Here is a 144179-nt window from a genome sequence, read left to right as displayed (position 1 = left end):
CAACAACAACTTACTGCTGGTTTGGGACGATTCTAACTGAAACATCCTCCCTCGTAAGCAAGCCACGCAAACCAGCCAATAAGATACCATGTTGAGTAGGTGAAGGCAAGACAAGACATTGGCTTAACAATAAAGTGGCAAGGGGAATCACCAATATAACCCTGTTACACTAGTTGGCAGCATAGATTATGCTACTGTAGTAATGACCGAATGCGCATCTAATTTACACATCTCCATCTGGCTTTCGGGGGTCACCTTAACTATTTAATTGTAAAGATTTTGTTGTTGTTGTTGTTAAAACAGCCTATCACTTGAAAATCATTGCTTTAAATCAATGAATAAGCATGCACACTATTGCAATCTTTCTCGCAATCTATTCCTTTAAAATTGCCTCCAAAACCGATAATACTGTTCAAGATTCATTTATATATATTTTTTTTATGTACCAGTCAAAAGTTTGGACACACCTACTCATTCCAGGGTTTTTCTTTATTTTTGCTATTTTCTACATTGTTGAATAATGTATGTAAACTTCCAACTTCAACTGTATATAGAGCCGTACACACTACATGACCAAAAGTATGTAGACACCTGCTTTTCAAACATCTCATTCCAAAAGCATGGGCATTACTATTGAGTTGGTCCCCCCTTTGCTGCTATAACAGCATCCACTCTTCAGAGAAGGATTTCCAATCGATGTTGGACCATTGTTGCGGGGACTTGCTTCAATTCAGCCAGAAAAGCGTTAAGGGAGGTTGATTTTTGATTTTCTTTTTTTTTTCACTGATTTTTGGTGATTAAGCTGGCTTGCTGTTGGTGTTCCAATTCATCCCAAATGTGTTCGATGGGTTTGAGGTCAGGGCTTTTTGCAGGCCAGTCAAGTTCTTCCACACCGATCTCGACAAACCATTTCTGTATGGACCTCTCTTTTTGCACGGGCATTGTCATGCTGGAATAGGAAAGGGCCTTCCCCAAACTGTTGCCACAAAGTTGGAAGCACTGAATCGTCTAGAATGTCATTGCATGCTATAACGCTAAAATGTCCCTTCACTGGAACTAAGGGGCTTTGGCCGAACCATGAAAAACAGCCACAGACCAAATGTTACAGTTGGCATCTTGCATTGGGGCGGGTAGTGTTCTCCTGGCATCAGCCAAACCAAAATTAGTCCGTAGGGCTGCCAGATGGTGAAGCGTGATTCATCACTCCAGAGAAGGCATTTTCACTGCTCCAGAGTCCAAAGGCAACCAGCTTTACACCACTCTAGCCGACTCTTGGCATTGCGCATGGTGATCATAAGTTTGTGTGCGGCTGCTCAGCAATGGAACCCCATTCGATGAAGCTCCAGACAAACAGTTATTGTGCTGACATTACTTCCAGAAGCAGTTTCGAACTCGGTAGTGAGTGAGACTATTTTTACTCGCTACACGCTTCCATACTCAGCGGTTCCGTTCTGTGAGCTTGTGTGGCCTACCATTTTGAGGAAGAGCCGTTGTTGCTCCTAGATGTTTCCTCTTCACAATAACAGCACTTACAGTTGACCAGGGCAGCTCTAGCAGGGCAGAAATATCACAAACCGACTTGTTGAACACATATCCTGCACCAGCATCGCATGTTCTCTCCGAGCTTCATTGAAAGAGGTTAGTAATACCAGTCCTATAATACAGTATAATACAATACAATACAATACAATACAGTACAGTAATACAATCCACACTCAAAAATATTAGCCTACTGGAGCTTAACACATTTATAAACCAAAGAGAGCTTAGCTACATTTATGTTTTTTCTGTCATGCTTAATGTGTGGTAGCATAAACAGTATATTATACAGTGCATTCGGAAAGTATTCAGACCCCTTGACCTTTCCCAAATTTGTTATGTTACCGCCTTATTCTAAAATGCATTAAATCAAATCCAATCCTCATCAATCTACAGACAATACCACATAATGACAAAACAAAAACAGGTTTTTAGAAATGTTTGCAAATGTAAAAAAAAATATTAAAAAACAGAATACCTTATTTACGTAAGTATTCAGACCCTTTGCTATGAGACTCAAAATTGAGCTCAGGTGCATCCTGTTTCCATTGATCATCCTTGAGATGTTTTTACAACTTTATTGGTATTCACCTGTGGTAAATTCAATTGATTGGCATGTTTTGGAAAGGGACACACGTGTCTATATAAGATCCCACGGTAGACAGTGCATGTCAGAGCAAAAACCAAGCCATGAGGTCGAAAAAATTGTCACTTTGACAGAGCTCTAGAGTTCCTCTTTGGAGATGGGAGAACCTTCCAGAAGGACAACAATCTCTGCAGCACTCCACCAATAAGGCGTTTATGGTAGAATGGCCAGACAGAATACACTCCTCAGTAAAATGCACATGACAGCCAACTTGGAGTTTGCCAAGTTGGTACCTTAAGGACTTTCAGACCATGAAAAAAAAGATTATCTGGTATGATGAAACCAAGATTTAACTCTTTGGCCTGAATGCCAAGCGTAATGTCTGGAGGAAACCTGTCAACATCCCTGCGGTGAAGCTTGGTGGTAGCAGCATCACGCTGTGGGGATGTTTTTCAGCTGCAGAGAATAGGAAACTAGTCCGGATCGAGGGAAGGATGAACGGAGCAAAGTACAGAGAGATCTTTGATGAAAACCTGCTTCAGAGCGCTCAGGTCCGCAGACTGGGGAGAGAGTTCACCTTCCAACTGGACATTGACCCTAAGCACATTGCCAATACAGCGCAGGAGTGGATTCGGGACAGGTCTCTAAATGTCCTTGAGTGGCCCAGCCAGAACCTGGACTTTAACCTGAACGAACATCTCTGGAAAGACCTGAAAATAGCTGTGTAGCAACGCTCCCCATCCAACCTAACAGAGCTTGAGAGGATCTCGAAACTGTAATTGCTGCCATAGGTGCTTCAAAGTACTGAGTAAAGTGGCTGAATACTGAGGTAAATATGTAAATTCCCTTTTTTATTTTTAATACATTTGCGAAAATGTCTTAAAACCTGTTTTTGCTTATTATGGGCTATGGTGTGTAGATTGATGAGGAGAAAATCTATTTCATCCATTTTAGAATAACGCTGTAACGTAACAAATTGTGGAAAAGGTCAACGTGCCTGAATACTTTCCGAATGCACCGTAAATGCTGTCTTGGATAACTGCACAATTTTTTACACTCTTTTGGGAATGGACTCTTAAAATGTCTTTAATGTATGGCTCATCAAGCTCAGGTAGCATCACGCTTGAATTTTCATGCCCATTCATGCTCTAATCAAATTGAGACATATTTCTATGCTTTATATGTTTAGAATGACACTTCCGGTTTTGACTGGAAATACCAGGTCACCCGGGGGAAAAGTGATTAATTCTCGGGATGAAACATTTGTAAATTACCGGGAAAATATTAAACTCTATTCCTGACCTCTGATGTCTAACCCCTGGGTGGGAGCCAAGCAGAGGAGCTGTTTGGATTTGAAGTGTTCCCGAAAAATGCAGAGGCTCAGGTTCAGAGGTGAGTTTCAGAGATGAGGCTTGAAGCATGTCCCCCAAATGCTTTCACACACACACACACACACACACACACACACACACACACACACACACACACACACACACACACACACACACACACACACACACACACACACACACACACACACACACACACACACACACACACACAGCATATGTTTTCCCTAACCCCTATCCCTAGTTCTAACTGTAACCCTAGATCTAAACCTAACACCTACTGTAAGCTTAAAATAGCCTTTGTCTTTATGGGGACGTGGGGAATGTCCCAACAAGGGCGTCAACTACAGGTTAAAGACGCACTCTCAAACGTTTGTATGATGTCAGACAGTAGTGCTCACATTTTTTGTTTACTACGTCATCAAATTGTGTATTACGTCATCCATTTTGTTTGATATGTCAGGTCATGCAAAAACAAAAAGTGTTTTTGGGACACTACATCCATTTACATGCGAAATGCATGTGGTTTTTCCATATAGGTATGGCACTCCCTCTGGCATGCACCCACACACACACAAAGATGTGTAGTGTGTGGTTTTGTTACCTGTTGCTGTGGTCACTCCAGAGGGAACAGGGAAGACCTGACCTGGTCCTGGAAACCTCGCCTCTGTAGTTCTCTCCACTACCCGTGTAGCAGTCTGAAACACATACATGAGACCAAGCTAATGAAATATGAAAACATATTTATGTTAATGTAATAGAATATTACAAACCAGCCCCAGGGGAATATATTAGTAAAACTATACTGATCTCTGTTGTCCTGACTGGTAGTCCACAACATGACTGTTCTGGACCTGTTAGTTGTTTAGCACCACCTAGTGGCAGTTTATGTGCAGCAGTGTAGAATTTACCTGTTTGTGTCATGTGACAGGAAGTAGTTTCAGATGTGAAGCAATGTGTAAGTGTGACAGAGTAGTTACAATCCTTCAACATCATTCTTTATAAGCTTCATATGACGCAATGTCTGTAAGTACATGTGTTTATTAACACAAGATAAATGTTGATCACATATAATGTTCATGTTTCTGTAAAATATGAATAATTGAGTTAGCTGTTAGCTACTTTGCATTAGCTTCACTGCTATTTCTCCCTAGGGACACCTAGCTTAGCAATATCAGGCATACAGTTGTATTCTAGTAACTTTATTTTATATGTGACTCTAGATTGAGTACTCTTATTCCTTATTTCATACATTTAGTACAGTTATTGTGGAAGACATTCTGTGCTCTATATTACTGTAACTGAAAACATGTACTTTTGTGTTTGTTGCAGTTTCACACTGTGATTCAAGTAAACTTCCAAACCGGCACCCTGCTTCTCACTGAGTTATTTGAATGAATGCTTAGCTAACTGGATAGCTGGCTAAGGGCTACTGTACATTTAGCGAGTCCAGTATAGTGAAAAGGCCCATAAGAGAGGAACCTCCATGTTTAGCAGTAAGGATTAAAGATTTAATGAGCTGTCATCTCGGCGCAGAACAAGCCATCACGACATCGCCAGCTTAAGTCTTCCCCTACATGCCACGCTTACCTCACATCATGGAGGAAAGTAGTAAGAACAATTCTATGCAGAAAGATGAAAACATTAAAGAGAAACATGGAGCATTCGATTCACAGTCTATAAGTTTGCGCTCTTACAAATCATCAGTCAGTTCAAGGTCGTCAGCCAGTTCAAGGGCTAGTATAGTTATTGCCAAAGCAAAAAAAGTGAAGTTGGCTTTGTATTTGGAAAGGCCAAGCTGGCTCCCCAGTCAGAACTCACTATCCCTAGACTGGAACTATGTGCAGCCATGATGGCAGTCCAGATCGCAGAGTTGATAGTTGAGGAGATGGATCTGAAGTTTGACAGCATCACATACTATTCGGACAGCAAAGTGGTGCTTGTGTACATCCACAACCAAACAAGGCGGTGCTACGGCTACGTGAGCAACAGAGTTCAGCGTATTTGGCAAACCACGTCCCCAGACCAATGGAGGTACGTGCCCGCAGATCTCAACCCAGCTGACCATGAGTTTAGATCTGTAACAGTAGCCCTCCTCAGCAACACGACATGGCTGTCTGGACCAGCTTTTCTTCAGAATCCTGCCCTGCACTCCTCCAAATATCTAGAGTTGTTTGGCCTTATCAACTCTGCTTCCAACTCTGAGATACGGCCACAAGTGACTTCTAATGTCACTCAAGTCTCCAAGAACCTGCTGAGCTCCAAACGTTTTGAGCGTTTTTCCAAATGGAACAGTCTCATAAGGACAGTAGCACGCTTAATCCACATAGCTCGGATCTTCTCTCAGTCTGCACAAGAGAGCAGCTGCCATGGATGGAAAATCTGTCTGAAGAATCCCACTGAAGAAGAGCTGGAAAGAGCCAAAGTGTCCAAGACGAGTGTTATGCAGAAGAATTTAGGTGCAACAGCAGAACACAGTTTTCCCACTGACAGCAGTCTACAAAGTCTGCATCTTATCGTTGACAGTGACTGGCTGCTCAGAGTTGGAGACCAAATCAAGCAATCTAAATTAGGAACAAACCATGTCAACACCATCATCAATCCAGTTCGTCACCACCTGGCAACCTTACTTGTGTGTCACCGCCATGAAACATCAAGGGAGACATTTCACAGAGGATGCCATGCGAGCAGATGGACTCTGGTTGGCTGGAGCTAAGAGATGTATCAGGAGTGCACTCTTCAAGTGTGCCGTGTTCATGAACTCCACGGGAAGACGGAACACCAGCAGATGACAAAACTGCCAGCTGAGCGACTACAGGTCGCACCACCTTTCACCTACGTCGGTGTGGATGTTTTTGGACCATGGGAGGTGGTCTCACGCCGCACCAGAGGAGGTCATGCCAATAGCAAATGGTGGGTGGCGATGTTATTGTGCTTATGCACAAGAGCTGTACACAAAGAAGTAATTGAATCACTAAGTGCTTCCAGCTTCATAAATTTCCTGAGAAGATTATTCTCAATCAGAGGTATAGCAAAGCAGATACGTTCAGATTGCGGTACAAACTTTGTTGATGCTTACTGAGGATGATGGATCAAGCTCCAGTTCAGAGAGCATGGAGAGGTATCTCCAAGAACAGAAATGTACCTGGGTGTTCAACCCTTCTCACTCATCCCATATGGGTGGTGCATGGGAGCAGATGATTGGTATTGCACGTCGCATCCTCGACTGCATGATCCTCTAATGTGGAACTTCACGACTTACACACAAAGTCCTGACAACACTGATGACTGAGGTCACTGCTGTGATGAATGCCAGGCTTTCATTCAAGTATCTTCAGACCCGGAATCACCCCTCATCCCCATCCAGGCTATGCTCTTGACACAGAAGACTGGTGTCCCCCCTCCTCCAACAGGCATGTTCTGGAGCAGGTACAAAGTCTTGCTGACAAGCAGGTACAAAGTCTTGCTGACACCTTTTGGAAACGGTGGTGGCAGGACAAGAGCACAGATCTTAAAGAAGGGGAAGTTGTCTTAATGGAGGACAGTCATCCTGAAATAAATAAATGGCCTATGGCCATTGTTGTGAACACCCTTAACAGCTGGGATGGGATGGTGAGGAAAGTCAATGTGAGAATTGTCAAGGAGGGAACTCTGAAGGTCTTCTCCCGGCCTACCTCTGAAGTGGTTATCCTTCTTTCTTCAGAAGACCCCAGTGTTCAGAGTTAGGTTAATGGGGATCGTTAAAGACCCCAGGCATGGAGTGTTCTGGACCTGTTAGTTGTTTAGCACCCCCCTTGTGGTAGTTTAAGTACTTTGCATAAGCTTTAATGCTATTTCTCCCTAGGGACACGTAGCTGAGCAATATCAGGCATACAGTTGCATTCTAGTAACTTTATTTTATACTTGGCACTCGAGTGAATACTCTTATTCCTTATTTCATAAATTTAGTACAGTTGTTGTGGAAGACATTCTGTGCTCTATATTACTGTAACTGAAAACATGTACTTTTGTGTTTGTTGCAGTTTCACACTGTGATTCAAGAAACTTCCAAGACGGCACCCTGCTTCTCACAGAGTTATTTGAATGAGTGTTTAGCTAACTGGATAGCTGAATAAGGGCTACTGTACTTTTAGCGAGTCGAGTATAATGTTGAGTATAATGTCGAGTATAATGACCATAAAACAACTGTCACAATACTGTCCCAGGCCTGAGAAAAGCACAACCCTACATAATATGAACCCCACAGAGTCCCTCACAGCTCCTCCTTTTTGATACTATCCAATGGGACATACAGTAGCTTCTTTCTCCTCTCTATCCCATGGTTTATAGCTTCTATCCAATGGGACAGAGCCTCACCTCACTGTCCAATGTGTCAGAGCTAGTTTGTTTATGTGTAGTGGGCTATCATTACCAGAGTCCTACAGATGTGGGATCTTCATTTTACCAATATTGTTACAGCAAAATAATTCACAGTGGTGGAAAAAGTAGCCAATTGTCATACTTGAGTAAAAGTAAAGATAACTTAATAGAAAATTACTCAAGTAAAAGTTACCCAGTAAAATACTACTTCTGTAAAAGTCTAAAAGTTTTTGGTCTTAAATATACAGTACCAGTCAAAATTTTGGAAACATCTACTCATTCCAGGGTTTTTCTTTATTTGTACTATTTTCTACATTATAGAATAATAGTGAAGACATCAAAACTATGAAATAACACACATGGAATCATGTAGTAACCAAACAAGTGTTAAACAAATCAAAATAGATTCTTCAAATTAGCCACCCTTTGCCTTGACAGCTTTGCACACTCTACAGCACTCATTGAACTATGATTGTCTGAGACCTGAAGACTTGTATCATCTCCTGGAGCTATGTTACAATAGGCTCTCACCTTGAGGTTCAGTGTTCTGTTTGCCACAGCGGGGGATGTTAGTGCAGAACGCTGTGCGAACGTTAGGGTCTGAAGTGAAGCACCATGGGAGGTCACGTCCATCTGGGTTCCTGCAGTTGTTCTCCCTCAGGTCTCTGAAACACACACACACACAAAGATAGATTCACACAAAGACAAACATATTGTGTGTAGGGCTGTCGATACAATTGCGGTTCACTCACTTGCAGCGGTAGTTCTGGGGAACATATGAGTGGTTGTGGGGGTACTGTGAGTCCCAGCGTTGACAGATCACCCCACTGGGTGTTACTGCTACTGACCCTCTGTAGCCCTCACCTTGACCCCAGAAACACATAGTAGTCACTTCTAACTCTGCCACACTGTCTGTGGCTGAGAAAGGGAGAGAGAGAAAGAGACAGAGACAGATTAAACATAGCCATATCACCTATACCCTCTGTTATACTGAAATAGTTTCTCCTTGAGGCCAACGTGCCACACGGACACTGTAACAAGGACAAGGCTGACTTGCACTTAACTGCTCTAAACAATACATTGTACTCAATTAGCTGATGAATTAAGTTGCAATAAGAAGGACATAATTCTGACTCAATTCTCCCAGAAATATACGGTAGCATATTAGCTGTCCAGAATCTAAACTGACAGATTTCTGTGGATCTGTCTGAAAATAGACTGCTACTAGTAAGGATAATAAAGACAGGTACAGGGAGTAGAACGGGCCAAAACAATATAACTCTTTGTTTCTATGTCTTTCTTTCTGCCTTGGTTTCAATAACACCACGTTTAAGGGTTAGACCATAAAACTAGACTGGGTTGACTTCCAAGGCCTGTATCAGATACTACAATGAGACAAAGAAAGAGTCCAACTGAAAAGACGCCATCTTGTAAAGACCGAGTTCCAGAACTCCTGATTACTCAAACAGAGCAGTGAAGAGCCAGACAGAGAAAAACAAAACACACTTGCAGCGTTTAAGTGCTGTTCTCTGTCAACCTTCTATAGATAGACTCTCTTCACTTCAACCCTCAACAAGCAGAAATATGATGACTATAGAGATGTATTTCTCTCTCTTACCCTCTTGTATAAACAGATACACACACACCCCTCATTTTGTATGTAACTGGACCATAATATGTGTGACTTAGTGTGTCTGATATGAGGTTTATATAGCAGAGTACCTGAGCTTTCTAAAGTGTGTGTGCACATACGTTTGTGTTTGTGTACGCATGTACTGTATGTGTGTGTCTTTGTGTGCGTGTGTGAGTGTGTGCATGCATGTGTCTGTGCTTGTGCGTGCGTGTGTTTGTGTGTGTGAAAAGTACTAGAATTACAGGACAGTTGCAAGGGCCTGTTTAGAACAATAAACAGTGACTGAAGCAGGACACCAGAGTAAAATGAAAGGGTGTGTGTTCCTTCAAACAGCATTCCTCACCCAATCAGAGAGTGAGGAGGGGGCGGAATGACAGATAAAGGAAGCTGTACATTTGGAGTAGTTACTCACACCACACACAGACACACATGCATGCACACACAGACACTCACAGCAGGCTGTGATGTTGCAGTACTCCCAGAGTGTGTGTGGGTCCGTGGTGAAACACCACGGTCGTTGACGTCCATCTGGGTTCCTACAGTAGTTATCAACCAGGCCTTTATCAGGATACCTGCAACACAACATACAGAGGGAAGATTATGATTTCTACAAGTCATTGGGACAGATAGAGATACACATGAGCAATGAGGTTAACTGATTTGTTCACAGGCAGAAAGACAGATTTTTACCTTGTCAGCTCCGAGATTCGATCCAGCAACCTTTCAGTTACTGGCCCAATGCTCTAACTACTAGGCTACCTGCCGCCCAGAGTCCACAGAAGAAGAAGAAAAAGACTGAAGGAGGAAAGATTACTAGAAACTAACTATAGGTTTCCCTTTAATTTGTGGATTAATTGTCTGAGTAGAGAACACGCAATTTTGTATGACTCAAAATGGGTCCAAATTCTACAAAGACCCAGAACAAAAGGACCTTGTGCTTGTGCATGCAATGTAAAATGTGACTCATTTCAGGAAACTAGGCATATGTCTCTGGTCACTACTTAACAGTAGAGCCATTAGAACGTAAAAACCTGTCTATGGATTACATCTTCAAACAAAGGGCAACATTGGCATCTGTGACAGGGATGATGTATACGATAGTCTACCAAGCTACATTTTTAGATATTACACATTTCTAATTTTGGCAGAAAATTGTTTTTATTTTTAATTGTTAAAGTATACTGTTAGCTAGCTAGCTAACGTTAGATGGCTGGCTCACCAGCTAACATTACGTGCATAATCTTATTATTCGTAACTGTTGATAGACATAGCTGGTAAAGTCGCTCTGGCTATCTTCTCCAATTTCAGTGCACTCTGATTGTGCCAGAGTGCAGAATAACTGACACATTTATGAACGCTCAACACCCTTTGAATATGGCCGGTGTCAGTAAACGTTGTGGAAAAAGTGTTAATTGTTGCAAGGAGCGCAGCTGCAGTCACCAACGCTCTGGATAACATAAAAAAAATAGCCTAACCAGCTCTGCTAGGGTGAGTATAATGGTCAATGATCTCTCATTTGTGTCTCATTTGTGTCTGGAAAAAGCTAGCTTAGGTGCTTGACAGAACGCTTGGATCAACCCTTAAAGAGATGGGTGGGGCTAAAGTTTAAGAGGGTGTAAAGAAATGCTGAATGGGTGTAGACAACTATGAGGTCAGTGCATACCAAAACATTCATAGACCATTTTCTCAAAACTGAGGTTACAGTTATTAAAAAAAACATTTTAAAAAAAGAAAGCCTAAAATGACACCCAAATCTAACTGCCTGTTGCTCAGGACCTGAAGGACATAATATAATATTGCAGTTTAGGATCAATGTAGATTTTGGTCACTAGATGGCAGCAGTGTGTGTGCAAAGTTTCAAATTGATCCAGTGGAGCATTGCAATACTGCACAGTATTTTGTATCAAGTCTGCCCAAATGTGCCGAATTGGTCAATTTATACATTTTCAAGTTAATAACTACAGAGAACATACAACAATTATATGGTAATACAACATGTAAGTTTACACACTTCCAGGAATGTCTTACATTATGGATCATTAGCTTACACTAACTTTCCCAAATCTAGATGGCGGGGTGGATGTGGAGCCAAAGACAGCAAGTATTCAAACTGTAGGACCCAGTTCCTACATTTGAATATAAAAATGTATTTTATCAAACAAAACTATGCTACATTTTATCGCTGGGAGCCTCATGAAGACAAATCAGAGCAAGATTACTGAATGTAAGTACATTATACACCTTCAGAGGTGAATGTATCAAACCAGTTGCCGTGATAAAAGTTATTTGTTGTTGTGCACTCTCCTCAAAAAATATCATGGTATTTTTTCACTGTAATACCTACTTTAAATTGGACACTGCGGTTAGATTAACAAGAATTTAAGCGTTCTGCCCATATAAGACATGTCTATGTCCTGGAAAGTTTGCTGTTACTTACAAAATCATGCTAATCACATTAGCGCACGTTATCTCAACAGTACTGGTATAGGGACACAAATCCCGTAGAGGTTATCAACTTTCAAAGCAGAATTACTTTCACATTGGTCCTCAAATACAGTGTATGATATATCAGTTTGTAGCTCTGTGTCTCTGCTTTTATCAAATGTAAAAAACACTATTCATATTTTTGCTACATATGACCGAATCAAGGCCGTCGGTCACAAATAACAACCCAATGTTTATATCCCAGGGAAAATTAGCTAGAATAGGCAAGCTAGCTAGCTAAATGTCCATGATGGTTTTATGTGTTTCGACTTGTCCCCAAATTAATATAGTTGGTTCAGAGTTCGTTTTGATATTTTATCCTGTGTGTCCTGATCATGTCTAGCGTGGATGAACAAAATCAATATGTGCGTGTTTGCGCACGCAGACGCACGTGTGTGCCCGGTCTAGTCAGCATGTAAGAGCTTTCGAAACCTGGTGCAACCATTATTCTTTTAAAAAATCTTCAAGCTCGATCAAATTTGTTGTTGATTATTGCTAGACAACTCTTTTCAGGTCTTGCCATAGAAAAAAAATACATTCAAAAAACTTTAATAAGAGCAAGATAAACCTTTTTAAAAGCAGAATATTTTAGATCATCAAAAGTATTAATGAACAAAAACAGATGTAACATGCAACAGTTTTTATTACTGATTTACAGTTCATATAAGGAAATCAGCCAATTGAAAAACATTATAAGGCCCTAATTTATGGATTTCACATGACAAGGAATACAGATATGCATCTATTAGTCACAGATACCAAGAGCTAGGGTCGTGTATCAGAAAACCAGTCAGTATCTGGTGTGACCACCATTTACCTAATGCAGTGCGACACATCTCCTTTGCATCGAGTTAATCAGGCTGTTGATTGAGGCCTGTGGAATGTTGTCCCCCTCCTCTTCAAAGGATGTGCAAAGTTACTGATTATTGGCGGGAACTGGAACACGTTCTCCTACACATCGATTCAGAGCATCCCTAACATGCTCAATGGGTGACATGTCTGGTGAGTATGCAGGCCATGGAAGAACTGGTACATTTTAAGCTTCCAAGAATTGTTTCCAGATACTTGCGACATGGGGCCGTGCATTATCATGCTAAAACATGAGGTGATGGCGGCGGATGAATTACACGATAATGGGCCTCAGGATTTCATCATGGTATCTCTGTGCATTTAAATTACTATAGATGAAAATGCAATTGTGTTCGTTGTCCATAGCTTATGCCTGCCTGCCCATACCATAACCACATCGCCACCATGGGGCACTGTGGTCACAATGTGGACATCAGCAAACTGTTCGTCCACAACTGTTCGACCATTTCCGGAGACCTTCTCCCTTACCTCACCTCGCTCATCAACTCATCCCTGACCGTTGGCTACGTCCCTTCCGTCTTCAAGAGAGCGAGAGTTGCACCCCTTCTGAAAAAACCTACACTCGATCCCTCCGATGTCAACAATTACAGACCAGTATCCCTTCTTTCTTTTCTCTCCAAAACTCTTGAACGTGCCGTCCTTGGCCAGCTCTCCCGCTATCTCTCTCTGAATGACCTTCTTGATCCAAATCAGTCAGGTTTCAAGACTAGTCATTCAACTGAGACTGCTCTCCTCTGTATCACGGAGGCGCTCCGCACTGCTAAAGCTAACTCTCTCTCCTCTGCTCTCATCCTTCTAGATCTATCGGCTGCCTTCGATACTGTGAACCATCAGATCCTCCTCTCCACCCTCTCCGAGTTGGGCATCTCCGGCGCGGCCCACGCTTGGATTGCGTCCTACCTGACAGGTCGCTCCTACCAGGTGGCGTGGCGAGAATCTGTCTCCTCACCACGCGCTCTCACCACTGGTGTCCCCCAGGGCTCTGTTCTTGGCCCTCTCCTATTCTCGCTATACACCAAGTCACTTGGCTCTGTCATAACCTCACATGGTCTCTCTTATCATTGCTATGCAGACGACACACAATTAATCTTCTCCTTTCCCCCTTCTGATGACCAGGTGGCGAATCGCATCTCTGCATGTCTGGCAGACATATCAGTGTGGATGACGGATCACCATCTCAAGCTGAACCTCGGCAAGACGGAGCTGCTCTTCCTCCCGGGGAAGGACTGCCCGTTCCATGATCTCGCCATCACGGTTGACAACTCCATTGTGTCCTCCTCCCAGAGCGCCAAGAACCTTGGCGTGATCCTGGACAACACCCTGTCGTTCTCAACTAACATCAAGGCGGTGGCCCGTTCCTGTAGGTTCATGCTCTACAACATCCGCAGAGTACGACCCTGCCTCACACAGGAAGCGGCGCAGGTCCTAATCCAGGCACTTGTCATCTCCCGTCTGGATTACTGCAACTCGCTGTTGGCTGGGCTCCCTGCCTGTGCCATTAAACCCCTTCAACTCATCCAGAACGCCGCAGCCCGTCTGGTGTTCAACCTTCCCAAGTTCTCTCACGTCACCCCGCTCCTCCGTTCTCTCCACTGGCTTCCAGTTGAAGCTCGCATCCGCTACAAGACCATGGTGCTTGCCTACGGAGCTGTGAGGGGAACGGCACCTCAGTACCTCCAGGCTCTGATCAGGCCCTACACCCAAACAAGGGCACTGCGTTCATCCACCTCTGGCCTGCTCGCCTCCCTACCACTGAGGAAGTATAGCTCCCGCTCAGCCCAGTCAAAACTGTTCGCTGCCCTGGCCCCCCCAATGGTGGAACAAACTCCCTCACGACGCCAGGACAGCGGAGTCAATCACCACCTTCCGGAGACACCTGAAACCCCACCTCTTTAAGGAATACCTAGGATAGGTTAAGTAATCCCTCTCACCCCACCCCCCCCCTAAGTTTTAGATGCACTATTGTTAAGTGACTGTCCCACTGGATGTCATAAGGTGAATGCACCAATTTGTAAGTCGCTCTGGATAAGAGCGTCTGCTAAATGACTTAAATGTAATGTAAATGTAAATGACTCCATACACGTGGTCTGCGGTTGTGAGGCCGGTTGGACGTACTTCCAAATTCTCTAAAATGCAGTAATCATGCCAATTGCATGCTCCCACAAAACTGTACATTTTAGCATGGCCTTTTATCCTCCCCAGCACAAGGTATACCTGTGTAATGATTATGCTCTTGATATGCCACACATATTAGGTAGATGGCAAAGGATCAATGCTCACTAAAAGGGATGTAAACAAATGTGTGCACAACGTTTGAGAGAAATAAGCTTTTTGTGCATATTGAACATTGAAATACATTGAGTTGGGTTACTTGCATGGTTCTAGGCAACTGGTTTTCAGCCAAAAATGTTGTTAGCAGAAGTGATTACTTTTTATAGTGCAGGTGTTCTCCATCTCATTCCTCCTGGTGATAGATTTAATATTCACCACTGCATCCCGTATCAAAAGGTTGGCTGGCCCTCATTAAAGTCCCTTGGATAAATGCATTACTCCATTTGTGTTTACAAAGCCCTACTACACAAGCTTCCAACTTCCCTAACTTCATTGCTAACGTATAAAAGAATGAGATAACCAACCCTGTGAAAGGGTTTGGTAACTATTCAGATTCCTTGAGTCTCCATGGAATTTGGGAAATCAGCTTTTAGTTTTCATGCGCCACATTTTTGGAATCACTTATACAATTAATTACATTTGGATTCCCTGGTGCAACTAGGGCATTTTGAAACCCTGATGATAAATGAGTTCACCGAGGTGTGCATTTGTTTTGAAACATTGATGTAATAACTTGTTTATGATGGCTGTGATTTTGGTGATGTTCTGGTGTAGTGTGCTTGTTCTTTTACTTTATGGTCTCAGGGCACCATTGGAAATGAGACCATGGTCTCAATTGGGCTCCCCTGATAAAAACACATCTATATATAATAATATATATATTTTTAATGTAATACTAACAGAGATTCAGAGGTGCTGAGGGCATCTTCATCACAGAGGTGAAGGGTGTGTGCGTGTGTGTGTGATTGTGTGTCCTGCCCCAGCAGCAGGTGGTGTGGATTAGTGTTAGACTTGTTAACACGTCTTTAATCACCCCCTTGTTTCTGTAATGAAGAGGCCCCAGAGCCTCATACTGAGAGAAAGTGAGTGTGTGTGTTTCTGTGTGTGTGTGCGTGCATATGTGTGTGTTACCTCTTGGGGTGGAAGAGGTGTTTGTGTGGTTCCTCCAGGTCCCAGCGCTGACACTCCCATCCTGTCTCTGTGTGATCCATGGGACCTCTGTAGCTCTCCCCGTTACAGCTCACACACTCCACTGGACACACACAATGGTGATCTTTTTTATCTTCTCACATGCCATGGACATTATTTTTTGCATATACTGTAATATACATAATCAACATGAGGTGCTGTACCACAAATGTTTCCGGATAATTGTCCTGTCTGTCTATTTAGAATGTAATGTAAAATGAGTCAGCAATCAGTCTGTGTGTGTGTCCGTCCGTCCGTCCGTCTCTCCGTCCGTCTCTCCGTCCGTTTGTGGGTTTGGTTATCTCATGTTCCAGTGTTCGTCATTACTGGAAACCTATTTTGAAATCAACTTAACCAGTCATTTTTCCTTTGACCAGAACACACACTCTCTCTGGACAGACCCACTACATTTCCTCAGACTGAAAACAACCCAGTAGATTCCTCACTCACACACACACATCCCTGATAGTCTTGTATATTCTCATACACACCTAATCACATCACTTTCAGCTGTTTATTAACTATACATACATAAAAAATATCCACAGAGGATAATTTATCATGTGACAGTTTGCATCCTTCAGTTGTAGATACCATAGCAGGCTATGGTCCAGTGCCACAGGGAGAAGGGAGAGCTCATTTCTGACAGTACACTTAAATGGTATTCTGAAAAAGGAAATGGACATGCGTGTATGTGTCCTACCTTGTGAGCATTGAGGTACTCCACAGTCCTGGTGTCTGACATTGGGGTCTGTAGTGAAACACCATGGTCCTGAGGTAGCATTGTCAGGGTTACGGCAGTAGTTCTCTCTCAGGTCCTTCTTCCTGTTCCTCCTTGGTAGGAAACTGGAGCGAGAGAAGGACTTCAGTTAGTGTTAATCAATACCTCCCAACATCAGGACAATATTCCCTTTCTATCTGGTGCAGAAAGTTGAGAAGCAGAAGGGAAATCTCCATTGCGTAGTGTAGACCAGGCCTGCTCTATGTGTTGTGAAACATGTGGTAGTTAAACAACACTGAGTCATACACATCTACGTACTGACTGAGGTCCTCACTAGATTGTGGTTTTGTTTGCTGAGTCACATGATCATTTGGTTTAGATGGGTCACAGCTGAAACAGTTTGGAAGGCACAGAGTTAGGCAACATAATGCAACATATGGTAACGGTGTGATGGAGGTGTGTGTGCTTGTGCCAGTGTGAGCTCACTGGAGAGGAGAGAGGAGGAAGGAGAAGAGGAGAAAAGATGAGAATGGGGAGGAAGAGTAAGGATGAGGAAGGCGGGGGTTGTTATGGTTGGTTGTCCTCTGGTTGTGCTGCTCTAATGAACTTCTGGCACGAGATGTCTCTGTTATCTCTCTCTCGCTGTCCTCTCCTCCCTGTCCCTCTCTATCTCACTCACTTTCTCTGTTCCCGTAACAAGGCTGCATGTCATCATCCTCTGCTACTATCTCTGTATCAGGGCTGCTGTTTGTCACAGGTTGTATACTTTATCACTAAATTAATTAGGTTTTACTACAGTGTAAACGCTCGCTCTCTCACACACATATATAAACAGTGTGACTACAACAGGAAATGATCCCTGACTGTGTAGTGTTAAGAGTGAGGTCAGAGAGGACTAGTACTGATGAATAACCGGTCCCTTAGGACTAATTACCAACTTATATATACATACACACACACACACACACACATGCACACACAAACACAGGCTCTAGCTTACTTGTGTTCGTGAGGGATAGGAGAGGCCCATGCCTGGCACTTTATTCCACTGGCTGTTACTGACCTCCTCCCTCTGTAGTTCACTCCTGTCCCTACTATGCACTCCTGCACATAGGCTACAGAGAGAGAGAAAGAGTCAACAAAGGAATGGAAAAACAGACTGTGAGTGTTTGAAAGAACAGAATCTGAAGAATACGTTTTTCTGTTTTACTCATCTGACAGAGCATATTAAGACAGGTCTCACATCTACCATAATGCTCCATTTAACTGTTCCAATATGTTAGAATACTAACCCGGCAACCAAACTCTGATGATACAAGGAGAAAGAGATGCAGCCCTGCTTTAGACACATAGTGTAAGCACTGCAGTGCCTTTCTACTGATGCAGAGAGAGAGAGAGAGAGAGAGAGAGAGAGAGAGAGAGAGAGAGAGAGAGAGAGAGAGAGAGAGAGAGAGAGAGAGAGAGAGAGAGAGAGAGAGAGAGAGAGAGAGAGAGAGAGAGAGAGAGAGAGAGAGAGAGAGAGAGAGAGAGAGAGAGAGAGAGAGAGAGAGAGAGAGAGAGAGAGAGAGAGAGAGAATAGTACAATACATTTCTTTTGGTAGAGTTGGTAGTTGAAGTCGTGTTGGCTATGGACTCCTGGTGAGTTCCTGTCGAATGAAAGCCACTGGCATTTCCTGTTTTTCTGATCATACAGAAATGCTCTAGAGAGAGAAACAGAGAGAGAAAGAGAGAGATATTGATCGATTTACGTAATGTAATAGTTTAACAGGCATGTTTATCCAAAGCAACTTACAATTAACATGCAGATAGTAGACTATTAACATTGTCCAGTCTCACTGAAGAAACGTCACATTTAGAAGGCTAAGTTTAATCATTCATTCTGAATGGTTAAATTAAGGGTTAAGGTTTGGGATAAGGAAAAAAAATGACATAATGGTTAAGTTTAGGCATTCATTTGGAATGGTAAAGGTGAGGGTTAAGTTTTGGGATAGGTTTTAAACAAACAAATTAAAAAATGAGTGCCTAGCACTGAGATTGAACATGCGAACCTCAAGAGCCGGAACTCATGGCTTGCGTCTATCCACCATCCCTGTCCAGAACACCCTAGCAAACCCCAAGCTACTTGATGATAATAGTGCTCACCATGGGCCCTAGTGGCCAGTTTTGAAGTCATCTCTCAACGTCCTGCTTACCTGGACGGACGTCGGATTTCGAAGTGGATCTTGAGCAATCTGGCTGAGACTATACAGTATGTGTCCTGAATTGAAATAGGATTGACCCTTAGCCTGCTACTGCTGAGAGGAGATATCAGAGAGGACTCAGTCTGCCAGGGGAAACCTAGTTCTGCACACCAGACTCAAGCTTGCTGCTGCTGAACGACACTAAGAGAAACCAGACTTCTCATTAGAGAATGGGAGGGTATTAGACTATAGTAAGAGTTAGAGCTGCCATATTTACAATGGAGAGTTTGGACTGCTGCCAAGGAAAGGCAGGGGATGATGTCATACTGGTATGGACAATAGATATATTTACCTACAGGTGAAAAACAATCCCCAGAGTAGCCAAAACATCATACGGAGATGGAACAGTTATAGAAACACAGCAGGTGAAGCTACAGGCACAGAACCCCAGGAGTTATTTTACCGATGCACCACACGTACCTGCAGGTGAAGAGTAGTCGCTTGTTGCGGCTGCAGCCCCGGGCACACTTCACTACGCTCAACTTCCTGCTTATAGTCTGGAGGGCAGAGTCTGGCAGCTGGACCAATCGCACACTATCGCTTCTCTGGTAGTCCTGTAATGCATTCCTCCTGCACTCTAGTGTACACACACACACACACACACACAGCATGAAATAAAGGTGTTGAATGCAGTGTCCATCCCCTGGCCAGTGAGGCTGTGTTGATGTTCCCATCAGGACTGAGACAAAACCAGCAGCATCATGATGTGTCAATTAGCCTGGTTCCACTGCCACATGACTTAATGGGATGCATTCTCTCTCTCTCTCTCTCTCTCTCTCTCTCTCTCTCTCTCTCTCTCTCTCTCTCTCTCTCTCTCTCTCTCTCTCTCACGTTCACACACACACACACACACACACACACTCTCTCTCACACACACACACACACACACACACACACACACACACACACACACACACACACACACACACACACACACACACACACACACACACACACACACACACACACACACACACACACAGCTTCTCTCAGTCCCCCTTACTCTCTCCAGAAGGGATTGATAGACTAATTATGTTGCTTCTCACCATGCTGTGTTGACTCATACGTGAATACATAAACAGCCCAGTAGCAGACAGTCAGGCTATGTGTATGTTTCTTAAAACTCCGGTATTTTCTTCCTCAATAAAAGTAATAGAGAAAAAAGTCTAAGTTAATATGAACCATATTATGGACAAATACCTTGTCCACACAAGTATTATCAATATCCTGTAACAAACATGATATACTTTCCTTCTAAATAGTGAAAGCACGGGGATCAGAGTCCATGTCAGACTCTTCTAGAAGCTTTAGAATGAGTGATTATCATGAGAGAAAACCGCAAATTTACATCGTTTATAGTTCCACCAGCACATCTATAGCTGAATGGAGAGATGAGAGCTGGAGATGGTGCACGTGCTTCTACCTGAGAGGCTGCATCTCGTGCTACAGATCGTTAGACACAGTTTAATATATATAAAAATAGGCGGGCCGCCAAGCACACAGGGTTCTCTGGGCTTTTCAAAAATAAAAGAATGTTATGCAAGTTTGCTGTAGAATCATCACTGAAAGTCTATAGAGATGGGGTTCACAGTTTCTCCATTCCCCACGGAGAGCGTCGCAAAATATTTTTGTTGTTTATTTTTACAGTTTAATGTTGTAGCATGGCAGTTTTTTTTAAACTAATCAAAGCTCTTCTGCCCTGACATGTTACACTAGCAAGATCGAAGAGATGGTAGTCAGTTAGAATGGAAAACTTGCTCAGCTGACTGCAAGGTAAGAGATTTTACACAGGTTATTGTGATGTGCTGCAAAAAATATATAAAAAAATAAACTCCACCATTCGACATTAGGCTCAGAGCCTACCTTCGTAAAATAAGATTTTATTAAATCACAAATGCAATGTAGGCTGAGATAAGTTTGGTGGGACCAGGCTGAAGAAAAGTTCAACAACTATGCTGAATCTCAATAACAAGCTGCAAGGCTGAATTCCTATTACGACTGTCTCCTCAACTTACCGGAATAGTGGACAATTAAGAGCATAAAAATAATGTTGTAAATCCACATGGCTGTTTCAAAGGCTGTTCACGATATCCAAACTATTACCGATATGATATCCCAATAATGGTAAAGGTATTGCCGTCCGTTGATAAAGTCCAGACGACGGTACGAAGAGACTGGGGATTTTCACTCAGCTACAGCAGAGATGCCTCTGAGTAGAAACACATCGTGTGGACCTCTCTCTCTCTCTCTCTCTCTCTCTCTCTCTCTCTCTCTCTCTCTCTCTCTCTCTCTCAGCGCCAGCCATATTACACACTGTCAGTTCTCCTCCCACTTTATTCCTCTACCCCACTCACTCACTGTTGAACAATATGTTGGTTAGGTATATCAGTGGAATATCAGTGGAAAAGTCCCAGTGATGACAGCATGATACACATGAGCAAAAGTTTATCTCAGCTTCTATAAACAGTTCTGTCTTGATGAGTGACACACATCATCCTCAACCAGGATGAACTACATCCTCTCCTCCATATCTCCTGGGACTTGGGGAATCACCTTGTCTCCTTTATAATCGATCTCTCTCACACACACACACACACACACACACACACACACACACACACACACACACACACACACACACACACACACACACACACACACACACACACACACACACACACACACACACACACACACACACACACACACACACTGTGCATCTTCATTTTTATCTCTCTCTTTTTGTAGATGACTAATAGGTTTTTTGTTACTCAGAAAGAAACCGCAGAGTCACTCTCCATGATAATAAACAATCCCTGCCAATGAATCAGGGACTTTCACTCTCATAACCACATACACACACACACACACACACACACACACACACACACACACACACACACACACACACACACACACACACACACACACACACACACACACACACACACACACACACACACACACACCCTCATACCCTCGTAACTAGAAGCAGATGTGTACAGATCACTCACATGCTTTGGGTTGAGTAAAACTCCATTAGTTCAATCTAACGATCTAATAGAAGGATGTGTGTGTGTGTGCTTTCAGATATTAGACTGAGATTAGAGCTCTGGTAGCGCTCTGTTACATACCACTGGAACCATTTAAGACTGCACGATTTAGTGTTCAGCACCTTGGTTTGTTTTGTTTCTGTAAGATATGGCTAAGAATGTCCACTTAACAGCTCCTCCACATGCACTCTGTAACCACCCAGTTCATCCTGCCACATTTAGGAGTTAATAAAGGTGCAGGCACATTCTATGTCATTTATTTTGTATCGTCATCTTTACTATGCGTTGTTGGACCTGCATGTAAGTATTTCACTGTTACTCTACACCTGTTGTTTACGAAGCATGTGACAAATAAAAGTTTATTTGATTCTTAAAAGGTTGGTTTGGAACTGGGCATCATTTGCGGAGAAGGGGTGCTGGGTACTAGGGCAGAGGGGTCCATTTGATTTCCTCCAGATTTGCAGGCACCAGGGCAGTGTGTGTGTGTGTGTGTGTGTGTGTGTGTGTGTGTGTGTGTGTGTGTGTGTGTGTGTGTGTGTGTGTGTGTGTGTGTGTGTGTGTGTGTGTGTGTGTGTGTGTGCACGCAAAGGTCATGTTTCATCTGCTATAAATTATCTGGACCTCAAGCTGACCCTTACCCTCCACTCCCTTTTTTCTCTTCTCTCTCTTCAAACCTGGAGTGACCCACCAGGAGAAAGGACGGCAGATGAGAAATGAGGGAGCAAGAGAAGAGGGGAGTGAGATGGCGAGATTCTGGAGGATGAGGGGTTCTTCCTCAAACAAATACAATGTGTGTACGTGTGTGTGCGTGTACAGGGTGTAATCACAGACAGTGTTAGAAGATCATCCTGTAAACAAACACACAGATCCTGTTTTCAGACCTCTACTGCTAATTAAGACGTGCTGAAAGGGACAGTCGACTCTATACACACACACACGGACACGACAGTGGAGTCAGGGATACCTAGAGGGGGAGGGGTTTGCCTCTTCATCAATAACAACTGGTGGTGGAGCAAGTGTCAACAACCCATTGTTCACCCACCTTGGAATACCTGATGGTCAAATGCCGACCCTTCTACCTCCAGAGGGAGTTTTCAGCTGTTATTGACAGTTGTATACATTCCACCTCAGGACAATAAAAATAACAAACTAGCACTTAACGAACTGTAGGAGGATATAAAAAAGCAGGAAAACTTACATACAGAGGCTGCTTTTCTGGTTGCCAGCGATTTTAATTCAACACATCTCCCTTGTCACTATGGGCGATAAAGTCCTAGACCACTGTTACTCTACCAAAAAACAAGCATATAAGGCCCTCTGTCGTCTGCCATTTGGCAAAACAGGTCATGACTCTGTACTCCTGCTTCCTGTTTACAAGCAGAAGCTCAAACAGGAAGTACTTATGACTCACTCCATCGAGAAATGGTCACCAGAATCAGAGATTATGCTACAGGACTGCTTTGCTATCGCTGATAGGAATATGTTTTAAGACTCTACCGATAACATTGACGAGCTAACCACCTCCTTCATCAGCTTCATTAGGAAATGCATCAGCAACTTTGTCCCCATAGTGAAGGTTCGCTGATTTCCAAATCAAAAGCCCTGGATTAACACAGAGGTTGGTGCTAAACTTAAGGACATGGCTACTGCACACCGGACTATAGCAGACAACCGTGAGGCTACAGCTGAGGACGGGAACAAGTGCAAGAAGTCCCACTATGACCTCAGCAGAGTCATCAAATGAGCAAAAGGACAAAATAGGAATAAGGTGGAATCATATTACACAGGCTCCGATGCCCGCCATATGTGGCAGGGACTACCATCCATTATGGATTACAAAAGAAGACATAGCCTTTAGCTGCCCCACGATGCGTCCCTACCATATGAACTCAATGCATTTCATGCATAAAACAATAACAACATCACGCCTGGTGTTAGGGCCGCCACCGACCCAGAGGATTGGGTGATCTCGAGCTTATGTGAGTAAAGTCATTTATCAGGTCATCACCATGCGCAGAACAGAAAATGACCATCTATCAGGTATGAAGGTAAGACTCAGATGCAGACAACGTCATATTAACAATGGTTTAAGAATCCAACAGGGGCAGGCAATAGACAGGTCAAGGCAGGCAGGGGCCAGAAAACCAGAGGTGGGGCAACAGTACCGGACGGCAGGCAGGCTCAGGGTCAGGGTAGGCAGAGGTCAATAATCCAGAGGTGGGGCAAAGGTGCAGGTCGGCAGGGTCAGGGTCAGGCAGAGTGTTCAGGCAGGCGGGCTCAGAGTCAGGACAGGCAAGGGTCAAAACCAGGAGGGCGAGAAAAAAAGACACTGGAAAAAGTAAGAGTTGAGACACAAAAACGCTGGTTGACTTGACAAGACGAACTGGCAACAGACAAACAGAGAACACAGGTATAAATACACAGGGGATAATGGGAAAGTGACACCTGGAGAGGGCTGGAGACAATCACAAAGACAGGTGAAACAGATCAGGGTGTGACAGTACCCCTCCCTCTAGGGGTGCCACCTGGCATCCTACCTGGTTGACCGGGGTGCCGGTGGTGGAGGTCAGCGATGAGGGCTGGGTCCAGGATGTTTCTAGCGGGGACCCAACACCTCTCCTCTGGGCCATAACCTTCCCAGTCAACCAGGTACTCGAAACTCCTGCCCCGTGGTCGAACACTCAGAAGGCTTCTCACCGTGTACCCTGGATGGCCATCAGGGCCTGGAAACTGAAGACAAATGGCTGTGAGACATGGGGTTAATCCTAGACACAAGGAAAGTAGGATGAATACGGAGGACCCAAGAGATGGGGAACGGGCCGATGTTTACGGGACTCCACCCAGAGGGGCAGGTCCTGGGAGGAGAGCCATACCTTCTTCCTGAGCCGATCGCGTAGAGCAGGGGTCCTGTGGCGATCCGCTTGTCACCTATACTTGGAAGTGGTCTTCAACGGAGTGGCCCGGGATGTCTTCCAGGTACGGCGACAGCGGCAGATGAACATCTGGGCAGAGGGATTGCTGACTTCCTCCTCTTGATCAGGGAAGAGTGGAGGCTGATATCCCAAGGAACACTCGAAGGGCAAGAGACATGTGGCATAGAAAGGAAGGGTGTTGTGAGCGCACTCAACCCATACCAGTTGCTGACTCTAGGTAGTAGGGTTGGCAGAGACAAGGTAGTGAAGAGTCCTGGTTGGTTGGTTCCGACTGGCCGTTGGACAAGGAGGTGGTATCTGGAGGACAAGCTGGCCAATGACGCAATGAGCATACAGAACGCCTTCCAGAACTGGGACGAGAACTGTGGACCCTGGGCCGGAGACATTGTTCACTGGGAGTCCGTGGATCAGGAAGACGTACTGCACCATAAGCTGGGCCGTCTCCTTGGCCGAGGGTATTTTGGGGAGAGGAATGAAATGGGCCGCTTTGGAAAATCGGTCGACCAAAGTCAGGATGGTGTGTTGCCCTCAGACAGGGGGAGATCCGAGACAAAATCCAGGCATATATGCGACCAGGAACGATGAGGGACAGGCAGTGGTTGGAGAAGACCAGTCGGAGCTTGCCGAGGAGTGTTTTGTGCGCAGACTGTGCAGGTGTCAACAAACATGGCAACCTCTAGAACCATAGTAGGCCACCAAAAGCGTTGTCGCACGGAGGCCAGGGTCCGACGAGAGAGCCCAGGTGACAGGCAAGCCTGGAGGAATGGGCCCACTCCAGGACCGCAGAGCAGACAGCGTCAGGCACAAACATCCGGTTATATGGTCCCCCCCAGGGTTCGGCTGGGACCACTGTGCTTCTCGGACCTGTTTCCCTATACCCCAGCTGAGTGCTGTCACCAGGCACGAGGTGGAAAGGATGGTCTTGGGCTCTGGGGTGGTAACCGTGGGGTTATAGCTGTGAGACAGGGCATCCAGCTTGACATTCTTGAACCGGGTAAAAAACAGGGTCCATCTCGCTTGCCTGGAGTTGGGGCGCTTAGCGGTGCAGAAATACTCCAGGTTTTTGTGGTCGGCCCACACAATGAACAGATGTTCCACCCCTTCTAGCCAGTTGTCTTCATTCCTCCAATGCCATCTTCACCGTGAGAAGCTCCTAATTCCTGACATTGTAGTTCCTCTCTGTGGCGTTGAGGCGGTGGAAGAGGAAGGAGCAGGGATGCAGCTTAAGATCCAGGGCAGAACGTTGGGACAGAACAGCCCCCACTCCGACATCTGAAACATCGGCCTGCAGTGGTGAAGCAGTGTTTAAGGTCCCGGAACACACGGTCTGCGGCAGAGGACCCCGTGAACAGAACCTTGGTAGAGGTGAGTGCAGACAGGGGGAAGGCCAGGGTGCTGTAACCCCGGATAAAGTGGCGATAAAATTTGGCAAACCCCAGGAAGCGTTGCAGCTGCACCCTGGATGTAGGCGAAGGCCAACCCACCACTGCTCTCACCTTCTCGGGATCCATCTGGACACTCCCAGCAAAGATTATGTAGCCGAGAAAGGGAATGGTGGAGCGATGGATCTCACACTTTTCCGCCTTAACAAACAACTGGTTCTCCAGAAGGCGCTGGAGTGTTTTTGGGGGGAGCGGGAGAAAATGAGGATGTCCTCAATGTAGAGGAAGACAAACAGGTTGAGCATGTCATGGAGAATATCATTCACCAGAGCTTGGAACACAGCAGGGGCATTGGTGAGTCCAAAAGGCATGACGAGTTATTCATGGTGGCTGCTGGCAACATTGAAGGTGATTTTCAACTCGTCCCCCTCTCGTATCCGCAACAGGTGGTAGGGGCACAGGGTCTTGTTCTTTTTCTCTGCAGAAGAAACCTGCGGGAAAGGAAGAAGGACAGATAAATAATGTAGCTAGGGAGTCCACAATGTAGGTCTCCATAGCCTTGGTCTCCATTCCTGACAGAGAGTACAGACGTCCACAGAGTGGTGCTAAGGATACTGTCAATCCCGCAGTCATAGGGGCGGTGCAGAGGAAGGAGAGATGCCCTGGACTTGCTGAACACCTCCCGGAGGTCCTGGAACATCATCCGAGCCCCCAGTAAAATGTCCCGGGGCAGGTTGCGCCAACTTCAGACAATGGTCGTGGCAGAACGGACGACAGCCCATGATAGCACCCGTACATACCCGGTCCCTTACTAGATGTCCGAAATCGTTTGTAAAATTCGCGGACGGCGTCGGGCCGAGCGGCAGGGCCGGACCTACCAGGAAGTCATCAAATGTACTTTGTCGGACATTCGGTTTCCGTTTGACAAAAATAATAAGATTTTGGTCATTTTTCCGCTGTCCCGGAATATCCCACAAGAGGGCATAAGCAATCATATTGCTATTGGACAAAACATCACGATTCACGACGGGGCCTTATCTCGAAAACTGAAAATATTTTGAAGCCGAAACTCGGTGAGCGTATGTTTGGCATAATGGGCAGTTGGCCCCGAACAAGATGGCATCTAGGCCTCAACGGTTTTTGAGTTATGGCCATTTATCTGGGATTAAAGGTCCAAAATGAAAATAGAGAAATTATTTTTCCACTTCACATCAAAGTCAAGGAACCTCCGGTGTCAATAAAAAAAGAACCAGCCATTTATCTATCGTCATTTAACCTGTTAAGTCGACCCTCTACTTTTTCGAACATTCTGTTAAAAATCGCGCAACATTTCAGCGCCCTGCTACTCATGCCAGGAATATAGTATATGCATATGATTAGTATGTGTGGATAGCAAACACTCTGACGTTTCTAAAACTGGTTAAATCACGGCTGTGACTTTAACAGAGCGTGAGTTTCATTGAATAGCGCAGGAAAACCTGATCACTGAAAATGAAAATAAATATCCTTGCGCTTACTTCCAGGAATTGTTCAAAGTGAACCGAATTACATGAGACCGAGGTTTCAGCGCCTACAGCTACCACACGTTGTCTAGAGTCTTGTCATTTGATTCGGAATTGATTCTTGGTCTAACCGGTTCAAGGAAACTCCTTCCCTCCGTTCTCTGACCGGATGTTTTGGTCGAGCTCTCTCGGCCATGTTTTTTTCCAGACGACACCTATAGAAGTTATATCGCCTCCTGATGAATTTTATCACTTATTAACGTGTACTAATACCTAAAGTTGCATTACAAAAGTATTTCGAAGTGTTTTGTGAAAGTTTATCGTCGACTTTTTGAATTTTAAAAAATGACGTTACGTTATGAAACGCTCTTTTTTTCCGTTTATCATACAGTCTACATAGAATGATATCTAGGCTATATATGGACCGATTTAATCGGAAAAAAGACCCAATAGTGATTATGGGACATCTAGGAGTGCCAAAAAGAAGTTGGTCAAAGGTAATGAATGTTTTATATTTTATTGTGCGGTTTGTGTAGCGCCGAATATGCTAATTATTTTGTTTACGTCCCCTGCGGGTCTTTTGTGGTGTTACATGCTATCAGATAATAGCTTCTCATGCTTTCGCCGAAAAGCATTTTAAAAATCTGACTTGTTGCCTGGATTCACAACGAGTGTAGCTTTAATTCAATACCCTGCATGTGTATTTTAATGAACGTTTGAGTTTTAACTAATACTATTAGCATTTAGCATAGCGCATTTGCATTTCCAGAGCTCTAGATGGGACGCCTGCGTGCCAGGTAGGAGCAAGTGGTTAAGAGAAATCGTACAACGACAGATTGGTGATGTTCACGGATAGGTGTTTTTTTTACGGTTACAGATCCAGTTACAGGGTGTTCTTACGAATATTTTTAAAGTATGCTGCGGAGCTCTGCGAGATTTCTGTGATTTTCTATGATTTTCTGAAATAACACACACTCACTAAACCCTCCGTAAATAACTCAGTTCTTAACGTAAAGACTTAAAACTCAGGATTCTGTAAAGGCATACCCCAGTCATGATATGAGTTTATTTATAGCTTCCTGTGCCAACCGGAAGTGCCTTAAATGGTGTCACAGTGGCAGTTTCCAAGGGTTAAAAAGGTCAGATCTTTTCAAAACTTCATATGTGTGATTAGGCAACCCCCATAAACTGTAAGTCAGTCATTTCTCCCAACAGATGTCAAAGAAAAGCTCTCTCTCACACACACACACAGAAACACACACACAGCAAGGATGGAGAGACAAAGTGCGGTGCTTAAAGACACACAAAACCTACAATGGCATTTCCATATTCTCTAGGCCGTGCCGAGTTCAACAAGATGCCCCGCTTGACCGTAGCTCGCTTTGGGTGACAGTGAGAGAACCGTTAAGGTGAGAAGCACAATTCAACCTCAGGTACGTTCCTAAGGTCCTCCCGATCCGTGCAAGCCTAACCTTGACCCTGTGGCATTAACCCTTAACAGTTCAAAGAAGGTGTTTATATCAAAGAGTTTGCATTGAATACATTGCCTGCACCTCTAAATTCAACCTGAAGCCTATGTGGGTTATGAATGCCTAATGAACCTGTCTTCTCTGACAGTCCATCAGACCACTATGAGGTCTACCTGTTTCGATTCTAAGCTTCCTGGAGCAAACGGAAGTGGTTAAATTGACCCAAAAGGTGTTTTGATGTACATAACCTTCAAAGGTGAAAATGACTACATTCAACTCTGTGTAGAACGTAGATCAGTCAATTCTTAACTTAAAGACTTAAAACTCAGGATTCTGTAAGTGTCTATGTCAATCAAGACATGTGTTTACTTATAGCTTCCTGTGCCAACCGGACGTGCCTCTAATTGGGCCACACTGTCTGTTTTGAAGGGTTAAAAAAGTCACATCTTTCTTAAACTTCATATGTGTGACTAGGTAACCCTCATGAACTGTAAATCAGTCATTTCTCCCAACAGATGTCAAAGAAAAGCTCTCACACGCACACACAGCAAGTATGGAGTTAAAAAGTGCGGTGCTCAAAGACACAGAGAGCAGGCAACGGCATAAACATAATCTCTAGACCGTGCCGAGTTCAACGAGATATCCCGCTTGACCGTAGCTCGCTCGGTCTAAGCGCAGCGACCATTAGAAAAGTAGGCCCAAAATGAAGCCTGCCCCACAACGTCATTTGCTTTTGGGTGACAGTGAGAGAACCGTTAGGGTGAGAAGCACAATTTGACCTCAGGTATGTTCCTAAGATCCTTCCGATCTGTGAAAGCCTAACCTTGACCGTGTGGCATTAACCCTTAATAGTTAAAAGAAGGTGTTTACTTCAAAGAGTTTGCATTGACTTCTCTCCCCATAGGAATACATTGCCTGCACCCCTAAATTCAACCTGAAGCCTATATGGGTTATGAATGCCGTATGAGCCTGTCTTTGGTAACAGTCCATCAGGCCAGTATGAGGTCTACCTGTGTTGATTCTAAGCTTCCTGGACCAACCGGAAGTGGTTAAAATCACCCTAAAAGTGTATATCCATACCCTGCCTACAGTTTGATAGACATAGTGCATTCAACCCTGTGTAAATCAGTCAATTCTTAACGTAAAGACTTAAAACTCAGGATTCTGTAAAAACATACCCCAGTGAGGATATGTCTTGACTTATAGCTTCCTGTGCCAACCGGAAGTGCCATAATTGGTGTCTCAGGGGCTGTTTCGAGGGGTTAAAAAAGTCAGATCTTTCCAAAACTTCATGTGTGTGATTAGGCAACCCCCATGAACTGTAAATCAGTCATCTTTCCCATAAAATTTCAAGGGAAAACTAAATCACACAGACACACAATTTGGAAGTAGGGACCCATTGGGGTGCGTAGAGATATACATTGCCTGCATTAGTTAACCTTGTTGGAACTTTTAAAGAACCGTCAGACCTAGAGTTCCGAAACTTTAGAATCCTGTTCTAGACCTCAGGTCGATAGTGCGTGGTGAGTTACGTGGCTCTAGATGGTTCTCGGACCGAGAAACAGCTTCGTACATTTGCAATGACTTCAATTCATTTTTGCATCACGAAAATGGCGACATTTAGAAATGTCCCAGAGTCGCAAGACTAGGTGCATTTCGACCGTCTCGGCCCATATAGACAGACCCCAACGTGCACGTGCACTTGCAATATGATTCTATAGTGAAAAAACATCACAAAATGGACATGATGAAGTTAACACAACGAGCGATGGAAAGGAGCAACTATCACTACCAGGCCATCCTGAGTTCATCTGGCCAGTCAATTTAGCATTTCTGCAGGATTTTTGAGCATGTCAAATTTCATATGGTAAATGCCCATTGAACCATATTGCAAATGCACGTGCACTTGCAATATGATTGTATAGTGAAAAAACATCACCAAATGGACATGATGAAATCAACACAACGAGTGATGGAAAGGAACAACTATCACTGCCCGGCCATCCTGTGTTCCCATAGCGGGCATTAATATCAGAATGACCGGTAAATGCATTTACAACCATATTTTTATTTTTGGGCTACCAGGTGCCTATTTTCAATCACCAGTTGCACAACAATGCGTATCCATCAGAATATTTTAAACAGTCCATAAAGCACTCAGGATGGCCCCCATAGATAGAGGGCCGTAGTAGGGTACTCCCATAGCGGGCATGGACAATAGGAGTCCCGGTAAATGCATTTACAACCATATTTTTATTTTTGGGTTACCAGTTGCACAACAATGCACGTGCATTTGCAATATGATTCTATAGTGAAAAAACATCACAAAATGGACATGATGAAATCAACACAACGAGTGATGGAAAGGAACAACTATCACTGCCAGGCCATCCTGTGTTCATCAGGCCAGTCAATTTTGCATTCCTGCAGGATTTTTATAGCATGACAAAATCATGATGGTACATGCCCATTGAACCATATTGCAAATGCACAGTGACTTTGCAAAAGTGAGAAAACATAAACAAATGGACATGATGAAATCAACACAACGAGTGATGGAAAGGTACAACTATCACTGCTCGGCCATCCTGTGTTCATCAGACCAGTCAATTTAGCATTTTTGAGCATGTCAAATTTCATATGGTAAATGCCCATTGAAACATATTGCAAATGCACGTGCATATGTAAAAAAAAATGATAATAAAGTTGGACAAAAGTATATTCATACAGTTCTTACACATGTGTAATTGACAAAAAAAATCGAAAGAATTTCGAAAAAACGGTCCAGAAAGCACTTTTTTAAGTAAAAATTCATTTTTTCAAAATGTTGCTTTTGGAGGTTGACTTGGGTTACATTTCCAATATGAAAAACCATGGTGGAGCGGATTCGCCACCTGTTGAATTTTTAAAGTGTTACAACTGGCAAACAACGCCGAATTGGGTGGTATTGGACAATGTGTATATGGTTTGTCCGATGCCAATGACTTCCCATTCATTTTTGTCCAATATAGGGGGGTCTTCCCTTACACTAGTTGATGAGAGGATTGTGTCGCTGGAGCCAGGAGAATCCCAAAAACACAGGAATCTGGGGGGGACTTGATGAGCTGGAATTGAATGGTCTTGCTGTGATTCCCTGACACACGTAGGTTGGTAGGAGTGGTGTTAAGGGTGACCTGACATATAGAGCGCACGTCCAGCACTCTAACATGCATGGGAACAGAGAGGGGCTGAGTGGGGATGTTCAACTCGGAAGCCAGTGTGACGTACAAAAAGCTCTCATCGGCCTCAGACTCAATGAGGACCCGGAGAGATTTGGACTGGTTTCCCCACAGCAGAATGACATGAAAGGGGTGGGAGTAAAGGAAGCAGAAAAGGTCTCCATATGGCCCACCAGAGTACTCGCTCCCACCGGAGTACTCGTCGAATTAACAATGGTTTAATAATCAAACAGGGGCAGGCAACAGACAGGTCAAGGCAGGCAGGGGTCAGAAAACCAGAGGTGCGGCAACGGTACCGGACGGCAGGGTCAGGGGCCGGCAGAGTGGTCAGGCAGGCGGGCTCAGAGTCAGTACAGGCAAGGGTCAAAACCTGGAAGGGGGAGAAAAAGAGAGACTGGAAAAAACAAGAGCTGAGACACAAAACGCTGGTTGACAAACAAAACGAAGTGGCAACCGACAAACAGAGAACACAGGTATAAATACACAATGTATAATGGGGAAGATGGGTGACACCTGGAAGGGGGTGGAGACAATCACAAAGACAGGTGAAACAGATCAGGGTGTGACACCATCATTCCTTTTCCCAATAACTCAAAGGTTTCATACCACAATTGCAACCGCTCTGTAGCACTCACATCTGTTGGAATGAAGTGCTTTGAGCGGCTGGTAACATCATCCCAGACACACTAGACCCACTCCAAATTGCATACTGGCCCAACAGATCCATAGACAACGCAATCTCAATTGCACTCCATATTGCACTCACCGACCTAGATAAAATACATTTCGACATGAGAATGCTGTTCATTGACTACAGCTCAGCGTTTAACACCAGGGTCCCTCTGCAACTGGATCACGGACTTCCTTAAAACCTGTTGGTACTAGGGGGCAGTATTTTCATTTTTGGAAAAATAACGTTCCCAAATTAAACAGGATATTTTGTCAGGACAAGATGCTAGAATATGCATCTAATTGACAGCTTAGGATAGAAAACACTCAAATGTTTCCAAAACTGTAAAAATATTGTCTGTGAGTATAACAGAACTGATGTTACAGGCGAAAGCCTGAGAAAAATCCAATCCGGAAGTGACTCATCTTTTGAAAGCCCTGCGTTCCGATGCGTCCCTATTGAGCTGTGAATGCCCTATCAACCAGATGACGCTTTCTACGTATTCCCCAAGGTGTCTACAGCATTGTGATGTAGTTTTACACATTTATGTTGAAGAATACCCGTAGGCGGCCTCATTGCGCAAGTGGTCACCTGATGCTCCCAGAGAAATTCTCGTGTAAAATACAGAGGTAGCCATTATTCCAATAGCTTCTACTGAGAAACCAATTGTCCCGGTTGATATATTATCGAATAGATATTTTAAAAACACCTTGAGGATTGATTATAAACAATGTTTGCCATGTTTCTGTCCATATTATGGAGCTAATTTGGAACATTTTTCGGCGTTGTCGTGACCGCAATTTCCGGTCGATTTCTCAGCCAAACGTGAAGAACAAACGGAGCTATTTCACCTACAAAAATAATATTTGGGGAAAAAAATGAACTTTGGCTATCTACCTGGGAGTCTCGTGAGTGAAAACATCCGAAGTTCATCAAAGGTAAACAATTTAATTTGATTGCTTTTCTGATTTTCGTGACAAAGTTGCCTGCTGCTAGCAAGGCATAATGCTATGCTAGGCTATCGATAAACTTACACAAATGCTTGTCTAGCTTTGGCTGACAAATCTGAGATGACAGTGTGATTAACAAAAGGCTAAGCTGTGTTCCAATATATTTCACTTGTGATTTTCATGAATAGGAATATTTTCTAGGAAGATTTATGTCCGTTGCGTTATGCTAATTAGTGTCAGATGATGACAACGGTCCCGTTCACGGGATGGGGTGTCACTAGAGGTAAAGGGCCAACCACACGTGGAGAGGGTAGGCAACATCGCACAACTCCAACACCATCAATATGTTTTCTGACGTCACAACGGTGGTAGGCCTTATCACCGTCGACAATGAGATAGCCTACAGGGAGGATATCAGTGACCTGGCAGTGTGGTGCCGGAACAACAACCTCAAAACCTCAAAAGGTTATACAGCTGTACCATTGAAAGCATCTTGACTGGCTGCATCACTGCATGGTATGGCAATAGCACCACAGTCGATCGCATGGTGCTACAGAGAGTAGTGCGGACAGCCGAGTCCATCACTGGTGCTGAGCTCCCTGCCACCCAGGACCTCTATATCAGGTGGTGTGAATGAAAAGCCTGGAAAATTGTTAACGACTCCAGCCACCGAAGTCATAGACTGTTCTCTCTGCCGCCGCATGGCAAGCGGCACCAGTGCATAAAGTCTGACAACCACAGGATCCTGAACAGCTTCTATCCCCAGGCAATAAGACTGCTAAATAGCTAACTGAATAAATAACAATATTTCTACATGGACTATGTGAGTTGACCCTTCTATTTTATTTTCACTTTTTCACACTTACAGGGCCCTACACACACACACACACACACACACACACACACACACACACACACACACACACACACACACACACACACACACACACACACACACACACACACACACACACACACACACACACACACACACACACACACACACACACACACACACACACACACACACACACACTGACACTCCAACACACACACAAACGCTCACGCCATAATGTCACACACACAAAATATGCATTTTTTCTGATTCTAGACACACGCAGACCAACTTACATAAAATAATCATATACGATGCTGCTACTGAATGTACAACACATTAGAAAGTGTTCCTTATGTTAAGTTGCACCCGCTTTTGTCCTAAGAACAGCCTCAATTTGACAGGGCATGGACTCTACAAGGTTTCAAAAGCATTCCTTAGGGATGCTGGCCCATGTTGACTCCAATGCATCCCACAGTTGTGTCAAGTTTGCTGGATTTCCTTTAGGTGGTGGACAATTCTTGACAAACACGCAAAACTGTTGAGCATTAAAAACCCAGCAGCGTTGCAGTTCTTGACACACTCAACCCGGTGAACCTGGCACCTATTACCATGCCTCGTTCAAAGGCACGTCTTGTCTTGCATTCACCCTCTGAAAGGTTTAAACATTTTTTTTAACCTGTCTCCTACCCTTCATCTACAATGATTGAAGTGAATTTAACTTTGGAAAGTATTCATTTACATTACATTTAAGTCATTTAGCAGACGCTCTTATCCAGACACCTTGACTTTTTCAACATTTTGTTACGTTACAGCCTTATTCAAAAATGTATTTTAAAAGAAAGAATCCTCAGCAATCTATACACTATACCCCATAATGGCAAAGGAATAACTGGTTATTTACATTTTTGCTAATTTATTAAAATAAAAAAACAGAAATACCTTATTTACATAAATATATAGACCCTGTGAGACTCCAAATTCAGCTCAGGTACATTCTGTTTCCATTGATCATCCTTGAGATGTTTCTACCCCCTGTGGCAAATTCAATTGATTGGACATGATTTGTAAAGGCACACACCTGTCTATATAATGTCCCACAGTTAACAGTGCATGTCAGAGCAAAAACCAAGCAATGAGATCAAAGGAATTGTCTGTAGAGCACCGAGACAGGATTATGTCAAAGCACAGATCTGGGGAAGGGTACCAAAACATTTCTGCAATATTAAAGGTCCCCAAGAACACAGTGACCTCCATCATTCTTAAATGAAAGAAGTTTGGAACCACCAAGACTCTTCCTAGATCTGGCCACCCGGCCAAACTGAGCAATCAGGGGAGAAGGGCCTTGGTCCGGAAAGTTACCAAGAACCTGATGGTCACTCTAACGGAGCTCCAGAGTTCCTCTGTAGAGATGGGAAAACTTTCCAGAAGGACAACTACAGTATCTCTACATCACTCTACCAATCAGGCATTTATGGTAGAGTGGCCAGACCAAAGTCACTCCTCAACCCAATTGGAGTTTGCCAAAAGGCACCTTAATCTTGATACTACCCATCCCGGGTCCGGGAGCGTTGTCATCAACTGACACTAATTAGCATAACGCAACGGACATAAATATTACTAGAAAATGTTTCTATTCATGAAATCACAAGTGAAATATATTGGAACACAGCTTAGCCTTTTGTTAATCACCCTGTCATCTCAGATGTTCAAAATATGCTTTACAGCCAAAGCTAGACAAGCATTTGTGTAAGTTTATCGATAGCCTAGCATAGCATTATGCCTTGCTAGCAGCAGGCAACCTTGATTCCCTGGTCTGATGAAAAACATATTCGACGCAGAATGAGGAAGAGCTCGGTTTTGTTTGTTTGCAAAGTTTGTTGTTTAAAAGTATATTGGTAGCAACTGTCGTGTCTTTGGCATCATTAAACTGAAGATTAATCGTTATCAAATAACTCTCTGTAATTACTATTACGCGATTAAACTGATTAATCATGTAATTGTAATTAACTAGGAAGTCGGGGCACCAAGGAAAATATTCCGATTATAAAGTTATAATTTTCCTAATATAACTTTCAGATATTTTCATATCTGATGAATAGACTTCGTAAATGGTTGGTTATCTGCACGAACCCAGTCTTCACTATGAGTCATCCATACATCAATTGTCTTAAAACATGTAATTACTAACTAAGTAATTCACAGAAATACATAACACAAACAAACAAAATAGATATGTTTACAAAGAAATGATAGCAGATGTGCCCTAGTGGGCTAAACCGGCATGGCGGCTTGTTAGACAAAAGGGGAGTGGGGGTCAGCTGATAAGTCACTACAGAGTTGATAATTATAACAATTGAAATACTAATTCTTTGCACATGAACGCTCACTCATTCGGGAACAATTGCAATTTCGTATGAAAAGCGTGCCCAAATTAAACTGCCTGCTACTTAGGCCCAGAAGCTAGGATATGCATATCATTAATATATTTGGATAGAAAACACTCTAATGTTTCCAAAACTGTTTAAAATCATGTCTGTGAGTATAACAGAACTGATATGGCACTATTATTTTGAAATGCTGTTTTTCCATTGAAAGCATATGCACCATACAAAGACTTATGACCCAGTTCATGAGCTCTGTGGCTTCCTCTACATGTGGCCATTCTTTAGGCATTGTTTCAGGCTTTTATTCTGAAAAATGAAGGAGATACAGCTCTTTCCAGACATCAGCCATGCGCCTGATCGGGAACGCGCCTTTCTTGTTTCTCCTTTCCTATTGACGAAGCTTTTGTCCGGTTGAAATATTATTGATTATTTATGACAAAAACAACCGGAGGATTGATTTTAAACATCGTTTGGCATGTTTCTACTAACTTTTATTGGACTTTTTCGACTTTTTGTCTGGACTTAGTGCACGCGCCTTGTGCATTCAGGTTACTGGACAAAACGCGCAAACAAAAGGGAGGTTTTTTGGTCATAAAGAGGGACATTATCGAACAAAACAAACATTAATTGTCTAACATGGAGACCTGGGAGTGCCACCAGATGAAGATCATCAAAGGTAAGTGATTCATTTTAATGCTATTTCTGACTTTTGTGACACCTCTCCTTGTTTGGAAAATGTCTGTATGGGTTTCTGTGGCTAGGCTCTGACCTAACATAATCGCAAAGTGTGCTTTCACCGTAAAGCCTTTTGAAATATGACACAGCGGTTGCATTAAGGAGAAGTGTATCTTTATTTGTATGTTTAACACGTATATATTTTACCAATGTTTATGATGAGTATTTCAGTTATATGATGTGGCTCTCACTTTCACCGGATGTTTGTTTAACCGGTTAAGACTCTAGGGGCAGTATTTCATTTTTGGATAAAAAGATGTGCCCGTTTTTAGCGCAATATTTTGTCACGAAAAGATGCTCGACTATGCTTGGAATTGATAGTTTTGGAAAGAAGACACTCTGACGATTCCAGAACTGCAAAGATTTTCACTGTGAGTGCCTTAGAACAAAACCTACAGGCAAAACCAAGATGTTTGAGCGACCAGGAAATCAACAGGATTTCTGATGGCACGTTTTCCATGATCGCCTTATATGGCTGTGAATGCGACAGGAATGAACGGACACTTCCTATTGTTTCCCCAAGGTGTCTGCAGCATTGTGACGTATTTGTAGGCATATCATTGGAAGATTGACCATAAGAGACTACATTTACCAGGGGTCCCGCACGGTGTCTGTGTGGAAATTGGTGCGCAAAAGTCGCCTACCAGTATTTTTCCATCCGAATCTGAGAACAATGCAGGCTTCCAGGAATGGCATTTCAATGAAGAGATATATGACAAAACACCTTGAGGATGGATTCAAACAACGTTTTCCATGTTTCAGTCGATATTATGGAGTTAATTCGGAAAATAGTTTGACGTGTAGGTGACTGAATTTTCGGTTAGTTTCGGTAGCCAAATGCATAGTAACAAACGGAACGTTGTGTCCTACACAAGCATCTTTCAGGAAAAACTGGACATCTGCTATGTAACTGAGAGTCTCCTCATTGAAACATCTGAAGTTCTTCAAAGGTAAATTATTTTATTTGATCCCTTTGCTGGTTTTTGTGAATATGTTGCGTGCTAAATGCTAACGCTAAATGCTAAGCTAGCTATCACCACTCTTACACAAATTATTGATTTTCTCTGGTTCTAAAGCATATTTTGAAAATCTGAGACGACAGGATTGTTAAGAAAAGGATAAGCTTGAGGATAGGCATATTTATTTCATTTCATTTGCGATTTTTAGAAATCGCTAACGTTGCGTTATGGTAATGAGCTTGAGGCTATGATTACGCTACCGAATACGGTGTGGGTAGGACTAACAGGTTAAGACAATGCATTTCTGAACATAACGTGCCAATTTAAACTGAGATTTTTGGATATAAATATGAACTTTATTGAACAAAACATACATGTATTGTGGAACATGACGTCCTATGAGTGCCATCTGATGAAGATCATCAAAGGTTAGTGATTAATTTACTTGCTCTTTCTGACTTTTGTGAGCCCTCTCATTGGCTGGAAAATGGCTGTATGGTTTTCTGTGACTAGGTGCTGACCTAACATAATCGCACGGTGTGCTTTCGCAGTAATGCCTTTTTGAAATTGGACGCTGTGGTTGGATTTACAAGAAGTTTATCTTTACAATGGTGTATAAAACTTGTATGTTTGAGGAATTTTAATTATGGGATTTCTGTTGTTTTGAATTTGGTGCCCTGCAATTTCACTGGCTGTTGTCAAGGTGGGAAGCTACCATCCCAATTGTACCAGAGAGGTTAAAGTGTTTTGTCCAAATACTTGTGGATTCTACTAATAAAAGAATGGACGACATGACCAGAGAGTCCAGGATCTGTGCGCCAGAAGTGGAAAGAACTGATCCCAGGCATGAAAGCTGCCAGAGCGCATGGGGACATGCGTCCGCTACGACAGGTTCATTGTCCACCCTCCCTCCCAGAAGCCTGGAAGGGATGAGAGAGCCAACCCTATGGGTTCGTAGCCTCAACCCCGCAGCACACACACACACCAATTGATTAATGGACTGCTGAATGTATATATTTTTTCTCTTGCTTTGTCTGCGCTTTTCAACATTATGTCTATCTCTGATAAGCTACCCACAAAAGGGCTGAAAATAGCCCATATTAATATATGTAGCCTTAGAAATAAGATTCATGAAATCAATAACTTGCTAACATCAGATAACATTCATATATTAGCCATTTCTGATGCTCACTTAGCTAATTAATTTGATGATACATCAGTAGCAATACAAGGATATAACATCTGTAAAAGAGACAGAAATGCTTATGGGGAGGAGTTGATGTATCTATTCAGAGCCATATCACTGTAATGCTTAGAGAATAACTTATGTCAAGTGTTATTGAAGTGTTGTGGTTGCAGGTTCAATTGGCACATCGATAGCCTTTTCTTTTGGGGTGTTGCTATAGGCCACCAAGTACTAACCGTCAGTATCTAAATAATATGTGTGAAATTCTTGATAGTGTATGTGATGTAAACTGAGAGGTCTACTTTCTTGGGGACCTGAATATTGACTGGTTTTCATCAAGCTGTCTGCTCAAGAGGAAGCTTCTTACTGTAACCAGTGCCTGTAATCTAGTTTAGGTTATTAATCAACCTACCAGGGTGTTTACAAACACTACAGGGACAAGATCATCCACATGTATTGATCACATTTTTACTAACACTGTAGAACTTTGTTCTAAAGCTAAATGAGCACCCAATGGATGCAGTGATCACAATATAGTGGCTATATCCAGGAAAGCCAAAGTTTCAACAGTTGGGCCTAAAATAGTATATAAGAGATCATACAAAATATTTTGCTGTGAATCTTATGTGGATGATGTTAAAAATATTTGTTGGTCTGATGTGATTAATGAGGAGCATCCAGACACTGCACTTGATGAATTTATGAAATTGCTTCTTCCAGTTAATGATAAACATGCACCTGTTAAGAAACTGACTGTTAGAACGGTTAAGGCTCCATGGATTGATGAGGAATTAAAAAACAGTATGGTTGAAAGAGATGGGGCAAAGGGAGTGGCTAATAAGTCTGGCTGTACATCTGACTGGATTACTTACTGCAAATTGAGAATTTATGTGACTAAACTCAACAAAAAGAAGGCCGTCATTGTAATTAAGAATTTGTTCTTAACTGACTTACCTTGTTAAATAAAGGATAAAAAAAGATGTTAGCACTAAACAGTCTCCATATATACAGTACCAGTCAAAAGTTTGGACACGCCTACTAATTCCAGGGTTTTTCTTTATTTTTACTATTTTCTACCTTGTAGAATAATAGTTATGACATCAAAACTATGAAATAACACATGGAATCATGCATTAATCAAAACAGTGTTAAACAAATCAAAATATCTCACAAAGACAGTGGTTGAAACCGAAAATCTAAATTTTGACTCATCAGACCAAAGGACAGATTTCCAGTGGTCTAATGTCCATTGCTCGTGTTTCTTGGTCCAAGAAAGTCTCCTCTTCTTATTGGATGTCCTTTGTTAGTCATTTCTTTGTAGCAATTTGACCATGAAGGCCTGATACATGCAGTCTCCTGTGAACAGTTGATGCTGAGATGTGTCTGTTACTTGAAGTCTGTGAAGCATTTATTTGGGCTGCAATTTCTGAGGCTTGTAACTCCTCTGCAGCAGAGGTAAGTCTGGGTCATCATTTCCTGTGGTGGTCCGCATGAGAGCCAGTTTCATAATAGCGCTTGATGGTTTTTGCGACCTGACCTTCATGTCTTAAAGTAATGATGGACTGTCATTTCACTTTGCTTATTTGAGCTGTTCTTGCCATAATCTGGACTTGGTCTTTTACCAAATAGGGCTATCTTCTGTATACCACCTCTACCATGTCACAACACAACGTATTGGCTCAAACACAAATTAAGAAAGAAAGAAATTCCACAAATAAACTTTTATCAAGTCACACATTACATGATTCCATATGTGTTATTTCATAGTTTTGATGTCTTCACTATTATTCTACAATGTAAAAATAGTCAAAATAAAGAAAACCCCTGAAATGAGTAGGTGTCCGAACTTTTGAATGGTACTGTGGGCATCCTAGAGCAAAACAGGAACGTGGTCATAATAGTCTAGCTTTTGGATTGAGACGCAGCCAATGTGCGGACATCGACCTTAGGTGCACACTCCCCAATGAAATACAGCAGCTCCTTTTCAATCTGCCAGATACACACATACATGCACGCAAGCATACACACCCAATGACACACCTTATCTCTCTTTCAGACTAGTGTTTGTCCTTCATCTCCTGTGTTTATGGGTGTTGATGTGAAACAATCCCCAAGTAGAAAACCATGTCCTTTTGTATATCACACTAACCATAACTGTTTAAGACACACATCCTTCAACGTACAATACATACACGTCACACACACACACACAGAATAGGTCCCATTTGACATAAAAGACCATTACACTTGAAGAGGAAAGAAATATTTTTTTCCACTATTGTTTTGCTAGCTGATAAAGATTGTTATAACATTCCAAATGGGTGTGTCTATACCTACAGTCTCCTCAAAATGTGACTTTGGTGACTAATAACTGGGATCATTTCTACCACTATAATACTTCCTTACTTCTATTTCACAATGGCCTGTTCTTATGAGGTAACAATCAGCCTATGTTGTCTGGTGGACACTGCTGTGGAGGGAGAGAGAGAGAAATAGCTCTATCTGGTCAGGCAGTTTTCTCACCATGTGTGTGTTTGTGGTTTTGCTTGTGTCAGAGCTGATATGTGTATTTAGCAGACAAGGTGCAGCTGGGGTCTCACACACACCTGCTTTTGGTTGTGCACCCCTCTCTTATGTCCCTGTGTGTGTGTCTGTGTGTGTGATATTACCATTTGATGAAGCATGTAGAAGCTGGGAAAGATCTAGCTACTACATAAACTTGCACCCCCCTCTACACAAGCATTGTTCAGTCTCATGTTTGTCTGTGTTCGGTGGGAATCTAATTGGCCTTTACAGCCAGAGGCAGACCACTAAACTATGATGACTGCCATGTACCTTAAACCGCCAACAGATCACTCATTACAGTACATGTGTTTTTGTACAGTAATGGCCAAACTTACAGCTAGTCATCATGTGGTACAGAGAGTGCTTGGGCCCCATTCCAAACAGATTGGAAATGCAGAGATCAACTCCACTCATTGTGCCACTGAGAATACTCACCTGGAGAGAGTTCTCCGTTTTCCACTGAACGTTGGTCCTGTAAGTCAAGTTGGGAATGTTGACTGTAATTCCAGCCCTCACAGAAGGATACTAGGAATACTGGGGAATGTTGGGATTTATTGTTGACTGATTGTAAATTCATGCGGGGACATCCAGGATGTGGCTAAATTCTGGGTTGGGAGAGGGAGGAAGAGGGTGAGAAGAAAGCAAGGACAAAGCAAAAGAGAATAAGAGCAAGTGATTATGTGGTCAGGTTTAAGGTTTTGGCAAAGCCTGTGGTCTCTGAATGTGTGCAGAGGCTTAAGCTGAACCATAAATTCCTAAAGGGATGGTGTTAGGGATAATAGATGGAGACAGCTCATATGCTGCGTCCAATATGCTCACCTCACACGTAGCAATGTGAAGGGAGCCCTCTTTGATTAAAGTAGAGGGCAAAATACCCTTACATTTAATGTTAACAATGTTCAATAAGTGGTGTTCCATGCTATTCTATTATTTTCTATTCTATCCTGTTCTGGACCCTGCTTACGGGAACAACTCCCCCCACCCCTCCCTTTGCTCTGACTGGAAGAGCTAATCTACAACCAATTTGAATGAAGGTCAGAGGTCAACTAAATTAGGGCCACTTGATAAGAGATGTTTATACAGGCTAGGTCTAATGGCCGTATGGTTACAGTTAGGTTCATGTTAGTTTTGGCCTTAGGGTGGTTGTGGCCTGTTTTACTAATGAGGATCAAATTACAATATCAATGGTCAATGCTTAGTGCAGAGATTGAGCTTGTCTTTCTCTCAGTTGAACATCGTAGTTCCTACATTCAGTATATCACAACTCAGATACACATAGCAGTGTGCTGACACTTTATGTGGAAACTTTTTATTTTGGGTAATGTTACTTCATTCAGAAATAAGTGTTTTTTACTGTGACCATTTGTGAAGTTGATGAGGTCATTTTTTCACCCCCCCCTCTCTTTATCCCTTATTCTCATTCTCTGTTAATGCTTAGCACTGGCATGTGAGAAGATGGCAGCCATGGCAACAGCTAAGACCCCCATCACTACAGACAAGGATATCACATTACACACAGACCCACCCCCCCAGACTACACTGTAAAACCAAGTGTTTAGGATCTGAACACATAACTATACACTTTTCCCAAAAGGCTTAGACCTTTGAGGTAAAACTTGTCAAGGCATTTAGAATGTCAATGAAAATGTGTCAGTGTTTAGATTGTAAACACCATAACATGTTTATACGCTGTAACACTTTTTAAACACATTATTAACATGTTTCTTTTTGAACACAAGGCATTTAGGTTTGAGAGGTAATAAACAGTCAAAAACATGTTTGTCATGTAATTGGATGATATATGGATGAAACCTGATAAAAGTATGATGACCAAAGTATGAAAAGTTACTGTTGCTTCTACGTTTCATCACAAAGTTACCATGTGGCTAAAGGCTCATTGGCTTAAAGGCCTACTGTAGCTCTGATTGACTATGGCGCAACGGTCTGCGTAGACTCTGGTCCTGGATGAGACAGATGTTTTCATTAGGTTTTATTTACTGCAGTGTTTATTAATTGTACAAACGCACAGTCGCTTTCCCTTTCTATATTGCTATAGAATTCTCACAAATGCCTTAGAATGTTTGAGAATTACATATCTCAAAAAATTATGAAAATGTGAACATTACCATATTTAAGTGCTCGCAGATAATAATAAAAGATGAGGTGACAAATTTCTCTTAGGGGTGTATATGAATAGATTAAATAAGATTTCACATTTCTAAAATCTTTTTTTTTTATTGTTTTCAAATAATGTTAAATTTGTCCTAAATTAGAATGAAATTAATTATATAAAAAAAATATTTATATTGTTGGTAGAGAATCCAAGCAGTACATCTCTCCATGATAGGGTAAAATATTCATAAATATGATCAGCTGTGTTTGTTAGTGACAGACATATGATTATTGCATTTAATAACTTTCTGTAAATTTAGTTTTCACCAAGTGACTGCCTAAGTGAATGTGTTTCAATTAAAAGTAAACCCCTTTATGAAAACATATTACACATTTCACAAGCCCTTCAGTTACAGCCTAGTTATCCTCTACAATGTGGTCTAAAATCACTGGCTCATGTGCAACAACAGACCTTCAAGTGACAGGTCCGTGAAGTGATTAATAGTTCCCATCAGAATCCAGCAAGAAGGAGAGTATTCAACCATTTTAATATTTTATCACCTATAACTTGCACTAGGCATGACTGCTGTTGTAAAATAATTAACTATAAAGACTACCAAAATCATATAAACTGGAACAACCATCTCAGTATCAAGTGCAATAAATCCAACCCCTTACAGATTAAATTAGCATTAGAAAAACATTATTTATTTATCTTTGTATAGTATAAATTAATCAATCAATATGCATGAAAAACTATGGATATTAAAACAAAATATTGAAAAATCTACCTGCTGTAAAGCATGCTGGGAAATATGATAATAGCACCCCTACCACATCTTTTTCACTCTGAGTTATTGGAAATTTACTCAGCAGAGTAACAACAACACCATGCAATTGAAAATATTTATTGAATCAAATGTCCTGTTCAGTTGTGCAGAAATGTAGGTAAGGTGACAGACATTACTAACTATAATCTGAATAAAAGGCATGGGAAGTGACATTTTTATGACTAAATGCACTCTAAATAGGACGATGGGAAAGTTAACACTAGCGTTTAAAATCTAAACACCTAGCAGATATACAGTTGAAGTCGGAAGTTTACATACACTTAGGTTGGTTAGGACATCTACTTTGTGCATGACATCAAGTCATTTTTCCAACAGTTGTTTACAGACAGATTATTTCACTTATAATTCTCTGTATTACAATTCCAGTAGGTCAGAAATTTACACACACTAAGTTGACTGTGCCTTTCAACAGCTTGGAAAATTCCAGAAAATTGTGTCATGGCTTTCGAAGCTTCTGATAGGCTAATTGACATAATTTGAGTAAATTGGAGGCGTACCAGTGGATGTATTTCAAGACCTACCTTCAAACTCAGTGCCTCTTTGCTTGACATCATGGGAAAATCAAAAGAAATCAGCCAAGACCTGAGAAAAACATTGTAGACCGCAATTGTAGACCACCTGAAGGTACCACATTCATCTGTACAAACAATAGTATGCAAGTATAAACACCATGGGACCACGCAGCCGTCATACCGCTCGGGAAGGAGACGTGTTCTGTCTCCTAGAGATGAGCGTACTTTGGTGCGAAAAGTGCAAATCAATCCCAGAACAACAGCAAAGGACCTTGTGAAGATGCTGGAGGAAACAGGTACAAAAATATCTATATCCACAGTAAAATGAGTCTTATATCGACATAACCTGAAAGGCCACTCAGCAAGGAAGAAGCCACTGCATCAAAACCGCCATAAAAAAGACAGAATATGGTTTGCAACTGCACATGGGGACAAAGATCGTACTTTTTGGGGAAATGTCCTCTGATCTGATGAAACAAAAATAGAACTGTTTGGCCATAATGACCATCATTATGTTTGGAGGAAAAAGGGGGAAGCTTGCAAGCCGAAGAACACCATCCCAACCGTGAAGCACGGGGGTGGCAGCATCATGTTGTGGGGGTGCTTTGCTGTAGGAGAGACTGGTGCACTTCACAAAATAGGTGGCATCATGAGGGAGGAAAATTACGTGGATATATTGAAGCAACATCTCAAGACAGCAGTCAGGAAGTTAAAGCTTGGTTGCAAATAGGTCTTCCAAATGAACAATGACCCCAAGCATACTTCCAAAGTTTCGGCAAAATGGCTTAAGGTCAACAAAGTCAATTTATTGGAGTGGCCATCACAAAGCCCTGACCTAAATCCTATAGAACATTTGTGGCCAGAACTGATAAAGCATGTGCGAGCAAGGAGGCCTACAAACCTGACTCAGTTACATCATTTTTGTCAGGAGGAATGGGACAAATTCACTCAACTTATTGTGGGAAGCTTGTGGAAGGTTACCCGAAATGTTTGACCCAATTTAAACAATTGAGGCAATACACTTAATTAGTATTTGGTAGAATGTAAACTACTGACCCACTGGGAATGTGATGAGAGAAATTAAAGCTGACATAAATCATTCTCTACTATTATTCTGACATTTAACATTCGTAAAATAAAGTGGTGATCCTAACTGACCTTAGACAGGGAATTGTTACTTGGATTAAATGTCAGGAACTGTGAAAAACTGAGTTTAAATGTATTTGACGTGTATGAAAACTTCCGACTTCAACTGTGTGTTTTCCTGTTTTTAAACTGACTGGAAAAAGCTGACTATCATGTTTAATCTTGCATTCTCAACACCTGTGTTTACGATGAGAACACTTATTGGCAAATCTAAATGCCTAATGTTTAAGTTTTAAACACTGACGTTTACAGTGCTTCATGGTTTTACAGTGTAACCATCCCTTCACACATAGACAAAACAACAAGACCCCCCAGTACAGCCCAACGTGATCCTTTTGAGGTTTTGTTGCCCAGTATAACAAACACAAAGCTCTTAAAATGAGCTGTGGTTGCATTCATCCAAAGATAACATCAGATAAACAACAACATAAACCTAACAACACTGTGTCCTGTCAGAGCTGTGATGCTGACATCTGGTCTGTAAGAAAGACCAGATCAGAAAAGTGGCCAGGCCAGGCCTGTCTCTGTGAATCCCCCTGTCAGGAGAGTGGGGACACAGTCTGGTACAGGGGACATGCTCTGTCACTACACATCTCCCTGGCTTTCGTCTGCAAGCATGCCTGTCCTCTGTAATGCTGTGTACTGTATGGATGTGTGGCACAGAAAGCAGCACTCACATCACAATATACTTAGATATTAGGAAAATCATTCTGCTTAAAGAAAGGAGACGGCATATACACTATCTTTCTCCAATAACACATTATAGACAACATTTACATCCATAATGTCCCATTATGTAATGGTAATATGAGAGTTTGCAGGCCTTTTAGAGTGTGGGTCACTTTGTGGTTCAAAAATGTCCCATTGGAACCAGGTTATTCACAGTGAGAACCCTTATACTATGACTAGAACCATGATGTATCAACAGTTAGGGAGTCCAGTAGTTATACAGTCTAATTATCATTCCGAGAAAATGTATGGAAATGAAAGTTGTCATAATGAATCCCAAGCCTTGAAGAATAATACACAAAAGGTATGTCATAGGCAGACTCGCCGTAACTAATGGTTGCATAATAACATATTGCTCTTTCAGATAATCTGAGCAATATGAGGAACATTGCATTTTGAAAAATACATTACCAGTGTGCTGGAGAGCACAAGAACATGTCATATTTGTTTTGTCTGTTAACTAGACCACCATGGTCATTTCATGTCTGTCAGTACCATATGATACTAAACCAAACACTGCTAGATGGCAGAGATTAGTGGTTATAATTGCATACAGTGACCTTCATTATTAACGGACAGGTAGTCTAGTGGTTAAGTGCAATGGGCCAGTAACCAAAAGGTCGCCGGTTGAAATTCCTGAGCTGACTGTGTGAAAAACCTGTTGATGTGCCCTTGAGCAAGGCACTTATCCCCAGTTGCGCTGGATAAGAGTGTCTACTAAAATGTAAAAAATATGATTTCATTATTGCTTGTGAGAACAGGGGAGCCTCAAACAGTAAGCAGTCATTTCATGCCAAGTTGGATGTCCATAAATAGTCTCTTGTTGAATGAACATACCATAACAATAATACACTTTATTGTGAATATATATTTTCACAAGAATCAACACCATGTTATGAACATTATTTTCCATTTTTTCTGTTTCTTTTTTATACACTAAATGTCATTATTGTACAAATATATACAAAATTGTATCAGGCTAGTCAAGTTCCACAAAATAGTAAGTGCTGTATTAAAGCACAATCAGAGATACTCCAGGGACATGCCCATTCCATGGCTACATCATGCCGTTGGCATTATTCACACATCAACACGCTACTCCAATAAACAGGCATGATCCTGAACGCTCCAAATCTGGTGGTCACTAGATGGCCATGGCAGAAGGGACAGTATTGGCAAAGATCATACAGTAAGTACTTCATTTTGGGTTAGGGTTACAGTGCGGTTTTGTAATGTGTAACTGAGAACTTAACTCTCGTTTACAGATTTTAGAAAGCAACACAAAGAAGAAACAAGCAGAAGAGGAACAAGAAGAAGATGAGAAAGAAACCGTCTTTAGATATGCTGATATCATTCTCCAGTTGTCTGCTCACCAGGGTCTGTGAAACAACTTAAGCCTTTTGGAAAGCTTTTCTATCTTTCACGTTCCTGAAATCCTGAGTCTGGGGATACAGTAGGAAACCAACTCCAGGAGCATATGGTTCAAGCCTAGCTGCCAGTCTGAAGCTGAAACAGACTGCCACCCAGGCTAGGTAGATACCAGCTAGCTACGGAACATAAGAAACATATCTCTGAGCTACTGCTCCTGCTCTACTACTACACATAGCATACAGTACGGCATGCAACAGACACTTTGAGACATAATTCCAATGACTATCCATCAAAGAATACCTTTGGATAAATGAATGGTATGTTGAAGCTACATAGGCACTGGGAATCTGATGCATCAAATGAAGTTATACTGTATCAGTATCTATACAGTATCTGTACAGACCTGGGTCATATGCATACTGTACTTTCAAAGACTTGAGTTGCACTAAATATAGCTTGCCTGGTGCAATGGAACACATTTAATAGTTCCAAAAGTGCAAACGCCTGCCTACCCTGTATGTGAAGCTAAACAAAGCACACCAAAAGTATTAGAAAGTAATTGGCCTAGGTCACTGATTGGTACCCCAGGATTGCTAACGTGACCATAAAGATATGAAAGTACGATTTGACCCTGAATGTTAGCAGAGAAAGATCTATCATGGGTCAACTATCCCCATTCCTGGAATGGTGACAGTGTTCTTCAGCTCTCTATTGAGTGAACCCTACTCTAGTCTACTGGATCTATTCACATACTGCTGTTTGACCTGCATGAATAAATAAATACAGTTGAAGTCGGACGTTTACATAGACTTAGGTTGGAGTCATTAAAACTCGCTTTTCAACCACTCCACAAAGTTCTTGTTAACAAACTATAGTTTTGGCAAGTCGGTTAGGACATCTACTTTATGCATGACAAGGGTAATTTCTCCAACAATTGTTTACAGACAGATTATTTCACTTATAATTCACTGTATCACAATTCCAGTGGGTCAGAAGTATACATACACTTCGTTGACTGTGCCTTTCAACAGCTTGGAAAATGTCAGAAAATTGTGTCATGGTGTTAGAAGCTTCTGATAGGCTAATTGACATAATTTGAGTCAATTGGAGGTGTACCTGTGGATTTATATCAAGGCCTACCTTCAAACTCAGTGCCTCTTTGCCTGACATCATGGGAAAATCAAAAGAAATCAGCCAAGACCTCAAAAATGAATTGTAGACCTGCACAAGTCTGGTTCATCCTTGGGAGCAATTTCCAAATGCCTGAAGGTACAATGTGTATCTGTACAAACAATATTACGCAAGTATAAACACCATGGGACCATGCAGCCGTCATACCGCTAAGGAAGGAGCCGCATTCTGTCTCCTAGAGATGAACGTACTTTGGTGAGAAAAGTGCAAATCAATCCAGAACAACAGCAAAGGACCTTGTGAAGACTCTGGAGGAAACAGGTACAAATGTATCTATATCCACAGTAAAACCTGAAAGGCCGCTCAGCAAGGAAGAAGCCACTGCTCCAAAACCACCATAAAAAAGCCAGACTAAGGTTTGCAACTGCACATGGGGACAAAGATCATACTTTTTGGAGAAAAGTCCTCTGGTCTGATTAAATAAAATACAACTTTGGCCATAATGGGGAGGGGAGGCTTGCAAGCTGAAGAACACCATCCCAACCGTGAAGCAAGGGGGTGGCAGCATCATGTTGTGGGGGTGCTTTGCTGCAGGAAGGACTGATGCACTTCACAAAATAGATGGCATCATGCGGGAGGAAAATTATGTGAATATATTGAAGCAACATCTCAAGACATCAGTCAGGAAGTTAAAGCTTGGTCACAAATGGGTCTTCCGAATGGACAATGACCCAAAACATACATCCAAAGTTGTGGCAAAATGGCTTAAGGACAACAAAGTCAAGGTATTGGAGTGACCATCACAAAGACCTGACCTCAATCCCATCGAAAATGTGTGGGCAGAACTGAGAAAGCGTGCGCGAGCAAGGAGCCCTACAGACCTGACTCAGTTACACCAGCTCTGTCAGGAGGAGTGGGCCAAAATTCACCTAACTTATTCTGGGAAGCTTGTGGAAGGCTATCCAAAATGTTTGACCCAAGTTAAACAATTTAAAGGCAATGCTAGCAAATACTAATTTAGTATATGTAAACTTCTGACCCACTGGGAATGTGATGAAAGAAATAAAAGCTCTACTATTATTCTGACATTTCACATTCTTAAAATAAAGTTGTGATCCAAACTACCTAAGACAGGGAACTTTTACTAGGATTAAATGTCAAGAATTGTGAAAAAGTTTAAATGTATTTGGCAAAGGTGTATGTAAACTTCCGACTTCAACTGTAAATCAAAACCGTTGGATTATCAATAACTTTTCTTTCCATTTCAGTTCCAGGTTTTGTTGTCTTCATAATAATATTTTTTCTGTACTGTACAGTATAATAAATATCATAAACAACAGAAACTAAGCCTAAATCATTCGTATCAGTCAATTATAAAGGACAGACACTCAACCCTCTTACTCCAACCAAAACATATAAGTACATTTATGATGACGAATAAAAGGTTTGGTTAGCTCCAAAGAATACACCATATAATAGAATAGCTCAGTCAACATGGTGGAGGAGAAGGAGGAAAGAGCACCCCTTTGGCTTTGGAGAATGATTGGAGAGCAGGAGAGTGACTTCTCTTCCATATTGGCAGTGCGTTAACAGATCAGTGATGACATTCAGGAGATGGAGAGTCAGAAAACGGTCCAATGTAAAACACTGTCTGGTTGAGATGTGTGTGTGTGTGTGTAGGGGTCATGAGTGTCGGGGGCCAGTGAGGAGCCACAGCAGCAGTAGTTGGAGTCCCGACATGGGCCAAGCGGAGCGGCTTAGAGAGGTCCCGCCCCCACAGTCAGAATCATCCTCCTGTTGGTCACAACATCCGTTAATCAGACAGACAAGCACCAATCAGATAATTCAAACTCAGATTAAGCTGGCAAATAATAGAGAACATACATTTTTGCGTTCAGAAGGGTGCAACATTATAGAATTTAATTTTTTTATTTTTTATTTTTATTTCACCTTTATTTAACCAGGTAGGCTAGTTGAGAACAGGTTCTCATTTGCAACTGTGACCTGTGTGTTCAGTGTGTGTGTGTAGCCTCCTGTTGTTTGATGCCAGTGTTCAGGATATCCATGCGTGCCCTTGGCCTTCGTGTGTGTGTGTTCGTGCTGTACAGTACTACACACCCTCAAAGGCAGGAAACCCATCTGGCACTTCCTCTATTTACAGGGAATATAGACTGCAGAGCAACTTCCATAGTTCAGCTGTGGGGAGAGAGCCCTACTTTCACTCTCCATGGAGGATCTACGTCTGCTGTACAATACCGTATCTTCCATTCCCAGGCCACCCTAAACATCACTACCGGCCTGTGTGTGTGACAGGTCTATAACAGGTGGTAGATATCTTTTACTCTACAGTACACTATTCACCTGGTAGAGAATTACATAATATACTGTATTGGTACCTTATTTTCCTTTTGCTCTGGGATTATCCAAGTGTGTTTAATTATTTGAAGGAGGTAGCTCCAGTACTAGAATCCTGGTCATCATTATTAACACATAGATAGTAGTGGTTGTGTTTAAGGCCTATCAATAGATTTCCGGTCAGTTAGTAGTTGCTGTGTGTAACACAGGGTGGAGAGATACAGGTCTCCGTTCAGTTTTTATTGACAGGGAATATCCCTGGGCTCAGCATCAACTCCTGCAGCAACATGAAGAAGGGGACAGGCCAGAGACGCACACAAACCAATTCATGCAATCAGGCAATGAAGAACATCCAAACCAAGCAATGGAAAGAGAGAGAGATCAAGAGGGAGAGAGAACAAGAGAGAGAGAGAGAGAGAGAGAGAGAGAGAGAGAGAGAGAGATCAAGAGGGAGAGAGAACAAGAGAGAGAGAGAGAGAGAGATAGAGAAAAATAAAATATGTGTGCGCACGTGTTTGACTTACGTCTACGTTGTTGTCGAAACACACGTCAGGTCCTTTCCTGTACCTGGGGTTCTGAGCTAGCTCACAGCGATCTGGACCTTGGGCTGCACATGCACACACTAAGGAAATACTAACGCACAAACAAATCTGCAACACAAACCTCAAAAATACAGTACACTATTCACCTGGTAGAGAATTACATAATATACTGTATTGGTACCTTATTTTCCTTTTGCTCTGGGATTATCCAAGTGTGTTTAATTATTTGAAGGAGGTAGCTCCAGTACTAGAATCCTGGTCATCTTTATTAACACATAGATAGTAGTGGTTGTGTTTAAGGCCTATCAGTAGATTTCCGGTCAGTTAGTAGTTGCTGTGTGTAACACAGGGTGGAGAGACACAGGTCTCAGTTCAGTTTTTATTGACAGGGAATATCCCTGGGCTCAGCATCACCTCCTGCAGCAACATGAGGAAGGGGACAGGCCAGAGACGCACACAAACCAATTCATGCAATCAGGCAATGAAGAACATCCAAACCAAGCAATGGAAAGAGAGAGAGATCAAGAGGGAGAGAGAACAAGAGAGAGAGAGAGAGAGAGAGAAAGAGATCAAGAGGGAGAGAGAACAAGAGAGAGAGAGAGAGAGAGAGATCAAGAGGGAGAGAGAACAAGAGAGAGAGAGAGAGAGAGAGAGAGAGAGAGAGAGATCAAGAGGGAGAGAGAACAAGAGAGAGAGAGATCAAGAGGGAGAGAGAACAAGAGAGAGAGAGAGAGAGAGAGAGAGAGAGAGAGAGAGAGAGAAAGAGAGATCAAGAGGGAGAGAGAGAGAGAGAGAGAGAGAGATCAAGAGGGAGAGAGAACAAGAGAGAGAGAGAGAGAGATAGAGAAAAATAAAATATGTGTGCGCACGTGTTTGACTTACGTCTACGTTGTTGTCGAAACACACGTCAGGTCCTTTCCTGTACCTGGGGTTCTGAGCTAGCTCACAGCGATCTGGACCTTGGGCTGCACATGCACACACTAAGGAAATACTAACGCACAAACAAATCTGCAACACAAACCTCAAAAATATACACACGCACTCTGATCTTAAATACAGACGCATCTTGGTCAAACATCTCCAAATCACATCTTTAACACACTCCCTTACAAGCTCATACGTATCACCGGCAGGTTGATGTTTATTGGGAGTCTTGTCCTGGAGGCAGAACTGAGTGATTTCCGCTGGATGGGCCGGATGAAAAGTCAAAATAGTCTCTCTTGTAAAAATGTATGGGGGAAAAAATTGCTTTGATCTTAATTTAAGTTTAGGCATTAGGGTTAGCAATGTGGTTAAGGTTAGGGTTGAGAGTAGTAGTAGGTTTAAAATCAGATTGTATGACATTGTAGTAGTGCCAGCTAGTGACCACTCTGCAGAGCTGCATCCAGAACAATATTTATAACGAAAAACACTAACCTGTGTATCACCCTGTCTGTGGAAGAGTGTTATACTTTAACAATTCCATTATAAATATCACCCCTATGATTGAACATGACACTGTGATTGGACAGCCCCTTAGTTGTGTGCAATAGAGTGTAGTGTGTATGTTTTAAATTTTGTTTGAAATCTCTCTGACCTGGGATGATGACACTTTACATCAGCAGGAATCTAAAGCCCCAAACACATATATCTCGTAGACATGCACACACACACTTACACTTTACACTGATTGAAAGTGATCCCAACATGGGTTCCAGATGTTCCACTCAAAGTTTTAATCGAGCAGTAATACTGACTAGAAAATGATTGCAAATGGATGTGTGTGGGTGTGTGTGGAAGGAAACATGGTTGCTCTGCCTGTCGTAGTGGTCTGGGGTCACAGGACAGACAGGTGGTCTTGGCATCAGTGATCAGAAACACCAGGTTAGTGTTGGGCAGCTTCTCAGCTCGATACATCCTGAAAAAACACACTCACACTCACATGTCTTAGTAAGCTACTCAACATTATACTGTACATACTAAAAGGATGAGAGGAGAGGAATGCTAACCATCTAAATACTACACACATGAGAGAACACTTCCCCAGTAGCGGTGCGTGGGCAAAATCAATGGGGAAGCCAAACTGATATATATTTCTTTCCAACATATGTTTTAACAATTGTGTTGTTAAAAATGCATTTCTAAGGCACTGTGATAGCCGAAATGAGGCCGATAATGCCATATCACAGACAGTGTTCTAAAATACAGGTGTCACAGAGTGGCAGAATAAATTCAACCACATACAGTGCATTTCGAAAATATTCATACCTCTCATACCCCCCTAATTCCACATTTTGTTGTGCTCCAGCCAGAATTCAAAATGGATTAAATTGACAATTTTTTCGCTACAATCAAAACCACAACAACTCAGGACGTCTTACTCAGTGAAAGTGGTTGCAGTCTGCCGTGAAGCGTTCATCTGCGTATACGGGTAAGAGTCTAGTTACATTTTCAGGTATTATACATGTCAAATTTTGTCAGGAAGTTGTTTTCATTGCAAGTTAAAATGTACTGTTAGCTAGCTAGTGAATGTCAGCTTGCTAGCTAATGTTACATGTGATCTGTGTAGTAATATTATTGGTTTCTCAGAAATGTATTTGCATTGTATTGCCAGTTATAGCCTAATCACAGAAAATGGTGGCAATAGAAATGGCAGCCGTGCATCTAGGCCCTAAGCAAATTTGCAGATTTTTTTGGTGTGTATTTCTTACAGTATTAGCCCAGAAAATGTTTTGTGTTATTACATATAGCCAGGAATAACTTTTGGATATCAGAGAGGTGGTAACTCACCAGCATTATTAGGATTACAAACAGGAATAAGACTTTCCCAAATCTGATCCTTTGTTCTTACCCCCCCAGTGTAATTGAACTGATTCCAGAGGCTGATCCAAAACATCGCCGGCGAGGAAGAGGTACACCACCACCGAGTATATTACTCGTTAATGTTCAGCCTCTGGATAATAAAGTTTACGAGCTCATGGCAAGGATTTCCTTCCAGAGAGATATCAGGGATTGTAACATACTCTGTTTCTCGGGATATACTGTCTGAGTCTGTACAGCCAGTTGGTGTTATTGTGATAACATACAGGAACTCAAGTCCTTTTGTTCACCCAACCTAGAATACCTCATAATCAAATGCTGACCGTATACCCCCCAAGAGAATTATATTCAGTTATAGTCATAGCCATGTATATTCCCCCTCAAGCTGATACCACGACAGACTTCAAAGAACTTCACTGGACTTTATGCAAACTGTAAACCACATATCCTGAGGCAACATTTATTGTAGCTGGGAATATTAACAAAGCAAATTTGAGGAATATGCTACCAAAGTTCTGTCAACACATTGGCTGAAGAACTCGCGCTGCTACAACAGTTGACAACTGCTACTCCAACTTCCGGCATGCCTACAAGGCACTCCCCGCCCTCCCTTCTGCATATCTGATCACAACTCCATTTTGCTTCTCCCTTCCTGTAGGCAGAAACTCAAACAGGAAGTACCCGTGCTAAGGACTATTCAATGTTGGTCTGACCAATCAGAATCGACACTTTAAGATTGTTTTGATCCCGCGGACTGGGATATGTTCCGGGTAGCCTCTGACAATAACATTGACGATGTCATGCAATAAAATGCTAATTAATTACTTAAAAATCATGCAATGTGATTTTCTGGATTTCTGTTTTAGATTCCGTCTCTCACAGTTGAAGTGTACCTATGATAAAAAATTACAGATATCTACATGCTTTGTAAGTAGGGAAACCTGCAAAATCGGCAGTGTATAAAATAATTGTTCTCCCCACTGTATATACTGTATTCTATTCTATTCTACTGTATCTTAGTCTATGCCACTCTGACATTGCTCGTCCAAATAGTTATATATTGTTAATTCCATTCCATTACTTCAGATGTGTGTGTATTGTGTGTATTGTTGTGAAATTGTTAGATAATACTTGTTTGATATTACTGCACTATTGGAGCTAGAAACACAATAATTTCAAAACATCCACAATAACATCTGCTAAACACGTCTACATGACCAATAAAATTTGATTTGATGTAATGTTAGCTAGCTAGCTAGCATTGAACCTAGTTGGTTAGCTTCATCTACCTGAAGATTCATACTACAGCATTTCATGCATGGTGGCTAGCTTTGACACTCCGTTTTAACTGTATTTGTTGGGATTATGGTTCATTGTTTTGCTAACTACTTGTGCGAACTACATTTTCTCAAAAGTGGGGTTACGTCTTTCAAAGCAGAATTACTTTCCCATTGTTCCTCAACTGCAGTTTATGATATACCTTTCTTTACAATGTAAAAACACAATTACAAATTTTGCAACATAAGACATAATCGAGGTGGTCGGGCAAACATGGAAAAAGTCAAGGGGTGTGAATACTTTCTAAAGGCACTGTACATTTGTGTTTCATCACAGTTAAAACCGGAGAGCAACATCTGTTATGTTTAAGTGTACAAAGAAAATATTGCATTTAACAAATAGTTACGTGACCTACACAGCATAGGCAAATGCAAGTTAAATTTAGTTGGCAAAGTTAATTTCACAGCTGGTTTGCTCAAGTTGTAATAATGTCATTACTAAAATGTCTCTGTTTTTCTTCACACATTCATTGTGCCTCTGGACATGGATCACTGAAGCCTGGTCGAAGTCTTGTTGATCTGAACTCTACCAAAGAGATTAAGTTTTAGGTTTGCCATAATGTGTTTTTTTTCTTTCTATGTCGGTCAAGGGACCTGCCCAGGTTTGCAAGATAAGAAAAAACAGTGGTGCCCCAATGGTTGTTGAGCAAATATGTAATTTTGTCTAATAGAAGGCATGGCCAGCAAAACAGCTTCTTTAGCCTAGCACTCCCAGCTAGCCAGTCGGTCCTATTGTAATTTTCAGTGTTCAAAGATTAGGTTCCATCCCATGCTCATCTCCCCTGCACCATACCCTATTTTGGAATTGGCCTCCCATTCTCCTTGATTTTCAGCTGCTACAAAATCGTTTTAAACTAGAAACTCTTCATCCCCATAGCTAGCTACTGAAGGACAACGACACACACCATAAGCTAACAATTACATTTTTCTTTGGTGTGATTTGATTGGTAGGAAGTCAAATCCAAAATGGCCTTCCTTGAAATTACATATGTTTTGCTGTGCCAGGACCATTCACAGTTGAGCTCACTCAGCTCAGATCAACACTGATTGGTTATCGGAATTATCAAGGGAGGCCAAATGCTAGCTGGTGTCACTTGCTATTGAATTCAATGATACTGGCAGCAACATGCCAACATGTCCTACTCTTTTTTGACCATATAGCATCAGATACAGGGGATCTGATTCCTCACTCTGATTCCTCAGTTGAGAAAGCCACTTGCCAATTGAAGGAACATTATGAAACAGAGAAACGAAAGATACATTTTTATAATTATTTGATTTTATAGGGAGAAGCTTGGCCTTCCTTGGCATCCGTGAACACATGCCACTGCACTTCCCTTCTATGGAATGTCCTATTATTCCTTCAATGTAATTCACTATTATTCCAGGAGAGAGCCGGAGAGAAACAGCTCTACCAGATTCCAACCCAAACACATAGGGAAACACACTACCAAAAGACTAACAAAGTTTTCACACGACATGTTCTTCAACTGCCTCAGATGAGAGTAAATTAAAACCTGTTTGAGATAGGGGGCAGCATTTTCACGTTTGGATGAAAAGAGTGCCCAGAGTGAACTGCTAGATTTGGATAGAAATCACTCTGAAATTTCTAAAACTGTTTGAATGATGTCTGTGAGTATAACATAACTCATATGGCAGGTGAAAACCTGAGAAAAATCCAACCATGAAGTGGGAAATATGAGGTTTGTGTAACGTAGTTCGTCTGTTGTTTGAAGAGAGTCAGACCGAAATGCAGCGTGTAGGTTACTCATGACTTTTAATGAAGATAATGCGGTAAATGAGATAACTGAAGAAGAAAACAACAAACGAGAGAAACTAATTACAGCCTATCTGGTGACTAACACAGAGACAGGTACAATCACCCACCAAATACAACGCGCACTCAGGCTACCTAAATACGGTTCCCAATCCGAGACAACGAGAATCAGCTGACTCCAATTAGGAATCGCCTCAGGCAGCCAAGCCTAACTAGACACACCCTAATAGTACACACTCCCAATTAATACAAACCCCAATACGAAATACAACATATAAACCCATGTCACACCCTGGCCTACCCAAACATATAACAAAAACACAAGATACAATGACCAAGGCGTGACAGAACCCCCCGCCCCTAAGGTGCGGACTCCGGGACGCACCTCAAGAGCATAGGGAGGGTCCGGGTGGGCGTCTGTCCATGGTGGCGGTTCTGGCTCGGGACGTGGACCCCACTCCATAAATGTCCTAGTTCCTCCCCTTCGCGTCCTAGGATAATCCACCTTCTCCGCCGACCATGGCCTAATAGTCCTCACCCTGATCCCCACATAACTGAGGGGCAGCTCGGGACCGAGGGCAGCTCGGGACAAAGGGGCAGCTCGGGACAGAGGGGCAGCTCGGGACAGAGGGGCAGCTCGGGACAGAGGGGCAGCTCGGGACAGAGGGGCAGCTCGGGACAGAGGGGCAGCTCGGGACAGAGGGGCAGCTCGGGACAGAGGGGCAACTCAGGATAGAGGGGCATCTCAGGATAGAGGGGCATCTCAGGATAGAGGGGCATCTCAGGACAGAGGGGCATCTCAGGACAGAGGGGCAGCCCGGGACAGAGGAGCAGCCCGGGACCGAAGCAGCCCGGTACTGAGGGGAAGCCCGGTACTGAGAGGGAGCCCAGTACAGAGAGGAAGCCTAGTACTGAGAGGAAGCTCAGTACTGAGAGGAAGCTCAGGCAGGTAGTAGGCTCCGGTAAATCCTGGCTGGCTGGTGGACCTGGATGATTCAGGTTGTCTGGCCGATCTAGAAGATCTTGGCAGACTGGCACTTCTGGCGGATCCTGGCAGACTGGCACTTCTGGTGTATCTTGGCAGACTGGTGACGCTGGGCCGACTGGCGGCGCTGGGCAGACAGGAGACTCCGGCAGCGCAGGAGAGGAGAAAGGCTCTGGCTGCGCTGAACAGGCGGGAGACTCCAACAGTGCAGGAGAGGAGAAAAGCTCTGGCTGCGCTGAACAGGCGAGGCGCACTGGACGCGCTGGGCCGACTGGTAGCGCTGGACAGACAGGAGACTCCGGCAGCGCAGGAGAGGAGAAAGGCTCTGGCTGCGCTAAACAGGCTGGAGACTCCGATAGCACAGGAGGGGAGAAAAGCACTGGCTGTGCTGCACAGGCGAGGCGCACTGGAGGCCTGGTGCGTGGTGCTGGAACTGGTGGTACTGGCGCAAGGACACGCACAGGAAGCCTGGTGCGGGGAGCTGCTACCGGAGGACTGGTGTGTAGAGGTGGCTCTGGATAGACCGGACCGTGCAGGCGCACTGGAGCTCTTGAGCACCGAGCCTGCCCAAGCTTACCTGGCTCGATGCCCACTCTAGCCCGGCCAATAGGAAGGGCTGGTATGTGTCGCAGCTGGCTCTGCACCCGCACTGGAAACACCGTGCGCTCCATAGCATAACACGGTGCCTGCCCGGTCTCTCTAGCCCAATGGTGAACACAGGGAGTATGCGCAGGTCTGCTACCTGGCATAACTATTCTCCCTTTTAGCCCCCCCCAATATTTTTCTTGGGGTGACTTTCCGGTTTCCAACCGCGTCGCCGTGCTGCCTCCTCATACTTGCGCCTCTCCGCTTTAGCTGCTTCTATTTCCTCCTTGGGACGGCGATATTCTCCCGGCTGCGCCCAGGGTCCTTTACCGTCTAATTCCTCCTCCCATGTCCAAATCTCCAAATGATGCAGTCTCTCCCATTGCAACTGCTCTTCACGATTAACAGGGAGAGTAGGCTCAGGTCTGATTCCTGACTCTCTCTCTCTCTCTCGCCACTCTCTCTCTGCGCTTTCCCCCGTTACATTCGGTTTTCGCTCTGTATAACCGTGCTTTCCTTTTCGATTCCATACGTGTATAGCCCTCTTCGCATTGCTGTAGGGAATCCCAGGCGGGCTCCTGCACTCGCTCTGGGTCGGTATAATCCCTGCTTCTGCCTTCCATAACGTCCTCCTTTAGATCCTGCCAGTTCACACGCTGCTCGGCCTGTGAATGGTGGTGTGTGATTCTGTAACGTAGTTCGTCTGTTGTTTGAAGAGAGTCAGACCGAAATGCAGCGTGTAGGTTACTCATGACTTTTAATGAAGATAATGCGGTACATGAGATAACTGAAGAAGAAAACAATAAACGAGAGAAACTAATTACAGCCTATCTGGTGACTAACACAGAGACAGGTACAATCACCCACCAAATACAACGCGCACTCAGGCTACCTAAATACGGTTCCCAATCCGAGACAACGAGAATCAGCTGACTCCAATTAGGAATCGCCTCAGGCAGCCAAGCCTAACTAGACACACCCCTAATAGTACACACTCCCAATTAATACAAACCCCAATACGAAATACAACATATAAACCCATGTCACACCCTGGCCTACCCAAACATATAACAAAAACACAAGATACAATGACCAAGGCGTGACAGTTTGTAGTTTTTCAAAGCTTGGCCTATTGAATACACAGTGTCTATGGGGTCAAATTGCACCTCCCAAGGCTTCCACTAGACGTCAACAGTCTTTAGAAACTTGTTTGAGGCTTCTACTGTAAAGGAGGGGCTCATAAGGGCTCTTTGAGTCAGTGGTCTGGCCACAAGCTCGTGAAGCTCGTTCACGTGAGAGGTGTTCCATTGCTTTTCTACAGACAATGGAATTCTCCGGTTGGAACACTATTGAAGATTTATGTTAAAGACATCCTAAAGATTGATTCTATACATCGTTTGACATGTTTCTACGGGCTGTAGCGGAACTTTTGGAATTGGTCTGGACCTAGTACTCGTGCCTCATGTAGATGGATTACTGGGTTGAAAGCGCTAACAAAAAGGAGGAATTTTGACATAAATGGTTAATTTTATCGAACAAATCAAACATTTATTGTGGAACTGGGATTCCTGGGAGTGCATTCTGACGAAGATCATCAAAGGTAAGTGAATATTTATAATGCTATTTCTAACTAATGTTGACTCCACAACATGGCGGATATTTCTTTGGCTGGTTTGGTCTCTGAGCGCCGTACTCAGATTATTGCATGGTGTGCTTTTTCCGTTTTTCCAAGTTTAGAAAAAATCTGACACAGTGGTTGCATTAAGAAGAAGTCCATCTTTAATTCTGTGAATGACACTTGTATCTTTTATCAATGTTTATTATGATTATTTCTGTGGCTCTCTGCAAAATCACCAGATGTTTTGGAAGCAAAACATTACTGAAAGTAACGCGCCAATGTAAACTGAGATTTTTGGATATAAATATGCACTTTATCGAACAAAACATACATGTATTGTGTAACATGATGTCTTATGAGTGTCATCTGATGAAGGTTAGTGATTCATTTGATCAATATTTCTGCTTTTTGCGACTGCTCCCTTTGGCTGTAAAAATGGCTGTGTGTGTTTTTGTGACTTGGCTCTGACCTAACATATGTTGTGCTTTCTCTGTAAAGCATTTTTGAAATCGGACACGATGGGTAGATTAACAATAAATTTATCTTTCATTTGGTGTATTGCACTTGTTAATGTGTGAAAGTTACATATTTAAAAAAAATATTTTAGATTTTGCGCGCTGCCTTTTCAGCGGTATGTTGTCGAGGGGTGCCGCTAGCGGAACCCCTAGCCATAAGAAGTTTTTAAAAAGCTGTCCGTTCCTGCCACTCGCATCATCACACACGTGCTTACCATGGTAATAAAAATCTGGTTCAGACATACACAGAGACAATAATAAATCACACACATACTACAGGGCAATGGAGCAACACTCGCAGTCTGTGGAATGGCTCTTTCTTTATGGCACTCAAAGTTTAATTGTCTTTAGTTGTTAATGTTGAAGAGAAAGAAAGTCAGGCACATGTGGCTCATATACCCACTGCATTTCTACCTACATTCAACCCCCACATCATGTGTGAGTTGCAGTACATAAACAGGGGTAAACGGGAGAGAGCTCTCAGTAAACAGTGCTTCCCTCTGTGTCCAGCTCCTAACAGATCAAGGTAATGTGCAGCTGATCAGAGCCAAGCCGGCAGCAGCTGCCTGGAAATAGCAGGAAAACACAGAGGAGGGCAGGAAACTGATCTCATTCCGGAGCTACCCCACCAGAGGATGACATATCGGGATGAGCTTGTAGGCTCGGCCCTAATTTTATATGCTCTCTGACACCTGCATGGCAAATGGTGCAGGAACAAAGGACAATGCCCAAAGACTAGTCAACCCTTCCCTCTCTGAAGGGTCAACATGTAAATATCTCTGTTACAGTATTCAGAGCAATGAATATTAAATGTGATATAAAAATAGTATAGTATCCATGTATGGTATCTATCTGAAACTTGTTCACTGAGGATAACTTTGATGTTATCAACCAGTATGTACATAATCTTGGGGGTTAGTTGTATCTGTATAGGGTGAACTCTGAATTAATATATGCAAAAATATTTTATGATCTTCTCAGGAATTCTGTCTTATTTACATTGGTCTCACCCTCCACACAAACATTTAAATGCTGTGACACCCTGTGGAGATTGGGCCTGGGAGTGTTTAAGTTACTGTAATCATTTGATTGGTCAATGGTGGTTGGTTTTGGGATGAAAGGTTACTTCTTCAGATGTTATAAATTAAATTAAATGCCATTGTATGATCAATTCTCATTTGCTAGGCTTCGAGACCTCTGGTCTAGTACACATATCTTTATTCATGCTTTGTCCTGTAAGATAACCTTAGGGACCTACAGTAGCAGTCAAAAGTTTGGACATACCTACTCATTCAAGTTTTTTTTTTTTTGAATATTTTCTACATTGTAGAATAATAGTGAAGTCATCAAAACATTGAAATAACACATATGGAATCATGTAGCAAACAAAAAAGTTTTAAACAAATCTAAACATATTTCATATTTGAGATTCTTCAAAGTAGCCACCCTTTGCCTTGATGACAGCTTTGCACACTCTTGGCATTCTCTCAACCAGCTTCATGAGGTAGTCACCTGGAATGCATTTAAATTAACAGGAAGACCTGATTCACGCAGTCTACTTTGAACAGTTGATGTTGAGATGTGTCTGTTACTTGAACTCTGTGAAGCATTTATTTGGGCTGCAATCTGAGGCTGGGAACGCTCATGAACTTATCCTCTGCAGCAAAGATAACTCTGGGTCTTCCATTCTTGTGGCGGTCCTCAGGAGAGCCAGTTTCATCATAGCGCTTGATGGTTTTTGCGACTGCACTTAAATAAACTTTAAAAGATCTTAAAGTTTTCTGTATTGGTTGACTTTCATGTCTTAAAGTAATGACGGACTGTCATTTCTCTTTGCTTATTGGAGCTTGCCATAAAATGGACTTTGTCTTTTACCAAATAGTGCTATCTTCTGTATACTACCCCTACCTTGTCACAACACAACTGATTGGCTGAAATGCATTAAGAAGGAAATAAATTCCACAAATGAACTTTTAACAAGGCACACCTGTTAATTGAAATGCATTCCAGATGACTACCTCATGAAGCTGTTGAGAGAATGCCACAATTGTGCAAAACTGTCATCAAGGCAAAGAGGGGCTACTTTGAAGAATCTCAAATACACTTTTTTTGGTTACTACATGATTTCATGTGTTATTTCATAGTTTTGATGTCTTCACTATTATTCTACAATGTAGAAAATATTAAAACATAAAGAAAAACCATGGAATGAGTAGGTGTGTCCAAACTTTTGACTGGTATAGTATTTTTTATTAAAAACGTTATTTTAATGAATTTATTCATACTATTTAATCCACAAGATATTCTCCTGACACAAATCTAGGGTTGCTACCAAAGCCGGCTGGTCGTTCGGTCTATCGGTTCCGATGCCAGAGACGTTACCCAGTGGTTAAGTCATTTTGTTCTGTATCTATGGATGCGATCCAGTCATTCATTATAAATGTTCTATCGCCACACTGGCTTGCAACATTATCATCCCTTACTTGATAGCTAGCCAACGAATGGCTAATTTACAGTCCCGTCAAACAGTGCAGCCAGAATAACAACAAAGTAGCTTAATTTGCATTTGTTTAAGCTGTTTTCTAGTGACATGTATTTGGATACATCCATAACAATAAGCTAATGATGCACAATTTCACCTGGCAAAGAAAATGTGCTCTCTCGTCAGGACAATGTTGTTCAGAGCTATCCAACAACACAGCTGACACAATCACTTCAAACTGAAGCAGGAAAGACTGTAAACTAGCTGCACTTCGTTTCGTTTGACCTGTTTTCTATTGATCTTTCTTTGTATATATCCATTCATGATCTCGGCTGGCTGAGAAAAGCTGCCTGTCTGTCTCATCCCAACTCCAGACATGTTCATTATAGCCTAGTGGTTGGAGCGTTGGGCCTGTAACCAAAAGGCTTCTGGATTGAATCCCAGAGCTGACAAGGAAAAAATCTGTCGATCTGCCCCTGAACAAGGCAGTTAACCCACTGTTCCCTGGTAGGCCGACATTGGAAATAGGAATTTGTTCTTAACTGACTTGCCTAGTTAGACATTTTTTTTAAACAACTGGAGATCGAATTTGTATATTGAAACAATGTGGCAAATTTCAGAGAGACAGAAATCAAGGTTTACAGAAATCTTCGCTGTCGAAAACTAAAAGTTAGTCAAAAAGAAATGTGAGAAAGTGTAGATGCTTTTTATAGTGGAGATCAAGTTTATATAATTGTCTGGCTGGGCCGATGAGACAGTGGATTGCGCAGTTAGATGGAACAGAGTAAATAGGCATTAAAGCGTCTTAGTGGTAACTTGTGGAATAAACACCGTCTGGAATGCAGTTTTAACCAATCAGCATTCAGGATGAGACGCACCCGTTGTATAAAATATCACATATACTGCATATTCACAGTTAAGATATTATTGCCCACAACAAGCTATTATCCAGGAAAGAGGAAATTGGAATCGACCCTTACATCACACACACACACACACACACACACACACACACACACACACACACACACACACACACACACACACACACACACACACACACACACACACACACACACACACACACACACACACACACACACACACACACACACACACACACACACACACACACAGCAGTTTCCACAGTCGAGGACTCCCGAGTGGGATCTCTCTTCGTTGTCAAAGAAATACTGAGTCTGCTCTGTGATACAACTCTCCTTAAACATGTTAGCAGACATGTCATCATCTGAGTCCACTAGAGAAAGAGAGAGAGAGAGAGAGAGAGAGAGAGAGAGACTACATAACTGTTACCATACACAACCAAAAACACAACACAAATACATCTGTGCTTACATCTCCAAATAAATAGTCCAAAGCCCCTTCACTTTTTCCACATTTTGTTACGTTACAGTCTTATTCTAAAATTTATTTACTAAAACAGTAACCTCTTCAATATACACACAATACACCACAATGAAGAAGCAAAAACAGGTTTTTAGATTTTTGTACAATTTTGATAAAAAATTTAATAAACTGAAATACCACATTTATACAAGTATTCAGACCCTTTACTCAGTACTTTGTTCAATCACCTTTGGCAGCAATTAAAGCCTCAAGTCTTCTTAGGTATGACTCTACAAGCTTGGCACACTTGTATCTGGTGAGTTTCTCCCATTCGTCTCTGCAGACCCTCTCAAGCTCTATCAGGTTGGATGGGAGCGTTGCTGCACAGCTATTTTCAGGTCTCTCCAGAGATGTCTGATTGGGTTTAAATCTGGGCTGGGCCACTCAAGGACATTCAGAGATTTGTCCCGAAGCCTCTCCTGCATCACCTTGTCTGTGTGCTTTGGGTCGTTGTCCTGTTGGAAGGTGAACCTTCGTCCCAGTCTAAGGTCCTGAGCGCTTTGGAGCAGGTTTTCATCAAGGATCTCTCTGTACTTTGCTGCGTTCATCTTTCCCTCGAGCATGACTAGTTTCCCAGTCCCTGCTGCTGATTAAGATCCCCACAGCATGATCCTGCCACCACCATGCGTCACCATAGGAATGGTATTGGCCAGATGATGAGCAGTGCCTGCCCTCCTCCAGATATGATGCTTGGCATTCAGGCCAGAGAGTTCAATCTTGGTTTCGTCAGACCAGAGAATATTATTTCTCATGGTCTGAGAGTCCTGTAGGTGCCTTTTGGCAAACTCTAAGCGAGTTGTCATGTGCCTTTTACTGAAGAGTGGATTCCATCTGGCCACTCTACCATAAAGGCCTGATTGGTGGAGTGCTGCAAAGATGGTTGTCCTTCTGGAAGGTTCTCCCATCTACAAAGACGAATTCTGGAGCTCTGTCAGAGTGACTATCGGGTTCTTGGTCACCTCCCTGACCATGGCCCTTCTCCCCTGATTGCTCAGTTTGGCCAGGCAGCCAGCTCAAGGAATAGTCTTGGTGGTTCCAAACTTCTTCCATTTAAGAATGATGGAAGCCACTGGGTTCTTGGGGACCTTCAATGCTGCATATATATTTTGTACCTAAACCCAGATCTGTGCCTCGACACAATCCTGTCTCGGAGCTCTACGGACAATTCATTTGACATCATGGCTAGGTTTTTACTCTGACGTGCACTGTCAACTGTAGGACCTTATATAGACAGGTGTGTGCCTTTCCAAGTCATGTCCATTCAATTGAATTTACCATAGGTGGACTCTAATGAAGTTGTAAAAACATTTCGAGAATGATCAGTGGAAACCTGAGCTCAATTTCGAGTCTCATAGCAAAGGGTCTGATTACCTTTTATACATTTGCAAAAACCTCTAAAAAACTGTTTTCAACTTCTTATTATGGGGTATTGTGTGTAGATTGATGAGGACAATTTTTTCTTTAAAACATTTTAGAATAAGGCTGTAACATGACAAAATGTGGAGAAAGTGAAGGGGTCTGAATACTTTCCAAAGCCATTTTAGCCACAACAAACATGTTGTACCATTATAACTACAAATTCACGTGTAGCATGAAAGGTAACCAAAGCAAGATCATGCATTAATGCATTCATGTGGGTATGTGCTGTGGGTGCGCGCTGTGTGTGTCTCACCACGTAGACAGATCGTGGCCCTGCAGCAGCCTTGCAGTCTCTCTCAGGGTTGCAGACTGACTGGTAGTCGTAGGTCTTGTTGAAGTACAGAGATGTGTTGACCAGACTGATCATCACGACTGGGTCCACCTCCCCAAAGAACTGACCAATCTGTGTTCAGGGAACAGAGAGCTGTGTTCAATGTATGAGCTTTGAAAGGCTGGTCATGGCTCACATCAACACCATCATCCCAGAAACACTGGACCCACTGTTACTGGCATATCACCCAAACGGATCCACAGATAACACAATCTCTATTGCACTCCACACTGCCCTTTCCCACCTGGACAAAAGGAACACCTATGTGAGAATAATGTTCATAGACCACAGCTCAGCATTCAACACCATAGTGCTCTCCAAGCTTATCACTACTTGTTGTATATTTTTTTTTTAATGTAACCTTTACTTAACTAGGCAAGTCAGTTAAGAACAAATGCTTATTTACAATGAGGGCCTACCCCAGCCAAACCCAGACGACGCTGGGCCAACTGTGCACCACCCTGTAGGACTCCCAGTCACGGCCGGATATGTTACAGCCTGGTTTCGAGCCAGGGACTTACATTGAGATGCAGTGCCTTAGACCGCTGCACCACTCAGGAGCACTAAGCTAAGCTAAGGTTCCTGGGACTGAACACCTCCCTCTGCAACTGGATCCTGGACTTCCTGATGGGCTGCCCCCAGGTGGTAAGGGTAGGCAACACATTCACATCGATTGGGCTGTTGTGGAGCGGGTCGATAACTTCAAGTGCCTCTGTGTCCACTCGCTAAGGATCTATTATAATCCAAAACACACCAACACAGTAATGAAGAGGGCACGACAACGCCTCTTCCACCTCAGAGGGCTAAAAATATTTGGCATGGGCCCTCAGATCATCAACAAGTACTACAGCTGCACCATTGAGAACATCTTGACTGGTTGCATCACCGCTTGGTATCACAACTGCTTCTAACCGCAAGACCCTACAGAGAGTAGTACGTACGGCCCAGTACATCACTGGGGTTGAACTCCCTGCCATCCAGGACCTCTAGGCCAGGTGGTGTCAAATAAAATTGTCAAAGACTCCAGCCACCCAAGTCATAGAATGTTCTCTCTGCTGCCGCATGGCAAACTGTACTAGAGCGTGAAGTCTGGGACCAAATTGCTCCTGAATAGATTCTACCATGAGACTGCTAAATAGTTAGTTAAATAGTTAACCAAATAGCTTACCTACAGTGCATTCGGAAAGCATTCAGACCCCTTGACTTTTTCCACATTTTGTTATGTTACAGCCTTGTACTAAAATACATTAAATTATTTGTTTTCTTCATAAATTTACACAAAATAACCCACAATGACAAAGCGAAACCTGTTCCAGAGTGCTCAGGACCTCAGACTGGGGCGAAGATTCACCTTCCAACAGGACAATGACCCTAAGCACACAGCCAAGACAACGCAGGAGTGGCTTCGGCACAAGTCTCTGAATGTCCTTGGGTGACCCAGCCATAGCCCGGACTTGAACCCAATCTAACATCTCTGGAGAGACCTGAAAATAGCTGTGCAGCGACACTCTCCGTCCAACCAGACAGAGCTTAAATAGATCTGCAGAGAAATATGCCGTTTCTCTTTGCAAATTTGAGCTGCTCTTGCCATAATATGGACTTTTACCAAATAGGGCTATCTTTTGTATACCACTCCTACCTTGTCACAACACAACTGATTGGCTCAAACACATTAAAAAGGAAATGAACTTTTAACAAGGCACACCTGTTAATTGAAATGCATTCCAGGTGAAAACCTCATGAAGCTGGATGAAAGAATACCAAGATCGTGCCAAGCTGTCATCAAGGGAAGGAAGGGGTGGCTACTTTAAAGAATTTCAGATGTATTTTGATAGTTGTTAAACACTTTTTTGGTTACTACATGATGTGTTATTTCATAGTTTTGATGTCTTCACTATTATTCTACAATGTAGAAAATAGTCAAAATAAAAAACTTGAATGAATAGGTGTGTCCAAACTTTTGACTGGTACTGTAGGTATAAACATTACCATTGAACTAGACAATTTTCTGATTATAATGTTGAGGAATAAATGGTGTCGTTGTCATGGAATAAGTTTACTGAGTTTTGAAATCAGTGGAATTCCTAGTGGAAGCAGAGAGATGATTGCCAAATGCAGAGAGAGTGCAAAAACACTGAAAGAGGAATGTTGTATAAAACACCTGTCTCCGGATAACATCTTCAAACTAAGGGCAACAGTGGCATTCATAACAGAGGAAAAAGCATTAATCCATATATACGGGTAAGAGTCTAACTGCCGTTTTACGGGCTCCTAACCAACTGTACTATTTTGTTTGTTTTTGCATTGTTTGTCACTTATTTTGTACATAAAAGTTGCTCCTACCATCTATTATGAACGGAAATCGCTTCTGGACATCAGAACAGCGATTACTGACCTCAAACTGGACAAATATATTTTCTTTTGGTAGGCCTGATCACCGACAATGATGAGACAGCCTATAGGAACGAGGTCAGAGACCTTGCCATGTGATACCAGGAACAACAATCTCTCCTTCAATGTGAGCAAGAAAAAGGAGATGATCGTGGACTACAGGAAAAGGAGGACGGCCCATTAACATCAACGGGGCTGTAGTGGAGCGTGTCGAGAGTTTGAAGTGCCTTGGTGTCAACATTACCAACAATCTATCATGGTCCATGCCAAGACAGTGTCATGTTTTGTCATTTATTATCTTGTCTTGTCCCTGTGCTTCCCATTCTATTCGTTTCCCTCTGCTGGTCTTATTAGGTTCTTTCCCTTTTTCTATCCCTCTCTCTCCTCCTCCCTCTCTCGCTCTCTCGCTCTCTCTTCTCTCTATCGTTCCGTTCCTGCTCCCAGCTGTTCCTATTCCCCTAATCAATCATTTAGTCTTCCCACACCTGTTCCCGATCCTTTCCCCTGATTAGAGTCCCTATTTCTTCCTTTGTGTTCCGTTCCTGTCCTGTCGGTTCCTTGTCTAGAATTCACCGTGCTGTGTTTGTGTATCGCCCTGTCGTGTCGTGTTTTCCTCAGATGCTGCGTGGTGAGCAGGTGTCTGAGTCTGTCTGGTTCAAGTGCCTTCCCGAGGCAACCTGCTGTTCACCTGCTGTTCAAGATCGAGTCTCCAGTTTGTCCTCGTCATTTCGAGTGAAAGTTGTGTTTTTTGTTTGTATTTACTTTACTGGATTAAAGACTCTGTTTTCGCCAAGTCGCTTTTGGGTCCTCTTTCACCTGCATGACAGAAGGAACCGACCAAGGAATGGACCCAGCGACTTCAGACGCTCGTTACACTGCCGTCGAGATCCAAGGAGCCATGCTCGGCAGACACGAGCAGGAATTGTCTGCTGCTCGCCATGCCGTGGAGAACCTGGCCGCTCAGGTTTCCGACCTCTCTGGACAGTTCCAGAGTCTACGTCTCGTGCCACCTGTTACTTCCTGGCCTGCCGAGCCTCCAGAACCTAGGGTTAATAACCCACCTTGCTACTCCGGGCAGCCCACTGAGTGCCGCTCCTTTCTCACGCAGTGTGAGATTGTGTTCTCTCTCCAACCCAACACATACTCTAGAGAGAGAGCTCGGGTTGCTTACGTCATTTCACTCCTTACTGGCCGGGCTCGAGAATGGGGCACAGCTATCTGGGAGGCAAAGGCTGATTGCTCTAACAAGTTCCAGAACTTTAAAGAGGAGATGATTCGGGTTTTTGACCGTTCAGTTTTTGGTAGGGAGGCTTCTAGGGCCCTGGCTTCCTTATGCCAAGGTGAACGGTCCATAACGGATTATTCTATTGAGTTTCGCACTCTTGCTGCCTCTAGTGAGTGGAACGAGCCGGCGCTGCTCGCTCGTTTTCTGGAGGGACTCCACGCAGTGGTTAAGGATGAGATTCTCTCCCGGGAGGTTCCTTCAGATGTGGACTCTTTGATTGCTCTCGCCATCCGCATAGAACGACGGGTAGATCTTCGTCACCGGGCTCGTGGAAGAGAGCTCGCATCAACGGTGTTTCCCTGCTCCGCATCGCAACCATCTCCCTCCTCTGGCTCAGAGTCTGAGCCCATGCAGCTGGGAGGGATTCGCATCTCGACTAAGGAGAGGGAACGGAGGATCACCAACCGCCTGTGCCTCTATTGCGGAGTTGCTGGACATTTTGTTAATTCATGTCCAGTAAAGCCAGAGCTCATCTGTAAGCGGAGGGCTACAGGTGAGCGCAACTACTCAAGTCTCTCCATCAAAATCCTGTACTACTTTGTCGGTCCATCTACGCTGGACCGGTTCGGGTGCTACATGTAGTGCCTTGATAGACTCTGGGGCTGAGGGTTGTTTCATGGACGAAGCATGGGTTCGGAAACATGACATTCCTTTCAGAGAGTTAGAGAAGCCTACGCCCATGTTCGCCTTAGATGGTAGTCATCTTCCCAGTATCAGATTTGAGACACTACCTTTAACCCTCACAGTATCTGGTAACCACAGTGAGACTATTTCTTTTTGATTTTTCGTTCACCGTTTACACCTGTTGTTTTGGGTCATCCCTGGCTAGTATGTCATAATCCTTCTATTAATTGGTCTAGTAATTCTATCCTATCCTGGAACGTTTCTTGTCATGTGAAGTGTTTAATGTCTGCCATCCCTCCCGTTTCTTCTGTCCCTACTTCTCAGGAGGAACCTGGCGATTTGACAGGAGTGCCGGAGGAATATCATGATCTGCGCACGGTCTTCAGTCGGTCCCGAGCCAACTCCCTTCCTCCTCACCGGTCGTATGATTGTAGTATTGATCTCCTTCCGGGGACCACTCCTCCTCGGGGTAGACTATACTCTCTGTCGGCTCCCGAACGTAAGGCTCTCGAGGATTATTTGTCTGTGTCTCTTGACGCCGGTACCATAGTGCCTTCTTCCTCTCCGGCCGGGGCGGGGTTCTTTTTGTTAAGAAGAAGGACGGTACTCTGCGCCCCTGCGTGGATTATCGAGGGCTGAATGACATAACGGTTAAGAATCGTTATCCGCTTCCCCTTATGTCATCAGCCTTCGAGATTCTGCAGGGAGCCAGGTGCTTTACTAAGTTGGACCTTCGTAACGCTTACCATCTCGTGCGCATCAGAGAGGGGGACGAGTGGAAAACGGCGTTTAACACTCCGTTAGGGCATTTTGAGTACCGGGTTCTGCCGTTTGGTCTCGCCAATGCGCCAGCTGTTTTTCAGGCATTAGTTAATGATGTTCTGAGAGACATGCTGAACATCTTTGTTTTTGTCTATCTTGACGATATCCTGATTTTTTTTCTCCGTCACTCGAGATTCATGTTCAGCACGTTCGACGTGTTCTACAGCGCCTTTTAGAGAATTGTCTCTACGTAAAGGCTGAGAAGTGCTCTTTTCATGTCTCCTCCGTTACTTTTCTCGGTTCCGTTATTTCCGCTGAAGGCATTCAGATGGATTCCGCTAAGGTCCAAGCTGTCAGTGATTGGCCCGTTCCAAGGTCACGTGTCGAGTTGCAGCGCTTTTTAGGTTTCGCTAATTTCTATCGGCGTTTCATTTGTAATTTCGGTCAAGTTGCTGCCCCTCTCACAGCTCTTACTTCTGTCAAGACGTGTTTTAAGTGGTCCGGTTCCGCCCAGGGAGCTTTTGATCTTCTAAAAGAACGTTTTACGTCCGCTCCTATCCTCGTTACTCCTGACGTCACTAGACAATTCATTGTCGAGGTTGACGCTTCAGAGGTAGGCGTGGGAGCCATTCTATCCCAGCGCTTCCAGTCTGACGATAAGGTTCATCCTTGCGCTTATTTTTCTCATCGCCTGTCGCCATCTGAGCGCAACTATGATGTGGGTAACCGTGAACTGCTCGCCATCCGCTTAGCCCTAGGCGAATGGCGACAGTGGTTGGAGGGGGCGACCGTTCCTTTTGTCGTTTGGACAGACCATAAGAACCTTGAGTACATCCGTTCTGCCAAACGACTTAATGCCCGTCAAGCTCGTTGGGCGTTGTTTTTCGCTCGTTTCGAGTTTGTGATTTCTTACCGTCCGGGTAGCAAGAACACCAAGCCTGATGCCTTATCCCGTCTGTTTAGTTCTTCTGTGGCTTCTACTGATCCCGAGGGGATTCTTCCTTATGGGCGTGTTGTCGGGTTAACAGTCTGGGGAATTGAAAGACAGGTTAAGCAAGCACTCACGCACACTGCGTCGCCGCGCGCTTGTCCTAGTAACCTCCTTTTCGTTCCTGTTTCCACTCGTCTGGCTGTTCTTCAGTGGGCTCACTCTGCCAAGTTAGCTGGTCATCCCGGTGTTCGAGGCACTCTTGCGTCTATTCGCCAGCGCTTTTGGTGGCCGACTCAGGAGCGTGACACGCGCCGTTTCGTGGCTGCTTGTTCGGACTGCGCGCAGACTAAGTCGGGTAACTCTCCTCCTGCCGGTCGTCTCAGACCGCTCCCCATTCCTTCTCGACCATGGTCTCACATCGCCCTAGACTTCATTACCGGTCTGCCTTTGTCTGCGGGGAAGACTGTGATTCTTACGGTTGTCGATAGGTTCTCTAAGGCGGCACATTTCATTCCCCTCGCTAAACTTCCTTCCGCTAAGGAGACGGCACAAATCATTATCGAGAATGTATTCAGAATTCATGGCCTCCCGTTAGACGCCGTTTCAGACAGAGGCCCGCAATTCACGTCACAGTTTTGGAGGGAGTTCTGTCGTTTGATTGGTGCGTCCGTCAGTCTCTCTTCCGGGTTTCATCCCCAGTCTAACGGTCAAGCAGAGAGGGCCAATCAGACGATTGGTCGCATACTACGCAGCCTTTCTTTCAGAAACCCTGCGTCTTGGGCAGAACAGCTCCCCTGGGCAGAATACGCTCACAATTCGCTTCCTTCGTCTGCTACCGGGTTATCTCCGTTTCAGAGTAGTCTGGGTTACCAGCCTCCTCTGTTCTCATCCCAGCTTGCCGAGTCCAGCGTTCCCTCCGCTCAAGCGTTTGTCCAACGTTGTGAGCGCACCTGGAGGAGGGTGAGGTCTGCACTTTGCCGTTACAGGGCACAGACTGTGAGAGCCGCCAATAAACGCAGGATTAAGAGTCCAAGGTATTGTTGCGGCCAGAGAGTGTGGCTTTCCACTCGCAACCTTCCTCTTACGACAGCTTCTCGTAAGTTGACTCCGCGGTTCATTGGTCCGTTCCGTGTCTCCCAGGTCGTCAATCCTGTCGCTGTGCGACTGCTTCTTCCGCGACATCTTCGTCGCGTCCATCCTGTCTTCCATGTCTCCTGTGTTAAGCCCTTTCTTCGCACCCCCGTTCGTCTTCCCTCCCCCTCCCGTCCTTGTCGAGAGCGCACCTATTTACAAGGTACATAAGATCATGGACATGCGTTCTCGGGGACGGGGTCACCAATACTTAGTGGATTGGGAGGGTTACGGTCCTGAGGAGAGGAGTTGGGTTCCGTCTCGGGATGTGCTGGACCGTTCACTCATTGATGATTTCCTCCGTTGCCGCCAGGATTCCTCCTCGAGTGCGCCAGGAGGCGCTCGGTGAGTGGGGGGGTACTGTCATGTTTTGTCATTTATTATCTTGTCTTGTCCCTGTGCTTCCCATTCTATTCGTTTCCCTCTGCTGGTCTTATTAGGTTCTTTCCCTTTTTCTATCCCTCTCTCTCCTCCTCCCTCTCTCGCTCTCTCGCTCTCTCTTCTCTCTATCGTTCCGTTCCTGCTCCCAGCTGTTCCTATTCCCCTAATCAATCATTTAGTCTTCCCACACCTGTTCCCGATCCTTTCCCCTGATTAGAGTCCCTATTTCTTCCTTTGTGTTCCGTTCCTGTCCTGTCGGTTCCTTGTCTAGAATTCACCGTGCTGTGTTTGTGTATCGCCCTGTCGTGTCGTGTTTTCCTCAGATGCTGCGTGGTGAGCAGGTGTCTGAGTCTGTCTGGTTCAAGTGCCTTCCCGAGGCAACCTGCTGTTCACCTGCTGTTCAAGATCGAGTCTCCAGTTTGTCCTCGTCATTTCGAGTGAAAGTTGTGTTTTTTGTTTGTATTTACTTTACTGGATTAAAGACTCTGTTTTCGCCAAGTCGCTTTTGGGTCCTCTTTCACCTGCATGACAGACAGTTGTGAAGAGGGCACAACAACACATGTTCCTCCTCAGGATACTGAACAGATTTGTCATGGGTCCCCAGATCCTCAAAAAGTTATACAACTACACCATCGAGAGCATCATTTTATTTTGTACTTAAGTTTATTCAGTACATATTTTCTTAATCTATTTATTGAACTGCAATGTTGGTTAAGGTCTTGTAAGTACGCATTTCAGGGTAAGGTCTACCTGTTATATTCGGCGCATGTAACAAATGACATTTGATTTGAATTTATTTGTTTCTAATTTTGTCAGAAAGTTGTTTTCATTGCAATTTAAAGCATACTGTTAGCTAGCTAGATTACGTTAGTTGGCTGGCTCGCTAGCTAAAGTTATGTGCATGATCTGTGTCGGAGCTCTAGAAAGAGGCCAGAGTTCCCGAGTTGTTTTGAATGCGACAGAGTTGGGATTATGGTTAATTATTTAGCTTGCTAACTAGATGTCTAAACAAAAGACTCCACTATACAAGTAACCATTTCACTGTACCATTTACAGCCTCTGTATCCTGTGCATGTGACAAATTAACTTAGATTGTATTTGATATAGTATGTGTTTATCAGAGATGTAATGTGAAGAACATGACCTGCACCACAATCAGAATGGTATATAAAATCAAATCAAATCAAATTTTATTTGTCACATACACATGGTTAGCAGATGTTAATGCGAGTGTAGCGAAATGCTTGTGCTTCTAGTTCCGACAATGCAGTGATAACCAACAAGTAATCTAACTAACAATTCAAAAAAAAAAAAAAAAACTACTGTATTATACACAGTGTAAGGGGATAAGGAACATGTACATAAGGATATATGAATGAGTGATGGTACAGAGCAGCATACAGTAGATGGTATCGAGTACAGTATATACATATGAGATGAGTGTGTAGACAAAGTAAACAAAGTGGCATAGTTAAAGTGGCTAGTGATACATGTGTTACATAAGGATGCAGTCGATGTTGTAGAGTACAGTATATACATATGCATATGAGATGAATAATGTAGGGTAAGTAACATTATATAAGGTAGCATTGTTTAAAGTGGCTAGTGATATATATATATATATATATATATATATATATATATATATATTTACATAATTTCATCATTTCATCAATTCCCATTATTAAAATGGCTGGAGTTGGGTCAGTGTCAATGACAGTGTGTTGGCAGCAGCCACTCAATGTTAGTGGTGGCTATTTAACAGTCTGATGGCCTTGAGATAGAAGCTGTTTTTCAGTCTCTCGGTCCCAGCTTTGATGCACCTGTACTGACCTCGCCTTCTGGATGATAGCGGGGTGAACAGGCAGTGGTTCGGGTGGTTGATGTCCTTGATGATCTTTATGGCCTTCCTGTAACAACGGGTGGTGTAGGTGTCCTGGAGGGCAGGTAGTTTGCCCCCGGTGATACGTTGTGCAGTCCTCACTACCCTCTGGAGAGCCTTACGGTTGAGGGCAGAGCAGTTGCCGTACCAGGCGGTGATACAGCCCGCCAGGATGCTCTCGATTGTGCATCTGTAGAAGTTTGTGAGTGCTTTTGGTGACAAGCCGAATTTTTTCAGCCTCCTGAGGTTGAATAGGCGCTGCTGCGCCTTCTTCACGACGCTGTCAGTGTGAGTGGACCAATTCAGTTTGTCTGTGATGTGTATGCCGAGGAACTTAAAACTAGCTACCCTCTCCACTACTGTTCCATCGATGTGGATAGGGGGTGTTCCCTCTGCTGTTTCCTGAAGTCCACAATCATCTCCTTAGTTTTGTTGACGTTGAGTGTGAGGTTATTTTCCTGACACCACACTCCAAGGGCCCTCACCTCCTCCCTGTAGGCCGTCTCGTCGTTGTTGGTAATCAAGCCTACCACTGTTGTGTCGTCCGCAAACTTGATGATTGAGTTGGAGGCGTGCGTGGCCACGCAGTCGTGGGTGAACAGGGAGTACAGGAGAGGGCTCAGAACGCACCCTTGTGGGGCCCCGTGTTGAGGATCAGCGGGGAGGAGATGTTGTTGCCTACCCTCACCACCTGGGGGCGGCCCGTCAGGAAGTCCAGTACCCAGTTGCACAGGGCGGGGTCGAGACCCAGGGTCTCGAGCTTGATGACGAGCTTGGAGGGTACTATGGTGTTGAATGCCGAGCTGTAGTCGATGAACAGCATTCTCACATAGGTATTCCTCTTGTCCAGGTGGGTTAGGGCAGTGTGCAGTGTGGTTGAGATTGCATCGTCTGTGGACCTATTTGGGCGGTAAGCAAATTGGAGTGGGTCTAGGGTGTCAGGTAGGGTGGAGGTGATATGGTCCTTGACTAGTCTCTCAAAGCACTTCATGATGACGGAAGTGAGTGCTACGGGGCGGTAGTCGTTTAGCTCAGTTACCTTAGCTTTCTTGGGAACAGGAACAATGGTGGCCCTCTTGAAGCATGTGGGAACAGCAGACTGGTATAGGGATTGATTGAATATGTCCGTAAACACACCGGCCAGCTGGTCTGCGCATGCTCGGAGGGCGCGGCTGGGGATGCCGTCTGGGCCTGCAGCCTTGCGAGGGTTAACACGTTTAAATGTCTTACTCACCTCGGCTGCAGTGAAGGAGAGACTGCATGTTTCCGTTGCAGGCCGTGTCAGTGGCACTGTATTGTCCTCAAAGCGGGCAAAAAGTTATTTAGTCTGCCTGGGAGCAAGACATCCTGGTCCGTGACTGGGCTGGATATCATCTTGTAGTCCGTGATTGACTGTAGACCCTGCCACATGCCTCTTGTGTCTGAGCCATTGAATTGAGATTCCACTTTGTCTCTGTACTGACGCTTAGCTTGTTTGATAGCCTTACGGAGGGAATAGCTGCACTGTTTGTATTCAGTCATGTTGCCAGACACCTTGCCCTGATTAAAAGCAGTGGTTCGCGCTTTCAGTTTCACGCGAATGCTGCCATCAATCCACGGTTTCTGGTTAGGGAATGTTTTTATCGTTGCTATGGGAACGACATCTTCGACGCACGTTCTAATGAACTCGCACACCGAATCAGCGTATTCGTCAATATTCCCATCTGACGCAATACGAAACATGTCCCAGTCCACGTGATGGAAGCAGTCTTGGAGTGTAGAGTCAGCTTGTTCTGACCAGCGTTGGACAGACCTCAGCGTGGGAGCCTCTTGTTTTAATTTCTGTCTGTAGGCAGGGATCAGCAAAATGGAGTCGTGGTCAGCTTTTCCGAAAGGGGGCGGGGCAGGGCCTTATATGCGTCGCGGAAGTTAGAGTAACAATGATCCAAGGTTTTACCACCCCTGGTTGCGCAATCGATATGCTGATAAAATTTAGGGAGTCTTGTTTTCAGATTGGCTTTGTTAAAATCCCCAGCTACAATGAATGCAGCCTCCGGATAAATGTTTTCCAGTTTGCAAAGAGTTAAATAAAGTTCGTTCAGAGCCATCGATGTGTCTGCTTGGGGGGGGATATATACGGCTGTGATTATAATCGAAGAGAATTCTCTTGGAAGATAATGCGGTCTACATTTGATTGTGAGGAATTCTAAATCAGGTGAACAGAAGGATTTGAGTTCCTGTATGTTTTCTTCATCACACCATGTCCCGTTAGTCATGAGGCATACGCCCCCTCCACTCTTCTTTCCAGAGAGATGTTTGTTTCTGTCGGCGCGATGCGTGGAGAAACCCGTTGGCTGCACCGCCCTGGATAGCGTTTTCCCAGTAAGCCATGTCTCCGTAAAGCAGAGAATAGGCAAAGGAGTAGATAAGTACATTTTTACTAATAATTTTTGCTACTACTTTCACCACTTTTAGTCTTGAAATTTTGGTTGTTTACTACACTGAGAATCCTTAAAGAGATGGGTGTGGCTAAGGCTTAAGTGGGTGTGGACGATGTTGAATGGGTTTAGACAAAGAAGAGCTCTCCAGTAGGTGTACCAACATTTTACGTGCCATAAGTGGGTTTACAAGTTTATCCACTTTCAAAGCAGAATTACTTTCTCTGCAGTTCCTCTGCAGTGTATGAAATACCATTTTCTAGCTCGGAGTCTCCAATTTGATTCAAAGTAAAAAAACAAAAACGTCTAATTTTGCTTAGATATGCCTTCTAAACAATTCAAAACAAGACATGGTGTCAAGAACAAGATAAAACTAGCTGAAAGGAGCCACCTAAGATTCCCCACATGGCAGCTTCTTGTCATTGTTGCTAGCTATCTAGCCACCTGGAATCACAACAACACACTGTCTTCTGTGTCATTGAATCGCGTGCATTGTTTTTGTGACATTGTCAGCTAACCTGTCTATTGGGGAGCACCGGTGCAGTTGAGGGGAAATGTACCTTTTTATTTTGGCAAGCGTTGACCCACAATAAAAAAACATTTGTATTTATAGAGTATTTTGAGTTGTTATCAACAGTAAAACAAAAATGCTGAAACACTTATTGCCGCTTACTGTAAATTAGTGAGCATTTTGGGAAAATTGCTGTATTTCAAAAATGTACTGTAATTCCACCCCACAGAATACAGTACCGTATCTTTGGAGAGCCAAATACCTTTTGACTACTAGTGGATGAATGGTCTTGTTGTTTCATTAACATATTTTGGGGCATGCCTTGTAAAAGGCTTTATTTGTTGCACCCGTGAGAGGGGATGCTTACCAATTTAAACCCTGTGGTTATAGTGTTGGTCAAGGTATGATGTATAGAGGACATATTGATGTGACAGCTAGCTTTTTGGCATGTCTGTTTTTTGCTTGTAGTCACTGCCAGTTTGGAAGCCTTTGTTAAGGTGAAAGTGAAAGTTATATAAAATGCCAACTCACCATTGATGTTCTGTAATGTGTAAACACTTAGCAGTCAACCTTCTTGCACCAATCTCTTATAATTACAGTAAAATACTGTGAAAACAAACCCTTTAGTTCCTTGGCAATTTCTCGCATAGAATAGCCTTCATTTCTCAGTACAAGAACAGACTGACAAGTTTCTGAAGAAAGTTATTTGATTCTGGCAATTTTGAGCCTGTAATCGAACCCACTAATGCTGATGCTCCAGATACTCAACTAGTCTAAAGAAGTTTTATTGCTTCTTTAATCAGAACAACAGTTTTCAGCTGTGCTGATAATGATCAATTAGCCATAATGATCAATTAGCCTTTTAAAATTATAAACTTGGATTAGCTAACACAACGTGCCATTGGAACACAGGAGTGATGGTTGCTGATAATGGCCTCTGTATGCCTTTGCAGATATTTAATAAAAAATGATGTCTACACTGTCGTAGACAATAATTATTTTTTTCAAAAACAAGGACATTTCTAAGTGACCCCAAACTTTTGAATGGTAGTGTATGTACGAACTGTTCGGAACTCTTCCGGATGGGAAGCATGCGAACGCCATTAGTCTTTCCCAACCCGGCAGTCACCATCCAGGGAAATATAATATGATTTCTAACAAAGATATCTACATAGATTTCAGGATGTTGTGTATACCTGGACATAATCAGAATTCATGTAAACATTACAGTTTTCAAAACATAGCTTGTCCAAAAAAAGTGGTCCCTTGACCCCGCTTAAACTGGGGATGGGATAAATTGAGCCGCGTGACAGGGTAAATTAATGTCTGTACTGAATTAAATATTACCACTTTCTTTTTAAAACAATTCAACACAATTCAAAAACAATTCATCACAATAATCTTTTTGTCTTTTAAACATTTTAAGCATCTTTTAAATTATTTTTTAAATTGAACCTTTATTTACCTAGGCAAGTCAGTTAAGAACAAATTCTTATTTACATTGACGGCCTACCCCGGCCAAACCAGGACGATGCTGGGCCAATTGTGCGCCGCCTTATGGGACTCCCAATTACGTTCGGATATTAACACACCTAACCAACACTTTGTACATTACATTTTTTACACTTTTAGCTTTGGACAGGCCCTTATATCCCAGCGATAATGCCTTGCATTACACCTGGGAAGAAAACACTTCAATTTGTTAAACTTTCCATTGGCTCAACTAACTCCAAGGTAAACATTTTGATAATATTAGCCTTCACCGCTACGAGGATGCACTTTCATGCTAGATTTAGTACCTCAAATTGAAGCTCATAGACACCCCAACTGATGCATAGAACAATATTTAACACTTTGGTTTACATGCAGTGCATTTGGATAGAATTCAGACCTCTTGACCTTTTCCACATTTTGGTACGTTACAGCCTTATTCTAAAATGGATGAGATTATTTATTTCCCTCATCAATCTACACACAATACCCCATACTGACAAAGCAAAAACAGAAATACCTTATTTACAGACGTATTCAGACCCTTTGCTATGAGATAAGCAATGGAGTTTCCATTTTAATCAACCTTGAGATGTCTCTACAACTTCTTTAGAGTCCACCTGTGGTAAATTCAATTGATTGGACATGATTTGGAAAGGTACAAAACTGTCTTTATACGGTCCCACAGTTGTTAGTGTATGTCAGGGCAAATAGTCATGAGGTCAAATGAATTGTCCGTAGAGCTCCAAGACAGGATTGTGTCGAGGCACAGATCTAGGTAAGGGTACTAAAAAATTTCTGCAGCATTGAAAGACTCCAAGAACATAGTGGTTTCCATCATTCTTAAATAGAAAAAGTTTGGAACCACAAAGGCTCTTCCTAGAGCTGTCCGTCCAGCCAAACTGAGCAATCTAGGGAGAAGGGCCTGTGAAGTGATCAAGGACCCAATGGTCACTCTGACAGATCTCCAGAGTTTCTCTGTAGAGATGGGAGAACCTTCCAGAAGGACAACCATCTCTGCAGCACTCCACCAATTAGGCCTTTATGGTAGAGTATCCAGACAGAAGCCACTCCTCAGTAAAAGGGACATGACAGCCCACATGGAGTTTCCCAAAAGGCACCTAAAGATTGAACTCTTTGGCCTGAATGCCAAACATCACGTCTGGAGGAAACCTAGCACCATCCCTACGGTGAAGCATGATGGTGGCAGCATCATGCTGTGGGGATGTTTGTCAGCTGCAGGGACTGGGAGACTAGTCAGGGTCGAGAGAAAGATGAACGGAGCAAAGTACATAGAGATTCTTGATGAAAACCTGCACTCAGGACCTCAAACTGGGGGCGAATGTTTACCTTCCAACCGGACAATGACCCTAAGCACACAGTCAAGACAATGCCGGAGTGGCTATGGGACAAGTCTCTGAATGTCCTTGCGTGGCCCAGCCAGAGCCAGGACTTGAACCTGATTGAACACCTCTGGAGAGACCTGAAAATAGCTGTGCAGCGACGCTCCCCATCCAACCTGACAGAGCTTGAGAGGATCTGCAGAGAAGAATTTGAGAAGCTCCCCAAATACAGGTGTGCCAAGCTTTTAGCGTCACTCCCAAGAAGACGTGAGGCTGTAAATGCTTCAAAAAGGTACTGGGTAAAGTGTCTGAATATTTACGTAGATGATATATTTCAGTTTTTTTGTATTATCTTTTTGCAAAGAAATTGAGGTATTGTGTGTAAATTGATAATTTGTTTTGTATATATATATATATATATATATACATTTTAGAATAAGGCTGTAACGTAACAAAATGTGGGAAAAAGTCAAGGGGTCTGAATGCTTTCCACATGCACTGTACAAGCATCATAAAACCTCTAACACAATAAATTCATTTGACTTGGTTAAAATCAGTTCTCTTTCGACCTAACTTGTTTTCCACTTTTACCATGTGGGTTCTTCCTTCAAAGGCTCCATGAAATTATGACCTCCTCCTAAATATTTAGTCAAACGTGACCGACCTGCTTGATTAGGTCTTTAGAAGCAACATTTGAAATGGTGTTTTTTACATTGGGTAAAAGTAGAGGCTCAATTTATTTTTAAAGGTTCTGGAAACAGTGAAACAGAAATAACACACACACACTGGAATATTCAGTTCATGCCTCTTTCTGATTTGTCTCGATGGTCCCTTAGCCTCTTTTGTTGAACTGTGATTGGTTTCTGTGTGTTCTTTTGGTTCCCAGAGGTGGGGTCCTGGCCAGGTTTGTAGCCACTGACGGAGGGATCACTAGAGTCTATCCCAGAAGGTACGCTCAGATTTCTCCTTCTCAGTCCTACACTATTAGTTAGTTAGCCTCATGCTCCCATACTATACAGTATGTGCCTTGGCCAACTCCTATTGTATATAACCATGAAAACAAACAAATACACCGGCTCCGTCTTAAGTAGCAACATTTGAAATGGTATTTTTTACATGATATAAAACTACAGACTCATAGCAAGAAAATTATATATCATTGTTGAGGAACAATGGGAAAGGAATTCTGCTTTGTAAACCAAATATTGGAAAAATAAAAAGTATACACACAAAAACAATAGGCTGCATGACATCAGCAGCCTATTGTTCCAAAATAGCATAACTGGTGTATTTTAACACCAATAAACCCATCCTTTTAAAATAGTTTTTTTGTATATGTCAATCTAGCAAACCAGGAAACTAAAAGCAACTTTCTAAACAATTCTATGGTTTGTTTCAATCTTATTAGCTAGCTAGTTCACGTTAAGTTAGCTGGCTAGCCAGTTTATATAATGAACATATCATATAGCTGACAACATTTTAACTTTATCTAATTTGTATTCATTATTACAGGAAAGTAAACAAGATAATTATTTACATGTTAATGCTGAACTAATTACAGAAAATAGCTTACGGTTATGAGTGTGACAACATAAAAGCAGGCATTCTACAAAATATTAGAACTTGTTGGCCTAACGTTATATCCTAATTTGACTTTGGTGCAGGTCATGTTGTTCATCACATTACTGTCTCTGGGAAACACACACTATATCAAATAAAACTCCAAGTTAATTTGTCACATGCACAGGATACAGAAGGTGTAAACGGTACAGTGAGATGGTTATTTGTATAGTGGAGTCTTGTGTTTAGACACGTAGCTAGCTAGCTAACTAAACAATGAACCATAGTCCCAACTCATAATGTTACTACCCTGCGGTAATCTGCAGGTAGTTAACGCTAACCAACTAGGTTTAATATTAGCTAGCTAACATTAGGCTATAACTAGCAATGCAAATGGCTCTGAGATGCAAATAATATTACTATACAGATCATACATGTAAAGTTAGCTAGCGAGACCGTCAGCTAACATTAGTTAGCTAGCTAATAGCACATTTTAACATGCAATGAAAACAACTTTGACTAAATTAGAAACATTTGATATCCGAAACTATAGCAAGCTAGACTCTCTTACCTGTATACATGGATGAACGCTTCTCCCTCTCTGTCATGGATGCCATGGTTATCCTTAGTTTGAAGATGTAATCTGAATACATGTGTACTGTACAACAGCCTTCTGTGTGTTCGCATTTCGACTCCCTTCGCATATTTACAATCAAATGCCAGAATTTTCTCCATCTCCTTAGCTATCATACTCTGCTTCCACATCCCACTGATTTCAAAACACGGTCCTCCTCTGGCAGTCTCTATGGGGGTGCCACAGGGTTCAATTCTTGGACCGACTCTCTTCTCTGTATGCATCAATGAGGTCGCTCTTGCTGCTGGTGAGTCTCTGATCCACCTCTACGCAGACGACACCATTCTGTATACTTCTGGCCCTTCTTTGGACACTGTGTTAACAACCCTCCAGGCAAGCTTCAATGCCATACAACACTCCTTCCGTGGCCTCCAATTGCTCTTAAATACAAGTAAAACTAAAGGCATGCTCTTCAACCGATCACTTCCTGCACTTTCCCGCCTGTCCAACATCACTACTCTGGACGGCTCTGACTTAGAATACGTGGACAACTACAAATACTTAGGTGTCTGGTTAGACTCTCCTTCCAGACCCATATCAAACATCTCCAATCCAAAGTTAAATCTAGAATTGGCTTCCTATTTCGCAACAAAGCATCCTTCACTCATGCTGCCAAACATAACCCTTGTAAAACTGATCATCCTACCAATCATCGACTTTGGCGATGACAATACCCTACTCAACAAATTGGATGCAAATTATCACAGTGCAATCCATTTTGTCACCAAACCCCCATATACTCCCCACCATTGCGACCTGTACGCTCTCGTTGGCTGGCCCTCGCTTCATACTCGTCGCCAAACTCACTGGCTCCATGTCATCTACAAGACCCTGCTAGGTAAACTCCCACCTGTAGCACATGCTCCAGCAGGTATTATCTCTCTAGTCACCCCCAAAACCAATTCTTTCTTTGGCCGCCTCTCCTTCCAGTTCTCTGCTGCCAATGACTGGAACGAACTACAAAAATCTCTAAAACTGGAAACACTTATATCCCTCACTAGCTTTAAGCACCAACTGTCAGAGCATCTTACAGATTACTGCACCTGTACATAGCCCACCTATAATTTAGCCCAAACAACTACCTCTTTCACTACTGTATTTAATTAATTAAGCTCCTTTTCACCCCATTATTTTTATTTCTACTTTGCACATTCTTCCATTGCAAAACTACCATTCCAGTGTTTTACTTGCTATATTGTATTTACTTTGCCACCATGGCCTTTTTTTGCCTTTACCTCCCTTCTCACCTAATTTGCTCACATCGTATATAGACTTGTTTATACTGTATTATTGACTGTATGTTTGTTTTACTCCATGTGTAACTCTGTGTCGTTGTATCTGTCGAACTGCTTTGCTTTATCTTGGCCAGGTCGCAATTGTAAATGAGAACTTGTTCTCAACTCTATATACGATGTGAGCAAATGAGGTGAGATAAGGGAGGTAAAGGCAAAAAAAGGCCATATAAAAATAATGGGGTGCAAAGGAGCAAAATAAATTAGTTAATTAAATACATTTGGGAAAGAGGTAGTTGTTTGGGCTAAATTATAGGTGGGCTATGTACAGGTGCAGTAATCTGTAAGATGCTCTGACAGTTGGTGCTTAAAGCTAATGAGGGAGATAAGTGTTTCCAGTTTCAGAGATTTTTGTAGTTCGTTCCAGTCATTGGCAGCAGAGAACTGGAAGGAGAGGCGGCCAAAGAAAGAATTAGTTTTGGGGGTGACTAGAGAGATATACCTGCTGGAGCGCGTGCTACAGGTGGGAGATGCTATGGTGACCAGCGAGCTGAGATAAGGGGGGACTTGTAGATGCAGGGTCTTGCAGGGTCTTGTAGATGACATGGAGCCAGTGGGTTTGGCGACGAGTATGAAGCGAGGGCCAGCCAACGAGAGTGTACAGGTCGCAATGGTGGGTAGTATATGGGGCTTTGGTGACAAAACGGATTGCACTGTGATAGAATGCATCCAATTTGTTGAGTAGCGTATTGGAGGCTATTTTGTAAATGACATCGCCAAAGTCGAGGATTGGTAGGATGGTCAGTTTTAGAAGGGTATGTTTGAAGGATGCTTTGTTGCGAAATAGGAAGCCAATTCTAGATTTAACTTTGGATTGGAGATGTTTGATATGGGTCTGGAAGGAGAGTTTACAGTCTAACCAGACACCTAAGTATTTGTAGTTGTCCACATATTCTAAGTCAGAGCCGTCCAGAGTAGTGATGTTGGACAGGCGGGTAGATGCAGGTAGCGATCGGTTGAAGAGCATGCATTTAGTTTGACTTGTATTTAAGAGCAATTGGAGGCCACGGAAGGAGAGTTGTATGGCATTGAAGCTTGCCTGGAGGGTTGTTAATACAGTGTCCAAAGAAGGGCCGGAAGTATACAGAATGGTGTCGTCTGCGTAGAGGTGGATCAGGGACTCACCAGCAGCAAGAGCGACCTCATTGATGTATACAGAGAAGAGAGTCGGTCCAAGAATTGAACCCTGTGGCACCCCCATAGAGACTGCCAGAGGTCCGGACAGCAGACCCTTCGATTTGACACGCTGAACTCTATCAGAGAAGTAGTTGGTGAACCAGGCGAGGCAATCATTTGAGAAACCAAGGCTGTCGAGTCTGCCGATGAGGATGTGGTGGTTGACAGAGTCGAAAGCCTTGGCCAGATCAATGAATAAGTCTGCACAGTAATGTTTCTTATCGATGGCGGTTAAGATATCGTTTAGGACCTTGAGCGTGGCTGAGGTGCACCCATGACCAGCTCCTGTCAATCTACACCGATTTAGGTAAATCTGCTTTAAATAGGTGGAGTTGGTGCCTCTAGGGCAAGTCATGCAGACGTTAGAGGGCCTTTTTACTGAAGAATGTGTTTGTTTTATTCGATTGTGTTTTGCTTATCGTGTTTGCTTTTCATGTATATATACTGTAGATACTGTATGAATAATCTCATTGTTGTTTATTGATGTGTTCATGCTGGGCTCATCTGCGAAAGAGACCCACGGTCTTTCGCTGTTAAATAAAGTTTAAATACAATAAAATAAAAAAAGATCAGATGAAGCAGGGATGGAGAGAGGAGCAGGAGAAGAGATCTGGTGGCCAGCCAAACCACAAAAACCTTTCAGTTCTCATTCCAAAAGGAGTGTCTTGGCTTTGGGACTATGGGTTTATGTTCTACTAACTTCAGAATACTGTAGATGCTATGGAGCCATTATCGCTTAGATCTGTGCTTTAAAAACTCTGTTTTGTTTGTTGTCATGCCAAACATGATATGACATTGGTATTAAAGAGTTTTAGAGACGCAAAGGAAATGTCTGTGGAAACAGGCAACAAAATATTATCTGGCTAGTCAGAGTAGTTAGCTAAATACAGATCAGGTCAATACATTTTATAAAGGCCAGTTTCCCTGTCCCAAAAATGTACCATGTTTTTATTCCAGAACTAGGCCTGGGAAACCTGCCGACCAACAGACAGACCAACAGACAGACTGTTGACCCTTCTCTGGTACGACAAATGCACGTGTCTGTGACAGAGCAATCTGATTAGGTGACAGAGACTCATCCTGATTGGACATCAGCAGAAAGCCTCCATCATCCAATATCACACACTCAACATGCTGCAGAGAGAGAGAGAGAGAGAGACAGATAGAAAGAGAACATCAGTCAGTATAGAACATAATCAACATTTCTAAAGATTTTCCAGGGGTGAGATAGGCCATTGTACCTTATTATTCTTCAGACAGCCACAGATTTCATCTTTGCACTGCAAACGCCATAAAAGCACACACCATCATGAATGAATGGTGACAAGTTTAGAAAACATAATGGGATGTGAATAAGAAATCCTAAACGAAAGAAAGTGTTTCTCTTACGTTGACTTTGATGGTGGCGTTCATGAAGCTGTTCATCCAGGCAGAGACGTTTAGTTTCACTCCCACCACTACAGGAAATTGAAACAACAAAAAGGATATTCAGAAACATGTTATTGAATACTCCTGTACAAAAGGAGCTATGGATGTTTAATCTAATTCTTTAGGCTGTCAGTTTAATTCAGAAGTACCCAATACAACAACTAAGCACCCAGCTAAGGAGATGGGGGTGGTACTGTTCACTCACCCGCTGGTTTGAGGTTGACTCTGTCTATGTTGAAGTCTACAGCCTTGCTCACCAGAATACCTGACTCATAGCCTGACTCCCTGCTCTCTGCAGCAGTGACAGAAGGAGGAAGAGTGAAGGAGAGCAGAGGTAAGAATGTCAACACATTCATATGTAGTGACACTTGCATGACAATGACAGTGACAGTAATTGTGTGAGGCTTTAAAAACCCATTTGGTGAAAATCATGTTTCATGACATAACAAATATGATAGAATATATCATATTTGTTTGTTTGGTCTCTAGGTCTTTAAGTGGGTAAATGGTCATGTGTCTGTGGCAGTGCAGTAGCAGCACATACAGAACAGCTGCAGATGGGATACAAATGGAATAGTCCCAAAAGTGCAAAAGCCTGCCTACCCTGTATGTGAAGCTAAATGAAGCACACTGAAAGCACAGAGAAGTTAACATACACTAGTTGACTGTGCCTTTAAACAGCTTGGAAAATTCCAGAAAATGATGTCATGGCTTTAGAAGCTTCTAAATGCTAATTGACATAATTTGAGTCAATTGGAGGTGTACCTGTGGATGTATTTAAAGGCCTACCTTCAAAATCAGTGCCTCTTTGCTTGACATCATGGGAAAATCAAAACAAATCAGCCAAGAACTCAGAAAAAAAATGTAGACCTCCACAAGTCTGGTTCATCCTTGGGAGCAATTCCCAAACACCTAAAGGTACCACGTTCATCTGTACAAACAATAGTACCCAAGTATAACACCATGGGACCACGCAGCCATCATACAACTCAGGACGGAGAAGTGTTCTGTCTCCTAGAGATTAACATACATTGGTGCAAAAAGTGCAAATAAATCCCATAACAACAGCAAAGTACCTTGAGAAGATGCTGGAGGAAATGGGTACAAAAGTATCTATATCCACAGTAAAACGTGTCCTATATCGACAATCTGAAAGGCCGCTCAGTAAGGAAGAAGCCACTGCTCCAAAACCCCAATAGAAAAGCCAGACTATGGTTAGGAACTGCACATGGGGAAATGTCCTCTGGTCTGATGAAACAAAAATAGAACTGTTTGGCCATAATGAGCATCATTATGTTTGGAGGAAAAAAAAGGGAGGCTTGCAAGCCGAAGAACACCATCCCAACTGTGAAGCACAGGGATGGCAGCATCATGTTATGGGGGTGCTTTGCTACAGGAAGGACTGGTGCACTTCACAAAATAGATGGCATCATGAGGGCAGAAAATTGTGGATATATTGAAGCAACATCTCCAGAAGATAAAGCTTAGTCGCAAGGGACAATGATCCCAAGCATACTTCAAAAGTTGTGGCAAAATGGCTTAAGGACAACAAAGTCAATGTATTGGATTGGCCATCACAAAGCCCTGACCTCAACCCTATAGAAAATGTACGGGCAGACCTGAAAAATATTGTGCGAGCAAGGAGGCCTGCAAACCTGATTCAGTTACACCAGCTCTGTCAGGAGGAATGGGCCAAAATTCACCCAACTTATTGTGGGAAGCTTGTGGATGGCTACCCAAAGTGTTTGACCCAAGTTAAACAATTTAAAAGGCAATGTTAGCAAATACTAATTGAATGTATGTAAACTTCTGACCCACTGGGAATGTGATGAAAGAAATAAAAGCTGAAATAAATAAATTCTCTCTACTATTATTTTGCCATTTCACTTTCTTAAAATTAAATGGTGATCCTAACTGTCCTAAAACAGTGCATTTTTGCTAGGATTAAATGTCAGGAATTGTGAAAAACTGAATGTAATGATTTGGATAAGGTGTATGTAAACTTCCGACTTCATCTGTAGATTGCAGCAATACCACAGGGACATATAGAGAAGGTGAGTGGAAAGTAGCAGAGAGCATTACAATAGTGAGTAGAGAGAGTGAGAGAGAGGGAAGAGAAAGGGGTGGGACAGAAGAAGGGGGTAGATAGAGAGATGAGAGGACGCAGCAGAGAAAGGAAGTAAAGATAGAGGAGGACTAGAAGGCCTCTCATCTCTTATCATGTCCAGTGGAGCAGGCTATCCGGGATTTGCTGGAAGACCACACTGAAGAGAGGATCAGTGTGTGTGTGTGTGTGTGTGTGTGTGTGTGTGTGTGTGTGTGTGTGTGTGTGTGTGTGTGTGTGTGTGTGTGTGTGTGTGTGTGTGTGTGTGTGTGTGTGTGTGTGTGTGTGTGTGTGTGTGTGTGTGTGTGTGTGTGTGTGTGTTAACATACTGTTGAAATATGGAGGAGTGAAAATATAGATGTTAGTTATCCAGAGTCCTCTTGTAGAAACTTGAGTCATAGGTCTAGGTATTCTCTGTCCACTCCTCCCCAGCACTGAAACACACACGCACGTGCACACATACAGAGCGTTTTAAGATACAGATGTCTGAAAGATTTATTCAAATGTGAGGCCAAACTTTGATAAATATAACAGTCACACCCAAAGCACAAAGCATAGGGAAAATGGAATAGAATTGGCCCAAAGATAAAGAAAAAAATATGTATGTTTTATATGAAAATATTTCAATGTTTTTTTCTGTGATTAACTGCTGTACTCTAACAATCACCAAGGCAGAGAGAAAGAAAGAGAGAGAGAGGGGGACGGGGGAGCGGGGGGGGGAAGAGAGAGTCCAAATTTACTGAGTATGTCTCCAGTGTATGTGTGGATGGGAATCATGTTCTGGTGATTTAGGAGGACTAACTGTCCATGCAATGTGAACAGAGCCAGCTGAACAAGTTGGGGAGTAAAACAGTATCATATCCACCATATCCAAAACACTGTAACCTTTAAAATGGCTTTGTGCTTTAGCCAACTCCTATCTGTGACTCGTTTCAGAAAACTAGGCGTATGCCGTGCATTGCTATTTCACAGAGAGGCATTTTAAACACAGATTTTAGATCAAAATGCATTTTTTTGTTAGAAATGCCTTCTGGAAAATGTGAACTATGCTCTAATAACAAGCTTGTATGCCAACTGTAAATACAAAAAATAAAACAATTACGAGCATAGTTGGTTTAGCCACGGGCATAGTTGGTTTAGCCACGGGCATAGTTGGTTTAGCCACGGGCATAGTTGGTTTAGCCACGGGCATAGTTGGTTTAGCCACGGGCATAGTTGGTTTAGCCACGGGAAAAGACAAGAACGTTCCCGCTAGTCATGATTGGCTGAGATAATGGATGCGCTGGATGTGCCGAGAGATAAGTTCGGATTGGTCGGCGATGTAGCACGCTTCTGTCTATAACATGCTCAGTATGTGTAGGTAATCCTTTCTAACTCGTATTAATGGAAAGATATCACAAAGAAATGCAAAAATGTTACTCTCCACTTTCTGAAGGACAGAGTTTTGAAATCATTGGAGTGTGCCTGGTGGAAGCAGAGTATGATAGCTAAGGAGATGGAGAAAATTCTGGCGTTTGATTGCAAATATGTGGAGGGAGTTGAAAATAGAACACACAGAAGGCTGTTGTAAAGGATCAAGATGGCACCGGAGGGGAGGGCTGCCGTCTCATCGGCTCTCAATGAACCATGCTATTTTGCGTTGTTCGTTGAATCGTACGACATTGCGTTGAATCGTAATGCACTGGCTCAGACGCTCGGCGGATGTGGCAGGGCTTGCAAACTATGACAGACTACAAAGAGAAGCACAGCCGTGAGCTGCCCAGTGACACAAGCCTACCACACGAGCTAAATAACTTCTATGTTCGCTTCGAGGCAAGTAACACTGAAACTTGGATGAGCGCATCAGCTGTTCAAGACAACTGTGTGATCACACTCTCCGCTGCCAATGTGAATAAGACTTTCAAACAGGTAAACATTCCCAAGGCCTCAGGGCCAGATGATGCAATCTCTATTGCATTCCACACTGTCCTTTTTTAAATTTATTTTACCTTTAATTTACTAGGCAAGTCAGTTAAGAACAAATTTTTATTTTCAATGACGGCCTAGGAACAGATGTTTAACTGCCTGTTCAGGGGCAGAACAACATATTTGTACCTTGTCAACTCAGGGATTTGAACTTGCAACCTTTCGGTTACTAGTCCAACACTCTAACCACTAGGCTACCCTGCCACTTTCACACCTGGACAAAAGGAACACCTTCATGAGAATGCTATTCATTGACTACAGCTCAGCTTTCAACACCATAGTGCCTTCAAAGCTCATCACTAAGTTAAACCATTTAAGGATACCCCCTGTTTACTGCCCCTTCTGGAGGAATTGGGTACCCATATAAAACAGGATAAATTTTTGTCAAAAGTTGCTAATATATGCATATAAAAAATATTATTGAATAGAAAACACTCTAAAGCTTCTAAAACCGTTTAAATTTTGTCTCTATGTAAAGCAGAAGTGTCAGGGCATGCATTCTCCCAAAATCTCTCTTGTCATGGAAAAAGTTGCTCCAACTTTGACGTCATCTTAAACGCACTTCCCAAAAGGCTACCGCTCTGGGAACAGTTCCTACGTGTTCAGCGCGAAGCCTACTTTCAATGGGGCTTCTCATTGTGAGAATCGCGAGCTCACGAGACGTTGAGCGTGCCGAAAGGTCTCGGTCACGCCAAAAACGTTTACGTTTATGCACGCTCTGCTCCCGCTCTATCTTTTCTTCAGGATCAATTAAAAGATGTGTGTGTTTCGCTTCGTCCTCACAATTGCTGTACACCTTTATAACATGTTAAAGCTTAATTATGAACATAGTTTGACAAGTTTACTCGACATATAATATATAATTTTGACGTTTTGGTGCGCATCCACTTGAATTTTGCCTACATTTTGACCGAAATGAGGCTATTTTGAGAACCGAAAGACGCAGACTTGCAAACTAAACGCTGTTTTGGTAAGTATAATCCCTTCCAGGTCTTTTGATGGAAGAACAGCAAAGGTAAGGGAATATTTATGTGTTAATTTTGGGTTTTTGTCGACTCCAAGATAGAGGAGGCATAATGATACCTTTGGAGCGCCGCCTCCTAGTATAGCCTAATGAACGCAAACTGTAACGTTAAAAATAAATGTAACACAGCGATTGCATTTAGAATAAGTGTATCTTCCTATAAATATGTAAAACATGCATATTTAGTCAAAGTTTATGATGTGTATTCCTTGTTAGCTGACGTTATCTGCCGGAGCTATTTCATTTCTCCTGACATTTTAGTAGCATTTTTTGAACGATGCATCATTGTAAACAGAGATTTATGGATATATATAGCATATTATTGAAAAAAAATGAATGTACTGTGTAACATGTTATATTACTGTCATCTGATGAAGATTTCAAAAGGTTAGTGAAATTATTTTTCTTTTAATCCTGCGTTTGTTGATTGCATATTTTTTCCAACTTGGCTATGCAAATGAGCTATGTCTGCAGTGGTGGTTTGACATAAATATGTGCTATGTTTTCGCCGTAAAACATTTGAGAAATCTGACTTGCTGGGTAGATAAACAACTTGTTTATCTTTCATTTGTGCTATTGGACTTGTTAATGTGTGGAGGTTAAATATTTTTAGGAATATTTTTGCGTTCCATGCGCCACCTTCCAGCTGAACGTGGGGGGGGGAAGTTCCCCATTGGGACTCAAGATCTTCAACAGGTTTTAAGGACACTGGGACTAAACACCTCCCTCTGCAACTGGATCCTGGACTTCCTGACGGGCCGCTCCCAGGTGGTAAGGGTAGGTAACAACTTATCCGCCACACTGATCCTCAACACGGGGGCCCCTCAGCGGAACGTGCTCAGCCGCCTCTTGTACTCCCTGTTCACTAATGACTGCACTGCCAGACACAACTCCATCACTACGTTTGCTGATGACAACAGTGGTAGACCTGATCACTGACAACGATGAGACAGGGAGGAGGTCAGAGACCTGACCGTGTGGTGCAAGGACAACAACCTCTCCCCCAACGTGATCAAGACAAAAGAGATTATTGTGGACTAAAGGAGGACAGAGCACACCCCCATTCTCATCGATGGGGCTGTAGTGAGCAGGTTGAGAGCTTCAAGTTCCTTGGCGTCCACAGCACCAACAAACTAACATGGTCCAAGCACACCAAGACAGTCATGAAGAGGGCACGACAAAAGCTATTCCCCTTCAGGAGACTGAAAAGATTTTGCATGGGTCCTCAGATCCTCAAACGGATTTACAGCTGCACCATCGAGAGCATTCTGACGGGTTGCATCACTGCCTGGTATGGGTATGGGCCTCCGACCGCAAGGCACTACAGAAGGGTATTGCGTATGGCCCAGTACATCACCGGGGCTAAGCTTCATGCCATCCAGGACCTATACCAGGCGGTGTCAGAGGAAGGCTCTAAAAATGGTCAAAGACTCCAGCCACCCTAGTCATAGCATGTTCTCTATTTACCGCACGACAAGCGGTACCGGAGCGACAAGTCTCGTTCCAAGAGGCTCCTAAATAGCTTCAACCCCCAAGCCATAAGACTCCTGAACAGCTAATCAAATGACTACCCAGACTATTTGCACCCCCCTCCTCTCCCCCTCTGGAACGCTGCTGCTACTCGCTGTTGTTATCTTTGCATAGTCACTTTAATAACGCTACCTACATGTACATATTACCTCAATTACCTCGACACCGGTGGCCCCGCACATTGACATTGCCTTTTACCGGTAACTCTTGTACATAGCCCCGCTATTGTTATTTACTGCTGCTCTTTAATTATTTGTTATTATCTTTGACTTTTTTTTAGTATTTTCTCAGAACTGCATTGTTGGTTAAGGGCTTGTAAGTAAGCATTTCAATGTAAGGTCTACACCTGTTGTATTCTGCACATGTGACAAATAAAATTTGATTTGATTTATAAAACACCTGTCTCCAGATTACATCTTCAAACTAAGGGAAACCATGGCATCCTTGACAGAGAGGGAGAAGCGTTCATCCATGTACACAGGTAAGAGAGTCTAGCTAGCTACATTTTTTTTTCAGAAAGTATTTTTCATTGTACGTTAAAGTGTATTGTTAGCTAGCTAGCTAATGTTAGCTGGCTGGCTCGCTAGCTTGCGTTACGTGTAAGATCTGTATAGTAATATTATTTGTATCTCAGAACCATTTGCATAACTGCAGATTTATGCATGGTAGCAATGTTATGAGTTGAGATTATGGTTCATTGTTAGGTTCGCTAGGTAGCTACATGTCAGAACAAAAGACTCCACTAAGTAACCATTTCATTGTACTGTTTACACCTTCTGTATCCTGTGCATGTGACAAATAAACGTTGATTTTATTTGATATAGCGTGTGTTTACCAGAGACAGTAATGTGATGAACAGCATGACCTGCAACAAAGTAAAATCAGGATACAACGTTAGGCCAAAGAGACAGTGTCCAAGTTCTGAACGTCTCTGGTAGAATGCCCTGCTTATATTTCGTCACACTCTGATATGGTCATTATTTGAACTGGCCAGCCAGATAACTTAATGTTAGCTAGCTAGCTAACAAGCTATAAACTAACCAAAACATTGTTTAGAAAGTTGCTGTTAGTTGCCTGGTTTGATTGACATATACTAATACACCAATTGTGCTATTTTGGACCACCAGGCTACTCATGCAGCCTGTTGTTTTTGTGTTTATACTTTTTCATAATGACAATGACAAGTTGTCATTCTGTCGGAGGACAATAAAATGTTCATGATGTCACTACGACAACGTTGCGTAGGTTAAACAAGCCTTTAGTCTTGAAATCTTTGGTTATTTAGTACACTGCTGTACTCATTCTGTTCAGCACATACAGTAGCCTCACATGTGAATCCTTAAAGAGATGGGTGGGGCAAAGGCTTAAGAAGGTGTGAACGATGCCGACTGGGTGTAGACAAAGAAGAGCTCTCCAGTAGGTGTAAGAAAACATTCAAGGGATATTTTCTCAAAACTCTGGTTTATAAAGAAAGTTTATAAACTTTCAAAGCAGAATTACTTCCCCATTGTTCTTCAACTGTAGTGTATTATATAACATTTTCTATCTCTGAGTCTCTACTTTTATCCAACGTTAAAAAAATAAACCATTTCAAATGTTGCTACATAACCCAGAATCGTGCCAGTGTATTTGTTAGTTTTCATGGCTTTATACAATAGGAGTTGGCCAAGGCACATACAGTATAGTATGGGAGCATGAGGCTAAGTAACTAATAGTAGGACTGAGAAGGAGAAATCTGAGCGTACCTTCTGGGATAGACTCTAGTGATCCCTCCGTCAGTGGCTACAAACCTGGCCAGGACCCCATCTCTGGGAACCAACAGAACACACAGAAACCAATCACAGTTCAACAAAAGAGGCTAAGGGACCATGGAGACAAATCAGAAAGAGGCATGAACCGAGTGAGAGAGTGAGCGAGCGTGTTCTTTCTGTTCCTCTGTGTCCAGAAACTTTAAAAACAGATTGCTATATTTCCAGAGAGTCACTTCTCATGATGTCCTAATTCTGAATAGAGGTGTTTGTTCAGTAAATTGATTTGGTTTGTTTGAGTGTGTGTGGATTATAATGGACAAACATGTGTCTATGGTATAATGAATGCATCAATATATGTTCAATATACAGTTGAAGTCGGAAGCTTACATACACCTTAACCAACTACATTTAAACTCAGTTTTTCACAATTCCTGACATTTAATCCTAGTAAGAATTCTCTGTCTTAGGTCAGTTAGGATCACCACTTTATTTTAAGAATGTGAAATGTCAGAATAATAGTTTAGGGAATTTATATATTTCAGCTTTAATTTCTTTCTTCACATCCCCGTGGGTCAGAAGTTTACATACACTTGAATAGAATTCGCTAGTATTGACTTTAATTTGTTTAACCTGGGTCAAACGTTTTGGGTAGCCTTCCACAAGCTTCCCACAATAAGTTGGGTGAATTTTGGCCCATTCCTCCTGACAGAGCTGGTGTAACTGAGTCAGGTTTGTTGTAGACCTCCTTGCTCGCACACGCTTTTTCAGTTCTGCCCACAAATTGTCTCTAGGATGAGGTCAGGGATACCTTGACTTTGTTGCCCTCAAGCCATAACTTTGGAAGTATGCTTGTGGTCATTGTTCATTTGGAAGACCCATTTGCAACCAAGCTTTAGCTTCCTGACTGATGTCTTGAGACGTTGCTCAATATATCCACATGAAGTGAAGTGCATTAGTCCCTCTTGCATCAAAGCACCCCCACAACATGATGCAGCCACACCCGTGCTTCATGGTTGGGACGGTGGTCTTCGGCTTGCAAGCCTCCTCCTTTTTCCTACAAACATTACAATGGTCATTATGGCCAAACAGTTCTATTTTTGTTTCATCAGACCAAAGGACATTTCTCAAAAAAATATGATCTTTGTCCCCATGTGCAGTTTCAAACCGTAGTCTGGCTTTTTTTATGCCGGTTTTGGAGCAGTGGCTTCTTCCTTGCTGAATGGCCTTTCAGGTTATGTCGATATAGGACTCGTTTTACTGTGGATATAGATACATTTGTACCTGTTTCCTCCAGCGTCTTCACAAGGTCCTTTGCTGTTGTTCTGGGATTGATTTGCACTTTTCACACCAAAGTAAGTTCATCTCTAGGAGACAGAATGCGGCTCCTTCCTGAGCGGTATGATGGCTGCATGGTCCCATGGTGTTTATACTTGCATACTATTGTTTGTACAGATGAGCGTGGTACCTTCAGGCGTTTGGAAATTGCTCCCAAGGATGAACCAGACTTGTGGAAGTCTACATTTTCTTTCTGATGTCTTGGCTGATTTCTTTAGATTTTTCCATGATGTCAAGCAAAGAGGCACTGAGTTTGAAATACATCCACAGGTACACATCCAATTGACTCAAATTATGTCAATTAGCCTATCAGGAGCTTCTAAAGCCATGACATCATATTCGGGCATTTTCAAAGCTGTTTAACGGCACAGTCAACTTAGTGTATGTAAACTTCTTACCAACTGGAATTGTGATACAGTGAATTATAAGTGAAAAAATCTGTCTGTAAACAACTGTTGGAAAAATTACTTATGTCATGCACAAAGTAGATGTCCTAACCGACTTGCCAAAACAATAGTTAACAAGAAATGTGTGGAGTGGTTGAAAAACTAGTTTTAATGACTCCAACCTAAGTGTATGTAAACTTCCGACTTCAACTGTAATTGCTGGGGTGTCTTCAGAACACACTAATTATTGGCATGGCTGGTCCTGGGTCTTTCTTTCATCATGTTCTTTCATCAAGGCCAAGACTCTCAGAGCAACAGACCTATACATTAGACTGTAGCAGTATTAGCTGCTTTGTGTTTCTCCAATAAGACATCAATAAAACAGGGAATAGCCTGACTTTCTATATGACTCACTTAACTGACTTTCAGTGTTTACATGATCACTGTAATGCAATGCAGTGATGACGGGACGTGTGTGTGTGTGTCACTCACAATCTCTGCTCCTTCCACAGTTTGACCAGATCAGCAGTCAACCCAGCATCCAACAGCAGCCTACTGACCAGAGCCATATTACCTAGAGAGGAAGACATTGTTAGTGCCATCCGCAGTAGACCCCTTGGCAAACTGCAAATTTGACACATAGGATAAGATAGCTTGACCTTGATTAGACAACACAGAGGACATTGAGCTCCATTAGCTGACGATGAGGAAGATGGTAGGATCTACAGTAGCTGATACCCATTAGATGATGACCACTATAGAGGTTTTGAGTCACATAGAAGCATGACAACATCAGGTTCTAGGAAATTCAGTCGATCAGGATGATATCACCCCCTGGCCAGACTAGACTAATCAAACGCCTATACCTCATTCGATCAGGCTGATGCTACCCTCTGACCGTCACAGGGCTATGGAACACCATGATATCACAGTGGCGGGAAACCGACCTGACTCACTAACCACTCCCTCCTGGGTGGGCGTACTGCCAATTAATGACTGTATTGATCTAAAGCTACTCTTTCTTTAACCCTGACTGGCTATCGATCAAAACAGGCAGAGGAATTCCATCTGTGTGTGTGTGTGCAGAGGAATTTCATCTGTGTGTGTGTGTGTGGTCATGTGTGTGCGTGCGTGGGACAGGCATGGCAACATACATGGCTCTTCCACTGTGTTCCTGTCAATGAACTGGTTGAAGTCCAGGAGGAACTGGGTGTTGTTGTCCTTGTTCTTCAGGCCTTTGCAGTACTCCCTATGTCAATATGACACATTAGATACATCACAGTAGTCTCAAACCTAACTCAACATCTGCACAACATCATACTCAACCCCTTTTATAACTTGTCCTCAGTGCTATTCAGTGCTCCTCAATGCTGGCATAAACTGTGGATTAACTAGCTACTCTTGTCTGTAAGTAAACTACAGGAGTATTTATGGCTGTATATGATCTGAAGTGGAGGTGATTCATATATGCTGCTGTAGCCAGTCACCTGGGGGCAATGAAGGTATGTCCCAACTCATCAAACCTCTCCACCTGCAAAGTGTCCATGGCTGAAGAGAATAGACAGACATCCTTAGAACCTTACACACACTGTGGAGGACACATGGCCTACACAGTATATAGACTGATCATTACGAAAAGAAAGAACTGAAGAAAGATGAATGAGTGTAACAAGAAATGACAGAAAGAGAGACAGTGATTATGGAGGTAAACTCCATCTTTTAAGCTTGGTATTACCACTAGTCTGTCAGCATGACTTTTCACGGCTGATAGGACAGTAGACTTTGCTGACTGTCTCGGTCAGGCCTTTCCTAGAACAAGGCAATCCTTAAACTCACTGACAACCAAAGGATACTGGTTCATAAAATCAAATCACATAAAATAGTATGTCACATGCTTAAATAGTGACACAAGGAATACATACACAGTGAATAACATGGCTATATACAGGGAGCACAAAATAACATGTTATATACAGGGAGCACAAAATAACATGTTATATACAGGGAGCACAAAATAACATGTTATATACAGCGAGCACAAAATAACATGTTATATACAGCGAGCACAAAATAACATGTTATATACAGCGAGCAGAAAATAACATGTTATATATAGGGAGCACAAAATAACATGCCATATACAGGGAGCAGAAAATAACATGCTATATACAGGCAGCAGAAAATAACATGCCATATACAGGCAGCAGAAAATAACATGCTATATACAGGGAGCAGAAAATAACATGCTATATACAGGCAGCAGAAAATAACATACTATATACAGGCAGCAGAAAATAACATGCTATATACAGGGAGCAGAAAATAACATACTATATACAGGGAGCAGAAAATAACATGCCATATACAGGGAGCAGAAAATAACATGCTATATACAGGGAGCAGAAAATAACATACTATATACAGGGAGCAGAAAATAACATGCCATATACAGGGAGCAGAAAATAACATGCTATATACAGGGAGCAGAAAATAACATGCTATATACAGGGAGCACAAAATAACATGCTATATACAGGGAGCACAAAATAACATGCTATATACAGGGAGCACAAAATAACATGCTATATACAGGGAGCACAAAATAACATGCTATATACAGGGAGCACAAAATAACATGCCATATACAGGGAGCACAAAATAACATGCTATATACAGGGAGCACAAAATAACATGTTATATACAGGGAGCACAAAATAACATGTTATATACAGGGAGCACAAAATAACATGTTATATACAGGGAGCACAAAATAACATGCCATATACAGGGAGCACAAAATAACATGCCATATACAGGGAGCACAAAATAACATGCCATATACAGGGAGCACAAAATAACATGTTATATACAGGGAGCACAAAATAACATGTTATATACAGGGAGCACAAAATAACATGTTATATACAGGGAGCACAAAATAACATGTTATATACAGGCAGCAGAAAATAACATGTTATACAGGCAGCACAAAATAACATGCCATATACAGGCAGCACAAAATAACATGCTATATACAGGCAGCACAAAATAACATGCCATATACAGGCAGCACAAAATAACATGTTATATACAGCGAGCACAAAATAACATGCTATATACAGGGAGCACAAAATAACATGTTATATACAGGGAGCACAAAATAACATGTTATATACAGGGAGCACAAAATAACATGTTATATACAGGGAGCAGAAAATAACATGTTATATACAGGCAGCACAAAATAACATGCCATATACAGGCAGCACAAAATAACATGCTATATACAGGCAGCACAAAATAACATGCCATATACAGGCAGCACAAAATAACATGCTATATACAGGGAGCAGAAAATAACATGTTATATACAGGCAGCACAAAATAACATGCCATATACAGGCAGCACAAAATAACATGCCATATACAGGCAGCACAAAATAACATGTTATATACAGCGAGCACAAAATAACATGTTATATACAGGGAGCACAAAATAACATGTTATATACAGGGAGCACAAAATAACATGCTATATACAGGGAGCACCAGTACCGAGTCGATATGCAGGGGAGCAAAGTAATTGATGCATCTATGTACTGTACATATACTATAGGTAGGTATAAAATAGGCAACAGGATAGATAGACAGTATCAGTAGTGTACAGTGCATTCGGAAAGTATTCAGACCCCTTCACTTTTTCCACATTTAGATACGTTCCAGCCTTATTCTAAAACGGGAAAAATCAACATGCCTCCTCATCAATCTACACACAATACACCATAATCACAAAGCAAAAACAGGTTTTTAGAAAATATTTTAAATGTATAAAAAAATACTAATAGAAATACCTCATTTACATAAGTATTCAGACCCTTCGCTATGAGACTCGAGATTGAGCTCAGGTGCGTCCTGTTACCATTGATCATCCTTGAGATGTTTCTATAACTCAATTGGAGTCCACCTGTGGTAAATTCAATTGATGGACATGATTTGGAAAGGCACGAACCTGTCGATATAAAGTCTCACAGTTGACAGTGTCAGAGTAAAAAAGCAAGCCATGAGGTTGAAGGAATTGTCATAGAATGCAGAGAAAGGATTGTGTTGAGGCACAGATCTGGGGAAGGGTACCAAAAATTGTCTGCATTATTGAAGGTCCCCAAGAACGCAGTGGCCTCCATCATTCTTAAATGGATGAAGTTTGGAAGTTTCTTCCTAGATCTGTCCGTCCGGCCAAACTGAACAATCGGGGGAGAAGGGCCTTGATCAGGGAGGTGACCAAGAACCCGATGGCCGCTCTGACAGAGCTCCAGAGTTCCACTGTAGAGATGGGAGAACCTTCAAAAGGGCAATCTCTGCAGCACTTCACCAATCAGGCTTTTATGGTAGAGTGGCCAGATGGAAGCCACTCCTCAGTAAAAGACACATGACACACTTGGAGTTTGTCAAAAGGCACCTAAAGGAGAGAAACAAAATTATCTGGTCCTTGAGAGGCCCAGGCAGATCCTGGATTTGAACCTGATCAAACATCTCTGGAGACCTGAAAATAGCTGTGCAGCGGCGCTCCCCATCCAACTCGACAGAGCTTGAGGATCTGCAGAGAAGAATGGGAGAAAATCCCAGAATACAGGTGTGCCAAGCTTATAGTGTCAAAGCCAAGAATCACTGCCAAAGGTGCTTCAACAAAGTACTGAGTACAAGGTCTGAATATTGGCGTAAATGTGATATTTCAATTTTTTCTATATAAATTTCAATTGATTTATTCTAAAAACCTGTTTTTGCCTTGTCATTATGGGCTATTGTGGGTAGATTGGTGAGTTAAAACAACAATTATCAGTTTTAGAATAAGGCTGTAATGTAACAAAATGTGGAAAAAGTGGTCTGAATACTTTCCAAATGCACTGTATGTATTGTGTGTGTGTGGTGTCTGTATGCATATGCATGATGTAAGGGTGTGTGGGCGTATGTAGTGTGTGTGTGTGTGTGTGTGTGTGTGTGTGTGTGTGTGTGTGTGTGTGTGTGTGTGTGTGTGTGTGTGTGTGTGTGTGTGTGTGTGTGTGTGTGTGTGTGTGTGTGTGTGTGTGTGTGTGTGTGTGTGTGTGTGTGTGTGTGTGTGTGTGTGTGTGCATATGCATGATGTAAGGGTGTGTGGGCGTGTGTGTGCGTGTGCGTGTGCGTGTGCGTGTGCGTGTGCGTGTGCGTGTGTGTGCGTGTGCGTGTGTGTGTGTGTGTGGTGTCTGTATGCATATGCATGATGTAAGGGTGTGTGGGCGTATGTAGTGTGTGGGTGTGTGTATATGTGTGTTGGGGAGTCAGTGTAAGTATGTGTGAGTGTGTGGGTAGAGTCCAGTGCTTGTGCATAGTCAGTTCAAGAGAGTTGGTGCAAATAAGGGTTAATGCAGGTAGTCAGGGTAGCCATTTGATTAGCTATTAACGGTCTTGTTTAGATGTCCTGTGGATTTTCAGGGTCCTGTTGGTTCCAGACTGAGTGCATTGTTACCGCTTGGGCCTTCCTCTGACACCGCCTGGTATAAAGGTTCTGGATGGCAAGGAGCTCGGCCCATGCACTACCTTCTGTAGCGCCTTGCAGTCAGATGCCAATCAGTTGCCATACAAAGCGGTGATGCAGCCAGTGAAGATGCTCTCGATGGTGCAGCTGTAGAACTTGTTGAGGATGTGATGGCCCATGCCGAATATTTTCATCTCAACCACAGACTGGTTACAGTGGTGAGAAGTTAATGTGTCACACACACGCACACAGTTTTGGACAGAGATGAAGTGTGGTGTGGTGTGGAGAGTTAGAGAAGGTGTGGAGTGAGACTGAAGTGATCGAACAAACAGAAGAGGGGAAGAGGAATACTTGCCCTTCTGCCCTGTAGTGACCCCAGAGAGAGAGAAAGAGAGATGGGAAGGTAGATCGAGAGAAAACAGAACCATTGGGATTTCAGATGTCTTGCCAAATTGATATTACACCAATTAAAAATTCTAGAAAAGGAAGGAAAACTGATTTAAAACAACAGCACTATCAAAACTGTGAGGTGCTACCATGCAGAGACATGCAGTAAAGCAGAGTTTGTTCACAGACATCCACAGTTACTCCAGCACAGTGTTTGTCTCTCCTATCATTTCATATGTGACAATCCTTGGCTTGGGATTTTACTTTGCTCTATAGTTTCTACACTCGTAAAGACATCAATGTTCATCACCCCATCTTTTAAAAGAAGACACCATGAGAAACAATGCCATTAAACTCGATACAGTCATGTCAGGAGTCTGTGAAATCCTTTACTGATGGTTCAGTATCAAAAGGTTCATGAGTATCTGGTCCATAATCAAGGAATTTCTCATGGGCTCCCGAGTGGCGCAGCGGTCTAAGGCACTGCATCTCAGTGTTAGAGTCATCACGACAGACCCTGATTTGATTCCAGGCTGTCCAGACTGTCACAACCGGCGGTGATTGGGAGTCCCATAAGGCGGCGCAAAATTGGCCCAGCGTTGTCCTGGTTAGGGTAGGCCGTCATTGTAAATAACAATTTGTTCTTAACTGTCTTGCCTGGTTAAATCAAATAACAAAATAAATCATTTCAATAGCATGTTAAACATGACAGGTAGATTTGGGGCATCTCCTCTAAGGACTTGGCAGGACAGGGATCACATGGACCTTAACTGCTCTTTCTATTACTCCCTATCACCGTAGATTAGTCATTCATTTTCCTGTCTTAGACTCTTTTCACTTCCTCTTGTTTCCCTCTGAATCAATATACTTCATCAAGCAAACACAGACACGTGACCATGCAGAGACTGGAGGAGAGATAATGAAAAGTGAGATACACCAGAGAATACACTGAGTACTTGCCCCATGGGGCTGTATGGATCCAATAAAGGAACAGATAGAGAGAAGACAGGAGGGGAACATTAAAGTCAACAGAGAGTTGGATGTAGAGGTGGATTTATCTTGTACATCAGAGGTACATGGTCCATGTGATAAAGCCGCTATGAGCAGCTATAAACCAGGTCTGGGTAGAGAAAGAGGTACAGACAGATTTACAGTCCAGAGGAAAGCCCTGGAGCAGAGTCAAGCTTTGTAGAGGGTAATATGTCCCCTCTGCCCTCAGATTCCAAGAGAGGGAACAGAGGAAAGAGTAATGGAAAGGATGAAGGTAGAGAGTGAGAGAGGGAACAAAGGAAGTGGGAAGTGGGAGACAGGGAGGGAGGAGAGAAACTCCTGAGCACAGGAGAGAGAGGGAGCAGGAGAGGTAGAGCGGGATGGTAGGATGGAAGGAGAGAGCGAGACAAAGGGAGAGACAAAGGGAGGATCAAAGTATGTGTGTTTAAGTCTATGAGTAGCAGGACTGGAGACTGGTCTAGAGGGCCACTCATTTCGTTTCAATTCAAGGGGCTTTATTGGCATGGGAAACATATGTTAACATTGCCAAAGCAAGTGAAGTAGATAATATACAAAAGTGAAATAAACAATAAAAATGAACAGTAAACATTACTCACAGAAGTTCCAAAACCACTCTATAAACAAGGGACATTGCAAAACTCGCTGATCTGAGAGCAGTCGTTGAAGAAGGTTTTGTTTGTGTTGATGTGTGTGTGTGTTTGTGTGTGTGTACTCACCCATAGCCTGTCTGATGGTGTCTCCCAGTTTGGCCTGTATGCAGTGTTCACTGTACATTGGCAGGACTAGGGCCAAGCTGGGGAAATAAAGGTATGGTCACTGTTGACAGACTGATGGCAATGCTTGGAAAAACATGTTCATCCAGAAGGTGACAGAACACTGATAATCTGCATAAACACATTTGAGTGATTGTTTTACTGTGATGGAAAGGGACATAGAGTGCCCCCTACTGGCCAGACATATATTATTCATGAATGTGATATCTAAGACAACTGTAATACTACAGCAACCTATCCAATGCTTTCAGATGGCCACTAGTTTCTAGGGCTACAGCTATGGGGTTAAGGGTTGTCTCTGAACTGGATTCAACATCCGTCAGTCCTCCTGCTCACCTATAGTCTGTTCCATTGAACTGAGCCCAGGTGTACGTCCTTACTCCTCTGTCGATGTATCTCTGTCAGAGAGCGCACACACATGCACACAAACACACACACAAGCAAACACACATGCACAATGTACGTGAAACACATACACATAGAAACAGAAGCTTTAAAACAGTCCTAATCCTAAACAACATATAACTCCCTTCCCACGGAAACCTTTCACTGTTTTCACTGGGAGATGACATCAGTGAGTCAGTATTAGTAACATATTGATCTGTCATTTGTGCTGATCTCACCTCATCCAGAGTTTTAACCAGAGAGAAATAACAAAATCTAACAATGTTTCGTCTCCAACTGTACCCTGTGTCAGATATCTGAATGGTTACAAGGTTTGATCTCTCTACCATTCTCTGTATAATCTAAAACACAGTGCACATCTGTACACCAGAGAGCGAGAGAGAGAGAGAGCGCGCGAGAGAGAGAGAGAGAGAGGAGAGCAGAATAACAACAAGGAGATTGTAGCACATACTGTATACGTTGAACTTCACTCCAACCGTATATATTAAAGGAGAGAGAGAGAGAGACAGACAGAGTTGTGGTTGTCACTGCTCCTGTAAATATGTCCTCTCATTTACAGCCAGTCACTGTGTAAATCACACTCAAGTAGATTTAGTAGGAGACAGGACACAACTAACACCTGTGTGTGTGTGTGTGTGTGTGTGTGTGTGTGTGTGTGTGTGTGTGTGTGTGTGTGTGTGTGTGTGTACCTGGACTTTAACGTCGTTCTCCAGTTCCGCATCGAGGAAGTCCAGAGTGACAGGCTCCTGGAATTTAGGGTTCTGAAGAGAGGAGGGTGTTTAGTCTGGTGGATGAGTTAGCATGACACATGCACTCGGGCAAGCAAGCAAACACACACACACACACACACACACACACACACACACACACACACACACACACACACACACACACACACACACACACACACACACACACACACACACACACACACACACACACACACACACACACACACACACACACACACACACACACACACACACACACACACAATGCCCATATATACATTTATTCAATATTTACAAGAAACCAGTGAAAACAACATTACTATGGAGAGAAACACTGGGTTATTGAAGTAAATAAAGCTGGTTAATTCAGTAGAATGACCCTGTTTATATCGGCCCCTCTGAAGCATGTTGAGTTGTTACAGTGAGTTGTAATGAAACACAGTAGTTTGTATATTTTTCAGTGCTGGGTTCTTAGCATGGCTTCAGGCCAAACTGTAAAACTCTGCTCCTTACCCTTTGAGTCATGTTCGACACAAGAGGATAACCTGTATAGTTGTACATACAATCAGACAGTTTATAAAGCTGAGAATCAATGCCAGGTAGGGGTTTACCACTGACTTGAATACTTCAAATCAAAGTGTATTTGTCACATGCGCCGAATACAACAGGTGTAGACCTTACAGTGAAATGCTTGGTTACAGGCTCTAACCACCAATGCAAAAAAAGGTATTAGGTGAACAATAGGTAAGTAAAGAAATAAAACAACAGTAAAAAGACAGGCTATATACAGGCACTGGTTAGTCAGGCTGATTGAGGTAGTATGTACATGTAGATATGGTTAAAGTGACAATGCATATATGATAAACAGAGAGTAGCAGAGGAGCGGGTTAGAGTCCCGCTCCTTAAAAGTGGCAGCTCTACCCTTTAGCTCAGTGCAAATGTTGCCTGTAATCCATGGCTTCTGGTTGGGGTATGTACGTACAGTCACTGTGGGGACGACGCCCTCGGTGCACTTTTTCCTGGAATGTGAGTGTGTGTATTTTTTGTGTGTGTTGCTTGTGTGCATGATGGTTTAGTCTGTGCGTGTGTTGTCTGCATGCCTGTTAGAGTCTGTGTGTTTCATACAGACCGACTGTACACAGTGTTAATGTCAGCAGTGAAACCCTCTGTGCGTATCAGTGACGTTATAATGTTATAATGTAAGTAGGAGCAGAAATACACATCTACTCTATTAAAGCAACAGTAAATGGATGGAACCTGATACTCTGGTCTAAAACAACGCTGCTCTACCTTTAGACTGTTTACCCTTTATGGAAGGTTCATACGGATTTAGTATCTGCAGAAGCTACAGACACACACTGTGATGACGGTGGTTAATACATGATCCTTACATTAGATGGAGAGAAAATACACATGGAACAGTGGAGAAGGAGGAGGAAGATGAAGAGGGTCTTAGCATTAAATAAATAACAAAATCTGATACAAGTCAGTATTCGATGTCCATTGATGTCTGATGACGTCATGAGACGATGCGGAAACAGGCCACTAGGAGCAACAGTGAGTGCTGTTACTTTCAAGTAGGTAACAGTTATGCTAGGGTGTTGTGTACGGGGTTGGGCATAAGTGTCTGCCTCTGATTCCAAAGGTTACAAGTTTGAATCCTGCAAAAGAAAGTCGTTTTAAAGATTTTTTTCAAGCCTATCCCAAACCTTAACCACTAGGAGTTAATGCCTAAACTTAACATTAAACACTTCAACATGTGACATTTGCAACAACTGCAAAATTTGACGTTTGAAAAATGTCTAATTCTGACGGGAGACTGTGAGAGCTAGTTGCGTTAGAGGCCATTAGATAATACAGAAAATGCATGCACATTGATAAACAGTCAAATCGTTTAGTCTGTGGGAGGATGAAAGTATATGGCAGAGAAAGAAAGAGAGGGGGTAAGTGAGTGGGTGGGGGAGAGAGATCAAAATACAACTCCAAATGTAGCGAGGGATTTATGTGATGAATATGAAATGTGTTTTCTATACAACCATAATCACATACAGACCGAAACACAAGAAAAAGAGAGAAAAGAGAGAATATGTTCAAATAGTCAAAGGTCACCCTCAATATTCACACACCCCTCTGTTTCTCTGATCACACATTTGCACAGATACACACACACAGGCACGGACACACACACATCATACACAGTAAGATTGACAGGGTGTGTGTTTCAGGGTGGGCCCCCATAGGAGAGAAAAATAGACAGCACAGGGGTCCATGAGAAAATACTCCTGCCCTTTCACTGGATAATGGACATAATTTAAAAAGCATGCATATGGTGTGAATATAAATAGGAAATACAGTTTCAAGACTTGATCCAGGGAGAAAGGCAAACCTGCAGCAGTACAAAAGAAAGGACCCGCTATAACCCTGGTCATCATGTGTTAGTTTAGTCACTGCTTCTCTCTGCCAGACAGCTCTAGCTCCAATGACTTAACTCATCACAGGAAACTAACTGCCTTATCTACAACATCTATAATTTCCTCAAGGACCCACCCTTCTCTCTCTCCCACTCCCTCTCCCTCTCACATAACCGCACACCCAAACGTCTCTAGTCACTTACATAACATAATAACAGCAGGACAGATGGATTAGAGGAAAGAAACCGTTACATAGAAAATCTGAGAGTCTAAATAAACAGTGTGAAACATTGAGCTAATTATGTGACGTTAGTTTACTGGAGGTTAGTAACTAACTAATATGTACTAGTCACTATTCGTATATGGAATGTAGGGGCAAGCTGCTCATAGGGCTATAGCATCAGGAAATGCCAACACTTGACCACATTGTACTGTACACACACACTCTACTTAATGGTCTTACAGTTAAAGATCAGCACCTAAGGGCTAATAATCTAAGTCTGTACTATATTCCACTATAGTACATCAGTGGAGGATGATGAGGGGAGGTCGGCTCATAATAATGGCTGGAACAAAGCAAATGGAAATGGCATGAAACACATGGAAACCATATTTGATACCATTCCACTCCAGCCATTAACACGAGCCCGTCCTCCCCAATTAAGGTGCCATCAACCTTCTGTGTAGTACATCTACACTCTCTCGGTCCTATTGTCGGCTCATGGAGAGTGATGGCACATGGCTTACTGAGTCTTGTCTTGCAGTTACAGATCCTTTTCTAACAGACACATACTGTATTGAGAGTGATGCAGGGAGTATTTCAGTGGGAGACATATTATTCCCCATTTGATAATAATATGAATTCATAGGCCAGGCTCTTATCTAAATAGAATAAACATTTAATCATGTGGCCAGGCAGGAATCAAACCATGACTGTTGCAACCTTCAACAAAGGTTTGCATGTGCCCCGCTTGTATGGGTAGTCTGTATTATACGCTGATTATACCAAACATTAGGAATACCTTCCTAACATTGCCCTCAGAACAGCTTCCATGCATCGATGCATGGATGAGGTGTCGAAAGCGTTCCACTGGGATGATGGCCCATGTTGACTCCAATGCTTCCCACAGTTGTCCTTGATACACATGGGAAACTGTTGAGTGTGAAACACCCAGAAACATTGCCTGACACCTACTATCATACGCCGTCAAAGGCACTTAAATATTTTGTCTTGCCCATCTGAATGGCAGACATACACGATCCATGTCTCAATTTTCTCAAGGCTTTAAAATCCTTCTTTGACCAGTTTCTTCCCCTTCATCTACACTGGTTGGAGTGGAAATAACAAGTGACATCAATAAGGGATCATAGCTTTCACCTGGATTCAACTGGTCAGTCTGTTATGGAAAGAGCAGGTGTTCTTAATGTTTGTATACTCAGTGTATATCCAACTAGCTCTCAGTTTCACATCAGAATTAGATGTTCATTTATGTCTCTCAAAGTTTTTAAGTTTAAGGTTAAGTTTTAAGGTTATGGTTAAGTTTAGGCATTAACTCCAAATGGTTAAGGTAAGGGTTAAGGTTTTGGATAGGCTTAAAACAAAAATAACTTTCTATCGTATGATTTCAATTTGCAACCTTTGGAAAAAGAGGCAGATTCTTACGGCAAAACCGGAACCTACTTGAAGGTAACAGTGCTCACTGTTGCCCCTCGTGGCCGGTTTCCACATCATCGCTTGACGTCCTCAGACGTGGGTGGACGTCGAATAATGACTTGTGTCATGGGGTGACCTGGCTACTATATCAGCATGGTTCAAATCACATTAGTCAGACCAAGGCCTTCTGATGGCATTCATCTCTGATCCCCTCTCTGTAATGTGAAGCCTGCTCCAAAACCTGACTGACACACTCACACAGATGGTTCTTCCAGAGGAAACGTATACAACACTCAAGTCACTTTGAACTGGTTCCCTTTGAAAGAGGCTGCATGCCTTCACACACACGCATGCACACCATGTGTATGCTGTGTGTTGGTCAGTGCCTGTGTGTGTATGTATAGATTAGATCCATGAGTGTGTATCCATTTTGATTAGCCTCTACTATAGCAGAACATAGTATAGGCTGTGGCTGGATGAGATGTGAACATGTGTCCCATGAGAACTAAAACTCAGAATCAGAGAGGCCCCCCTCTGTACACAACATGTCCCAAAAGAGAGCCTGGTCCTGGGCCACACATGGCCATATGTAGCCTGTCAAGACCTGGCCTGCGGGTGTTGAGGAGGAGGTCAGGAGAGGAGGAAAAGAAAGGGGAGGAGAAATAGAAGAGGTAGGGAGGAGCAGTGGGTTGTGTTTCTCTAAAGGTGGGTCAGGACCATCATGGTGACCTTGTGGCTAGATACACTGCGACGATCATGTGTGTGTTCATATGAACATGCATAACTCCACAGTAGTCATAGCAGCACCTCAGGATCCTCAGTCTACTCTGTGTGAGTTGGGATTGTAAAACATGTTAACAGAATAGAAGAGGTAAGAATAGAACATACCTTAAGTTGGAGGTTGGGGTGTAGCAGCACATATCCGTTGGGTTCGATGGCAAAATAATATCCATTAGGTCCGATCTAAGAAACAGAGGTACAGAGAGGGTTGGAGGAGACAGTTGATCATAGGCTGTACACCATGTCTTCTCAATACATCATTGTTCTGGATTATTAAAGTATCATCAACATGATTGAGTTGATGTGAGAGAGGGTAGGGCTGTCACAGGTAACACTGAGACTGAAGTAAGAGAATAAGGAGTGTTCTGGTGTGTTAGTGTGTGTGTCACTCACATTGTAGCGCGGTGTGAGCTTCTTGATGTCATCTAGTGACACGTCAATCCCCATCACCCCTAGGATCAACTGGTTCTGAATCTGAGAGAGAGGGAAAGAGGAGTTCAAAATGAAAATGTCAAATCACAGTCTGAATAGTAAGAGTCGTGCTGATTTAGAGGATATTGGCATCTAATGCTGGCATGGGATTATCTGAAAATGGTCCCGTGAGGCCCAGTTGGTAGAGCATGGTGCTTGCAATGGTAGGGATGTGGGTTTGATTCCCATGCGGGACCAGTAAAAACAAATGATGCACTCACTACTGTAAGTCATTCTGGGAAAGAGCATCTGTGTAAATGTAAAGAGTTTGTTTTCCTGGTTGTGTATGTGGATTACCTCTATGCCCAATTCATCTTTATACTTGGTCTTGTTGAAGACAGGTAGGGTTCCTGTGATGACCAGACTTATCTCCTAACACACACAGACAAAGAAAGCTAAATTAAAGTCATCGCTGTTGGGTTTCAGAAGCCTCCAGCGTATAGGTACATTTTGGTGAGGTGCGTTGTGGGATAGGAGGAAGTGATGTCATACCAGAGCGTCGAGGTAGACATTAGTCCACTGGACCTGCTTGGCCAGCTGGTCAGCTAAAACCATGCGTCTGCCCAGTACATCCAGGTACTCCTAGAAAACACACACATACTCTCCTTCAAATACACACCTTAAAGACAAAGTCAACCACAGACACACGTCTGGGACAACATTAAACACATACACATGTTCATGCACGTTGCTTCTCACTTGAGTGTTGATGCGTATGGCTCCAATTGAGGGAATCTCATAGAAGTATCTTGGGAGAAACAGAGAATGGGCTAAGATCAGGATATTAACTATATTAGTTGACCAAAATGGACCTCATCATACACAGCTGTAGCAGTGCTTCAATATTACAATCAACAACAACATACCTTTATTAGCGCAGGCCATCCACTGGACTGGACCTTGGTCATAGTTGTGCTGACCTACTGAGAAGGTGAAGATACGCACCTAGAACACAGGAACATATGAATCTGTTATAGCAACATCCACATTGAACCATATTGTGTGTGATGGAAGTTATCAACCATAGTTAGGTATTGTATGAACCAAGACACTGTGGGGTTATTATGAGCCATAGAATGTTAAATCTTGCTCGTGGGTGGGTTACTGTTACATTGCACACAGTGGGTTGTTTTGTGAAGACCTGGGGGTGGTGTTACCATGCTCTGTCTACCCCCCATCATACCCATTTCCTTTCTATGTGCTGAGCAGCGAGAACAGCTTTAGCTTTGGTAGAGTTATCACCACACTTCATATCTGCTTGTTAATTCCCACAAGGTCAAAACGCTATTTCTAGGGGGTTTAGGGTTAAGGTTAGAATTAGTGTTAGGGTTAGGAGCTAGGGTTAAGGTTTAGGGTTGTGTGTGTGTGTGTGTGTGTGTGTGTGTGTGTGTGTGTGTGTGTGTGTGTGTGTGTGTGTGTGTGTGTGTGTGTGTGTGTGTGTGTGTGTGTGTGTGTGTGTGTGTGTGTGTGTGTGTGTGTGTGTGTGTGTGTAATAATCATCTGCCCTCCACCTGTATAAACCATAGGTTCAGCAATCAGACAATTTCCTCTTGATCCAACCCATTACTCTGTGTTTACTAGAAGGGTCACCAACTAGGTGGATTATACATTAAAGTGTGTGTGTGCTTTCAACTGTACCTTCTTGTCAGAGCTGTGTTCCTGAAGTATGGCCGATGCTCTCTCCTCTCCTCCGTCAGTGAACAGCAAGATAATCTTGTTACAATTGGCTCTAGTGATGTTAATCTGCACAGAGAAATCACACAAGGTAGAGAACAGGGGTTGCTATCCCCCATCCTAACAAACCACCACCAAATCCTGTAATCGAGGATTAAGAAGATGACAAAAATCAGGGTTTTAAAAGACTGGAGGTTTAACACACAGGTTGGCATTTATTGTCATGAAACTTGCCCTGGAGTCATAACTGCAGAGTGGTCACCAGCTGGCACAGCCACAAAGTCATATAATCAGATTTTTAACCTAATCCTAACATTAACCCTAACTTTATGCACACTGCTAACCCTTAAATTAAGATCAAAAAGCATATTTTAGTTTTCATACATTTTTACAATATAGACAATTTTAACTTTGCAGCGTGATCATCTAGCGGTAATGGCTCAGTTCCGCAGCAGAGGTCAGTGTCTGACAATTATCTATAATACGAGAAAGAGCAAAGCTCAAAGGTAACAGAATGTACATTTTAAATGAAGTGCGGTATGTTCCTGAAGTATCAAAGTAAAATAACAAGGAGCAGGGGTGTCGTTATACTGTACATCTGTTATTACTACAGCGTTATGAACAGAGCATAGTGCCTCTTACTGCATAGAGCTGTTCAAAGGCAAACTCAAATCCCTTGGTGTAGTTGGTGATGCCTTTCGCAGAGATGTTCTGAATTGCATCCTTCTGGATCTTCTTATTCCTCACGTTGGCCTGGACCAGGTGGTCAAAACACGCTGTGTTATTCACCCTGGTGTTGAACTGGTAGAGGGAGACAGATAGGGGTTAGACAAACGCACGCACACAGACTGATTACTCACACACACACCTGGCCTTGACTATTATCATAGAGTCGTAAACAGACACATTCATCAAGTGTTGCTAATTACTTTGCATTCTATCAGGATCATGAGCTGGTACCATGGAAACGAGACTTCCTCTACCAACTCACTCTCATTAGAGAGTGAGACACACATGCACACACACGGTGGCAGGTAGCCTAGCGGTTAAGAGCATTGAGCCAGTAATCTAAATGTTGCTGGTTCAAATCCCAAAGCAAGCAATGTGGAAAAATATGCCATTTTGCCCATGAGCAAGGCAGTTAACCCCCAACTGCTCCCAGGTGCTGATGACGTTGATTAACCCCCTAAGGTTGATGACCTAGTCCCTGTGAAAAACTATTCAGCATCATATAAAAATCGATCTGCTTAAGCTAGAGATATATGTATTACATTTACATAAGTATTCAGCCCCTATACTCAGTACTTTGTTGAAGCACCTTTGGCAACATTTACAGTCTCGAGTCTTCTTGTTTCTTGCTTCTGTCACGCCTTGGTCTTAGTATTTTGTGTTTTCTTTAATTATTTGTTCAGGCCAGGGTGTGACATGGGGTTATTGTATTGTTGTATTGGGGTTTTTGTAGGCATTGGGATTGTGGATGATTAGGGGTGTGTCTAGTATAGGCTTGGCTGCCTGAGGCGGTTCTCAATCAGAGTCAGGTGATTCTTGTTGTCTCTGATGGGGAACCGTATTTAGGTAGCCTGGGTTTCACTTTGTATTTCGTGGGTGATTGTTCCTGTCTCCGTGTAGTTTCACCAGATAGGCTGTAATTAGGTTTCACGTTCCGTTTTGTTGTTTTTGTTTTGTATAAGTTATGTTCATGTATCGCGATCATTCATTAAAGATCATGAGTAACAACCACGCTGCATTTCGGTCCGACTCTCTTTCGACAAACGAAGAACGCCGTTACAGAATCACCCACCACACACGGACCGAGTGGCGTGATAACAGGCAGCGACAGCATGATCAGCGAAAGGAGGATGAATTATTCGGAGAATGGACATGGGAAGATGTTATGGACAGCAGAGGTATGGAGTATACTACGTGGAAAGAAATAGACAGGTGGGTGGCCGACCCAGAGAGAGTGCCAGAGCCCGCCTGGGATTCGCTGGAGCAGTGCGAAGAGGGCTATAGGAGAATGGAGTCGAAGAGAAAGACACGGCGGTGCAGAAAGAAACCCAAAAGTCACCCCCAAAAATATATTGGGGGAGGGCTCAGGGTGGGAGTGGCAGAGTCAGGAGTCAGACCTGAGCCAACTCTACCTGTTAATCGTGAGGAGCAGCGATCAAAGGACTTCTGGACTTGGGAGGAGATAGACGGAAAAGGACACTGGGCTCAGCCTGGAGAATATCGCCGTCCCGAGGAAGAACTAGAGGCGGAAAAAGCAGAGAGGCGCTGGTACGAGGTGGCAGCACGGCGACGCGGATGGAAGCCCGAAAAGCAGCCCAAAAAATGTATTGGGGGGAGGCTTACAGGGAGTATGGCTACGCCAGGTAGGAGACCTGCGCAAACTCCCTGTGCTTACCGGGGGTCTAGAGAGACCGGGCAGGAACCGTGTTATGCTATGGAGCGCACAGTGTTTCCAGTGCGGCTGCATAGCCCGGTGCGGTTCATACCAGCCCTTCGTATTGGCCGGGCTAGAGTGGACATCGAGCCAGGTAAGGTTGGGCAGGCTCGGTGCTCAAGAGCTCCAGTGTGCCTGCACGGTCCGGTCTATCCAGAGCCACCTCCACACACCAGTCCTCTGGTAGCAGCTCTCCGCACTAGGCTTCCTGTGCATGTCCTCGCTGCAGTATCACCAGTGCCAGCACCATGCATCAGGCCTCCAGTGCGCCTCGCCTCTCCTGTGCTGTCGGAGTCTCCCACCTGTTCAGCGCTATCAGAGCCTTCCTACTCTACAGCGCTGCTGGAGTCTCCTGTCTATTCAGCGCTATCAGAGCCTTCCTACTCTACAGCGCTGCTGGAGTCTCCCGCCTGTTCAGCGCTATCAGAGCCTTCCTCCTCTACAGCGCTGCCGGAGCCTCCTGCCTGTTCGGAGCAGCCTGACCTGTCAGTCTGCATGAAGCAGCCAGAGATGCTAGTCTGCAAGGAGCTGCCAGTCTGCAAGGTGCTGCCAGCCTGCATGGAGCAGTCAGAGCTGTCAGCCTGCATGGAGCAGTCAGAGCTGTCAGTCTGTATGAAGCAGCCAGAGCTGTCAGTCTGCATGAAGCAGCCAGAGCTGTCAGTCTGCATGAAGCAGCCAGATCTGTCAGTCTGTATGAAGCAGCCAGAGCTGTCAGTCGGCATGAAGCAGCCAGAGCTGTCAGTCTGCAAGGAGCTGTCAGTCTGCATGGAGCAGCCAGAGCTGTCAGTCTGCAAGGAGCTGTCAGTCTGCATAGAGCAGCTAGATCTGCCAGTCAGCCATGATCTTCTAGATCTGCCAGTCAACCAGATTATTCCAGATCTGCCAGTCAACCAGTCTCTTCCAGATCTGCCAGTCAACCAGTCTCTTCCAGATCTGCCAGTCAACCAGAATCTTCCAGATCTGCTAGTCAACCAGAATCTTCCAGATCCAACAGCCAGCCAGGATCTACCGTAACCGGCTACCTACCTGAGCTTCATCTCAGTACTGAGCTTCCTCTCAGTTACGGGCTGCCCCTCAGTCTCGAGCTGCCCCTCAGTCCCGAGCTGCCCCTCAGTCCCGAGCTGCCCCTCAGTCCCGAGCTGCCCCTCAGTCCCGAGCTTCCCCTCAGTCCCGAGCTGCCCCTCAGTGACGAGCTGCTCCTCAGTTCAGTGGGGTTCTGGGTGAGGACTATTAGGCCATGGTCGGCGTCGAGGGTGGATTATCCCATGACGCAAAGGGGAGGAACTAGGACATTAATGGAGTGGGGTCCACGTCCCGAGCCGGAACCGCCACCATGGACAAACGCCCACCCGGACCCTCCCTATGGTTTTGAGGTGCGTCCGGGAGTCCGCACCTTAGGGGGGGGGGGTTCTGTCACGCCTTGGTCTTAGTATTTTGTGTTTTCTTTAATTATTTGTTCAGGCCAGGGTGTGACATGGGATTATTGTATTGTTGTATTGGGGTTTTTGTAGGCATTAGGATTGTGGTTGATTAGGGGTGTGACTAGTATAGGCTTGGCTTCATGAGGCGGTTCAACAAGTAATTCTGATGGGGAAACGTATGTAGGTAGCCTGGGTTTCACTTTGTATTTCGTGGGTGATTGTTCCTGTCTCTGTGTAGTGTTCACCAGATAGGCTGTAATTAGGTTTCACGTTCCGTTTTGTTGTTTTTGTATTTGTATAAGTTATGTTCATGTATTGCGATCCTTCATTAAAGATCATGAGTAACAACCACGCTGCATTTCGTTCCGACTCTCTTTCGACAAACGAAGAACGCCGTTACAGCTTCTTGTATGACGCTAAATGCTTGGCACACCTGTATTATGGGAGTTTCTCCCTTTCTTCTCTGCAGATCCTCTCAATCTCTGTCAGGTTGGATGGCGAGCGTCGCTGGACAGCTATTTTCAGGTCTCTCCAGAGATGTTCAATTGGGTTCAAGTCCGGGGTCTGGCTGGGCCACTCAAGGACATTCAGAGACTTGTCCCGAACCCACTACTATGTTGTCTAGGCTTTGTACTTTGCTCTGTTCATCTTTCCATCGATCTTGACTAGTCTCCCAGTCCCTGCCTCTATAAAACATTACCACAGCATGATGATGTGGTAATGTTTTCGCCATAGGGATCGTGCCAGATTTCCTCCAGACATGACACTTGGAATTCAGGTCAAAGAGCTCAATCTTGGTTTCATCTGACCAGAGAATGTTGTCTGAGAGTCTTAAGGTGCCTTTTGGCAAACTTCAAACGGGCTGTCTACTGCCCTTTACTGAGGAGTGGCTTCTGTCTGGCCAATCTACCTTAAAGGCCTGATTGATGGAGTGCTGCAGAGATGGTTGTCCTTCTGGAAGGTTTTTCCATCTCCACAGAGGAACTCTGGATCTCTGTAATTGCAAAATGCAATTATTTATTTATTTTTTGTGTGCTGTTGTTAGTTTTGAGACTGACACAAATAATAATTTCCACAAAGTTTGTTGCTTCAGTGTCTTTAGATATTTTTTTTTTGCATATATATTTTTAAGGGTTTGTACACAGTTTGAGGTTTTGATCCACACTGTTGAGGATATGAGAGGCAGGTGGATGGACACAGGTGGTGAGTGGAGAAGAAGGGAGAGTGACAATGTGTGTGTGTGTGTGTGTGTGTGTGTGTGTGTGTGTGTGTGTGTGTGTGTGTGTGTGTGTGTGTGTGTGTGTGTGTGTGTGTGTGTGTGTGTGTGTGTGTGTGTGTGTGTGTGTGTGTGTGTGTGTGTGTGTGTAGGGGGCCTTCATTATAAAGACATTACATTCATACATTATGGGGACGTGATCTGAATTAATGTGGTGGCTGCAGTGGCTGTGTCTCTCCATCTCTCTGTGAAATTCTTTACAACTGTAGTCTTTGGGTCTCTTACTTAAGTCACACCTTGGACAATTCCATTGGTTATCTTGTGCCTAACAAGCCAAATCAAGCTCATATGAAGCAATACAAAATGTAAAATGTTCAGGTCGGCAGCATATTGGGAAAAAAAACAAACATGTTCCTGTAAATTTGGTAAAGATGATATCATCAAGAGGAGGATCCTGAAGATTTCTCTGTATTGGATTGCTTGTTTAACATTTTCTGAGGCAGCAATGGGAGGTCTGACTATGGCTCCTGCCCATTAGTGAGTTCATAGTGAATGTAATGCACCCTCTCCCTCCCCCTCTCCATCCCCCTCTCTTGTTTGTGAGGTAGATGAGCTGTGGTTTTCCACCTCTGTTAGTCTTCTGTTATAATATAACATTCTGTTATAACATCTTCTGCCAAGGACAATGAACACCCGCCCACCCACCCACGCTGCATACACAACCCTCTCGCACAGAGCAGAGATAGGCCAGCCATGGTCTATTCCTGAAACCTTTATGGACTCTGGGTCCAATTGAACAGTTGGAACCTCACTCACGTATATACAGTTGAAGTCGGGAAGTTTACATACACTTAAGTTGGAGTCATTAAAACTTGTTTTTCAACTACTCCACAAATTCCTTGTTAACAAGGTTAAGCCGGTTAGGACATCTACTTTGTGCATGACACAAGTAATTTTTCCAACAATTGTTTACAGACAGATTATGAGGATATATTGAAGCAACATCTCAAGACATCAGTCAGGAAGCTAAAGATTGGTCGCAAATGGGTCTTCCAAATGGCCATCACAAAGCCCTTACCTCATCCTATATGAAATGGATGGGCAGAACTGAAAAAGTGTGTGTGAGTAAGGAGGCCTACAAACTTGATTCAGTTACACCAGCTCTGTCAGGAGGAATGGGACAAAATTCACCAAACTTATTGTGGGAAGCTTGTGGAAGGCTACCTGAAAGGTTTGACCCAAGTTAAACATTTCAAAGGCAATGCTACCAAATACTAATTGAGTGTATGTACACTTCTGACCCACTGGGAATGTGATGAAAGAAATACAAACTAAAGTAAATCATTCTCTCTACTATTACTCTGTCATTACACATTCATAAAAAAGTGGTTATCCTAACAGACCTAAAACAGGAATTTTTACAAGGATTAAATGTCAGAAATTGTGAAAAACTGAGTTTAAATGTATTTTGCTAAGGTGTATGTAAACTTCCGACTTCAACTATATATATATACAGTATATATAAATATAGATATATATATTCTCTCTCTCTCGCTCTCTTTACTGATTTCTATGAGGATTATAAATAGCAACAGCTTATACTATTACCCAGTAGGCCACTGGGCTGACACATACTCATTACGGTCCACCAGTCACAAATCTTCCCCCCCAGAGAACGCAGGAGGAAACATGGCAACAAGCCCCGACCCCTGCCAGCAGAGTCTGGGAAGGGACAAGATACACACACATTCTAGCTTACACGGACATCTGCACACATACACATACTAATTTCCCACATGCACCCTCTCCCTCTCTGTGAGGTCAGTAGTGGGTAACCTTGGATCCAGACGCTATCCCAGCAGGCCGAGGTGCATGCTGAAAGAGTGACTCCATCCTGCTGCCTCTACGTGTGAGGGCTGATGCAACACACCACATGCTATTGACCCTACACACAAATACACTGACTCGAACGAACACCCACGCGTGCGCAAGTAAGTCCAATCACACACACACACACGAACACACACAGAAAGCAGCACACTGGTCAATATTGGACAAAGCAGCCAGGTTTAATGTCAGAAGGACTCAGGAGACACACCTTTCAGACAGCAGGTAAATACTAGTGAACCACACTGCTACCAACCAACCCATTACCACACCAACCAACTAGCAAACCAAATCTAACACATTCTGTCCCTTAATATTATGCAGCGAACAGGGAGAGGACATGCTGTCTTTTCATGTGTGGAGGTTCTCTCTATAGGGAGCATGTTGTATACCTGAACAATAATACAGTTTATCAATAGAACACTTTCCACACAGCAAATGTGCAAGTGCTGAAAACTCGTTGTCGGGGTAAAAAGTGTTGTAAGTGTTATATCTGAGTGTTGATTCTAGTGGGGTTAACACCTGTTGTGAATAAATGAAGTGTTATCTGAAACACAGTGGAATCAACACCGCAAGGTGTTGTTGTTTGACTGTGTCGATTTAATTTCCATTAACTCTATCAGACATGGGAGGGGACTCATTATTATGTTTCCCCCGCAAGCTTTGTTGCAGGTTGATTTTTAGAATAGTTTGTTTTAATAGCTATGTTTCTTAATGCACACTGATTCATTAATTGATCTTACACTACGCAAATATAAATAACTTACATTTTTCTAAACTAATCCAATCTATAAGCGGTTGGAATTATTGCCCTGCTACTGAGATGGTTGTTCCAGTTTACATGATTTAGTTAGTCTTGCTTGTCAAGGTCTTCACCACAGCAGTCATTCTGGACGCAGGTTGTGGGTGATACAATAGTCAAATTGTTGGATATCTTCCCTCTGGTTGGATTCTGATATAATTACTAATCACTTCACAAACCAGCATATTATGATTTGCAGGTAGGAGCTGTATACCACAAAGGTAACTTGGATTAACAACCAGAATTAACTAAAGATACAGTGCCTTGCGAAAGTGTTCATCCCCTTTGGTGTTTGTACTATTTTGCTGCATTTCAATCTGTATTTTAAATGGATTTTAATTTGGATTCCGTGTAATGGACATGCACAAAATAGTCCAAATTGTTGACGTGAAATGAAAAAAAATGTATAAAAAAAATCAACAGTAAAGTGGTGTGTACATATGTATTCACCCCCTTTGCTATGAAGCCCCTAAATAAGATCTGGTGCAACCAATTACCTTCAGAAGTCACATCATTAGATTGCAAGCGGCCCCATGCAAGCGGCCCCATAAAGACCAAAGAGCTCTCCAAACAGGTCAGGGACAAAGTTGTGGAGAAGTACAGATCAGGGTTTGGTTATAAAAAAATATCTGAAACTTTGAACATCCCGCGGCACACCATTAAATCCATTATTAAAAAATTGAAAGAATATGGCACCCCAACACGGAATATGGCACCAAAACTCACGGACCAGGCAAGGAGGGCAAGGAGGGCAATCCTAGGTGTGCCAAGCTTATAGAGACATACCCTAAGAGACTTGCAGCTGTAATTGCTGCAAAAGGTGTCTGTACAAAGTATTGACTTTGGGGGGTGAATAGTTGTTTTTTGGTGTTATTTATTGTTTGTTTCACAAGAAAAAATATGTTGCATCTTCAAAGTGGTAGGCATGTTGTAAAAAAAATAATTTTAATTCCAGGTTGTAAGGCAACAAAATAGGAAAAATTCCAAGGGGGGGTGAATACTTTCACAAGCCACTGTATTCTGGTTCATTAAGTAAGCTAAACTTAGATAGTGTTTAGGGTTGTTGAGTTAATTACACCATGCCCATTCAAGGTTAGCCTTCTAAAAAACATGTTTATTTTATTTGGACAAGTTAACTCATTGATCCTGCTTTGTAGTATAGCCATCTGATGTTCTCACATTCCCTCGCAAGGCATGCTGGGAAATATGAAAATAAAACTTTACACCCTACAGTGTTATAACCCCTCCAACTCAAATACTGGTGAACAACGGGTTGTTCCGTAACACAAAAAAACAGCAAAACCCATGGCGTTAGGGAACCAACACTCTAGGGGTGTATGTTTTTCAACACTTTGAAAAGTATTAGTTTAACAATAGTGTTTACTTTCCCATCGTCTTTAGAGTGAATTTAGTCATTAGAAAGTGATGTGACTTTCCATGCCTATTATTCAGACCAGTGTTAGGACTATCAGTCACCTCACCTAAATTTTGGCACATCTGAACAGGACATTTGATTCAAGAAATCTTTTCAATCACATGGTGTTGTTGTTATTCGACTGTGTTGAGTTAATTTGCGTTAACTCCGAGAAAATGACAGAGGGGCCTCACTATCATATTTCTCAGCATGCTGTGTTGCTGGTCTATTTTTTGAATAGTTTTAATATTTGATTTATTGAACTTATACTATACAAAGATAAATAATGTACATTTTTCTAAACGAATCTAATCTGTAAGGGGTTGGATTTATTGCACCCGTTACTGAGATGCTTGTTCCAGTATAGATGGTTTCGGTAGTCTCCTTTGCATTTCTTGTATATCCTCCCTCTGGCTGGATTCCAAAAGGACTTAATAATCACGTCACAAACCAGGAAAGGCAGGCCGTGGAAATACAGAGAGAAACAGGACTGTGCCCATCATACACCCTCTACCACATCTCCAGACATAATAGCACAGCGATGTAACAAGTCAACATACGTGGGAATTGGCAAGGTGCTAAACCACAAGACTTTCTAACCTGCTTGTTATTACAGTCATGGGTGGCCTTGGCATTTTATCCACACCAGCCCACTTCACTGCGCACGACAACCCATACACACACACACACACACACACACACACCCCCATCCCCACATATACACCCTGACCCTACACACCCCACTTACGCACAGGCTGTGGTGCTGACACAACACTGGCAGTACAGTACAGTACAGCACAGCGTTTCTCAACCATCTCTTTACCAGTGACTTGCGAGACATATTCCCCTTCCTCTTTTTTAACAAGCTCATGTTTTAAACAATTACGATATGCAAAAACCCCACTGCAATAACTGTGCACCTGACACTGACCCAACTCCAGCCACTCTAATAATGGGAATTGATGGGAATTATGTAAATATATCACTTGCCACTTTAATTAAACAATACTAAATCAAATCAAATTTATTTATATAGCCCTTCGTACATCAGCTGATATCTCAAAGTGCTGTACAGAAACCCAGCCTAAAACCCCAAACAGCAAACAATGCAGGTGTAAAAGCACGGTGGCTAGGAAAAAATCCCTAGGAAGGCCAAAACCTAGGAAGAAACCTAGAGAGGAACCAGGCTATGTGGGGTGGCCAGTCCTCTTCTGGCTGTGCCGGGTAGAGATTATAACAGTACATGACCAAGATGTTAAAATGTTCATAAATGACCAGCATGGTCGAATAATAATAAGGAAGAACAGTTGAAACTGGAGCAGCAGCACAGTCAGGTGGACTGGGGACATCAAGGAGCCATCATGTCAGGTAGTCCTGGGGCACGGTCCTAGGGCTCAGGTCCTCCGAGAGAGAGAAAGAAAGAGAGAATTAGAGAGAGCATATGTGGGGTGGCCAGTCCACTTCTGGCTGTGCCGGGTGGAGATTATAACAGAACGTGGCCAAGATGTTCAAATGTTCATAAATTACCAGCATGGTTGAATAATAGTAAGGCAGAACAGTTTAAACTGGAGCAGCAGCATGGCCAGGTGGACTGGGGACAGCAAGGAGTCATCATGTCAGGTACTCCTGGGACATGGTCCTAGGGCCCAGGCCAGTTGAAACTGGAGCAGCAGCATGGCCAGGTGGACTGGGGACAGCAAGGAGTCATCATGTCAGGTAGTCCTGGGGGTCCTATGGTCCAGGTGGACTGGGCAGCAAGGAGTCATCATGTCAGGTAGTCCTGGGGCATGGTCATAGGGCTCAGGTCCTCCGAGAGAGAGAAAGAAAGAGAGAAGGAGAGAATTAGAGAACGCACACTTAGATTCACACAGGACACCGAATAGGACAGGGGAAGTACTCCAGATATAACAAACTGACCCTAGCCCCCCGACACAAACTACTGCAGCATAAATACTGGAGGCTGAGACAGCTACCTTATATAATGTTACTTACCCTACATTATTCATCTCATATGCATACGTATATACTGTACTCTACATCATTGACTGCATCCTTATGTAATACATGTATCACTAGCCACTTTAATAATAATAATATATAATATATGCCATTTAGCAGACGCTTTTATCCAAAGCGACTTACAGTCATGTGTGCATACATTCTACTTATGGGTGGTCCCGGGGATCGAACCCACTACCCTGGCGTTACAAGCGCCATGCTCTACCAACTGAGCTACAGAAGGACTTTAACTATGCCACTTTGTTTACTTTGTCTACATACTCATCTCATATGTATATACTGTACTCGATACCATCTACTGTATGCTGCACTGTACCATCACTCATTCATATATCCTTATGTACATGTTCCTTATCCCCTTACACTGTGTATAAGACAGTAGTTTTGAAATTGTTAGTTAGATTACTTGTTGGTTATCTCTGCATTGTCGGAACTAGAAGCACAAGCATTTCGCTACACTCGCATTAACATCTGCTAACCATGTGTATGTGACAAATAAAATTTGATTTTGATTTGATTTTTTGCTATACCCATTGTGTTATCCTCCCTGTTGTGCTCTTCTCTGCTGTTACCCTGTGCTTCTTCTAGTTCTCTGTCAGGTTGTCTGCTTAAGCCTTATACGTTATAAAAGCCAAGCCAACAACTTAGGCTATATTGCAAATTAGTGCCTGTCATGTGTTCCCCTAAATGAACACCGACCCGAAGTGTTACTATTACAGGGCTCCGGACAAACATTCCCCCTGGTGTCACTAAGCTTTATCATTTGTGGCACCAGCTCATGATTTGGTTGGACCCATGAGTAATCATCTTATAAGTAATTCACAGTCCTTTATTAAGAGGTACAATAAATCAACTACTGCGGTATTCAATAAATAAGTTGTTTCATCTAACACGTCCAAGCAGGAATGCATGATTCAAGATATTTTGATTTGCAATCTAATCCAGTGATTTTCATGAATTTTAGGTTGACAATAGACTATTGTTTCTATATTATACTTTCAAAATAGGACTCCAGAAATTCCAGATTTTTTAGTTTTGTTCAGTAGAGATGAATTATATACATATTTATGTGCACTCACTAATATCATAGGCTAATTCATTTGTGGTTAAAAACATGAGGAAGGCGAAACTTTAAACACATGAACTTGATTGCTAACTCTAAATATAATAATACACACTGCTAGTAGCCATATATTCATCCAACAGTAAATAGAATGTCCTAAAAAACTTTGGATTTGTAGTCTTCTACCCATGAGACCTAGAGCTATGGGCAACACTTTACAATAAGGTTCCATGTGTTAAGGGTTAATAAAGGGTTTGTAATATACATTATTAACAATTATTTAACCATTTGAACATGCATTATAAACCATTAATAAATGAGTTATAAGAAATTGGTCAAACCAGTTGCAATAGCAAGTCCGTGCTTGCCAAATAGTGAGCCACCATGTACCTCCAGCTATTAACAATATATACACTTACAAATGCGTATTATATTGAGCCCTTATGTACCATCATGTTACCTTATTTTCAATGGTTGCACAGTTAAACAATAGTTATTTTCTCACTTTTGGGTGTAATGCATTGTTACTCTGTCCCATTAAAATGTAATGCATTGTTACTCTGTACGTTTACGTTTTTTTACTATCCATGATCTTCTAAATGAAGACAGTGGGAGCAGATCTTGCCGATGCCACATTTAACTTTGAGTGCGCGTGACCTAAACTCAGCCGTTCAGCAAATCTGGCTGGCCCATCTTGATAGAGATGCCTATTGATCAGCCAAAGGCTCATTATAGATTAGTATAACAGAGACATTGTGGGAGGAAAAAAATACAAAAATACATTTTAACAATCCCATGGGCAGCTTGCCTTATCAACTTTTAATTGTTTTATTTTTATATATAAAAAAAATGTCCAACCAATATGGCATTAGCCAGAATTGCTAGATGGCCAATCCCCCTTGATTACAGTATTTCTTCACATACCATTGTTTTAGTTCTTCATCATTAGGAATCACACACACACCACACAAATACAAATAGTTAATCAGTTTTACTTACAACAGTTACACAACCAACAACTGGGATTTGACAAGCTAGGGGGGAATTTGAATTGTAGCAAGCCTACTTACATGAGTTGTTTTGGAAACTGCGACGGCAGACAACTATCCGACGATAGTGTTTGGTCAACTCCCCGACCAAACACACATGCACACTCACACGCTGCGCCCCCGCTCCATCGCCCTTTCCAGCTGTGTAGAATGGTCCACGCCAACCGAGCAGTTTGTCACACACTCGGAAATAATAACCCAGCCACAAATAATCTGATCAACTGTCAACCACGCTCTAACAGGTACCGGATTGGTTATTTATGTCGTCTCTTTCGCTCGCTCTTTCTCAACCACACCAGATTTTACTAGGTTTCATGTAAAATAATTTATCTGGGAGTCTTTAATATAATAATTTGGGGGCTTCTTACGGCCCAGCCCTCTAACCCCAAAGCTACATCAATCCCTCAGACGGACAGAGACAGTGTGAGTGACAGGTAGCAGTGGACTGATAGCCTGATGACACACTAAATTATTACACTGCTCTGTCGTTCGCTACATACTTTAGTCTGAGACTGCCATAATTGTAGTTGTTTGTGTACAAAACAAATTCATCAATAATTGCATAGTCTCTAACCAATCAGAGTATCAAAACCAATGACGGATTTTCAAACCGCCGCTTTATCCACATGTGTTCTGGCTCTGGCTCAACCCATTGGTTTCTGGACCAATTAGATGGCCCCGAATGTGTTTGGTGAAGGGACATGGGGGTACTTAATTCTAGACTCATGGCGGAGAAAAAAAACATATCCTTGAGCGTGGCGTTTGGCTGAAGCAGGGAGTCAGGCCAGTGGCCAGTCTTTGGTCAGTTAGGATCACAACTTTATTTTAAGAATGTGAAATGTCAGAATAATAGTAGAGAGAATGATTTATTTCAGCTTTTATTTCTTTCATCACATTCAAATGGGTAAGAAGTTTACATACACTCAATTAGTATTTGATAGCATTGCCTTTAAATTGTTTAACTTTGGTCAAATGTTTCAGGTATCCTTCCACAAGCTTCCCACAATAAGTTGGGTGAATTCTGGCCCATTCCTCCTGACAGAGCTGGTGTAACTGAGTCAGGTTTGTAGGCCTCCTTGCTGTCATGCCTTGGTCATTGTATTTTGTGTTTTTGTTATATGTTTGGGTAGGCCAAGGTGTGACATGGGTTTATATGTTGTATTCGTATTGGGGTTTGTATTATTTGGGATTGCGGCTGATTAGGGGTGTGGTATAGGCTCGGCTGCCTGAGGCGATTCTCAATTAGAGTCAGGTGCTTATCATTGTCTCCAATTGGGAACCGTATTTAGGCAGCCTCAGTTTCGCTTTGTATTTTGTGGGTGTTTGTTCCTGTCTCTGTGTAGTGTTCACCAGATAGGCTGTAATAGGTTTCACGTTCCGTTTGTTTTTGTATTTATGAGTTATTTCATGTATCGTTCCGTTTTCCTTCATTAAAGTCATGAGTAACCACTACGCTGCATTTCGGTCCGACTCTCTTCCTTCAACAGACGAACGCCGTTACACTTGCTCACACATGCTTTTTCAGTTCTGCCCACATTTTTATAGGATGAGGTCAGGGCTTTGTGATGGCCACTTCAATACATTGGCTTTGTTGTCCTTAAACCATTTTGCCACAACTTCCATTCGGGAAGACCCATTTGCGACCAAGCTTGAACTTCCTGTCTGATGTCTTGAGATGTTGCTTCAATATATCCACAAAATGTTCCTCCCTCATGATGCCATCTATTTTGTGAAGTGCACCAGTCCCTCCTGCAGCAAAGCACCCCAACAACATGATGCTGCCACCCCCGTGCTTCACGGTTGGGATGGTGTTCTTCGGCTTGCAAGCCTCATCCTTTTTCTTCCAAACATAACGATGGTCATTATGTCCAAACAGTTCTATTTTTGTTTTATCAGACCAGAGGACATTTCTCCAAAAAGTTTGAGCTTTGTCCCCATGTGCAGTTCCAAACCATAGTCTGTTTTTTATGACTGTTTTGGAGCAGTGGCTTCTTCCTTGCTGAGTGGCCTTTCAGGTTATGCCGATATAGGACTCGTTTTACTGTGGATATAGATACTTTTGTACCTGTTTCCTCCAGCATCTTCACAAGGTCCTTTGCTGTTGTTCCGGGATTGATTTGCACTTTTCACACCAAAGTATATTCATCTCCAGGAGACAGAACGCATCTCCTTCCTGAGCGGTTTTGACGGGTGCGTGGTACCATGGTGTTATATATGCGTACTATTGTTTGTACAGCTGAACGTGGTACCTTCAGGCGTTTGGAAATTGCTCCCAAGGATGAACCAGACTTGTGGAGGTCTACAATTGTTTTTCTGCGGTCTTGGCTGATTTCTTTTGATTTCCCATGATGTCAAGTAAAGAGGCACTGACTTTGAAGGTAGGCCTTGAAATACATCCACAGGTACACCTCCAATTGACTGAAATTATGTCAATTAGCCTATCAGAAGCTTCAAAAGCCATGATATAATTTTCTGGAATTTTCCAAGCTGTTTAAATACAGTCAAGTTAGTGTATGTAAGCCTCTGACCCACTGGCATTGTGATACAGTGAATTATAAATGAAATAATCTGTCTGTAAACAATTGTTGGAAAATTGGGGTTACAGTCTGCGTGAAGCCTTCATCCATGTATACAGTTAAGAATCTAACTACTGATTCAGATATTATACGTTTATAATTTGGTCAGAGTTGTTTTCATTGCAAGCTATAGCTTGCTGTTAGCCAGCCAGCTGCAATTCGGTGTCTGGCTTGCTAACTAACAATTAATCTAATGTTATTTAGCTTGCTATGACCATCATTTTGTGGTGCTAGTAATGTTACTCTGTGGATTGGGATTATATTTTTGCTAGTTAACCTGGCACGTCTAAAGACCCTAAATTAAAACTTGCTGTTAGCTAGCAAACGTTAGCGGAGGTTAGGTGGCTGGCTTGCTAGCTAACATTCATTTGTGTGTGTAACGTTAGTGTAGTTGTCTCAGAATGCCATTTCGCATTGCTAGTTATAACCTAATGTTAGCTAGCTATCTAACATTGGACCTATTGGTTAACTTTAGCTATGACAATTGGTTTGTATTGCTAGTTAAAGCTTGCTGTTAGCTAGCCAGCTGACGTTAGATGGCAGGCTAGCTCAAGCAGCTAACATTCCCTGAATGAACTGTGTGTAGTGTTGCATCCATTTGCATCTATTGTATAATAATGCCAAAATGTATGTGTATCTGCAATTTGTCTTTCAGCATCAATCAGTAGAACCGGCCTGACTCTAATCCACCAGTCATACAGTCATCAAAAAGAGTTGGCCAAAGCAAGCAAAGGTAGCAGCACAGTCATCAACTACATGCACCATTTCTTCACCAACTACAGAGTTGGGAAAACACCTGTGTACCTGCAATTGTGATAACTGTAGTGGCCAAAACAAAAACAGGTTTGTTCTCTGGTATTGTGCCTAGTGGACCATGCACAAGCTCCACCACAATCTGGACCTTCACTTCCTGATCACAGGACACACCAAGTTTGCCCCTGACTGGTGCTTTGGCCTCATCAAGCAGCTCTTCAGAGAGACCAGAGTGAACACTTTCTCTGAGATTGCTGGTATTGTGAAGGACAGCACCTTGACAGGGGTCAACATCCCAAAGCTGGTTGGACTGGAGGATGGTACGGTGCTGGTGGAAAGCTATGGCTGGCAACAACACCCGACTCTGTACTTCAGGGCACTTCAAGCAGTACCAGCACTTCAGGTAAAAAAATATTTTCATTGTATGAGGTTATTCCCATCTAATCTTTGGAGGAGAGTTGATGTTGTGTGTCAATCATTGTCTCTGATTGAGAACCATACTTAGGTAGCCTGTTTCCACCTGGTGTTTGTGGGTAGTTTTCTGTGTGCGTTTTCACCATAGAACTGTTTTGATTTATTTTCTTTCCTTCACTTTATTTTGTTTTTTCTCGTTCTGATATAAATTATCACGGACACTTACAACGTTGCATTTTGGTCCGATTCTTCCTACTCATCAGATGAAGTTCGTTACAAATATTTGTATGTGTGGTCATAACATGTTTTTGACATACAACAATATCAAGTGTCCAACACATAAATATATGGAGCATGCATCTGTTAATGTACTGTACATGTGCACCTCACTCAGGTTGCATGGCTTTAACTTACATATGGAATACTGTGATAAGGGCATGTGTGACAGTATATAAAGTATGCTAATGTATTGGTGTCAAGGCATTTGGGAAGTGGTGTAAAAATACTACTTAAGTAGTTTGTGGTATCTGTACATTACTTTATTTTTAGCTACTTTTACTTCACTACATTCGTAAAGAAAATAATGTACGATTTACTCAATATATTTTCCTTGACACCCAAAAGTCTTGTTATTTTGACAGGAAAATTGTCAAATTTACACACTTATATAGATAACATCTCTGGTCATCCCCTACTGCCTTTGATCTGTCCAACTCACAAATGCTTTGTTTGTCAATTGTGTTGAGTGTGTCCCTGGCTATCATCAAGAAAAAGGAATTGTGCCGTCTGCTTTAATATAAGGAATTTTAAATGATTTATACTTTTACTGACAATTTAGTACTTTTTCCACCACTGGATGTGGCTGGGGGTCATAGCATTTATTTCACATGTCCCATCAATGTAGACAAGTGTCTGGGTAAGTGACTATATTTTTTTTAAATATCTGGACACTTTACCTGGAATTGTTATTGTAGGCTACTACCACCTTTAGTCTTAATCTTTACTACACTATTCACTGTTTAGAACATGTTCTCACATGGGAATCCTTAAAGAGATGGATGGGGCTGGTTTAAGAGGGTATGAACAATGCTGAATGGGTGTAGACAAAGGCAAGCACTCCAGTAGGTACCAAAACATTCAAAGTTCTCAAAAGTGAGTTGATCAACTTTCATAGCATAATTACTTTCTCATTGTTCCTCAATTGTAGTGTATGGTGTACCATTTTGTAGCTCTGAGTCTCTACTTTTATCGCATGTAAAAACTATTTTCAAATTTTGCTACATAAGACTGATTTGAGCTGGTCAGTCACATATTAGTTAGAACAGTAACACTGAACACATGTTCGCTAAGATCAGCTGTTTATCTAGCTAACACTAGAACTGCCATAGGCCAACAGCCACTGACTTTAGATTTTGTACATTTAAAAAAAAAAAAATCAGCCCCCCAAAAAACCTGTCTTGCTTTTTCCCCTGACCTTTCCTCAATGTTTATATTTTACACTGCTCATTTGTCAGAATTTTTAAATCACAGAAGTATTTATAGCATTTGACTTGTTTTGTTTTCACACCTATTCCCATTTTATCCAACCAAGACAATGTTCTGTAGGATGGTGGTACCCAGGAGACACTGTTGGTGATGAATGGGTACAGATATGTTTCATAGAACATACTATACTGAACAAAAATAAAAATGAAATATGTAAAGTGTTGGTCCCATGTTTCATGAGCTGAAATAAAAGATCCCAGAAATGTTCTCTTAAGATAATTCATTCACCTGACAGGTTTGAATATCAAGAACTTAATTAAACAGAATTATGATTACACAACTGCACTTGGTACTGGGGATGATAAAAGGCCACTCTAAAATGTGCCGTTTTGTCACAACACAATGCCACAGATGTCTGAAGTTGAGGGAGCGTGCAATTGGCATGCTGACTGACGGAATGTCCACCAGAGCTGTTGGCAGAGAACTGATTGTTAATTTATCTACCATAAGCCGCCTCAATCTTTGTTTTTAGAAAATGTGGCAGTACGTCCAACCGGCCTCACAACCGCAGACCACATGTAACCACGCCAGCCCAGGACCTCCACATCAGACTTCTTCACCTGCGGGATCATCTGAGACTAGCCACCCGGAAGCTGATGAAACTGAGGAGTATTTCTGTTTGTTCAGTATATACGCCAGTGAAACTGAATATAGTGCACTCAGAAATATAATTCCTCTGCTGGAGGTGTAAAAAAAACTAAAGGGGACATATTCGCATATGTTTTGCTCTTGTGAAGGCTGGCTGAATTCTGGCAAAGAGTATGTTCTTTATCTAAGCATGTCTACAGATTGTCTCTTCTCCATGTTTGTTTGGAAAGGTTGATATTGGACACTTATGTGAAGAAATTGTGTAACCTAGCATTTACTGTATAGTGGCTAATAAAAAAAAATTGAAGGTTTTTATCCTCCCACAATGGCAAAGTTTGATTTCAATTCCAAACTATGAAGTTAAAGTGCAGACTGTTAGCTTTCATTTTAGGGTATGTTCAGTTTAGGGTATGTTCGCTAGTTGAGAACAAGTTCTCATTTACAACTGTGAACTGGCCACGAAAGCAGTGTGACAGAGTTACACATGGAATAAAGTGTACAGTCAATAACACAATAGAAACAAAAGAAAGTCTATATACAATTTGTGCAAATGGCGTGAGGTGGTAAGGCAATAAACAGGGCATAAGTAGCAAAGTAATGACAATTTCGCAGTTTAACACTGGAGTGATAGATGAGCAGATGATGTGCAAGTAGTGATACTGGTGTGTAGAAGAGCAGAGAAGTAAATAAAAACAATATGGGGATGAGGTAGGTAGATTGGGTGGGCTATTTACAGATGGACTATGTACAGCTGCAGTGATCGGTTAGCTGCTCAGATGGCTGATGTCTATGAGGGAAATGTAAGTCTCCAGCTTCAATGATTTTTGCAATTCGTTCCAGTCACTGGCAGAGAACTGGAAAGAAAGGCGGCCAAAGGAGGTGTTGACTTTGGAGATGACCAGTGAGATATAACTGCTGGAGCGCGTGCTATGGGTGGGTGTTGTTATCGTGACCAGTGAGCTGAGATAAGTCTATGCTAGGTAAAGCTCTGCCTTATAGATGACCTGAAGCCAGTAGGTCTGGCGACGAATATGTAGCAAGGGCCAGCCGACTAGAGCATACAGGTCGCATTTGGTTTTAATAGCGTTTAAGAGCAGTTGGAGGCCACGGAAGGAGTGTTGTGTGGCATTGAAGCTTGTTTGGAGGTTAGTTAACACAGTATCCAAAGAAAGGCCAGATGTATACAGAAGAGAATCACCCGCAGCAAGAGCTACATCGTTGATATATACAGAGAAAAGAGTTAACCTCAGAGACTGCCAGAGGTCCGGACAACAGGCACTCCTATTTGACACACTGAACTCTGTCTGCTAAGTAGTTGGTGAACCAGGCGAGACAGTAATTTGAGAAACCAAGGCTAATGAGTCTGCCGATAAGAATACGGTGATTGACAGAGTCGAAAGCCTTGGCCAGGTCGATGAAGACTGCTGCACAGTACCGTCTTTTATCAATGCCGATTATGATATAGTTTTGTACCTTGAGCGTGGCTGAGGTGCACCCATGACCAGCTCGGAAACTGGATGGCACAGCAGAGAAGGTACAGTGGGATTCAAAATGGTCAGTGATCTGTTTATTAATTTGGCTCTCAAAGATTTTAGAAAGGCAGGGCAGGATGGACAGGTCTATAAAAGTATGGGTCTAGGGTGTCACTCCCTTTGAAGAAGCTTTCCAATCTTTAGTGATCTCAGACGATACGAAAGAGAGGCTCGGGCAAGTAGCTGCGGGGAGTGCAGAGCTGTTGGCCGGGGTTGGGGTAGCCAGGAGGAAAGCATTGCCAGCTATAGAGAAATGCAGATTGATATGTTCGAGTAGCATGGATTTAGCGGTGGTGACTGTTACCTAGCCTCAGTGCAGTGGGCAGCTGGGAGGATGTGCTCTTGTTCTCCATAGACTTTACAGTGTCCCAAAACTTTTTGGATGCAAATTTCTGTTTGAAAAAGCCAGCCTTTGCTTTCCTGACTGACTTAGTATTGGTTCCTGACTTCCCTGAACAGTTGCATATCGCGGAGACTATTTGATGCTAGTGCAGGATGCCACAGGATGTTTTTGTGCTGGTCAAGGGCAGTCAGGTCTGGAGTGAACCAAGGGCTATATCTGTTCTTAGTTCTACATTTATAAAAGGGCATGCTTATTTAAGATGGAGGGAATTACTTTAAAAAAATATATTATTATTTAAAAATATATATTTTAACCCCTTTTCTCCCCAATTTCATGGTATCCAAATGCTGGAGGTTTCTGTCTTGTCCCATCACCACGACTCCCGCATGGAGAGGCGAAGGACGAGAGCCATGCGTTCTCCAAAACACAACCTAACCAAGCCGCACTGCTTCTTAACACAGCGCGCATCCAACCCGGAAGCCAGACGCTCCAATGTGCTGGAGGAAACACCGTACACCTCGCAACCTGGCCAGCGTGCACCCAGCCCGCCACAGGATTCGCCAGCGTCCTGGTCTACGCTAGGTCAATTGTGCGCCTGGCTGCGACAGTGCCTGGGCTCAAACCCAGAGTCTCTGGTGGCCACAGTTACTTAGACCACTGCACCACCCAGGAGGCCTGGAAATTACTTTTAAAGAATGACCAGGCATCCTTGACTGACAGGATGAGGTCAATATCCTTCCGGGATACCCGGGCCAGGTCGATTAGAAAGGCCTGCTCACAGAAGTGTTTTGGGGAGCGTTTAACAGTGATGAGGGGTGTTCATTTGACCCTGGACCCATAGCAGATGCAGGCAATGAGGCAGCGATCGCTGAGATCCTGATTGAAAACAGCAGAGGTGTATTTGGAGGGCAAGTTGGTCAAGATAATATCTATGAGGGTGCCCATGTTATAGGATTTATGGTTGTACCTGGTGGTTTCCTTGATAATTGGTGTGAGATTGAAGGCCTCCATCTTAGATTGTAGGACTGCTGGGGTGTTAAGCATATCCCAGTTTAGGTCACCTAACAGAACAAACTCTGAAGATAGATGTGAGGATTCAGACACAGCAAGGATATCAGGGTTGGTGGATTGTGCTAAAGCAGTGAGTAAAACAAACTTAAAAAGCAGGCTTCTGATGTTAACATGCATGAAACCAAGGCTTTTCGATTACAGAAGTCAACAAATGAGTGCCTGGGGACACGCAGGGCTTGGGTTAACCTCCACATCACCCGAGGAACAGAGAAGCAGTAGGGTGAGGGTATGGCTAAAGGCTAGCAGAACTGGTCTTCTAGAGAAATAAGGAGCCGATTTCTGGGGCATGGTAGAATAGATTCAGGGCATAATGTGCAGATTGGGTATGGTGGGGTGCGGGTACAGTGGAGGCAAGCCCAGTCACTGAGTGATGATAAGAGAGGTTGCATCTCTGGACACACTGGTTATACTGGGTGAGGTCACCTGAGGCATGTCCAGTGGGACTAGGGGATCTGCAGTAAACTAAAACAATTATATGTGGTCCTTCTGTAGCTCAGTTGGTAGAGCATGGCGCTTGTAACGCCAGGGTAGTGGGTTCGATCCCCGGGACCACCCATACGTAGAATGTACGCACACATGACTAAGTCGCTTGGAATAAAAGCGTCTGCTAAATGGCATATATTGTTATTATTACTATAACTATCCTAAACAGTATACAAGGCATATTGACATTAGAGAGAGACATAAAGTGAGGCATAGCGCAATCACAGGTGTTGATTGGGAGAGCTAGCCAAGACAACAGCTAATCAGCTAAGACAACAGGTAAAATGGCTGTTACGAATCCCTTTTGGCCCAACAGTCTAGGGGGGGTGTTAATGAGACACGTAACATAACTCATGCAAATTATAAGTGACAAAGTAAAAGTGTGAACGAAATAACCACGACAACTGAAATCTACCGTCAAACTCAGGGTTTATTAATAAACACACGGTAATGGGGGGAGCAGGAAAAAGGGCTGAGCTGGACCCAAGGAAAGAATCAATAAGTATTCAAAAACATCCTAAGCTAGAGTAGCCTACTTTAACAACAGCTAACTAACCAAAAATACAGTGGGTGGTCCGCCCAGTTCTAACTAGTGTATTTAACAAAGTCTACCTACGGGTAGTGTAGGCACATGGGCGACTTGTCTTAGTTTCCCACCAGCAATCAAACACAAACACCATAACCAAAAACAATACTCACAGGTGAGGACAAAGTGCTATGGAGGTGCTCAAACAAAAGAGAGGTTAATACACAAAGCGAGAGAAACACAAAGACCTACAGACATGGCATTTACAGAGCGATTGAGCTCTAAAGCAAACAACTGACAGGGTTTTTAAACCAAGGGAAAGGAACTGTGATAGGGTAGGAAACAGGAGGAGGTGTGTCTTCTGATTAATGATTGGATTGGTGACTGATTGGGGAGTGGTGATTTTCACCTGTGAGGGGAGAAGGAGAGAAAAGAAACACACAGGATACTTGTATCCGTAACAATGGCGATGAATGGGCAGAGTTCGGGGTTAGGGCCGACAGATAAATAAAAGATAACAAAGTGGTGTATGTAACATGTTCTGTTATAATCTCCACCCAGCACAGCCAGAAGAGGACTGGCCACCCCACATATGTTCTCTCTAATTCTCTCTTTCTTTCTCTCTCTCGGAGGACCTGAGCCCAAGGACCGTGCCCCAGGACGACCTGACATGATGACTCCTTGCTGTCCCCAGTCCACCTGACTGTGCTGCTGCTCCAGTTTCAACTGTTCTGCCTTGTTATTATTCGACCATGCTGGTCATTTATGAACATTTGAACATCTTGGCCATGTTCTGTTATAATCTCCACCCGGCACAGCCAGAAGAGGACTGGCCACCCCACATAGCCTGGTTCCTCTCTAGGTTTCTTCCTAGGTTTTGGCCTTTCTAGGGAGTTTTTCCTAGCCACCGTGCTTCTACACCTGCATTGCTTGCTGTTTGGGGTTTTAGGCTGGGTTTCTGTACAGCACTTTGATATATCAGCTGATGTACGAAGGGCTATATAAATACATTTGATTTGATTTGTGTACAGTGATAAATGAACAGTCCAGCAGGCATCAGCTATGTAGCCAAGTGATCATAGGGTCCAGTGAACAGCAATAGATCGAACAGGGAAGCCGCGGGGTAGTCCTTGCTACACTAGCACGCGGGAGACACAACGTTTAAAGTTAGCAGGCCGGGGTGAGTAGAAGCTTCTGCTCCGATGTCCGGCAAAGGCCGTTTGAGGGCACAGCGGATGGAATTCTGTCTGCGGACCAGTTGTGGTGGTACGGCGGGGCGCCGTGTCGACGAAGGGACCGGGCCAGATGGCGAAAGAGGTATTGTAGTTGTAGTAATTTTGTTTGCTATCCGGGAGATGCGCCTGGCCCAGGGCTAGCTTTGGGGCTGGTTCACTCGGTGGCAGTTAGCTAGCTGTGATGATCAGGAGTAATGATCCAGGGTTTACGGCAGGAATCCGGCGTTGTAGTGCAGAAAAACAGTCCGAGGCTGGCAGGTATTATCCAGGCTAAAAAGCGTCTGTTGCCTGTGCAGAGGGTAAAGGCCGCTAGAAGTGGCTAACAATGACTAAATAGCTAGTAGCTAATTAGCTGGTTAGCTTCTGATGGCTAGCTTCAGATAAAAGTTTTGGCTATAAGGTCTAAAAATAATTGCGGATCAGTGTGTCACATTGAGTAAGGCGGGTTACCGGAAGGTATATTCAATACAAAAATTGAAAAGAGATTGAAAAATAAATGTAAATATATTCAAAGAATACGTAAAATACAAAAAGTAAACGAGAGGAGGTCAAACCACGTCTGCACTGCTACGCCATCTTGGGGAGGTTCACATTTTTTGGAGGGTATGATATTTGTGCATCTATAACTTTCTCACTCCTTATTATTCACAATTCCTTTAGGATTATCCATAATCAAGATAGCATCCACATTCATGCAGAAGTGTTTAAATCATTTAAGTCTGCTAAATGACTTAAATGTAAATGTGTTTAGAAACATATTTTATTCTTATTTACAATTTAAGTGACCCCAAAAGGGCCATATCTAGATTGTGTATAAATGCAGGAAATTATCTTTAGATACCCAAACAAATTCTGACTTAGGACCCCCAACCACCCGCCAGGTTATGTCTTCCCCACTTCTAAAACCAAAGTTGCACCCCTGATCTAAACTACACTGACACTAATTTCCCACATAATATGAGATAGCCTATAGACAAGATTAAGTTAACAAAAATCAGGCCTATCAGTTGCTAAATTGTACATGAAGAGATGGTCGCGTCTTGTAATTTACAGATGCAGGGAAAGGAGGATCACTTTATCAAATCCAGAGTAACCTGCAGTTAATATCATTTTGATTTCTACATAGTACTAGAAAGGGCATATTCTGCAGTTCCTATGACACTTACCTTCATCATATAACTACACATTTAAGAGGTGCAGCTCTTTTTCCAAATGTCACTTTTTCCAAGAATATCTGTGCTGTCCATGCATTCAGCACATGACCACTTGCACGGCAGCATTGCTCGGGCTAGTAATCAACAGCTAGTAACATAAAATAGGCTACAATGGATGAATGAACGATAGAAACCAGATAGAAACTGATAATGGTGCATGTAACTTCAATTAACTAAATGAAGAGGATGATTGAATTTGATTGATCTGAATAATGAGGGTGATTGAATTTAGAACAATAGTGTAATGATTTGTGGGCGGTCTAATTATTTTATTATGAAAGGCTGGAAATTGTATATAATTTCCCCTCAGAGAGTCAAATAAGAGACTGAGTACAACATAAAATGTGTGTAGTTCACAGTGGCAAACCAAACAAAACGAATGGACGCACTGGCAGCATTGCAAATGCTGCAGAATTTAGATGAGTTGGAGTCTGATGGAGGATCAGATATTGAGCTTTAAATCAACAGTTGCTGATGAAGAGTCTTCATCTGATTCTGATGTTGACTTCAAGCCTCCTCTTCCAAGCCTATCAGCAGAAAAACCAGAACAGAGCCAACTGAGACGGTGATCCCAACTGCCTAGCTGAGACAGGAGTCTGAGAAGGATGGCACTGTTTGGGTAGAAAAAAGAGTGACAAGTTCATTTGACATGCAGATGTTGCGGCACATCAGAGATTGTACTGTTGCTCATGCACACAGAAAAGGAAACAATACGTAGGACATGTCTATGGATGAACTCAGGGCATATGGCAGAAAGAGTCATTTTGGTTTGATAGGCATGGGGTGGACTCTTTCCGAGAGACCATGCCACAGCTTCGAGAGATCATGCCACAGCTTCAGAGAGACCATGCCAGAGCTTCAGAGAGACCATGCCACAGCTTCAGAGAGACCATGCCACAGCTTCAGAGAGACCATGCCACAGCTTCACAGCTTCAGAGAGATTATGCCACAGCTTCAGAGAGATTATGCCACAGCTTCGAGAGACCATGCCACAGCTTCAGAGAGACCATGCCAGAGCTTCAGAGAGACCATGCCACAGCTTCAGAGAGACCATGCCACAGCTTCAGAGAGACCATGCCACAGCTTCAGAGAGACCATGCCACAGCTTCAGAGAGATTATGCCACAGCTTCAGAGAGACCATGCCACAGCTTCAGAGAGACCATGCCACAGCTTCAGAGAGACCATGCCACAGCTTCAGAGAGACCATGCCACAGCTTCAGAGAGACCATGCCACAGCTTCAGAGAGATTATGCAACACCTGAAACAAGGCCCATAAAAACTATGTGACAGATCAACAGATTTGTTTTTAGGTCATGCTCACACAAAGCCCCGAAGCTGTGTGCCGACTGTGGATCCAAAGCTTAAAGAGAAGACCAGATTGATTCATGTGTAAATGCATGGGGACATATACACCGGAAGCTTCATTAAATAGTACCTGCAAAACACCAGTCTCAACGTCAACAGTGAAGTGGCCACTCCAGGATGCTGGCCTTCTAGGCAGAGCTGCAAAGAAAAAGCCATACAGGCCAGACAGGCCAATGAAATGAAATGATTAAGATGGGCAAAAGAACACAGAGAGACTGGTGTTTTGCGGGAACTATTTAATGAAGCTGCCAGTTGAGGACTTGTGAGGTGTCTGTTTCTCAAAATAGGCACTTTAATGTACTTGTCCTCTTGCTTAGTTGTAGTACACATCGTTGTATGAGATCTTCAGTTTCTTGGCAATTTTTCGCATGGATTAGCCTTCATTTCTCAGAACAAGAATAGACTGATGAGTTTCAGAAGAAAGTGCTTTGTTTCTGGTCATTTTGAGCCTGTAATCAATCCACAAATGCTGATGCTCCAGATACTGAACTTGTCTAAAGAAGGCCATTTTTATTGCTTCTTTAATCAAAACAACAATTTTCAGCTGTGATAACATAATTGCAAAAGTGTGATCAATGATCAATTAGCCTTTTAAAATGATAAATTTGGATTAGCTAACACAGCGTGCCATTGGAACACAGGAGTGATGGTTGCTGATAATGGGCCACTGTTTTTCAAGATGCACTACCTTTACAAGCACTATGAGTTACATACTTGTTACCGGGCCAAGTATGTTGTGCCAAAAGCTGGGCCTACATAGCCGTTGGTTGCTTTGCTAACAAGACAAGTTTTATTATATGTATAGCAGATACTTGGTGTTACAGTAAACATCACACGATCGCCTAGTCTACTCTATATGTTTTGCCTATGGGTTGTGTCCTTCAATATTGGTGATACATTTCAATGTAAAACGGCCTGTGAAAACAATGTAACAGATCTACTGTATATATTATGTATCAGGTGACAGAGGCCATGTTTGATTGGACAACAGTCAGATAGTCAGATAGTCCAATCCAGAGGCAGGGCAGGGCAACACAGCCAACACAGCCGGAATGCTTGGAAATTTTGGTTGTCAATCGTTGCTAAGCAACCACACACCGTCTAGCTCGTCCTCTCACCTGCTCTCTCTCACCCCCCCTCGCTCTCACTC

General features: G+C 42.9%; 1 protein-coding gene and 1 pseudogene across 1 annotated transcript in view; both read right to left on the bottom strand.

The window, feature by feature from the left end:
* The window catches only part of LOC124001538 (hepatocyte growth factor-like), a 26822-nt gene extending 5525 nt beyond the window's left edge, over positions 1-21297 (bottom strand). Inside the window, exons 1-10 of the mRNA XM_046308394.1 lie at positions 21097-21297; positions 19502-19658; positions 18429-18541; positions 17842-17956; positions 16824-16966; positions 16064-16184; positions 9920-10038; positions 8586-8751; positions 8365-8498; positions 4079-4172 (exon numbers count right to left, since the gene is read on the bottom strand). Coding sequence (XP_046164350.1) covers positions 4079-4172; positions 8365-8498; positions 8586-8751; positions 9920-10038; positions 16064-16184; positions 16824-16966; positions 17842-17956; positions 18429-18541; positions 19502-19658; positions 21097-21145 — 1211 coding nt within the window. The 5' untranslated portion in view covers positions 21146-21297. The remainder of the gene's footprint in view (positions 1-4078; positions 4173-8364; positions 8499-8585; positions 8752-9919; positions 10039-16063; positions 16185-16823; positions 16967-17841; positions 17957-18428; positions 18542-19501; positions 19659-21096) is intronic.
* Positions 21298-52460: 31163 nt separating this feature from the next.
* Positions 52461-116879, bottom strand: LOC123990043 (annotated as a pseudogene).
* Positions 116880-144179: the final 27300 nt, after the last annotated feature.

This window comes from Oncorhynchus gorbuscha, linkage group LG02 (assembly GCF_021184085.1).
Source record: "Oncorhynchus gorbuscha isolate QuinsamMale2020 ecotype Even-year linkage group LG02, OgorEven_v1.0, whole genome shotgun sequence".
NCBI lineage: Eukaryota > Metazoa > Chordata > Actinopteri > Salmoniformes > Salmonidae > Oncorhynchus > Oncorhynchus gorbuscha.
Note: the sequence above shows the minus strand (reverse complement) of the source record. Positions and strands in the feature narration are given on the sequence as shown.